This window comes from Bombyx mori, chromosome 3, assembly GCF_030269925.1.
Source record: "Bombyx mori chromosome 3, ASM3026992v2".
NCBI classification, from domain to species: Eukaryota; Metazoa; Arthropoda; class Insecta; order Lepidoptera; family Bombycidae; genus Bombyx; species Bombyx mori.
Window position 1 is genome coordinate 9,180,823 of NC_085109.1, and position 111,738 is coordinate 9,292,560.

The window sequence follows — 111,738 nt, forward strand, 5'->3', positions numbered from 1 at the left end:
AGAACATATATACATACATACATATATACATACATACAGATATGTCATGTCCATTTCGACGATTGAAAGGCACTTGATCCAAGCGGCGTTTTGCTAAAGTAGCAGATGTTAACTTTTATTTTACGAAAAAAGACCATTCGGAGAATAATACAAAGTAGATTCCAAGTAGAAAAACAATTTAAACAGTAGGTATATATACCTAGTCAGGTCATAAATTCTGTCACATGTTTAATGTAAAATAATTGAAACAAGTTTATTCATTATGTAACCATTCATATACCAAAATGAACTTAACAAAACATAGATTCTTATGACACTAAAGTTCATTCAAAATGACCTCCGTGATTTTGAATACAGGCCTTCAATCTACGCGGCCAGTCGTCTCTTGCAGCACGAACGAGGTCCATGTCAATATCGGCGGCTGCCTTAATCAAGGATGTCTTGAGTGACTCCAAATTGGGATGAGGCTTTGAGCACGCCTTTTCCTCCAAGTGTTGCCATATCTTGTAATCTACTGGATTCAAATCTGGACTGGAGGAGGGCCAGTCTTCGTGCCGGATGAAGTCGATTTCACGCGCCGCCAGCCAGTCTTGTGTGCTCTTCGCTCTATGAGCTAGCGCCGAATCTTGTTGGAATACCCAGTGTCTGTTATTGAACATGGTATGAGAAACAGGTTCCACAAGGTTCGTCAGGACTGTATTTTGATACACAACTGCATTCGTTTTTACACCTTTCTCACAAAAATGTACCTCTGTTAAGCCCCAATAAGAAACTCCCAACCATACCATGAGCGAGGATGGAAAATGACCTCGTTGGACACGCGGAATACGGTTGCTCGCTTCTTCACTACTGTGTGCGTACACCTTATCATTTTGTTTGTTGTAGCTCTCTTCTACGGTAAAAAATTTTTCATCCGAAAAAAGAATTTCCCGATATTTTTTTCCCGCGTACCGCTTCAACAAAGCGCGGCATCTCTTCAGTCTCGGGTCCATTAAACGAGCATTCAAACGATGTCCTGTTTTCCTTCGATATGCCCGAAGCCCTAAGTCTTCATTTAACACCCTTTTCACCGTGGTTCTGCTTAACCCCATCTGAAGGGCCAACAGTTTCTGCTTACGTTTGGGATTTCTTTGAATTCGCGCCTTCACAGCTTTTATCACTGCTGGAGTCCTAACAGACCGACGGCGATCACTTCTTGACCTGTTATCTACACTAGAGTCTTCATTGTATCGTTTGATGGTACGATAAACGAATCTTTTGGTTATATTCAAAATTTTCAGTATGTTAAAATATTTGAATTGGCGCGTAACCGCAACGATGCAACGTAATAACTGCAACACGGTCTTCTTTAAGCGTCCACTCCGTATTTAAAAATGAGTAAAATTCTAAAAGTATACATTTTTATTTTCATGAACAATTCGAAATTCGAATTCAATAAACTTTTTTGTGGCCAGCATTCTAAAAGAAAAGTTTTTACTGTGTTATGACCTGTGTTATACTTATGACCTGACTAGGTATAAGTACATACGGAATTTTTCGGAATTATTTGTAGTTGTAGTTAATTTATGCTTATTTCTGAAGTTTTAGCTTGCTGTGTTGTGTGGGTATATTACTGTATCATCATCATTATCGGGTGTCATAAAAGACGCCTAAGAGATTGGAACGTGACCGGGAAATGGCCTATATTTCTTTCCTAGAGTTCAAATTATTTATTCATACCAAATTTTAGTTTGGCACTTTGGACGTGAAAACAAAGATTATTTTCGTGTAATAATATTATTTACTATTTAACTTGTAACATCTAATAGTATAAAATAATTTTCAAAGAACCCTAAACTATAAAATCCTTTTTGCAACATCCGATTAAAACGATAACTCCCAAATTAAACCCTGTGAAAACTAGATGAAAATCCTTTAAGTAATTCCGGCGATGTGTGCGAACAAACAAACTGACATATAACGTAAATTATTTAAAAAATCAGTTAAATACTATAAATATTTTTTTGTTACCCTCTTTCTATTTTTAATACTTATCTTCAATGAACGGTCATGTCCCATTTTCTCTCTTATGACAAAAATGAAAACGTGAAACATTTGTGATTTTGAATGAATTTCTGCAATAAAATGTAATTATAACATACAATTTTATTAATATTAATGGTCTTTTAAGATCAACTATGAAACTATGAAATTTCTTGCGCGATTAAGTTAGCCTAGTTTTAATTGGTCGCCGAACCCTATAGACACTACAATATCAATGCTGCCACCCAGCTTGAGACATGAGGTCGAAATTTATATTGTCTAATGACCGTCCCGTTCCATCCATCCAAGTCTTTTATTGATAAGTAAGTAGACACAGGTTTTGGGAATTGTCAAGTGCTCATTAAAAATACCTTTAAAGACCAAAATGAATGCTCGAAACATTATTCAAAGAAATGTTTCTTTTTTCTAGAATAAAAATGTATTTGGATACCGCGAGGATAAAAACAAAAAGATTATTTACACGGCTTTCGATTGACATGAAGGGATGAAGGAAAACTACAATCATTTTAATTTTTAAAAGAATTTGTTTAATTTTTAATCACATTATTAATATTTACATTTCCATGTTTTTGGTATACAGCTGTATTTAGTCATTTATAAAAATCACAAACTTAAAATAAGTCTTTGTATTCGACGAGAGGTGATTTGCTCAATCCTTGATTTGATTGAGAGGTAATTTACCAAACACTGTTGCAGAGCAGGCGCAGCTTTGATACGTCAACTTTTAGGAAACGACCCGGCCCGTCTACTTAAATTCTTAAAATTTACCACTGCGTTTGACGCGGTATCTCGAGAGACGATGACGCGATCTCCATAAAAATAATCATTTGATTTGAAGACCCCCAAGAGTTAATTGCAATATCAATTCTCCTGAGGGAATTAATCTTCGAATACAAAGAAAATAAGTAGGTATATTAGCAAATTCTAAAGTGTCTTTCTTAACTTCCTTTTATATCTACTTTTTACACTTACGTCTAAATCGAAATGTCTTTCGTCAAGATTTTAGTTACGTGTCCTTAAACTTAACTATCACAATTTTACATATTATTTCTAAAAGATGTTTTTTGTTTGTCTAACAACCTTCAATGGAATAACATGATTCACTTCATGTAGTCTTATAAGATTAAACACTCACACAATTTTTATCACGATTGTCCGTTGGTCGTCCACTCTCCTTCCATCCTCCATACAGAGAAAGCATAGCTCAGTTTGTCTTGAGCCAAATACTTTCCGTGATCGCTGCTGGTGTCGCTGCTGCTGTCACTGGCCCCTGTTGATTCGCTGTTCGACAGTATTTGATACAAAAACTCAATGTATTGCGTTGCCAATTGCAGGGTCTGTATCTTGGATAATTTGTCGCTCGGAAGGGAAGGAATTATTTGCCTTAAGCTCGCGAAAGCCTCATTCAAACTTTGGGTTCTCTGACGTTCCCGAACATTTGCCATTACTCGCTGTATCTGCATTTCTTCATAAGACTGTGTTTTCTTGCGCGCTGATTTCGAAGGCTTCTTTCTTCTTCGCTGTTCCTCTGATTCATCTCGTCGCTCATCGGCCCTGTACATTTCAACTAGCTTCGGCATATCACCAGTTTCATAGTAGTTTGAAATTCCGTCTTGTGAATTCGAATCCTCATAATATACGTGTCGCGGTACTTGTCTTTGTTGAAACTGAGGATCGTAAGCAGGAAATGGGATTTGTTGATAATCGCGATCTTCGTTGCCAAACATTTCGTTCGTAGCCCAGGGAGGCTGCTGAGCGCGGTCGGGACCGTTACTAAGATCCATGAGATGAGCAGGCGATGAAGGCACAAACCCGGTAGCAGCTTGTCGATTTACTTCAACCGGCGCATATCCATAGTACGAATGGTCTTCGTCCTCGGGATATTCAAGGTCTTGCTCGCGTTTGATGAGCACAGTTCTATTGTCACAGTTATCGTAATTCATAGTCGTTCAGCGAACAGACCGCCACGAAACGGTGAAACATGCGCGAACAGCGAGCTCGAAAGTTCGGCTGCAAACTGAGTCCTGCGCCGGAGCCGCGGCCCGCCCCTACCCGTCCTTTCATTGACAAGACAAAAAAAAAACCACCTCCACTACGGTACGACTCCATTGCACCTCCCAGCGCGCCGCCTCTCTAGGGACCACGAGTTAGACAGAGACAGCACATATTGATCGTTTTCTGTTTATCTTGTCCATCATCTTCGAAACGTATTTACCATCGGCGTGGATACATAATTCGGTATATAGATAATGCTATGGACGCACGGACGCCATGCGGCCATAGCCGTTCGCGTCAATGAGCGCACATCCTGTATAAGATCTGAGAATTCACTCACGGTTGTGAATGTGTCTCCAAAACGGTACCACATGAAACACGCGATGTTTCATTTGAATTCTACTATTCTTCATAACGTCTAAGTAAAATCACATGTAGGTAAGTTTGACTAGGTCTTATTGTACTCGTAATAAGCTAACTTTTACTTTAAATAATAAATATATATTAGATATATTATAAATAGATAAAATATTTAGATATATCTTTAATGACCATTGATCATTGATCGCTCCGTTTGTAACCCTGATCATGGAGTACACATGTCAGTTCTAGTCATAAGTCTACGAGGAAGATACCCATAAACTTCTAAACCGAAAAATAATAATTTTAAATGCTTCAAATTTCACTTTATGACCACACTGGCCGAGAACCTAATTATTTCTTTTATTTTGAACAGAGCCTGATATTTGGCGCCACCCTTGGTTTAGGTATGGCTTTTTTCTACGGTTACGTCGCTGCGTCGTCCTGACGATGATACTAAAAATATCCCTGACGCAATATAGTCAGGAACCGATCCCACGGACAGATATAACTTGCCGTTTATTATAAATATTTAATTTATATTATCTGTAGCGTTAGGGAGGGCCTGTACAATGTTATATCGTTGACGTTCGATAAGACGATAGATTTAAAACATCATCGTATCTGTTTATAAAGGCACATGCTTAGTAATTATGTTGTTTTAATTTTTGAATCTTGAATGAAGCAAACAAGAATAGTATCAATATATGAGAATGTTAACTATGTAAAACTATCGATATTTAGTTTTTAGTTCATATAAACTACTAAAATAATAGAAATGTTATGCGAAATATATATGATATATTTTATTTGTAAATCTTTTACAAAAAACAAATCAAATCAAATAAAAAATACATTTATTCAACATAAATGAAAGTACGTACTTGTTGAACGTCAAAAGAACTACCGCCAACTCAAAAAAACTAGCCTGCGTCCTGAGAAGAACTGGCAAGAAACTCAGCGGGCATGTCTTTTTTTAAATATTAGATTTTGGTTTTAAATATTAGTTTTTTTTGAATATTCATTTTTACAATGAGTATTATAACGTAACAATTATTGCAATATTGAAATGCCCGGAGTGAGCAACTCATTCCCACTTTGTGCAATCTTCTAGATAATCATTGACTTTATAGTAAGCTTTATTGCAAAGATGCTCTTTAAAATAATATATAAAATGATATATAAATGACATACTGAATCATATTATTAATTTAAAACGGGTCATGCGCTGTTCACCAATGTTTATGCTATTATCTACCCGCGATTTCTTTACAAAAAACATTAGTTTCAAAACCCTATAATGAAAATGAAACGAGACAAGGTAATGCTTCTTAGATAAGATTACTAAGATTTGTGAAAATGTCAAAACGCTAATAACTTATTGAGTTATTAAAATATACCAAAAATAAAATCATAACCATGTAAAATATATAAATACTACGTTCTCCTTATAACAACGTCAGACGTCGTCTTCTTAATCAACTAAAACTTTTTAGTAAATTCTCCTTGCTTCTAAAAATAAATAAATATTACTCAGAAAAGGAAAACGAGATGTGACTCCGAACTTCGTCATAATACTGTATTGATAAATTTGAAATTAAATTGATTCTAGTGAAGTTTACTAAATGGGTGTTTTTATTAAACCGGTTTAAGTATGGCTAGTGTTCGAAATTTGACCATAATCACAGACACCTTAAGATTTAAAATCCTTTCATGCTTTATATTTTTCTCTTTTATCTATTTGAAAAAAATATTATTAGACTTATAAGCAATATAATATAATAAATAAAAATAAATATAAACAAATCCAAAATATGTGGACAAAAAGAGAAGAAAATGCCGCTTAACTGTTTTGTAAAGACAAAAATATATAGATAATTGAAATCATTGTGTATTTACGTTTCACGAATAATTGTTTCATCGTCCGTGACCACGAAAACTGAAACACTCGAATGGTCGAAAATTATTTTACAAAAAAAAAGAGATTAAACCGTAAAAGTAGTTTTAATAACATCTGAAATACGGGAAAACTGTAAAAAATACTTAATATTATCGTATTCGCGAAACGTTCCATAATTTGTACTATAGCGGCTTTTGTGAACATAGTAAATTGTGAACTTAATATAACAAGTACGAGATTCAATCGCAAATTCATTGAATGAAGTCCAGGAATTTAATTTAAAAAAGTATGAAGTGCTACATCATAAAACTTTACAATAGTTTGAGTTCTCCGTGGTTCCGTAGAATATTCTTCAATCCCGATTCTGCAGGATAGCCGTCGGAGCACCATGGTTCCTGAGGAACGTGGATCTCCACGATGACCTGGAGCTCGACTCTGTCAGTAAGTATCTACAGTCGGCATCATTACGCCATTTCGAGAAGGCGGCACGACATGAGAACCCTCTTGTCGTGGCCGCTGGAAACTACATACCCGATCCTGTAGACCGAACGGTAAACAGTCGACGTCGCCCAAAGCACGTCATTACGGATACTCCCGATCTATTAACGGTGCTTTTAGGCACCACAAGCATCGGTCACCGTCCTCGTCGAACCCGTCGCTTGCGACGAAGGGCTCGACGAGCGAATTAACCCCTAGACACAGCCCACTGAGTTTCTCGCCGGATCTTCTCAGTGGGTCGCGTTTCCGATCCGGTGGTAGATTCTGCGAAGCACTGCTCTTGCTAGGGTCAGTGTTAGCAACTCTCCGGTTTGAGCCCCGTGAGCTCACCTACACACGTTAGGGTGAAGCTGAAATAGCCTCTCAAGGCTACCAGCATAGGTAGAAAAAAAAAATAAAAAAAAAAATAGAATATTCTAGCGTGGTATAGAAGTTTTTATTTTTTTATTGCTTCGATGGATGGACGAGCTCGCCGCCCACCTGGTATTATGGGATTACCGGAGCCCATAGCCATCTACAATGTAAATGCCGCCACCCACTTTGAGACATAAGTTCTAAGTCTCAGTTTTTACAATATAACGGCTGCCCCGCCTTTCAGACAGAAACGCATTACTGCTTCACGGCAGAAATAGGCAGGGTGGTGGTACCTACCCGTGCGGACTTATAAGACGTCCTACCATCAGTAAAGTAGATTGAATATGAACGATAACGGTTAATTTTCAATTAAAATACTACTTACCTACAATTTTTTGTTAAATAAAGTCTCAGCTAACCTAGGTACCTATACTATTTTTAAGTTTCGTGAAAAGGTGAACTTACGACATAACGTTAAAAAACTAATGTTATAAGCTCAGTTTCGGAGGATTACTAAAGTCTATAGTTAACTTTAACAAACAAATTTTAATTTTAATAGACCTACAGAAACTAGATCTTTCAATTTAATTTTCGCGTAGTTATTATTCATGGCTTTCATAAATTATGTTATATTAATGACCTGTTTTCAAATTTAGATAATGACTTAGCCTACCCCTTTTTTTAGTACCAATGTTTTCGAAACTCATTCTTCGCGGTCACTTGTCGTTCTTGATCACGAACAAACATTCTAGAGAATTCTAAACGTCGGAGATAATATAAATGCGGCAGTAAAAAACGCGAGAGTAAAAGCATTTTTAATTATGATTCTTAGACTAACGAAAACCGAAGAAAATATTGAATCTATTTAATTTATCTGCGTACCTGCTTACGTGCAAAGTGTACACACAGTAATGTTTTTTTTTTACAAATACCTAAGCTTGTAGTCGTTTTTTTTTAATTGCTTTATATCCGCGTAAGTGGTGTATGTGTAAAATCAGTAAGTTACGGTTTACAGCCCTCGGTTAAGTGCATCCGTTCTATAGCTGATAAAGCTGCTGGAGACAGCTGTTGTAATCCCCGAAGGTCTTTTTAACAAGTGCTCACATCGTTTATATTAAAGTGGATTTCAACATCTCTTCAATTGCGATAATGGTTTGGTAAATGACAAGAGAAATTTTCGAGTGATTGTTTTATGCATATTGTTTTTTTTTGTACTCAAAATTATCTGTATCTAAATGATAAATAAATTAATAAAATAGTTAATCCATAGTTTCTATTTTGCAACGAAATTAATAAAAAACAATAAATTACGTACCCAAACATGTGTATCTTTATCAAGCACTAGCTGACCCGGCAGACTTCGTAGTGTCTCAATCGATAATGTATAAAATAAACTTAAAACAAACAAATGGAATCCGTCCGACGGGGGGGACATCAAAGGAAAAACAAAATTATTATTTTTATTTAATTCTGAACATTTTCATATGTATCTAACCTTTTAAACCTTCTCTGGACCTTCACAAATAATTTAAGGCGAAAATTAGCCAAATCGGTCCAGCCGTTCTCGAGTTTTACCGAGACTAACGAACAGCAATTCATTTTTATATATATATATACATATATATATATCCTGTATAATACCTACTGCTTTGCTAAGATTCTTCATATTGGTATTAGAATAAAGTTTTCAAGAAATTGAATCTTAGAATGTGTTTGATGTGCATTTGGTATGCATTGATCCATAGAACAAAAGGAAATTCGGGTAATGACATTTTTATTGAACATAAGCACCGCCCTCTCCTACTATTGTATATGGCATATCTGGTGCTATACGGAATCACACCACCGCTGCATCCATTAATCGATGTATCAATAAAATCAAAATCTACGTACCAGTATACGTGAAGTCATTTTCTCCTAACGATAAAGCAGCAGCACACTGAGTTTCTCGCCGGATCTTCTCAGTGGGTCGCGATTTTGATTCGGTGGTAGATTTTCCGAGGCACTGCTCTTGCTAGGGCTAGCCAGTGTTAGCAGGTTCCTCCAGACTCAGCTTGTGAGGTCATCTACCCGTCCGCGAGAGGCTGAAATAGCCCTATAGCTACCAGCAATTAGGAAGGGGAAAAAACTCGCAGGCATTTTTAGGTATCAAGGAACATGTACCGAACCCTTATTTAAGGACTATACGATGAAGAAATAACGTCAGATAAAGTCGCACTTGCGAATTTTATGATTTGCGTAGTTACTGCCCCGACGGATAGGTACCTATTAATTATACGCCTGTTTTTTTTTTTTTTTTTTTTTTCCCTACCTATGCTGATAGCCTTGAGAGGCTATTTCAGCTTCACCCTAACGTTAGTAGGTGAGCTCGCGGGGCTCAACCGGAGAGTTGCTAACACTGACCCTAGCAAGAGCAGTGCTTCGCAGAATCTACCACCGGATCGGAAACGCGACCCACTGAGAAGATCCGGCGAGAAACTCAGTGGGCTGTGTCTATGGGTTAGTTCGCTCGTCGAGCCCTTCGTCGCAAGCGACGGGTTCGACGAGGACGGTGACCGGTGCTTGTGGTGCCTAAAAGCACCGTTAATGGATCAGGAGGATCCGTAATGACGTGCTTTGGGCGACGTCGACGGTTTACCATTCGGTCTACTGGGTCGGGTATGTAATTTCCAGCGGCTACGATGAGAGGGTTCTCATGTCGTGCCGCCTTCTCAAAATGGCGCAGCGATGCCGACTGTAGATACTTACTAAAAGAGTCGAGCTCCAGGTCGTCGTGGAGATCCACATTCCTAAGGAACCAAGGCGCTCCGACGGCTATCCTGCAGAATCGTGATTGAATAACCTGAAGGGATTTCAAGTGGGTGCGGGCTGCGTGAGCGAACACTACGCTTGCATACGTCATGACGGGGCGTATACAAGTTTTGTAGAGAGTTACCTTATTACGGAGGGACAGTTTGCTTCGACTACAAAGCATTGGATAGAGTCGTCCTAGAATAAACGCGGCGCGGTCGCGTACCGTTTTTATATGGGGGCGGAATGTCATCCCTCTGTCGAGGGTGACGCCTAGATATTTGACCTTCGAGACCCACGGAATGGGCTGGCCAAAGAGAGTGATGGGACTAACGGCGGAGGTGTTTGCGCGCCTACTACGGAGTGGGATGCTCGAAGTGATGCTCGGAGGGCGACCCCTTTTGAAGAGCACCGCTGCGCTTTTCGTGGGGTTGATGTCTATTCGCCACTTCCGGAACCACTGTCCCAGGGTGGCTACTGCGATCTGGAGTCGCCGATGAAGCAGCGACATCTTCCTACACGAGTAGTAGATAGCCGTGTCATCGGCGAAGAGCGCTAGATGGGTCTCCGGAGACCGGGGTATATCATTGATATACAAACTAAATAATAACGGGGAGAGCGCGGAGCCTTGCGGGACTCCGGCGGTCAGTTGACGGGGACGAGAACGAGTTCCCTCTACTCGATATCGAAACGAACGGTTCGACAAGAAGTCTCGTATGATGAGCACGAGTCTGTCTGGCACCCCCATGTTGTATAGTTTATAAATTAAACCGTTGTGCCAGACTTTGTCGAACGCCTTCGCGATGTCGAAGAAGAGGGCGCCGGTCGGGATTTGTTTACGCCTATTTAGCCCTATCAGAATGTGCTCCGTGAGGCGGTGCACTTGTTGTACGCACGAGTGTTTTGAGCGGAATCCGAACTGTTCGTCTATGAGAATTTTGTTCGCGCATTCTCGCTCACGACTCGGTCGTGCGCGGACGTGCTTTCCGATCCGTGGCCCGCTTGCGAGCTGCGTCTCTGAACTCACAGTTGTGCTCGACAGTGTAGTGACCGTGAATACATCGTGCTTACAATTCGGTAGTGCGGACGTTCCGATCCGTTGGTTGCTTGCGATCTGCGTCTCGGAGTCCATTTTTGTGCGCTAAAGTGTTGTAACCGCGAACCCACCCTTTACCAACTGCCTTTTTCAAGGCAAAACCAATCGCTACGATCAGGCTTCCTGTGGCACTCACAGGCTAGCGATTTCCTAACCCTTCCCAAAACAACAGTCTTTTTCAAGACTAGACCCCCGCTCGCGATTCTGCCTGCTGTAGCACTATACAGCCCGAGCGGGTTCCTTTCCTTTTCCCCGCCGATTGCCGTTTTCACGGCATAGGCATTCCCCCCCCCTGCTCCTTGCTGTCCTGCAGCACAGGGGGGTTACAAATCCTATCCGGGGCCTCGCCTTTCGGCGAGTTCAACAAAAGTCCCGGGGCCGCCCCCCCCGGGCAAGAAGACCGAAGATGCAGAACAGTGAAAGTGTCAGTGACAGTGATTTTGTCGGGTTCCTCCGGGAAAGGTACCCGACAATTAGGGCCGAATATTTAGCCTATAGGGCCTCCCGTGGCAATCCCTCCCCCCCCGCGTCCGTCGCCGCGTATTTCAACCGTGCCTCGGAGGCACGCCGCGCGCCCCCCGCCGCCGCGTTAAGTTCGAGCGCACGTTCCGACGATGCGACTCACGAAGCGCCTAGCGCTACCCCCACCCCCGCGCCCGCGTCGGTTACGTCATCACGCGCTACGTCCGCCGCGACCTCGATCGTTTCAAGTTCAGGCTCCGATACCGAATCGGAGATGGATTTCGAATCCGCGTCCAGCCCTCAGCCCGGAACCTCGGATGGTTTCCAAACAGTGACACGTGGAAAGAAGCGTACTCGCGCCGTGGAGTCCCGGAACTCCACGACAAAACAGACGAAATCCGCGTCCGCCTCTCGACCGAAAGTAGTAGTTACACCGGAGTCGGACTCCGCGCGCCGCGTAACCCCACCGCCGCGTCCCAAGCCCGCGCCCGCTCCCAAAGTAGCTGCCCCGCCCCCGCTGATACTTCAAGAGAAGAAAGCGTGGAATCGCGTGTCCCAGGCCCTTCAGGCAAATAAAATTAACTACACCCATGCGCGTAACGTCGCGCATGGGATTCAGATAAAGGTCGCAACGCCGGGCGACCATAGGGCCCTCTCTTCATACCTCCGAAAGGAGAACATAGGTTTCCACACCTATGCTCTTCAGGAGGACCGCGAGCTCCGCGTAGTGATACGCGGAGTCCCTAAGGAGTTAGACATCGATTACATAAAGGAGGATCTGACCGCTCAGTCCCTCCCGTTAGTTAGCGTGCACCGGATGCACAGTGGGCGGGGCAAGCAGCCCTACAACATGATCCTGGTAGCTCTAGAACCCACCCCGGAGGCCAAAAAGAAGATCGCATGTCTCACGACAATTTGCGGCCTATCCGGGATCTCGATCGAAGCCCCCCATAAGCGTGGCACTCCCGGGCAGTGCTACAGGTGCCAACTCTATGGCCACTCGGCGCGTAATTGCCACGCGCGCCCCCGCTGCGTGAAATGCCTCGGCGATCACGCTACGATAGATTGCGTTAGAGATAGGGAAACCGCGACCGAACCTCCCAGCTGTGTCCTATGCCTTAAGCAAGGGCACCCCGCGAACTACCGTGGATGTCCCAGGGCTCCGCGAAAACGCCCAACTCACCCAGCTCCGCGAACCGTCGGCCCAAAGACTTCGGCACCTTCAGTGCCGAAACCCGCCTTCGTGCCGGCTGCAGTTCCCACGGTCTCGGCGTGGAAAAAGCCGCTGCCGTATACGAAGGCGGGAACGGAAACCGCACCCCCGCCCCCGCTCGTGACACGCCCCGCGCCCCAGCCCCTGCTCGCACCTCGCCCCGCGCCCGCGTTCCGTCCCCCGCAACCCTCTGCCGTCAACGACTTCGCGCTCGTGCGTGACTTCGTCACTGCGGTGAACTTCGACCGTCTGCGATCGTTCGCAGACGCGATACGTAGGTCGGTAACCCCCGAACAGCGGCTCGCGGCCGCATTCGATCACATGGACGTCTACGAGTCCGTGTCCCGCACGTTATAAAAATCTTTACCGGTAACCAATGGCGCAAAAAGGTAGAGAAAAACCGTTTTCCCTTACGTTAGCATTCTATAATGCTAACGGACTCGCGCGGCAACGCGATCAAATTTTTGAATTCCTCCGCGACAATCTTGTAGATATTCTATTAGTGCAGGAAACCTGTCTGAAGCCCTCGCGTCGTGACCCGAAAGTCGCGAATTACGTCATGGTTAGGAATGACAGACTCACCGCCTCCAAAGGCGGGACTGCCATTTACTATAGGCGGGCCCTGCACGTTGTCCCTCTCGATACTCCCTCGCTCTCACATATCGAGGCGTCAGTGTGCCGTATCTCGCTGACGGGACACCAGCCGATCGTCATCGCATCCGTTTATCTCCCCCCGGACAAGCCCCTCCTGAGCAGTGACATCGAGTCACTGTTCGGCATGGGAGACTCTGTCATCCTGGCAGGCGATTTAAATTGCCACCACACTAGGTGGAACTGCCATCGTACAAACGTTAACGGTAGGCGTCTCGACGCGTTTATAGACGACCTCACCTTTGAAATAGTCGGCCCCCCAACTCCAACATGTTATCCGTATAACATCGCGCTCCGTCCGAGCACTATAGACCTGGCATTGCTTAGGAACGTAACTCTGCGCTTGCGTTCCATCGAAGCAATGTCAGAGCTCGACTCAGACCACCGACCTGTCGTTATGCAGCTCGGTCGCCCTCACAACCCAGTCACTGTTACGAGGACCATGGTGGATTGGAATAAGCTGGGCACGTGCCTAGCCGACGCCGCTCCGCCAATCCTCCCTTACGGCCCGGATTCGAATCCATCCCCCGAGGACACCGTCGAATCCATAAACATCATTACCGATCACATCTCTTCCGCGATCATTAGATCTTCTAAAGAAGTCGATGTGGAGGACAGCTTCCACCGCATCAGACTGTCCCCCGATCTTAGGAATCTCTTAAGAGTTAGGAACGCGGCAATCCGGGCCTACGATCGTCTTCCCACGCATTCAAACCGGATTCAGATGCGTCGTCTACAACGCGAAGTCCACTCCCGCTTAAGCGACGCGCGTAACGATAATTGGCATAGTTATTTAGAACAACTCGCGCCCTCCCACCAAGCATACTGGCGACTAGCTAGGACTCTCAAATCCGAAACTACCGCTACTATGCCTCCCCTCTTACGCCCTTCAGGCCAACCACCGGCATTCGATGACGATGACAAGGCTGAGCTGCTGGCCGATGCACTGCAAGAGCAGTGCACCACCAGCACTCAACACGCGGACCCCGAACACACCGAGTTAGTCGACAGGGAGGTCGAGCGCAGAGCTTCCCTGCCGCCCTCGGACGCGTTACCCCCCATTACCACGGACGAAGTTAGAGACGCGATCCACAACCTCCAACCTAGGAAGGCACCAGGCTCCGACGGCATCCACAACCGCGCGCTAAAATTTTTGCCAGTCCAACTGATAGCAATGTTGGCTACAATTTTAAATGCCGCTATGACGCACTGCATCTTTCCCGCGGTGTGGAAAGAAGCGGACGTTATCGGTATACATAAGCCGGGCAAACCGAGAAACGAAACTTCTAGTTACCGTCCGATTAGTCTCCTCTCGACGATAGGAAAAATTTACGAACGTCTCCTTAGAAAACGCCTCTGGGATTTTGTTACCGCGAACAAAATTCTCATAGACGAACAGTTCGGATTCCGCTCAAAACACTCGTGCGTACAACAAGTGCACCGCCTCACGGAGCACATTCTGATAGGGCTAAATAGGCGTAAACAAATCCCGACCGGCGCCCTCTTCTTCGACATCGCGAAGGCGTTCGACAAAGTCTGGCACAACGGTTTAATTTACAAACTGTACAACATGGGAGTGCCAGACAGACTCGTGCTCATCATACGAGACTTCTTGTCGAACCGTTCGTTTCGATATCGAGTAGAGGGAACTCGTTCTCGTCCCCGTCAACTGACTGCCGGAGTCCCGCAAGGCTCCGCGCTCTCCCCGTTATTATTTAGTTTGTATATCAATGATATACCCCGGTCTCCGGAGACCCATCTAGCGCTCTTCGCCGATGACACGGCTATCTACTACTCGTGTAGGAAGATGTCGCTGCTTCATCGGCGACTCCAGATCGCAGTAGCCACCATGGGACAGTGGTTCCGGAAGTGGCGAATAGACATTAACCCCACGAAAAGCGCAGCGGTGCTCTTCAAAAGGGGTCGCCCTCCGAACATCACTTCGAGCATCCCACTCCGTAGTAGGCGCGCAAACACCTCCGCCGTTAGTCCCATCACTCTCTTTGGCCAGCCCATTCCGTGGGTCTCGAAGGTCAAATATCTAGGCGTCACCCTCGACAGAGGGATGACATTCCGTCCCCATATAAAAACGGTACGCGACCGCGCCGCGTTTATTCTAGGACGACTCTATCCAATGCTTTGTAGTCGAAGCAAACTGTCCCTCCGCAATAAGGTAACTCTCTACAAAACTTGCATACGCCCCGTCATGACGTATGCAAGCGTAGTGTTCGCTCACGCAGCCCGCACCCACTTGAAATCCCTTCAGGTTATTCAATCACGATTCTGCAGGATAGCCGTCGGAGCGCCTTGGTTCCTTAGGAATGTGGATCTCCACGACGACCTGGAGCTCGACTCTCTTAGTAAGTATCTACAGTCGGCATCGCTGCGCCATTTTGAGAAGGCGGCACGACATGAGAACCCTCTCATCGTAGCCGCTGGAAATTACATACCCGACCCAGTAGACCGAATGGTAAACCGTCGACGTCGCCCAAAGCACGTCATTACGGATCCTCCTGATCCATTAACGGTGCTTTTAGGCACCACAAGCACCGGTCACCGTCCTCGTCGAACCCGTCGCTTGCGACGAAGGGCTCGACGAGCGAACTAACCCATAGACACAGCCCACTGAGTTTCTCGCCGGATCTTCTCAGTGGGTCGCGTTTCCGATCCGGTGGTAGATTCTGCGAAGCACTGCTCTTGCTAGGGTCAGTGTTAGCAACTCTCCGGTTGAGCCCCGCGAGCTCACCTACTAACGTTAGGGTGAAGCTGAAATAGCCTCTCAAGGCTATCAGCATAGGTAGGAAAAAAAAAAAAAAAAAAAAAAAAAAAAAAATTTGTTCGCGGTAACAAAATCCCAGAGGCGTTTTCTAAGGAGACGTTCGTAAATTTTTCCTATCGTCGAGAGGAGACTAATCGGACGGTAACTAGAAGTTTCGTTTCTCGGTTTGCCCGGCTTATGTATACCGATAACGTCCGCTTCTTTCCACACCGCGGGAAAGATGCAGTGCGTCATAGCGGCATTTAAAATTGTAGCCAACATTGCTATCAGTTGGACTGGCAAAAATTTTAGCGCGCGGTTGTGGATGCCGTCGGAGCCTGGTGCCTTCCTAGGTTGGAGGTTGTGGATCGCGTCTCTAACTTCGTCAGCGGTAATGGGGGGTAACGCGTCCGAGGGCGGCAGGGAAGCTCTGCGCTCGACCTCCCTGTCGACTAACTCGGTGTGTTCGGGGTCCGCGTGTTGAGTGCTGGTGGTGCACTGCTCTTGCAGTGCATCGGCCAGCAGCTCAGCCTTGTCATCGTCATCGAATGCCGGTGGTTGGCCTGAAGGGCGTAAGAGGGGAGGCATAGTAGCGGTAGTTTCGGATTTGAGAGTCCTAGCTAGTCGCCAGTATGCTTGGTGGGAGGGCGCGAGTTGTTCTAAATAACTATGCCAATTATCGTTACGCGCGTCGCTTAAGCGGGAGTGGACTTCGCGTTGTAGACGACGCATCTGAATCCGGTTTGAATGCGTGGGAAGACGATCGTAGGCCCGGATTGCCGCGTTCCTAACTCTTAAGAGATTCCTAAGATCGGGGGACAGTCTGATGCGGTGGAAGCTGTCCTCCACATCGACTTCTTTAGAAGATCTAATGATCGCGGAAGAGATGTGATCGGTAATGATGTTTATGGATTCGACGGTGTCCTCGGGGGATGGATTCGAATCCGGGCCGTAAGGGAGGATTGGCGGAGCGGCGTCGGCTAGGCACGTGCCCAGCTTATTCCAATCCACCATGGTCCTCGTAACAGTGACTGGGTTGTGAGGGCGACCGAGCTGCATAACGACAGGTCGGTGGTCTGAGTCGAGCTCTGACATTGCTTCGATGGAACGTAAGCGCAGAGTTACGTTCCTAAGCAATGCCAGGTCTATAGTGCTCGGACGGAGCGCGATGTTATACGGATAACATGTTGGAGTTGGGGGACCGACTATTTCAAAGGTGAGGTCGTCTATAAACGCGTCGAGACGCCTACCGTTGACGTTTGTACGATGGCAGTTCCACCTACTGTGGTGGCAATTTAGATCGCCTGCCAGGATGACAGAGTCTCCCATGCCGAACAGTGACTCGATGTCACTGCTCAGAAGGGGCTTGTCCGGGGGGAGATAAACGGATGCGATGACGATCGGCTGGTGTCCCGTCAGCGAGATACGGCACACTGACGCCTCGATATGTAAGAGCGAGGGAGTATCGAGAGGGACAACGTGCAGGGCCCGTCTGTAGTAAATGGCAGTCCCGCCTTTGGAGGCGGTGAGTCTGTCATTCCTAACCATGACGTAGTTCGCGACTTTCGGGTCGCGACGCGAGGGCTTCAGACAGGTTTCCTGCACTAATAGAATATCTACAAGATTATCGCGGAGGAATTCAAAAATTTGATCGCGTTGCCGCGCGAGTCCGTTAGCATTATAGAATGCTAACGTAAGGGAATACGGTTTTTCTCTACCTTTTTGCGCCATTGATTACCGGTAAAGATTTTATAACGTACGCGACACGGACTCGTAAACGTCCATGTGATCGAACGCGGCCGCGAGCCGCTGTTCGGGGGTTGTCGACCTACGGATAGCGTCAGCGAACGATCGCAGACGGTCGAAGTTCACCGCGGTGACGAAGTCGCGCACGAGCGCGAAGTCGTTGGCGGCAGAGGGTTGCGGGGGACGGAACGCGGGCGCGGGGCGAGGTGCGAGCAGGGGCTGAGGCGCGGGGCGTGTCGCGAGCGGGGGCGGGGGTGCGGTTTGCGTTCCCGCCTTCGTATACGGCAGCGGCTTTTTCCACGCTGAAACCGTGGGAACTGCAGCCGGCACGAAGGCAGGTTTCGGCACTGAAGGTGCCGAAGTCTTTGGGCCGACGGTTCGCGGAGCTGGGTGGGTTGGGCGTTTTCGCGGAGCCCTGGGACATCCACGGTAGTTCGCGGGGTGCCCTTGCTTAAGGCATAGGACACAGCTGGGAGGTTCGGTCGCGGTTTCCCTATCTCTAACGCAATCTAACGTAGCGTGATCGCCGAGGCATTTCACGCAGCGGGGGCGCGCGTGGCAATTACGCGCCGAGTGGCCATAGAGTTGGCACCTGTAGCACTGCCCGGGAGTGCCACGCTTGTGGGGGGCTTCGATCGAGATCCCGGATAGGCCGCAAATTGTCGTGAGACATGCGATCTTCTTTTTGGCCTCCGGGGTGGGTTCTAACGCCACGAGTATCATATTATAGGGCTGTTTGCCCCGCCCGCTGTGCATCCGGTGCACACTAACTATCGGGAGGGCCTGAGCGGTCAGATCCTCCTTAATGTAGTCTATCTCTAGCTCCTTAGGGACTCCGCGTATTACTACGCGGAGCTCGCGGTCCTCCTGAAGAGCATAGGTGTGGAAACCTATGTTCTCCTTTCGGAGGTATGCTGAGAGGGCCCTATGGTCGCCCGGCGTTGCGACCTTGATCTGAATCCCATGCGCGACGTTACGCGCATGGGTGTAGTTAATTTTATTTGCCTGAAGGGCCTGGGACACGCGATTCCACGCTGTCTTCTCTTGAAGTATCAGCGGGGGCGGGGCAGCTACTTTGGGAGCGGGCGCGGGCTTGGGACGCGGCGGTGGGGTTACGCGGCGCGCGGAGTCCGACTCCGGTGTAACTACTACTTTCGGTCGAGAGGCGGACGCGGATTTCGTCTGTTTTGTCGTGGAGTTCCGGGACTCCACGGCGCGAGTACGCTTCTTTCCACGTGTCACTGTTTGGAAACCATCCGAGGTTCCGGGCTGAGGGCTGGACGCGGATTCAAAGTCCATCTCCGATTCCGTATCGGAGCCTGAACTTGAGACTACGGAGGTCGCGACGGACGATACGAGCGATGACGTAATCGACGCGGGCGCGGGGGTGGGGGTAGCGCTAGGCGCTTCGTGAGTCGCATCGTCGGAACGTGCGCTCGAACTTAACGCGGCGGGGGGCGCGCGGCGTGCCTCCGAGGCACGGTTGAAATACGCGGCGACGGACGCGGGGGGGGAGGGATTGCCACGAGAGGCCCTAAATGCTAAATATTCGGCCCTAATTGTCGGGTACCTATCCCGGAGGAACCCGACAAGATCACTGTCACAAACACTTGCACTTTCTTCCATGTTTCTTCTTGCTTCTTGCCCGGGGGGGGCGGCCCCGGGACTTTTGTTGAACTCGCCGAAAGGCGAGGCCCCGGATAGGATTTGTAACCCCCCTGTGCTGCAGGACAGCAAGGAGCAGGGGGGGGGAATGCCTATGCCGTGAAAACGGCAATCGGCGGGGAAAAGGAAAGGAACCCGCTCGGGCTGTATAGCAGGCAGAATGTACAGCAGGCAGAATCGCGAGCGGGGGTCTAGTCTTGAAAAAGACTGTTGTTTTTGGGAAGGGTTAGGAAATCGCTAGCCTGTGAGTGCCACAGGAAGCTGAACGTAGCGATTGGTTGCCTTGAAAAAGGCAGTTGGTAAGGGTGGGTTCGCGGTTACAAAACTTTAGCGCACAAAAATGGACCTCGATACGCAGGTCGCAAGCGACCAACGGATCGGCACGTCCGCACTACCGAATTGTACGCACGATGTATTCACGGTCACTACACTGTCGAGCACAACTGTGAGTTCAGAGACGCGGCTCGCAAGCGGGCCACGGATCGGAAAGCACGTCCGCGCACGACCGAGTCGTGAGCGAGAATGCGCCTGTTTTTTTTTTTTTTTTTTTTTTTTTTTTTCTCCCTACCTATGCTGATAGCCTTGAGAGGCTATTTCAGCTTCACCCTAACGTTAGTAGGTGAGCTCGCGGGGCTCAACCGGAGAGTTGCTAACACTGACCCTAGCAAGAGCAGTGCTTCGCAGAATCTACCACCGGATCGGAAACGCGACCCACTGAGAAGATCCGGCGAGAAACTCAGTGGGCTGTGTCTATGGGTTAGTTCGCTCGTCGAGCCCTTCGTCGCAAGCGACGGGTTCGACGAGGACGGTGACCGGTGCTTGTGGTGCCTAAAAGCACCGTTAATGGATCAGGAGGATCCGTAATGACGTGCTTTGGGCGACGTCGACGGTTTACCATTCGGTCTACTGGGTCGGGTATGTAATTTCCAGCGGCTACGATGAGAGGGTTCTCATGTCGTGCCGCCTTCTCAAAATGGCGCAGCGATGCCGACTGTAGATACTTACTAAGAGAGTCGAGCTCCAGGTCGTCGTGGAGATCCACATTCCTAAGGAACCAAGGCGCTCCGACGGCTATCCTGCAGAATCGTGATTGAATAACCTGAAGGGATTTCAAGTGGGTGCGGGCTGCGTGAGCGAACACTACGCTTGCATACGTCATGACGGGGCGTATGCAAGTTTTGTAGAGAGTTACCTTATTGCGGAGGGACAGTTTGCTTCGACTACAAAGCATTGGATAGAGTCGTCCTAGAATAAACGCGGCGCGGTCGCGTACCGTTTTTATATGGGGACGGAATGTCATCCCTCTGAATGCGCCTGTTTTCTGGTGTTGCCTAGCCTATATAGTCATGCGTTCCAGCTTGAACAATAGAACATCGTTTATACAATAGGAACCGAGAATTCGAACTTAGGCGGGCTACGGCAATCACGTGATGATATCTATGGGCAGTGGTAAGCGATTAACATCGACAGGCCATGTCGTAGTCCACCCACACAATCTAAAACATTGATTGGAATATACTATATAGTAGGTATATATAGTTATATTTCAACTCTCTTCAACTCTCTGGTCTAACATTAAAAAAACTTAAAATGCCACTAGCATTTAAATTTAGTCATAGCTTTCATGGTTCATATCATGGTTTTATATCATTTGGATTTGGATTGGATGGATTTATTTCATGTATATTTACATTTACAAGTTTTTTTAATGGAACTTTTGTTAAAACATTCTCAAGTAAGCGGCTATTGAAACACACAATAGCTGGAAAAAATTTATGATATCGACGTGGATATTACAATCACCGGGATACATGTTTTCTGACACCGGCTTGACTGTCACCACACACGTCATGCTCATGACTCAAAGCTTTCCAGATCAACTAGCATTATCTCCAATCTACTAAAATGTAAAGTTTCTCATCCCCTTTTCTCGAAGTACAACGTGGCACAGATGTTAAGTGTAACAGATTAACGCCTCGTCTTAAGTTTGTTTTGTTAAGAGTTTTACGGCACTGCGGTTTATTTTCATATTTTTTTTATGTTTGTGCTGTTTGTGACACCTGATTTAGATAAAGATGTCAGACAATGCGTACTTAGTAGTAACTGAGTATCGACATTAGTTTGAAATCTTACTTTTATCTTGAAAGGAAAAGTTTAAAAAAAACAACGTCTTTAAATGGATTTTATTGTTATCTTATCTAAATACTCTCTATCTTTTTTGTAGCATGGATGTGTGGACGAGCTCACAGCCCACCTGGTGTTAAGTGGTTACTGGAGCCCATAGACCGTCTCTCCATCTACAACGTAAATGTGCCACCCACCTTGAGATATAAGTTCTAAGGTCTCAAGAATAGTTACAACGGCTTCCCCACCCTTCAAACCGAAGCGCATTACTGCTTGACGGCAGAAATAGGCAGGGTGGCGGTACCTACTCGTGCGGACTCACAAGAGGTCCTAACACCAGTTTGATTTTTATAACACGATGTTATTCCTTCACCGTAGAGGTCAATCGTGTACATTTGTTGAGTACGTGTTTCATTAGAAAAATTGGTACCCGCCTGAGATTCGACCACCGGTACATCGCTCAACACGAATGCACCGGACGTGTTATCCTTTAGGCCACGATAACTTTAAAATAACTTTATACTTTAAATTAGTTCTGTACGGAAATAATAATAATATGACAATAGTAAAAAACGCAAGATTAAATTAAAAAAGCAAACGTCAACGAAAAAAGCAAATATGTATTTAAATGCCTTTGACTGATTAACTGAGTTAAGATATTATATTTAAATGACACAACGCAAATTGACGCTTGTTTATGTTGATGTAAACTGGAAGCATTGGTGCAATTAATAATACTAAAAAATTTAAATATATGTACTACAAAGTTTTAGGAACAAATACTGAGCTAGTTACTGAAAAATACATTTATATTTATTTTAATTTTCTATTTTTTCTTTTCTTATTAAAACCTAATTATGCATTACAAACTTCGATTCAGTTACATTTTATTAATTCAAAGCCAAACGCCACAACAAGATCTTGTTTTCATATTTATTTTAACCATCGAATGCGGTAATTAACAGCTAAGAATTACAGCCGACAAAATAATATCTTGAATGAAACAAAACGGTGAAAATACTTTTTCCCACGCAGGGTAGCCGCAACATCTGGGCACCACATGCCGAAAATAGTCTTGCTTGCCCAGTGATGACCATTGTTTCGTTCGAGTAATAAAAACGAAGATTAGTCTCTAAACGGCAAAATCGTAATAAATAATAAAACGTCTTTGAAAATGTTCAGCGCCATAAAACATCTGCAAAGGCCTCCACAGCTGCGTTTAGAAGAAAATACGTCACACGTGCGCCGAATCTATAGCCCGCCCTTTACCTGACTTGCCGATAAGACGGCTATTGTTCTTGACAATTGGTATTGCTAAATTGTTCAGTAAGCGTAATTAGTTTTGAACATCTGCGTTTTTAAGAATAGTTATCAAAATATAGTTGGTAATTGATTTTATTGCTAAATTGTTTAGTAAGCGTGATTAGTTTTGAACATCAGCGTTTTTAAGAATAGTTATCAAAATATAGTTGGTAATTGATTTTATTTGTCCGTTTTTTTGTGTCTTTGATTTTTTATTGAAACAAAATTTAAATTCGGCGTCGGTTGCCTTCAGAAATGATTATCGCTATTTTAAAAATTATAATACGTTATTCTTACTATAGTTTTGGTACGAAGGGTACACCTCCGGCCGAGTCGACACAGATGCGTCCCATGTGTGGCTCTCTCCGCTCCGCCGACGACGCCCTGCCCCCTACAAACACCATCATAAGTATGAGGATAATATCTAGATTTTTAAAATAAAACTAAAGTACTGATATTAAGAAATGTTTCAAATAGTTTCCATTGTTTTTTTGGCCAAATGATGTACAAGTTCATGTAAGATTAAGAAGTCTACTTAAGACAGGTTATCTACTGTTTCGTCTAATGTGAGAAGTTATTGATACAATAAATGAGCCCGATTTAGATTTTAACGTTTGGATTTCAGTCTTAGGTGAATAATGAGTGTTCGCAGCGCTGCAGCTGTGAATCCCGATTATTAACACGTAGTCAATATTCGAAGAGTCAATCCATAGTCAATAAAATAAAATAAAATTGAATAAAGTTAATAAAATTTAAAGTGTTTTTCACATCATAAAGAGGCAACATGATTTTTTAAAGTGCTACTTTCACTGGAGAGTTATATAAGCTAACTCTAGCTGAAAAAAAATATTACAAAAATTAACTAACACTTTTCCTTGACCACGTGTGCGAAGTCGTGAGTAACCGCTAGTAAATTAAAATAAGAGAAGTAGCATTAATTTTAAAAAACATAATTGAATGACCAATAATGAGTAATCTCTAAACAATGACAAATAGGACAATAACAACCTATTACTTTAGGACCAGACCACGTTCGTAAAATTATTTAAAAACACATCGTTGCTTGACGAAATATTTTATTTAAAATAATTGTGTTACTAGTCTACTGAATATTTATTTATTTTGTATCCGTTGCTAATTAGTAAACTCATTAATTACAGATAAGGCTTGGACACCCTATCATCAGACCGCATTGTCCAGTATTTCCCAGGAATTGCGGGTTTTTTTTCAGCAGACGCCCGTAACGCAAGCAAGTCCACATGCATTCTTACCTACTCGGAACCATGCCAACGAATAATGCAGGCGGACGTCGAAAAGTTGAATGATTTTCTTAATATGGGATTTGTCGTTAACTTATTAAAACGACCGTTCATTTTACACGAGCAATTTTCTAAGAATTCTCGGAAGTCTTAGGCGCGAATATGCCACGGTCTACCGACCTAATGTGACATTTTTAAAACATGATGCACATTTTTCATACTTCATTAGAAGGCTTAGGTCGACTTTAACATAATTTGCTTTAACTATCGTATAATGCATGCTATATCAAATATTTCAGTTTCAGGAAGTACTAATATAATTTTCGACCATATTATTTGACTCTGACGAAGCTTGAAGTGTGTTCAAAGGTTTTTTTTTTGCTTAGGTTGGTTGACGAGCTCACAGCCCACCTGGTGCTAAGTGGTTACTGGAACCCACTGGTGGTGGTTGAGATATAATTTCTAAGGCTCAAGTATAGTTACAACGGCTGCCCGACCCTTCAAACCGAAGCGCATTACTGCTTCACGGCAGAAATAGGCAGGGTGGGGGTACCTACCCGCGCGGACTCACAAGAGGTCCTACCACCAGTAAAGAATTTGCACAGTTGGTAGCCATGTTATTGAATAATTTACATTAAGAGAAAATACTTTCATTGCAGTTGCGCTTAAATCGCTTTAAGAGAATAGAGTATTCCATAATTTACACCAAAATAAACGCAAATACTCAAATAAAATGGGCGGTCTTATCTATAAGAGCTCTCTTCCAAATAACCATCGGGTGGGCAAGAATCATTTCAGGAAAGGAATTAACAGTGGCGTATTTATCGATTGAAAAATAATATCATATTATAAGCATTCAAATATCAACAATAATAATGATAATATTTATATTTTACACAAAAAAAATTAATAAACAATTTACACATAAATAAAGTATGTATGAAACATAAATTCAACATTTTGTAAATCTATATATTAATACGTGAAGCAAAAACCTTGTATCCCTTTTTACGAAAATTGCGCGGACGGAGGAGTATGAAATTTTCCACACTTATAGAGAATATAGAGAAGGAGTGCACAATGCTTTTTTTTTTTTTAATAATGCATACAATATACATTAATTCAATAAAGAAGACATTACACACACTACATACCATGAATTTGACTCACACACGCATGCATACTATTTATTGTCAAACTTTTGTTCCTGACGTCTGTGATCAAATTGAGAATAGATTAAATATTCTTTGTCTTTATTAATATTTTTTTATAGTGTAGCTTTGGTGAAATTTGTGATTAAAGAAGTTTAAAATACAATGTTACAAATCTTACAATTATAGTCGAATTTCGACTACTGCGGGACCTCTAGTATATTCTTATTAGACATTTTCCCCGAACACAAATTAAATAGATTGACAATGAATCGTATAAACGACGCTCCATATTTAGTCGTTTATAGGAATTAAGTGTTTTAGCGTGTCGTATGTAACGTACCAGGAGTGCATTCCACAAAACAGTACGGAAAGGGAATGATCATAAAACCTTGTCGAATGCACCGGCACCTTTTATTTCCTCCTACCTATTCTAGTGACCTCGAGGGGTCATACTAGATACACCGAGCGGGTAGGTGAGCTCACGGGGCTCTAGCCTGTGGACGATGCTAACACTAGCAAGAGCAGCGCTTCGCAGAATCTACCATCGAATCGGAAACGCGACCCACTGAGAAGATCCAGCGAGAAACTCAGTAAGCTGTGTCTAATGGTTAATTTACTCGCCGAACCCTTCGTTACAAGCCACGGGCTCGACGAAAAACACCGGAATCTGTTGTCTGACGATCTCAGGGATACAGTATGTGAACAAAGAAATTTTGAAGATGCTATTAATAATGTATTAGTAATATAACATTTCGTATTGAAATAAGTAAAATATTAAGTTCTGCGTTTCAAAAACGTGAAATGCAGAATGAATATTCCATTACAAGCATGACGAGTCCGAAGCAAACGTGTCTGACGTTGACGCGTTAGAACGATATTGCTAATTCTGGGTTATGTACGTTCCCGTTTCCTGTATTGGTTCCTTATGCTTGTCATATCGCATCGTCACATACGACAGTTCCACCTGTACGGACGAGTCCGCAGTTTACCAGATTTACCGCTTTATGCGTGCTTAATGTTTTCTATCGAAATATTTTAATTAGTATTAAGAGCATTACCTTGTTTCCAAATCTAACGACTCCTTCCCTAATTCCTATATGAAAGTAAGACTATATAGATACCTGTACATTTCAGCCGAGAAGCAAACATGCTTTATGATTAACGCGGCCACAATATACAGAAAAATACCTAAAATTCCATAATTCATTTTGAATGTCATTGCATAGAAAATTTAGAGCCATGTAGATAATATGTAAAGATAAAACAATAATATTTAGAGCGAGCACCACACATGGAAGAAATAATATGCAATAGAAATTAAGTTTGCCTAAGAACCGTGAAATATGACGTATTATAGTGCCTTGGTATTTTACGAATGTATATTCAAATAGCAAATAAACAGCATACACATTCGCAAATATTTATCTTTAGCTCATATTCTGAATCCTAAATTGCGACAACACAATAAATATACGTATAATAACGAAACGACAAATTGACCTTATATCCCTCAGCATATAATATTTATAAATGAGTGCGAAAATAAGTGTGTTTACTTTGAAAGCAAAAAGCGTTGAAACGTTTAGTATCCGCATCCGTTCGCGTTCACGAAGTTCTCGATATGAGCACAATATCGACTTTATTTCATTTTAAATGGACTCGTACTTGTTCGTATAGGATGACTCAATAAACGAGAGGCGATGGATTCATATCACTTATATGTGCACTCATAGTTCTACTTTATTGTTTCTATTTCAATTTGTTGAGTTTCTATAAACCGATTTTTTGGTACGAAGTTCCTTATGGGACGATGCGGAGGGGTACCCTAACCGGGAAAAAACGTCCGTAACGTAAGATTTTTATTAGTATTGCACCCAGTTGTACGACTAAACTTTATAATAACGTACAAAAAAAAACATATTTTTTTATTATTCATTGACCACGATCTCAGAGCGTCCGTTTGCGCAATATACTATCTCTTATGCAAACAACCGTGAATGAAGTGTACCACAATAAGTTCGCACGTTAGCGAATAACCGTGGGTTGTTGCGAAACCTCCAGTTTTATTTTCTTTATACCTCGAATAAAACTTAAAATTAATATTTTTATAATAAGGAACTACGTTCCTATCCGGTATCCCACGACACAATACAACTTTTTTTAATGCTTAGCTGGGTGTACTAGCCCGTTTGCATACCCGATCCTTTGGACCGAATGGTAAACAGTCGACGTCGCCCTAAACACATCATTAGGGATCCTCCCTATCCATTAACGGTGCTTTTAGGTACCTCAAGCACCAGTCACCGTCCTCGCCGAACCCGTCACTTGCGACGAAGGGCTCGACGAGTAAATTAACCCACTGAGCCCACATACAGCCCACTGAGTTTCTCGCCGGATCTTCTTAGTGGATCGCGCTTCCGATCCGGTGGTAGATTCTGCAAATCACTGCTCTTGTTAGGGCCAGTGTTAGCAAAACTCACGGTTTGAGCCCCGTGAGCTAACTTACACGTCAAGGAGAAGCTGAAATAGCCTCTCAAGGCTATCAGCATAGGTAGGACAAAAAAATCCGTTTGCATTATGTTAAGGCCGTCTTGAGACATATGAGGTATAAGTCTAAGTTGTACAGTACGACTGTTCCACTCTTCAAACTGCAATGCATTACTGCTCCGAGGTTGAAATAAGTAGGGTCTTCGCTTTTTAGTTAGTTTTTTTAATGCATTTCTGTTTTATTATTTTATCAATTTACTCTTTATTTCACACTGGTATTTCCTTCATTATAAATACAATGAAATAGTTTTTTATGTTCAATATTATATGTACTTATTACAATACAATAAAAGCTCCTTATTCGCGCTACCTATTTGCGATTTCACTAAAAAAATACGACCCACCTCTATGCTCGCCGGTAAAGATTTTCTTATTCGCGGATCTGATCAGTACATCGGTACGTACACATTAATAAAAAGGATTCCAATATGTAAGTATCCGAATATCCTTTGTAAACGCGCTTTTCCATATTCACGGGTTCTGTATTCGCGGAAGGTATATCCAGCGAATAAAGAACTTGTATATTGTTTTTTTTTATGCCTACTCCATTTTAATATTAAACATTATTTTCCAGAACTTTCCCAGACAGTGCTCTCTTTCCACACTAGATATACACGCCGTAATGAAACCAACAATTCTGTAAATTAACTACTAATAACATCTATTTTTGTATTTCTCGGTTTTGATTTATTCGATACAGTTAATATACTTCGTTAAGTACGTACAGTCTAACTTCTGACAGTTAATATTCCGAAAACTTTATAATAACGGTCCACCGTCCTGCCTCGTAAAACGGGACGCTTCTAATACCCGAACGTGGTGAACGAACATTGAACCTTACCCTCAAAAAGATTACACTCAAATTACGTTATATGTTTGAATATCGTTGCTTGTAAAAGGTACGCAATGAATTTCAGCGAAACACTACAAAGAGATTGAGTGATGATCTCATTTAACGCTTGGCATCGAGGAATGGTTACTGTCACAAATGGGTTATTGATTTACCGCCTGTATAATGAAAATCTCATGTCTGGCAGTTACGTCACATTTGGTAACAGTGCCCAGATATTTTGCATGAGTACCTACCCAATTATTTTATGTTACATGAAATAAAGCTGGTCCGGTCAATTTGTAAGTAAACAGGTATTTGACTCTCTGATAATCGAAATTTGTAGCCCGCAAGTTCTGAAAGGCAATGATAGTTGATATTCATGCACTGAGTTAATAATATATTTTATTCGTTGACGCCTAACATTCTAATCAAGTGGCAATGGTTTTCGAAAATAGGAACCTACTGCCTAATAATACTACCTACTACCTACCTACCTACCTACCTACCTACCTACCTACTAACCTACTACCTACCTAATAATAATACTAACTAATTGACTTCAATTATCACTTTGCAGTACTATGTACTCTTAGAATAATTACACATGTGTAATTATTCTAAGTATGTACTATGTAGTCTACTAGACACTATATACTATGTAGTCGAATAACAATTAATCAATCAAGTTAGGTAATCAATAATAACGAATAAAATAGTTAATCAAGTCTTAGTAGTTTGAGTTAATATGTATTTTGATTCACATAACTCAAAACAGTATCATGAATTATCAAATTCAAAGAATTTTCTACACAGATACATCTTTACATTATTCTTATGTTGCAAACTTTTAAGACATGTGACATTAAAACTCTCAAACCGTGCCCTATTTTATTTGCCCTAGTTTGAGGCCAGATGACCGTATGTGACTGGCTTCCGATTATTTAATATTGTTAAGTATTCATTTGATGTAGTGACTTTCAATATCGAACCACAGAAATATTCGCCTTTCTTGTCAATTTTCCTAAAATTTATTGAAACATTGTTCTGAAATGAATTTGAACGAGTTTTTAAATTTTCGCAGCTATTTAGATAACAATTAATATCAGAAAATTCACTAAGAAGTCGTGGTAAGAAATTCTCTTAAAATTTGAGAACTTGATCTAAATCTGTCGGGCTGTTCTCGAACTCATACAATATAGCTCACCCAGCGTGACGAGGTTACAGGATCCCATAGATATCGCAACGCGAATGCCACCACCCATGTTGATACATGAGGTCGAAGCAGGCAGCGGCTTGACCCATTCTCGCTCACGACTCGGTCGTGCGCGGACGTGCTTTCCGATCCGTGGCCCGCTTGCGAGCCGCGTCTCTGAACTCACAGTTGTGCTCGACAGTGTAGTGACCGTGAATACATCGTGCGTACAATTCGGTAGTGCGGACGTGCCGATCCGTTGGTCGCTTGCGACCTGCGTATCGAGGTCCATTTTTGTGCGCTAAAGTTTTGTAACCGCGAACCCACCCTTACCAACTGCCTTTTTCAAGGCAACCAATCGCTACGTTCAGCTTCCTGTGGCACTCACAGGCTAGCGATTTCCTAACCCTTCCCAAAAACAACAGTCTTTTTCAAGACTAGACCCCCGCTCGCGATTCTGCCTGCTGTAGCACTATACAGCCCGAGCGGGTTCCTTTCCTTTTCCCCGCCGATTGCCGTTTTCACGGCATAGGCATTCCCCCCCCCTGCTCCTTGCTGTCCTGCAGCACAGGGGGGTTACAAATCCTATCCGGGGCCTCGCCTTTCGGCGAGTTCAACAAAAGTCCCGGGGCCGCCCCCCCCGGGCAAGAAGCAAGAAGAAACATGGAAGAAAGTGCAAGTGTTTGTGACAGTGATCTTGTCGGGTTCCTCCGGGATAGGTACCCGACAATTAGGGCCGAATATTTAGCATTTAGGGCCTCTCGTGGCAATCCCTCCCCCCCCGCGTCCGTCGCCGCGTATTTCAACCGTGCCTCGGAGGCACGCCGCGCGCCCCCCGCCGCGTTAAGTTCGAGCGCACGTTCCGACGATGCGACTCACGAAGCGCCTAGCGCTACCCCCACCCCCGCGCCCGCGTCGATTACGTCATCGCTCGTATCGTCCGTCGCGACCTCCGTAGTCTCAAGTTCAGGCTCCGATACGGAATCGGAGATGGACTTTGAATCCGCGTCCAGCCCTCAGCCCGGAACCTCGGATGGTTTCCAAACAGTGACACGTGGAAAGAAGCGTACTCGCGCCGTGGAGTCCCGGAACTCCACGACAAAACAGACGAAATCCGCGTCCGCCTCTCGACCGAAAGTAGTAGTTACACCGGAGTCGGACTCCGCGCGCCGCGTAACCCCACCGCCGCGTCCCAAGCCCGCGCCCGCTCCCAAAGTAGCTGCCCCGCCCCCGCTGATACTTCAAGAGAAGACAGCGTGGAATCGCGTGTCCCAGGCCCTTCAGGCAAATAAAATTAACTACACCCATGCGCGTAACGTCGCGCATGGGATTCAGATCAAGGTCGCAACGCCGGGCGACCATAGGGCCCTCTCAGCCTACCTCCGAAAGGAGAACATAGGTTTCCACACCTATGCTCTTCAGGAGGACCGCGAGCTCCGCGTAGTAATACGCGGAGTCCCTAAGGAGCTAGAGATAGACTACATTAAGGAGGATCTGACCGCTCAGGCCCTCCCGATAGTTAGTGTGCACCGGATGCACAGCGGGCGGGGCAAACAGCCCTATAATATGATACTCGTGGCGTTAGAACCCACCCCGGAGGCCAAAAAGAAGATCGCATGTCTCACGACAATTTGCGGCCTATCCGGGATCTCGATCGAAGCCCCCCACAAGCGTGGCACTCCCGGGCAGTGCTACAGGTGCCAACTCTATGGCCACTCGGCGCGTAATTGCCACGCGCGCCCCCGCTGCGTGAAATGCCTCGGCGATCACGCTACGTTAGATTGCGTTAGAGATAGGGAAACCGCGACCGAACCTCCCAGCTGTGTCCTATGCCTTAAGCAAGGGCACCCCGCGAACTACCGTGGATGTCCCAGGGCTCCGCGAAAACGCCCAACCCACCCAGCTCCGCGAACCGTCGGCCCAAAGACTTCGGCACCTTCAGTGCCGAAACCTGCCTTCGTGCCGGCTGCAGTTCCCACGGTTTCAGCGTGGAAAAAGCCGCTGCCGTATACGAAGGCGGGAACGCAAACCGCACCCCCGCCCCCGCTCGCGACACGCCCCGCGCCTCAGCCCCTGCTCGCACCTCGCCCCGCGCCCGCGTTCCGTCCCCCGCAACCCTCTGCCGCCAACGACTTCGCGCTCGTGCGCGACTTCGTCACCGCGGTGAACTTCGACCGTCTGCGATCGTTCGCTGACGCTATCCGTAGGTCGACAACCCCCGAACAGCGGCTCGCGGCCGCGTTCGATCACATGGACGTTTACGAGTCCGTGTCGCGTACGTTATAAAATCTTTACCGGTAATCAATGGCGCAAAAAGGTAGAGAAAAACCGTATTCCCTTACGTTAGCATTCTATAATGCTAACGGACTCGCGCGGCAACGCGATCAAATTTTTGAATTCCTCCGCGATAATCTTGTAGATATTCTATTAGTGCAGGAAACCTGTCTGAAGCCCTCGCGTCGCGACCCGAAAGTCGCGAACTACGTCATGGTTAGGAATGACAGACTCACCGCCTCCAAAGGCGGGACTGCCATTTACTACAGACGGGCCCTGCACGTTGTCCCTCTCGATACTCCCTCGCTCTTACATATCGAGGCGTCAGTGTGCCGTATCTCGCTGACGGGACACCAGCCGATCGTCATCGCATCCGTTTATCTCCCCCCGGACAAGCCCCTTCTGAGCAGTGACATCGAGTCACTGTTCGGCATGGGAGACTCTGTCATCCTGGCAGGCGATCTAAATTGCCACCACACTAGGTGGAACTGCCATCGTACAAACGTCAACGGTAGGCGTCTCGACGCGTTTATAGACGACCTCACCTTTGAAATAGTCGGTCCCCCAACTCCAACATGTTATCCGTATAACATCGCGCTCCGTCCGAGCACTATAGACCTGGCATTGCTTAGGAACGTAACTCTGCGCTTACGTTCCATCGAAGCAATGTCAGAGCTCGACTCAGACCACCGACCTGTCGTTATGCAGCTCGGTCGCCCTCACAACCCAGTCACTGTTACGAGGACCATGGTGGATTGGAATAAGCTGGGCACGTGCCTAGCCGACGCCGCTCCGCCAATCCTCCCTTACGGCCCGGATTCGAATCCATCCCCCGAGGACACCGTCGAATCCATAAACATCATTACCGATCACATCTCTTCCGCGATCATTAGATCTTCTAAAGAAGTCGATGTGGAGGACAGCTTCCACCGCATCAGACTGTCCCCCGATCTTAGGAATCTCTTAAGAGTTAGGAACGCGGCAATCCGGGCCTACGATCGTCTTCCCACGCATTCAAACCGGATTCAGATGCGTCGTCTACAACGCGAAGTCCACTCCCGCTTAAGCGACGCGCGTAACGATAATTGGCATAGTTATTTAGAACAACTCGCGCCCTCCCACCAAGCATACTGGCGACTAGCTAGGACTCTCAAATCCGAAACTACCGCTACTATGCCTCCCCTCTTACGCCCTTCAGGCCAACCACCGGCATTCGATGACGATGACAAGGCTGAGCTGCTGGCCGATGCACTGCAAGAGCAGTGCACCACCAGCACTCAACACGCGGACCCCGAACACACCGAGTTAGTCGACAGGGAGGTCGAGCGCAGAGCTTCCCTGCCGCCCTCGGACGCGTTACCCCCCATTACCGCTGACGAAGTTAGAGACGCGATCCACAACCTCCAACCTAGGAAGGCACCAGGCTCCGACGGCATCCACAACCGCGCGCTAAAATTTTTGCCAGTCCAACTGATAGCAATGTTGGCTACAATTTTAAATGCCGCTATGACGCACTGCATCTTTCCCGCGGTGTGGAAAGAAGCGGACGTTATCGGTATACATAAGCCGGGCAAACCGAGAAACGAAACTTCTAGTTACCGTCCGATTAGTCTCCTCTCGACGATAGGAAAAATTTACGAACGTCTCCTTAGAAAACGCCTCTGGGATTTTGTTACCGCGAACAAAATTCTCATAGAAGAACAGTTCGGATTCCGCTCAAAACACTCGTGCGTACAACAAGTGCACCGCCTCACGGAGCACATTCTGATAGGGCTAAATAGGCGTAAACAAATCCCGACCGGCGCCCTCTTCTTCGACATCGCGAAGGCGTTCGACAAAGTCTGGCACAACGGTTTAATTTATAAACTATACAACATGGGGGTGCCAGACAGACTCGTGCTCATCATACGAGACTTCTTGTCGAACCGTTCGTTTCGATATCGAGTAGAGGGAACTCGTTCTCGTCCCCGTCAACTGACCGCCGGAGTCCCGCAAGGCTCCGCGCTCTCCCCGTTATTATTTAGTTTGTATATCAATGATATACCCCGGTCTCCGGAGACCCATCTAGCGCTCTTCGCCGATGACACGGCTATCTACTACTCGTGTAGGAAGATGTCGCTGCTTCATCGGCGACTCCAGATCGCAGTAGCCACCCTGGGACAGTGGTTCCGGAAGTGGCGAATAGACATCAACCCCACGAAAAGCGCAGCGGTGCTCTTCAAAAGGGGTCGCCCTCCGAGCATCACTTCGAGCATCCCACTCCGTAGTAGGCGCGCAAACACCTCCGCCGTTAGTCCCATCACTCTCTTTGGCCAGCCCATTCCGTGGGTCTCGAAGGTCAAATATCTAGGCGTCACCCTCGACAGAGGGATGACATTCCGCCCCCATATAAAAACGGTACGCGACCGCGCCGCGTTTATTCTAGGACGACTCTATCCAATGCTTTGTAGTCGAAGCAAACTGTCCCTCCGTAATAAGGTAACTCTCTACAAAACTTGTATACGCCCCGTCATGACGTATGCAAGCGTAGTGTTCGCTCACGCAGCCCGCACCAACTTGAAATCCCTTCAGGTTATTCAATCACGATTCTGCAGGATAGCCGTCGGAGCGCCTTGGTTCCTTAGGAATGTGGATCTCCACGACGACCTGGAGCTCGACTCTTTTAGTAAGTATCTACAGTCGGCATCGCTGCGCCATTTTGAGAAGGCGGCACGACATGAGAACCCTCTCATCGTAGCCGCTGGAAATTACATACCCGACCCAGTAGACCGAATGGTAAACCGTCGACGTCGCCCAAAGCACGTCATTACGGATCCTCCTGATCCATTAACGGTGCTTTTAGGCACCACAAGCACCGGTCACCGTCCTCGTCGAACCCGTCGCTTGCGACGAAGGGCTCGACGAGCGAACTAACCCATAGACACAGCCCACTGAGTTTCTCGCCGGATCTTCTCAGTGGGTCGCGTTTCCGATCCGGTGGTAGATTCTGCGAAGCACTGCTCTTGCTAGGGTCAGTGTTAGCAACTCTCCGGTTGAGCCCCGCGAGCTCACCTACTAACGTTAGGGTGAAGCTGAAATAGCCTCTCAAGGCTATCAGCATAGGTAGGGAAAAAAAAAAAAAAAAAAAAAAAAGGCTTGACTATCCCCCTAGCATTGCTTACGTTCATGAGCGACAGTATTCGTTTACTATCAGATGCGCCGTATGCTCGTCTGCTTGCAAAGGCAATTTAAAAAAATCTCAATTGTATTGTATTGTACCCTTCAAATTGAAATGCACAGCTTCACGGTAAATAAGATAATTTTTTTTTTTGTTTTCCTACCTAAACTGAGAGCCTTGAGAGGCTATATCAGCGTAGCCTTAATTAGTACGTGAGCTCACGGGGCTCAAACCTGATGACGTTGCTAACACGAACCCTAGCAAGAGCCGTGCTTTGCAGAATCTACCACCGGATCGGAAACGCGACCCACTGAGAAGATCCGGCGAGAAACTCAGTGGGCTGTGTCTGAGGGTTAATTTACTCGTAGAGCCCTTCGTCGCAAGCGACGGGTTCGACTAGTACGATGACCGGGGAGGATGGTACCTACCTGTGCGGTTTTACAATACGTTTTAGACTAGGAAAAAATGTTCCATGTATGGCAATAGTTAATTAGATTTCCGGTCCTAAAAAAAAACTGGTCTCTTTACCCCTAACTCTGATGTCTGTCTCTCTGTCCGACAGAAGTAGGTTCTGATTCGCCTTCGTGAAATTAAATTAAATTAAATTGCATTTTAAATCGCGTGGTCGAAGTCCCGTGTTTCAGCAATGTCGTTAAAAGTACCCTATATTATTTACTAGGGTTGTGGAACCCTAGTAGTGGAATAGTGGAATACTTTCTTATCATTAATAATGTTTTTATTTGCCATCTATCTTTTAAAGTCGATTAGTATAACAGTAAATTCCGATTATATTTAAACGAAAATAGCTCTTAAGCAATTTTAATGAAAAAGTAAAAAAAAATTGCTTTTTTTTTTTTTTTTTTTTTTTTTTTTTTCCCTACCTATGCTGATAGCCTTGAGAGGCTATTTCAGCTTCGCCCTAACTTTAGTAGGTGAGCTCGCGGGGCTCAACCGGAGAGTTGCTAACACTGACCCTAGCAAGAGCAGTGCTTCGCAGAATCTACCACCGGATCGGAAACGCGACCCACTGAGAAGATCCGGCGAGAAACTCAGTGGGCTGTGTCTATGGGTTAGTTCGCTCGTCGAGCCCTTCGTCGCAAGCGACGGGTTCGACGAGGACGGTGACCGGTGCTTGTGGTGCCTAAAAGCACCGTTAATGGATCAGGAGGATCCGTAATGACGTGCTTTGGGCGACGTCGACGGTTTACCATTCGGTCTACTGGGTCGGGTATGTAATTTCCAGCGGCTACGATGAGAGGGTTCTCATGTCGTGCCGCCTTCTCAAAATGGCGCAGCGATGCCGACTGTAGATACTTACTAAAAGAGTCGAGCTCCAGGTCGTCGTGGAGATCCACATTCCTAAGGAACCAAGGCGCTCCGACGGCTATCCTGCAGAATCGTGATTGAATAACCTGAAGGGATTTCAAGTGGGTGCGGGCTGCGTGAGCGAACACTACGCTTGCATACGTCATGACGGGGCGTATACAAGTTTTGTAGAGAGTTACCTTATTACGGAGGGACAGTTTGCTTCGACTACAAAGCATTGGATAGAGTCGTCCTAGAATAAACGCGGCGCGGTCGCGTACCGTTTTTATATGGGGACGGAATGTCATCCCTCTGTCGAGGGTGACGCCTAGATATTTGACCTTCGAGACCCACGGAATGGGCTGGCCAAAGAGAGTGATGGGACTAACGGCGGAGGTGTTTGCGCGCCTACTACGGAGTGGGATGCTCGAAGTGATGTTCGGAGGGCGACCCCTTTTGAAGAGCACCGCTGCGCTTTTCGTGGGGTTGATGTCTATTCGCCACTTCCGGAACCACTGTCCCAGGGTGGCTACTGCGATCTGGAGTCGCCGATGAAGCAGCGACATCTTCCTACACGAGTAGTAGATAGCCGTGTCATCGGCGAAGAGCGCTAGATGGGTCTCCGGAGACCGGGGTATATCATTGATATACAAACTAAATAATAACGGGGAGAGCGCGGAGCCTTGCGGGACTCCGGCGGTCAGTTGACGGGGACGAGAACGAGTTCCCTCTACTCGATATCGAAACGAACGGTTCGACAAGAAGTCTCGTATGATGAGCACGAGTCTGTCTGGCACTCCCATGTTGTACAGTTTATAAATTAAACCGTTGTGCCAGACTTTGTCGAACGCCTTCGCGATGTCGAAGAAGAGGGCGCCGGTCGGGATTTGTTTACGCCTATTTAGTCCTATCAGAATGTGCTCCGTGAGGCGGTGCACTTGTTGTACGCACGAGTGTTTTGAGCGGAATCCGAACTGTTCGTCTATGAGAATTTTGTTCGCGGTAACAAAATCCCAGAGGCGTTTTCTAAGGAGACGTTCGTAAATTTTTCCTATCGTCGAGAGGAGACTAATCGGACGGTAACTAGAAGTTTCGTTTCTCGGTTTGCCCGGCTTATGTATACCGATAACGTCCGCTTCTTTCCACACCGCGGGAAAGATGCAGTGCGTCATAGCGGCATTTAAAATTGTAGCCAACATTGCTATCAGTTGGACTGGCAAGAGTTTAAGCGCGCGGTTGTGGATGCCGTCGGAGCCGGGTGCCTTCCTAGGTTGTAGGTTGTGGATCGCGTCTCTAACTTCGTCGGTGGTAATGGGGGGTAACGCGTCCGAGGGCGGCAGGGAAGCTCTGCGCTCGACCTCCCTGTCGACTAACTCGGTGTGTTCGGGGTCCGCGTGTTGAGTGCTGGTGGTGCACTGCTCTTGCAGTGCATCGGCCAGCAGCTCAGCCTTGTCTTCGTCATCGAATGCCGGTGGTTGGCCTGAAGGGCGTACGAGGGGAGGCATAGTAGCGGTAGTTCCGGATTTGAGAGTCCTAGCTAGTCGCCAGTATGCTTGGTGGGAGGGCGCGAGTTGTTCTAAATAACTATGCCAATTATCGTTACGCGCGTCGCTTAAGCGGGAGTGGACTTCGCGTTGTAGGCGACGCATCTGAATCCGGTTTGAATGCGTGGGAAGACGATCGTAGGCCCGGATTGCCGCGTTCCTAACTCTTAAGAGATTCCTAAGATCGGGGGACAGTCTGATGCGGTGGAAGCTGTCCTCCACATCGACTTCTTTAGAAGATCTAATGATCGCGGAAGATATGTGATCGGTAATGATGTTTATGGATTCGACGGTGTCCTCGGGGGATAGATTCGAATCCGGGCCGTAAGGGAGGATTGGCGGAGCGGTGTCGGCTAGGCACGTGCCCAGCTTATTCCAATCCACCATGGTCCTCGTAACAGTGACTGGGTTGTGGGGGCGACCGAGCTGCATAACGACAGGTCGGTGGTCTGAGTCGAGCTCTGACATTGCTTCGATGGAACGCAAGCGCAGAGTTACGTTCCTAAGCAATGCCAGGTCTATAGTGCTCGGACGGAGCGCGATGTTATACGGATAACATGTTGGAGTTGGGGGACCGACTATTTCAAAGGTGAGGTCGTCTATAAACGCGTCGAGACGCCTACCGTTAACGTTAGTACGATGGCAGTTCCACCTAGTGTGGTGGCAATTTAAATCGCCTGCCAGGATGACGGAGTCTCCCATGCCGAACAGTGACTCGATGTCACTGCTCAGAAGGGGCTTGTCCGGGGGGAGATAAACGGATGCGATGACGATCGGCTGGTGTCCCGTCAGCGAGATACGGCACACTGACGCCTCGATATGTGAGAGCGAGGGAGTATCGAGAGGGACAACGTGCAGGGCCCGCCTATAGTAAATGGCAGTCCCGCCTTTGGAGGCGGTGAGTCTGTCATTCCTAACCATGACGTAATTCGCGACTTTCGGGTCGCGACGCGAGGGCTTCAGACAGGTTTCCTGCACTAATAGAATATCTACAAGATTATCGCGGAGGAATTCGAAAATTTGATCGCGTTGCCGCGCGAGTCCGTTAGCATTGTAGAATGCTAACGTAAGGGAATACGGTTTTTCTCTACCTTTTTGCGCCATTGATTACCGGTAAGATTTTATAACGTACGCGACACGGACTCATAAACGTCCATGTGATCGAACGCGGCCGCGAGCCGCTGTTCGGGGGTTGTCGACCTACGGATAGCGTCAGCGAACGATCGCAGACGGTCGAAGTTCACCGCGGTGACGAAGTCGCGCACGAGCGCGAAGTCGTTGGCGGCAGAGGGTTGCGGGGGACGGAACGCGGGCGCGGGGCGAGGTGCGAGCAGGGGCTGAGGCGCGGGGCGTGTCGCGAGCGGGGGCGGGGGTGCGGTTTGCGTTCCCGCCTTCGTATACGGCAGCGGCTTTTTCCACGCTGAAACCGTGGGAACTGCAGCCGGCACGAAGGCAGGTTTCGGCACTGAGGGTGCCGAAGTCTTTGGGCCGACGGTTCGCGGAGCTGGGAGGGTTGAACGCTTGCGCGGAGCCCTAGGACATCCACGGTAGTTCGCGGGGTGCCCTTGCTTAAGGCATAGGACACAGCTTGGGGGTTCGGTCGCGGTTTCCCTAACACGCGAGCAATCTAGTGTGGCGTGGTCGCCGAGGCACTTTACGCAGCGGGGGCGCGCGTGGCAATTACGAGCCGAGTGGCCGTAAAGCTGACATCTGTAGCACTGCCCGGGAGTGCCACGCTTGTGGGGGGCTTCGATTGAGATCCCGGATAGGCCGCAAATTGTCGTGAGACATGCGATCTTCTTTTTGGCCTCCGGGGTGGGTTCTAACGCCACGAGTATCATATTATAGGGCTGTTTGCCCCGCCCGCTGTGCATCCGGTGCACACTAACTATCGGGAGGGCCTGAGCGGTCAGATCCTCCTTTATGTAGTTGATGTCGAGTTCTTTAGGGACTCCGCGTATCACTACGCGGAGCTCTCGGTCCTCCTGAAGAGCATAGGTGTGGAAACCTATGTTCTCCTTTCGGAGGTATGCTGAGAGGGCCCTATGGTCGCCCGGCGTTGCGACCTTTATCTGAATCCCATGCGCGACGTTACGCGCATGGGTATAATTAATTTTATTTGCCTGAAGGGCCTGGGAAACGCGGTTCCACGCAGTTTTTTCCTGGAGAATCAGCGGGGGCGGGGCAGCTGCTTTAGGAGCGGGCGCGGGCTTGGGACGCGGCGGCGGGGTTACGCGGCGAGCGGAGTCCGACTCCGGTGTCACGACTACCTGCGGGCGGGAGGCGGTCGCGGATTTTGTCTGCTTCGTCGTGGAGCTCCGGGACTCCACGGCGCGAGTACGCTTTTTACCGCGCGTTACGGTTTGGAACCCATCCGAAGTTCCAGGCTGAGGGCTTGACGCGGATTCGAAATCCATCTCCGATTCGGTATCGGAGCCTGAACTTGAAATGATCGAGGTCGCGGCGGACGTAGCGCGTGATGACGTAACCGACGCGGGCGCGGGGGTGGGGGTAGCGCTAGGCGCTTCGTGAGTCGCATCGTTGGAACGTGCGCTCGAACTTAACGCGGCGGCGGGGGGCGCGCGGCGTGCCTCCGAGGCACGGTTGAAATACGCGGCGACGGACGCGGGGGGGGAGGGATTGCCACGGGAGGCCCTATACGCTAAGTACTCGGCCCTAATTGACGGGTACCTATCCCGGAGGAACCCGACAATGTCACTAGCACTTTCACTGACACTTTCTTCATGCTGCATTTTCGGTCTTCTTGCCCGGGGGGGGCGGCCCCGGGACTTTTGTTGAACTCGCCGAAAGGCGAGGCCCCGGATAGGATTTGTAACCCCCCTGTGCTGCAGGACAGCAAGGAGCAGGGGGGGGGAATGCCTATGCCGTGAAAACGGCAATCGGCGGGGAAAAGGAAAGGAACCCGCTCGGGCTGTATAGTGCTACAGCAGGCAGAATCGCGAGCGGGGGTCTAGTCTTGAAAAAGACTGTTGTTTTGGGAAAGGTTAGGAAATCGCTAGCCTGTGAGTGCCACAGGAAGCCTGATCGTAGCGATTGGTTTTGCCTTGAAAAAGGCAGTTGGTAAAGGGTGGGTTCGCGGTTACAACACTTTAGCGCACAAAAATGGACTCCGAGACGCAAATCGCAAGCGACCAACGGATCGGCACGTCCGCACTACTGAATTGTAAGCACGATGTATTCACGGTCACTACACTGTCGAGCACAACTGTGAGTTCAGAGACGCAGCTCGCAAGCGGGCCACGGATCGGAAAGCACGTCCGCGCACGACCGAGTCGTGAGCGAGAATGAAAAATTGCTGTCTACCTGTAAAATCTACATCGGTTTTGGTACAAACTACATCGAAAATCGGTTCAAGAGTTTTGAAGATGTGCGCTAACAAAGAAACAGAAAATTAATCTAAATACGGCGTGAATATTTTATATTAACTACATTACTTTAGTCACGTCTTTCTATTTTATTACTTTCTTAAATATATAGATACAGGATTCGACTGTATTATTACATCTATTGCTTTATTTTCTACTAGCGACCCGCCCTCGCTTCGCTTCGGAAACATTAAAACACACATGAAACAAAAAAAAAAAAAAAATTTTTTTTTAAAAAAAGTAGCCTATGTTCATCAGGGACAATGTCGGCTTCTAATGGAAAAAGAATTTTTCAAATCGGTCCAGTAGTTTCGGAGCCTATTCGAAACAAACAAACAAACAAATCTTTCCTCTTTATAATATTAGTATAGAAGTATAGATTATTTTCTATTGATAATGATTGATGATATTGACAATAATAAAACTGTGTAAAACCACCGTTATCATTATACCACTAATACCTATTTAGTTGGGAGTTCTGACATTTGTTTATAATTAGCTCAGCTTTACGATCCCGAGATGAATTATAGGCCGTCCGCAAAGCGACAGCTTGTCTCCGGGAGCGAAATAAAAAATGAAATAAAATTTATTTAAAACTGCATTATGCATTACCTACTTATTATTTAAATAAATAAATTTAATTGATATTTGTTTGCCTTGAATGTTGAACAGTCATGTTATATCTATTTATAATTTATAATCATACTAGCGACCCGACCTCGCTTCGCTGCGGAAACTGTAATTTATTATTGATTTTTCCACTATTTAATTGATGTTATTATACATTATAAACCTTCCTCTTCAATCACTCTATCTATTAAAAAAAACCGCATCAAAATCCGTTGCGTAGTTTTAAAGATTTAAGCATAAGGATATAGGGACAGAGAAAGCGACTTTGTTTTATACTATGTAGTGATCTCACGTCATCGTTGTTGTCGATGGCGGCACTTGGATTGGTTGGTAGGTTTTATAGTTTATAAGTTGTGATGTCGATGGCCCCGATATCCGCTTTATAACAGGCCGATCGAGAGCTCATTCATCTACCTTGATTGATAAAAATAAATCTCAAGTACCCCGGTTATATTAAAAAATGCCTATGCTGGAATATTTTATTTAACACATTTTTTATGTAGTAATGCTGAGTGAACTATTTTATGGGCCGCCTTGTATTATCACTGGAGTTCAAAACGTCTTGACTCTTATTAAACTATGCGACAATGCCAGCATTCAAATCTAGCAGACGGGTTTTTTATAAGGTAATATTATTCTAAGGGTAATACGTACTCACAATGCGGACCTCCCGGTCACCGTCCTCGCCGAACCCGTCGCTTGTGACGAAGGGCTCGACGAATAACTTAACCCACTCCACAGTCCATGGAGTTTCTCGCCGGATCTTCTCAGTGGGTCGCGATTCCGATCCAGTGGTAGAATCTTCGAAGCACTGCTCTTGCTAGGGCCAGTGCTACCAACACTCCGGTTTGAGCACCGTGAGCTCCCCTACACGTCAAGGCGAAACTGAAATAGCCTTTCAGGGCTATAAGCAAAGGCAGGAATAAATAAAAATTAATCATGTAATAAAAACCAGACTTATAAATTGGCGTAATCACTAGTGGTAGGGTGCATTGAAAACTAGTACCATTATCTTGTCCATTTCTGCCACGAAGAAGTTATACGTTGCGGCAATAACGGGCTAACATCTCATTTGGGCAGGACAATTCACGAGGTCCCCTTCAACTTTCCCAACATGCATTTAATTTTAAAAGTCGTCGTAGCCTAAAGGATAAGACGTCCGGTGCATTCATATCTAGCGATGCACCGGAGTTCGACTCCCGCTGACAAGTATCAATTTTTCTAATTAAATATGTGCTTAACGATTGACTTCCACGGTGAAGGAATAACATCGTGTAATAAAAATCAAACCCGCATAAATTATAATTTGTGTAATTACTGGTGGTAGGAACTCTTGTGAGTCCGCACGGTTAGGTATTACCACCCTGCCTATTTCAGCCGTGAAACAGTAATGCTTTTCGGTTTAAAGGATGGGGCAGCCCTTGTAACTATACTAAGACCACAGATCATAGAAACAATGTTTCTATGATCTGTGACTAAGACCTTAGAACTCATATCTCAAGGTGGGTGGCGCATTTACGTTGTGGATGTGGCGGTAGTTCTTTTGACGTTCAACAAGTATGTACTTTCATTTATGTTGAATAAAACTTTTTTGATTTGATTTGATTTGATTTTTATTTGATGTCTATGGGCTACATGCAATAAAAAAAGGGTGCGTGTACTTATGTACGCGCGTAAGAAGTTATACTTTATTTTTAACAATAAATATTTAACGTTAATAATTTAATAATATTTAGTATGAATTATATTAAATAATAATTTTGTCATTTATATTACTAAAAAATGAATGCTAATAACACTTTTTTTTTACGAGTGTACATGCGCGAAAGTTCACCAGCGGCTATATTCAGACTCGCCAAGTTACGTCGGTCGTATGGTAATGAATGATTTAGTGCGCAACTTCATTCTGTTAATTTTGTGTCACTGTGCGCGCGCATCGTAAAATTTCACTCTCATCAATTTTTCATAACGCGCCTAAAGAAGTATAACTTCAAAAATTGTATACCCAGTAGTACATCGCTAGGCCCCTGGGTCTACAGGGCCGTAGGCGGTAGCCCACGGCGCACACGCCTTACGCTAACTCAGTGTTCCGCCTTCAGGATGAGAAATAGCCTATAAACAACACAATTTGAGATTTCGAATTCACGTCTCAGGGTGAATGACGACATTAACATTTTGAAGTATTTGGGCTCCGATAACTACTTATCACAAGGCTAACTGTAAGTTCGATCCTAGGTGTAACCTTCAAATAAAAGAAATAATTTTTTTTAACAGTTTCGTACTTGTTTGGGTTACTTTTTAAAAACTTAACAGTAAAACCCGGATCTAACCAACACACAACGAATTAGTCGAGTCTCGTGTCGAAAATCAAACAACTCGACGCGAGCGGACTTGATTACCCGGACAATGGCAATTCTCGCTCACGAATCTGTCGTGTGCGGACGTGCTTTCCGATCCGTTGCCCGCTTGCGATCTACGTCTTGGAACTCACAATTGTGCGCGACCGTGTAGTGACCGTGAATACCCCATACCAACTGTCTTTTTCAAGGCAAAAAGGATCGCTACGATCAGGCTTTCTGTGGCACTCTCACAGGCTAGCGATCTTCCCAACCCTCTCCTAAACCCCGCTGATTGCCGTTTTCACGGCATAGGCACTACCCCTCCCTGCTATCACTGCTGGCTAGTACAGCGCAGGGAGGTTCTCCCAAACCAGGGGACTCGCCTTTCGGCGAGTTGAACAAAAGTCCCGGTGCCGCTCCCCCCCCCCGGGCAAGAAGACCGAAGATGGAAGAAAGTGACAGTGATCTAGTCGGGTTCCTCCGGGATAGGTACCCGTCAATTAGGGCCGAATATATTAGGTATAGGACCGCTCGAGGCAATCCCTCCCGCCCCCTCCCCTGCGTCCCTCGCCACGTACCTTAATCGTGCCTCGGAGGCACGCGACGCGCCCCCCACCGCCGCAACAAATTAGAGCGCACGTTCCGACGTAGCGACTCATGTAGCCTAACACTACCCCCATCCCCGCGCCCGCGTCGATTACGTCACGCGCCTCGTCCGTCGCGACCTCGATTGTCTCGAGTCCAGGCTCCGATACCGAATCGGAGATGGACTTCGAATCCGCATCCAGCCCTCAGCCCGGAACCTCGGATGGGTTCCAAACAGTAAAGTGCGGTAAAAAGCGTACTCGCATCATGGAGTCCCGGAGCTTCACGACAATACAAACCAAATCCGCGACCGCCTCCCGTCCGCAGGTAGTCGTGACACCGGAGTCGGACTCCGTTCGCCGCGTAACCCCACCGCCGCATCCTAAGCCCGCGCCCGCACCTAAAATCGCTGTCCCGCCCCCGCTGATACTTCAAGAGAAGACAGCGTGGAATCGCATATCCCAGGCCCTTCAGGACAACAAAATTAACTACACCCATGCCCGTCGCGTGTGGGATTTAGATTATGGTCGCAACGCCGGGCGACCATAGGGCCCTCTCTGCATACCTCCGAAAGGAGAACATAGGTTTTCACACCTATGCGCTTCAGGAGGACCGCGAGCTCCACGTAGTAATACGTGGAGTCCCGAAGGAACTAGACATTGACTACGTCAAGGAGGATCTGATCGCTCAGTCCCTCCCGATAGTTGGTGTGCACCGGATGCACAGCGGACGCGGCAGACAGCCGTATACAGTATGCGGCCTATCCCGGGTCTTCATCGAAGCCCCCCATAAACGTAGCACTCCCGGGCAGTGCTACAGATGCCAGCTCTATGGCCACTCGGCGCGTAATTGCCACGCGCGTCTCCGCTGCGTGAAGTGCCTCGGCGATCACGCTACGTTAGACTGCTCGCGAGTAAGGGAAACCGTGACCGAACCCCCAAGTTGTATCCTATGCCTTAAGCAAGGGCACCCCGCGAACTACTGTGGATGTCCTAGGGCTCCGCAAAAACGTCCGAATCACCCACCCCGAACCGTCAGCCCAAAGACTTCGGCGTCTTCAGTGCCGAAACCCGAATTCGTGCCGGCGGCCGACACGGCGACATTGAGACTCTTAAAAATCTTTGGAGTAAGCAGTCGCGAAATTTCCCTTGGAAACACTGCGTGAATCCATAGATTCGTGCCAAACAGATTAAAAGCCTGTTTAAAAGCCAAAGGTGACCATTTCGAATAGAATTTTTTTTTATTTTTTGCTGAGACTTAAATAAATACTAGATGATATTTTTTTTGATAAGCCATCTTGTTGTATCTTTAAAGCGGTTAGTTGCTCTCAATTAAGAAAAATTGTTATATTATTCGCCAATAGATGTCGGGAACGAATAGAATCGCAAACGAGAAGTCGTGAACAACATCTACACACTTGATTTTCAGTTGTCACGGGCTTTCGCGGCCGTTCACCGTGAGTGTAGAGCCGGCTTTACGCGAGGGACGAAGCTGTGTTTTTTTTAAATTAAGTATTTCTTTATGATTGAAAATGTAGTAATGGTGGCTTATTAACCACTTAGCATTTGAGAAAGTGTACAAATACAGACAATGAAACAAAGCTCCTGGATTTAGCTTCTCGGATTTTTCCAAAAAACCCCATGCCGTCTCGTTTCAATTAATTTCATCCAAATAGATTAAAGCTTCTGATTAATCAACTTCATCTTATTTCACTTCCAAACATACATCAAAATTTTAACAGTATGTAAGAAATAAATAAAAGACTTGGATTAAAGGTCTCATAACCAAGCCATGAAATGATAAAATAATCGTATAACTGGAATAAAAGTGTATTATTATCTATGGCTATCATATAGAACAGACAAAGCGGACTTTTTGGCGGGAACGCGAAGAGTGAAGTTGTGTGATTTGTTTTATTTTGTTTATTTAGTGTTTCTTCAGGTTTAAATGTGTAATAACGGTGCTTTATTAACTATTGATTATATGTGAAAGTGTACTAATGTGGGAAAATGAAACAAAGCCGCTGGACGTAACTTCTCGGATTCCTCCAAAAAATCCACTGAAAAAATCTCAGTAAATGACCACCATTTTACTAAGATTATAATATTTCATCCCATATCATCTCATCTCATCTCATTTCATTTAATTTCATCCCAGTTGATCAATGACTCAAATTCATCTTCATTTCATTTCATTTTATTTCATTTCACTCCATATTATCATTTTTCATAAAAATAAGATTAAAAATTAAAATAAGACTTGACCTAAAGGTCATAGTTACCAGGTCATAAAATCCCTTAATCCCTAAACAGACAAATCTGTATGAGCTTATATCCTCTTGTCTTTCCTAATAAGGAAAAATTGTGCAAAAAAAATAATCTATGGCTGTGTATACATAATTCCTAATGTGCCCATGATTTTAAATTTAAAATTTCATTAAATCCATGACTAAGTAATGGAGGCCGGTGAATCGTTTTTATCTTGTGCTGTAACAGTGGAATGGACTACCACTCAAGGTTCTATTTCTAGGAAAATTCACTACAAGACGGGTTCGCTTAGACTAATCAGGAACGAATTTCGCGAAATGTTTTTAGAAGTGACATCCGAAAAACATGCCGCCACTAAATTGGCTCTTAAAAGTTTCAATGTTTTCAAAAAGTTTATGGCTGAAGGTAAAGCAAGTATTAAGTTCCAGGAAGCTAATTGTACAATATTTATTTCAAATGCACCTCCTACAAATTTGGTAATGTTTCTTCGAACTATATTTGTTAAGATGACCAGTGATGAAGAGCAAAAAGCAAATAAAACTCCATCAAAACAGTCAATGAGGGCAAAGCTGTTAAGTGGTAAATCCCAATCATTTGATGAAATAAGTCCAGTTACAGTTGCCGACATTCATATTGCGAAAAGTAAAATTTCAAAATCTACAATCACAACACCATCACCGCCTTCAAAGAAACGTAAGAATGACGACCCAAGTAGAGGTCCTGCACCAAAAAAATTGTATTCCCCTTCACCTCTTACTACCACTAATTCGTTAAATTCTGAACAGCAAAGAGTTTTGGAAGCATGTTTGGGTGGAAAAAATATTTTTTTCACTGGCTCTGCAGGAACAGGAAAAAGTTTCTTATTAAAAAGGATTGTGGCAGCTCTACCTCCTGATGTAACGATGCCCACTGCATCCACTGGTGTCGCAGCTTGTCACATTGGTAGGTATTAATAGCTTTAGCGTAATTATAAATTTATTTAAAAAATAGGACATTTAAAAAAGTTTGCATTCATTCTAAATTAGGATCGAATTTTTTTATTATTATTCAATAAAAAAGATTTTGCTAATATTTGACTAATTAAAAATAAATTTAAACATCTGGGATTTTGATTTAAGTTCTAAAAATAACCATTAGTATTCACATGGCCTCCAGTAATCGATAAACATCAAGTAGGCCACACATCCATACAGCAATTAAAATCAAAAACCCCTGTGTTGTAATTGAATATTTTTTTCCAGGTGGTACCACTCTTCATGCTTTTGCTGGCATAGGTGATGGTAGTGGGTCTATCGAAAATTTATGTGAAAGAGCTACTAAAATACCATTGGTAGCACAAAAATGGAGAAAATGTAAACACCTTATTATAGATGAGATATCAATGGTCGATGGAATATTTTTTGAGGTACTTATGTCATTACTAACTGTAATCTGATTCTTTTGAATGTCCAATTTTGTTAGTAAGCAATAATCTTGTCTACTGAAAAGCTAACTGATCTCATTGGAAGAATAATTAATCAAATAGAAACAATAATGAGATGAGCATATTAAATTCTCCAGCATTATAATATTATGCAAGCTTTGACATCTCTATTCACCTTAAAATAGGTGAATTTTCATAATCAATTAAACATTATTATCCTATAGTTTTAGTCTACACAGGAACTGCATTAATTTTTTTAAATGTGTGCTTACCAGTGCTTACTAATGTTACTTTCCAAGTACATTGATTATATTTTACTCTGTAACATTTCCAACTTGATCTAACAGTAAATCCGGATAATAATATGTAATTTTAAAATTTGAATGTTTTTTTTTTTTTTTATTGCGTACAAGCTCAGATTATGTGGTATTAAGTAGTTTCATGCCACCATCCACGTTGAGATATGAAGTGTAAGGCACAATTGTATATCAACCTTTAAACTACCTACCTGGTGGTTCCTACCTGCACTGCCCTTGCCCTACCACTAGTAATTACTTGTTTTTTTTTTTATATGAATCTAATATTATTGCAGAAATTAGAAGCTGTTGCGAGACATATTAGGAAAAATGACAAGCCATTTGGTGGCATTCAACTGATTCTTTGTGGTGATTTCTTACAACTACCACCAGTAGTGGACAAGAATAAACAGAAGAGATTTTGTTTTCAATCCCATTGTTGGGATAAGTGTATTGAACTTTGTTTTGAACTAAAACAGGTACATAGACAAACAGATCAAGAATTTATTTCGATTCTCAATAGTATCAGAATTGGTCGTGTTACTAAAGAAATCAGCGACAGATTAACAAGAACAGCAAGGCAGAAAATTGAGGCTGATGGCATTTTAGCAACTAGATTATGCTCACATACTAATGACTCAAAAATGATAAATGAGTCAAAATTGATAGCTTTGGATGGAGAGGGAAAATTATTTACATCACAAGACAGTGATAATGCTACTACATTACTAGATATGCAAACTATTGCCCCTTCTAAACTCATGTTAAAAATTGGAGCACAAGTAATGTTATTAAAAAATATTAATGTAAATTCAGGTTTAGTTAATGGAGCCAGAGGAATTGTTGTTCGATTTGAAGAAGGATTCCCTGTTGTTAGATTTAAAAACAAAAAAGAATACATAGCCAGAACAGAACGCTGGTATGTCAAAAATTCGAATGGTACATTATTATGTCGCAGGCAAGTTCCGTTGTCTTTAGCGTGGGCTTTTTCAATACATAAGTCACAAGGATTAACTTTAGACTGTGTTGAGATGTCACTGTCGAAAATATTTGAAGCTGGACAAGCTTATGTTGCATTGAGTAGAGCACAAAGCTTAGACAGCCTTCGTGTATTAGATTTTGATTCCAGACATGTATGGGCAAACCCTGATGTTCTAGAATTTTATCAAAGATTCAGACGAAGATTGCAACAAATGGAGATAGTACCACTTGGTAGACCATTACCTGAAAAAGCAACTAAGAAGTTGAAACTTAGAGATATTTTAGAGAAGCAATTAAGACAGAAATAGTGATCTTTTTAAAAGAATGTCAAGCTAAGAATTATGAAGTAGTGGAATATAAGACTGATAAGACGTTTAGACTTAAATAAATATTTTGGCAACTAAGGAGCTTATGCACATCTAGCAGGTGCCTGTCTAGCAAGCAATTTTTTGTATTTTGTTCTAATACTAAATGTACAATACGTCCATCCCCTGTTAGTCTTTAGGCACTTAAATAAAATGTTTGTGCTGGTTTGTTGGACAGGCAGGGACATGCAATATGTATGATGTGCATGTGGTGTGTTTAGGTATTTCTGGGTTGGAAGTAATGTTTCTATTGCTGGAAATACTACTTATTAAGTGGACAGAAAATAAGCCTGTGTCAGAATAAATTCCTTTAATCAGCATGAAATTTTTACTGTTTTATATATATTGTGACTTGAAAATGTGATAATGTCTATAGACCAAATGAAAAAAAAAAATCATGTGGCTAAATATTTATTATATTGAATATATTCATTATCTACGTGATTAAAATACTGCTACGTAACTTAAATTGTCTTTCATTATATATCGTAATTTTTTTATAAAAAACCAGAAAAGGCCAGAAATACTTAGGCCCCCTTTAAATTATAAAATTTGCAATATTTTATCTTGATTCTACTGCAGTCAATATTTCAATCTGCTCTTCAAGAGTGGTTTGTTTTTCTTGAAGACATTTAACAATGTATTTTAATGATTCTATATTTTGTTCTTGTTCTTTTTTAACAAGTCTCGATTCTTCCATGCTTTTCTGCAGTATCTCCACATGTTTTTTAGTTTGTACCACTAGGTCCATAAGTCTTGTATTGAGATGTTCTTGCTTCTTAATCATAAGCCACAAGTTAGCTGCATTAGGTGCATCAGATTTACATTTTAAATCATCTGTAACAAAACTATCTAAATGCATTGGTTCTTTTAAATGAGCCAAATTTAGCTTGATATCGGCAGTCAGGTCTGCTTGTGTCATTCTATTTAATATTTTTTCAATCTTCGTTTTTCCACTGTCAGACTGTAAAAAATAATAGTGTATTAATATTTTTCAATGTAAAAGATTGCCCTCAATGAGAAGTTATTATAAATTAAAATTGCTTGTAGCTTATAACAGCTTTCATGACATGATAACAGGTATCAAATTACAATTTCAAATGTTACCTTTCCAATTGACCTCAGTGACAGTGAGTGACTAGCAGAAGAAAATAACGTTGGCACTGCATTTTCTTTCAGTTTCTTTTGTGCATCAAAATACTTTAATTCAAAATGTTTTGAACAGATTTTACTATCTACAGAATCAAATGCAGTGCATCTTTGTTTTAGTACTCTGAGCCATTTATTACTCATTTCAGAATTGTATGGGCATCTGTAAATAAGAAATGAGTTTTATATAGCAGGATTAACCCTAATCCATTAAACCAAGCTTAATGCTTCGTTCAATCAATGACCTAGGATGTATTATTTTCAGATCGGCAATACCCATTGAGCTGATATTTGAGCAACAAATAACTAGTGCTTACAACATGAAAGAAATGTTGGCCCACATTGTCTCACTATCTTGTTTATTTCTTTATTAATGTTATCGTCTTAATAACCATTCATATTTACAAATATTTTTAAGTCTTGTGGGACAGCTAGACCATAATCTCTTGCCTGAAAATGGATGGCGGTTCACAATGTGATGTTTATGGGTACTTGCATTTCACACCAGGCTGGCCGTGAAGTTGTTCACTCATCTAAGCATTAATTGAAATTTATCACGGTTTATTTTGTTTTAGTGTGCTATCTATATGTACATAAATTTAAACATACCGGTGGAAAGTTACATCTGGAGTCTTGTTTACAGATGTAGTTTTGCAATTGTCTATAGCACAGCGTATTATCGGAGCCATCGTCAGTTAATTATGTAATTTTATTTTATAATTTCTCTAAATCCAAATCGCAACAAAATTCGTTTTTTGTCTCTTTTGTTTTTTTTGCACGCTTGCCGCTTGGTCTAATAAATAGGTAAGGGGATCGTACTCAATACAGCCACTAATTTTTATTTTATTAGATGACTGCGTGTCGAATTGTAGATGTTCTTATAGCCACTGGCATGGTTCTCATGTAAATAATAAGTTATCTTTGGAGATTCACCGAAACAGCACTACTGTAGGAAGCGGAAATATATGAATGTAGCAGTTTTAAATAAAGTGAAGTGTGGTAGTGTATGGCGCTGTTTATAAAATCTTTCCGCTTGCTACTATGGCGCCACCTTGATTGGTTCCCTTTCAGCGGACACTTTTTAATATACTGAGATGGTCCTCCTTACTTCTTCTACCCTCCATAACTCATACATAACACGAGACCGAAATAACTGTGGTTCATTAACCATTTATAATCTAAAAAACTACACAAATGCGGGAAAATGAAACAAAGCAGTTGGACGTGGCGACTTATTGAAATTAATAAAAAAAATCCACTGTATTGTAATACTGCCACTGTCGATATGTTAAAACAAATACTAAATTAACAAAATAAATCTATTCGCTTAATACATGCCTGCCACTCCCGCCAAAGAAATACTATGCCCAGCACTCAAACTCCGACCTTTTAGTATAGTATAATTATTATTAATGTTAAGGAAATAAAACACGCTAAATGGTAAAAATGTATTTAGTATCGATGTAGTAATCGAACCAATTATGCAAAAAAACCATTACTAAGGTATTCAAATAATTATAATGTACGCTATATATTATAATATATTTGTAATATTTATACATTATTGAAGTAGATAACAGAATATCTAAGACTTGCGAAAGCCTAAAGATTAATATCGGAATTGCCGTTTTAATTAACTAAATTATTTAATCTATTACACTTATAGCTACGGGCGGTATAAAACGCCAAACGTGACTTATTTCACTCGCACACGGCTGTATGATGGATGGTTGCTCGGGTTCTTTCAGTACAGTGGAGTCTTCTAAAATCGGTTCAGTTGTAGAACATTGGATATCAATTTTATATTCTCCGGGCGTCAAAAAAACCACAGTACACTCGTGGTAAGCTTTAGCTGACTCCCGCAGTGTTGTTAGTACCACCCTGAAAATAGAAATCTATTTTTTTTCTTTCCCTCAAAGATAACGATCATATGGCATAGATATAAGCAACCACAGCTGAGCCACCGTGGTGGCAAATTCATTTCAGAGTCAGATGGTAAAATAAAATCCTGGAAACGCACATGGATGAGCGCTGTGGTTCTAGATCAGCGGTCGGGGAACCGGGGTAAATTACCCCAAATGGGGTAAAATGAAATTTTGGGGGGTAAAAATGAAACTTTTGTGAGTAAAAGTATATATTGAAGTGAAACTTCTTTACAATCGTTGTGATTTTAAACTCGATGAAACGAAATGAAACGAAACGAAAAATAAATAATTTTTTTTCCCAAAAAAAATCATTTAAATTAAAAAAGCTTTTTATGGGGGCTATAATATGAAAGATGCTAAAAAGAAGCGATTTCGTTTTTTTTGTTGATAACACAAAAATATTTTGGGGTAATAATTAAAAAAGTTCCCCGACCGCTGTTCTATATAGGAAAGATGAACTTTACTCCAGTGGAGGGTCATGCGATATTAAAATGGAGATGATGGGAACATCTCGGACCATTTCAAATGACACACACGGGTCAAAACATAGAAACAAATTCCCTCCGTAAACTTAGAGTTTCCGAACGATTTGTAAGATCAAGATTACCAATAAACAGAACTGCTCCGATCCCTGGGCCTGAGCCCTAGCCAGAGATTGGGGCAGTGTTCCACGTAAGGCGTAGCGTGTACTTTATAAAGTCGTAAGGACTTGAACTACCGCTTCACTCTGTTGAAGGCTCCCAGTATTTTAGGAGCCAACTTGATTGAACATTTCAAATTATTCCGGTACTGAACACCGATTCATCTGTTTTACGTTGGTCAAATAAAGAAATACGTACTAATTCGGAAATCAAATTCCATAGGACCGTTTTATTTTACTTCTATTTTGATGTTCAGTACCGACAATAAATATTACATACAGCATAAATTTGTTTTCACAAATAAAGTGAATAGTAGTCAAATGTGCTTCGAATTATGCGTATACCGGCACGCACACTTTACAGCACAATACTTAACTTAAACACCAGTTAAACTCCATACTCATCGACAACTCACTTATTATTTCCGGCAGTAGCAACCCTATTGTCGAGTTTGTAACTGAAAACGCCGTTGTTATAATCCTGATAGAACTGTACAGACAGGCATAGTTTGTGCAGCGGCCGGCTGAGGTGATTCCATACAGCCACGCCTAACGAGAGGCACTCGCCCGCCGTACAGTTGAACTCCTCTTGGGGCTTTATGCACTGGCTGTTAATGCTAACCTCTGTAAAACGACAAACAAATTATCGAAATATTAAAAAAATCACCTGACCATTTTCATCGGTTGCATTGAATGAATGAATGAATGAATTATTTTATTTCAGACAACAACAAGTCTATATGTGTACATAGTATCATTGAAACATACTTAAAATTAGCAAAACCAATCAAATAAAAAAAATACATTTATTAAAAATAATTATCAGTTGAATACGTTTCAAATATTTCATTCAACTGATACTTACTTCGAACCAACCATTATTATTATTATTATTAATATTATTTAGTCCGCAAGTGAACCATGGTACAATGGTTATTATTATACCAATTCATTATGGTCTTCACTTTTAGATAACACAGTTCTTTGAAGAAATCGTGTGCTGCGATATTGGTCTCATGTATCAAGATGTACGACCCGCTCGTTGTGGCGTCTATAGGTTCTGATTGTTTAACAAGAGATGGGCTGTGAGATCTGTGCAAATTAGGAACAGTTATCTGACGACACGTCTTAATCTTTTGTTCGAGAAAATGCGTGTACGAATTGAAAACCTATAAGAAATTTGCAGGGGTGACGACAAAACTGTTTGCTTTCGACAGCCAATAGTAATGTACTAAAGATTTCTCTCACCCCAGTTCAGCGGTGACATCCGAACTATATCCATCATGGTTTGCGATAGGGTGATCCCTTTGACGGAAGCCCGACCACTTATGTCGGAATGAACCAAGTTCCATCTCAAGTCCGTGTTGTTGGTTATGTGTTCGGAGCACATTAATTCGAGGCTGTTTGTCGACGTTCCGGTGCTTATCGATTTTGAGTCTGTGGTATCTGAAATAAGATACAATTTGTAGGACTTTTTGGCGGGAACGCGAGGAGTGGAGTTGTGTGATTTGTTTTATTTTGTCTATTTAGTGTTTCTTCAGGCTTAAATGTGTAATAGTGGTGGTTTATTAGCTGTTTAATATCTGTGACAGTGCACAAATGTGGGAAAATGAAACAAAGCCGCTGGACGTAACTTTTATTGTCTTGACGTGTGAACCAACTCGCAGACCGGCTGGTGTTTTTTTATTGCTAAGATGGGTGGATCCATCTAAGCAAAAAAAAAACTTCGTCAATGAAAAAATCAAATAATAAACGCGAAATAAAAAAACAATAAAACTAGTTGTAACCATCTCTACGATTTGCGATTCTCTCTCTTCTCTACGATTGATTGGACATACTATATCGAGGGACGAAAGGCTATTTGGTTTAAGCGACATTTCGCTTAACACGTGACGTGATAGTTATTTGTAATTAAAGGTCCTTTTTGTTTGGTATAAGCGTCAACAGTTCGATATTTTTAATTGATCTTCAATTAAGTTTCTCTCCTCTTTTCAAACAGGTGTAGAAGTTTTATCAGCATGATATTTTTTTCAAATTTTAAACTTTAAATGGCTCTCTTGTAAAGTTGCAAAAATTTCTTTTACACCAAATAACCTCACCTCTCGAGAAATAATTTTTTTATTACCTTATTATTAAGTTTTAGTAGTTAAAATTAAAATTTTAAATATCATTGCTGACGTCCATGGGCGAAGGTAGCTCCTCACCATCAGGACAAGGACAATTTTTTTTTATGAATAATAATATTGTAATAATAATTTATTTATTTCTCTTTTAAAGGTACTAGTGGTCCCCCGGTAGACCACAGACTATAAGCAATAAGAAAAGTTTGACATTATAAAAATAATTTGCATGCGTGTGTGTGTCAAGTACATGGTAGTGTGTGTAATGATTTTTTGGCTGATTTAATGTAATTTTTGCACAATTTTAAAAAATATTATCATTCTGAACTCCTTCTCTATATCCTCTATATGTGTGGGAAATTTCATGCTCCTCTGTCCGCGCAATTTTCGTAAAAAGGGTACAACGTTTTTGCCTCACGTATTTATAGATAGTACAAATACAAATAGAAATTAAACTTATAATTTATTTTGTAAGCCTTTGAAAGAGCTGAAGCCAGTACGAGGTTCAGAGACCTGTATCCTGTACCTGTTCAGAGATCTCCTCTTAAGGATACTTACCATCATCGCTTTTTACATTCGTATTGCTAAAAGGACATCTGTCTAACGGTACGGGAACTCTACAGGATTCCTTGCTCTCGATCAGAATATGTTTGTTTGGCGCATAATGAAAGTCCATCTCCTCAGACGTAAGATTTGTTACGTCTAACACTAAATACAGTTGTGATGCACTGCGGACAAACACATATGATAACAAAATTCTAAATATCAAAATTACATCATAGCACTATGTTCCGGTATTATTATCATTATACTATGTTTAAAATCTTATTAATTTTACATTTTTTATTTATTTATTAAAAATACGATTTTTAAAAAACACTATAAAAACAGATTGTCGCTGATGGCAATGTCTACGATACAAGGCACAACTCTGGTAATTCCTTAACACCAGGTAGGCTATGAGCGCGTTGACTAAATAACTATTTCAATAAATTGAATATAAAATACACTTACATTTCCGCTGGCAGCACATCCCAATGCGTTATAGAGACACTAGGTAACAATTCTAAATTGATTTGTAAGGTAGATTGACGACAATGAACATCTTTTCCTTCGCCACCAGAATATCTTAAAATAAGCTGCAGAAAATGAAATTTATAGGTTATTTTTTTATATTCACATCCCGTTTTAGAAGAAAAATAATATAAAATTTAGCATACAGTGACGTCACAAGCCGATTGTCCACATTCCAATTATATTTTGAACTGTAATATTGAATATAAATTATATAGACAGATCATAATAGATTAAAACAAAAGAGGTTACGAACACATTAAAGTCGCCGTGGTCTAAAGGATAAGACGCCCGGTGCATTCGTATCGAGCCATGCGACTGTGTTGGTGTTCGAATCCCGCAAACAGGTACCAATTGAAGACGTGAGTGGATGAAGGGGTTAAGTACCATTTTTAAGAGTTTTGAGTTTTTACGTTGAATAAAGGTGTTATGTGCCTATAAACCATGTTAGACCTTAAAACTCCGGGTTTAAGGCTATTTTTAAAAAATGCATGTGTTGAAGGAGTTGCGTACCAAGAAAAGTACAAGTAACAAAAAAGTTTGTTGCTCGTTTTCTCAACATTAACAAATTGTATCATATCCCATTCATCCACTACTTAACAAATGTGCACAAAAGAAGGAACTTCCACGGTTTCACGGAATATCATCACGTAATAAAAATTAAACCTGCAAAAATATAGTTTGCGTAATTACTGATGGTCGATCGTCTTGTGAATACGCACGGGTAGGTAATCTGCCTATTTCAATTGACAAAAAGTAATTTGCAAAACTCATGTCCCAAGGTAGGTGGCGGCGTTTACCTTGTAGACTTCTATGGACTCCGGTAACCGCTTAACATCAGATCAGCCATGAGTTCGTTCACCCATCGAAGCAATACAAAAGAAACACGACTTGAAGTTTCAATGCAGATTTATATATGAATATTGTATGTAATTGTCTAACCTGAGACTCGATTTGACGACCTCTGGAGGGGGGCATAACTGATATAGGCGCGGACCAGCTGGTCGCGTAAGAATTAGTCGACCTGGAAACGATTCGTAATATTAAGTGTTCTAGAATTTTCTATTTGAGGCAGACAATGTAATGAAAATATGAATTTATTTCTTTTAATCGTATATAATAATAATAATAATAGCTGTGAACAAATTAAGCACAGTCATCCGGCCCCACTTTAGGATTCCCTGTGTTATGGGTACCAGAGACCAACAAACATACTGTTACGCTAGTAACGCCGTCTATCGCCGAATAGCCGAAAAGAATATCAAAAAAATTTAGTAACGTCTAGAACAGTTTTAAGTTGTACTCCGGTAGAATTTTTATTTATCCCGAACCGAATATACGTTTAGATATATAAATATATATAGATCATAAACACTCAGACAAAGAGCAAACTTTGCTGTAGGCAGCGGCTTGGCTCTGCCCCTGGTATTGCTGAAGTCCATGGGCGATGGTAACCACTCACCATCAGGTGGGCCGTATGCTCGTATGCCTACAAGGTCAATAAAAAAAAAAGATAAAAATGTCGTATTTGTAATCACCTGAAACTGCCCGAAGTTCTGTGCGGCATAAGTCCACTGCTCAATGAATTTTGAGGATTGGAACTCTGCGTGGGCAGGGAGGTCTGAGCATTGGGTACTGGCGATCCTACCCTTGACGGATAATTAGAAGTGAGGCTGTTAGGAAATAGGTTCTCCCCGCCCACGCCGCCTAGATCTAGGAAATCTGCCTCGCCGTATAACTTTATCGTTATCGTAGCGGTTTGGTCTGGAGCGATGGGCAACTGCGACTGTATATCCTCGTTTGAGAATTGGAATATTTTAGATTGAAGTGCCGTATCGATGTTTGACTGAAAAATAAAACGTAGGAACATTACCAAAATGGAACTTGTTACTTTGGTTATTACTTTGGTTTGGCTGTGTCTATGAATTTTGGAAAAAAAAAATAGATTTATCATAAACAATAAAAAGTATGTAGTAATTTTTTTTAATAACCTGTATAGCCAAGTCAAGGTATTCGATAGGTACAGAATTAGTGTTCGTGATTTTAATTGTACAGTCTGTGCTCTCTCCGTTATACAAAGTGACATTTGTAGTGCTGCCCACAGTTTCAGTTGACAGCCCCCCATTCCCAGATGGCGTTACGGTCGTCTCTATAGCGATCGTGGGGAGACTCGGTATTACTTCAACGGTAAACGACGCCGGGAATTTGTTCGGCATCGGCATATTCTTGAGACGACAGTTCGATTTGACACCGAGCGTGTGTGTCGAGTAGCCTAGTATTTGCAATTCCCCTATTTCTTTCGGGGTGCCGTGTAAGTTCACCGTTGTCGGCGAGTCGGGCGGTAGTATTATTGTTTCCGGTATAGATTCGAACACAACGCCCGACGTTAGCAGACGCATGTTCGAAACTTTCAACTCGAACGGTAGCGGGTTGGTCAGCTTCATTTGCACCTCGCAGATATCACCTTCGACCCATAGGTATTCTGTAATATAACAATTATTTAACATCAGAACTAATTATATTAAAATAACCAAATTTTAGAGTTATGTAGCAGTCGTATTTCCATAGCCTTAGATGTTTGCACAAGAATGAAACAGCCACGCAGTACTCAATTTCTTTTCCTTTACTTGGAACAGATCATCCTTGTAGGCCCACCTGAAATTAGATGGCCGTCGGAGCCCACGGACATTACAACGTGAATCTTTATTACCTAACAGCAGTCGTACAAAGTGGAACTTATAAGTTCTTCGTGGCAGAAATAGGCAAGATCATGGATATATATGTCCCCTAAGCCCCTGTAACCAGTAATTTAGCCAATTAAGATAATTTTTTTAAGACGATGGTATTCCTTAGTTGTGGAAGTCATTTGTAAACATTACTTAAGTATGTAACATGTAAAGAATTCCTATGTTTCCTTGTAAAAATTGGTACTACTTTAAGCTGCTAATAGTCCATTCACAAAAGTTCGAAAAGGTAACTTAGTTGATGGAAGTCATCTGGCTAGGCCTCGGTAAACACTTAAACCAATTCGTCCAATTGTCGTCGCTAATAAGCAAAATAAAATTTTAATAATTATCGAGAACTCACCCATTTTCCCTTCTTGTTTCTTAGCGTTCCTCTCCAAGCTGCCGAAGTGTATCGGTGTAAATATGAAAGGTCCGTGGTGGGCCTTCGATTTAACAAGATGCGGAGCCCTCGCCGGAGGTAACGGCCTGGGTGTGAACCAAGAACAGTTCGGTACGTGACTGAGGTTCGCTGGTGGAATTACCTCGCCTGTTTCCAGCACGAGAGGAACCGGACCCCCTTCGCATTGCGCTGATAAAGCCTTGAAGGAAACGAACAAAAACTTTGTAATTCTAGCAACACTAACTTATCAATTTTGTATATCTTCAGAACGTTTTCATTTGTTACAAGTTACAAGTTTTTTTTTCTATATCAATTTATATAATTATACAATAGTATTTAATTAGTATCCAAATTGGTAATAATTTTTAGACTTCAAACACGTGTTAAGATAATTATCAAATGGTCTTGCATAGTTCCTTCGATGGCTGGGTTTATAAAATTATTAGAGGATGCAAGGAACGATCGGTTAGTACTTGAACGATCCGATAGATACCTGCAATTGTATGGCCAGATCTCGGTGTTCCTGCTTGGTCAGATGAGGCCACATCGTTTGAAGTAAAAACGTCATGTGCCTTGTCGCAAGAGCCGGGTGACCCATCCTACGGGCGGCCACAACTAGTTCTTGTAGTAACTGAATCTGAAGCGCTGGCCAGCCTTGCGTAACACAATTAAATTATAAGTGATATATGTTTCACAGAAATTTAGATTTTTTTTATAAAGATTTTAGGACCTGGTAACATGACCTTTAAGCCAAGTCTTATAATTTCTTCCTTTATTGTTTTATGAAGTATGATATCAAACGAAATGAGATAAGAGAGAAGCGAATGAGACAACGTTATTAATTTTTTAATAAGTTAAATAAGTTAAAAGTTATTAATTTAAAAGTCCCTTCGAATATAAATTCGAAATTATTCTTATTTTATATTCGCTTTTTATCCGTTTTATAAACGTACTTAAAGAAGTCTGCTATTAAAGTTCGCTAGTTTTTTAGTATTCTAGGCTAGTTATCAAGAAATCTATCTGCTGTAAGGGATCATTGAAATGAAAAATAATAACATCTGTGCGAAATACTTACCAACTTGGTGTTGTACAACGTAATTGGGATCTAAGCTAAGTTTGTGTCCTGGGAAGCTGTGCAGCATGAGATAGTAGCACCGTTGCCAATCTGGATTCGGGTTATTCGGACTAACCTGTCTCGTCGCCGCCAATCGTTGGCAAAATGCTGCTTTACGGAGGAAACCTAAAAAAATATTATCTCTACAAATTTTATCAACAAAATTACTAAATTTAATGTTTAACTCTAAAAGTCCGACTGGCGGGGCTTTTGTGAGTTCGGTATTCCGGGCTGTTGGCGAAGATGCTAATAATATGGAAATAATGTTGACACTGATTTGTATGAGGTTTTAATATAAAAGCGACACAATAACTAAATTAAAATAAAATACAAAATGAGTTGAAAACAGTACAGATAAACTAAGACTAACAATATTTTGCCGGTCGTCGTTGCGCGCGATGAGGGCGTGTGTTTTCGCGCTCCGAGAGCTCTGTCTCAGCGGGGGGTAAGGCGGCGACGGGGACGGTATCGCACGTTCGGATATTTGGTTCCGTTATAAATGTCATTATTTATTGATATATTAATTACCAGCTTTGCCCGTGACGTCAACCGCGTGAACTTAGGTAGTCGCTTGGAAGTTCATTTACATAAATCATGTTTTAGAACCATGGTGTAATTTAAGAAACTAACAACGCCATATATGCTTTATAGATAAGGTAAGCAACGGTAATTTCTTAAAATTTTAATAATTTTACCATAAATGGAGAATTCATGTTTTAGCTTTAATAAACAACAACAGTATTGATGAAGTGAAACTAAAAAGTTAATATCAAAATATATTCATTATAATTATAATTGTTTTTTGCTGATGAATCCGTGAAGCAGTAATGCGTTTCGATTTGAAGGGCGGGGCAGCCGTTGTAACTATACTTGAGACCTTAGATCTTATATCTCAAGGTGAGTGGCGCATTTACGTTGTAGATGTCTATGGGCTCCAGTAACCATTTTACACCAGGTGGGCTGTGAGCTCGTCCACTCATCTAAGCAATAAAAAAATAAAAAAAGAACTCTTCTAGCCGAATAAATAATACTTACCAATATCTTTATAAAGTTCGGCTAACGTGTCAAATCGTTGTATCTTCTCCTGTTCGCTCAGCGTCAAGTTAATGAATATCACGTTCTGCAGAAAGCTGGACGCGTGTAAACTATTATTCTGCTCAACCGCTATCCGGGCTGCCTTAAAGCAAGCCTCGGTTTCAATGATACCGGCGTTCTGGTACTTGCTGTAGTGGATTATCGCCTTGCGATACTTTTCCGCGATTTCTTCTCCATTCAACAAATATTGGTTAGTGATCTGCGATGGCGGTTGGCGCGGTATCGACGGTAGTTCTGTGCTTAAATAGGATTTGGGGCTTTGGTATTCAATATCGCTGGACGAAGCTAAGGATTCCGTGTCACCGTTGTCGGTCTCCGATTGTCTTGAGGACGTGTCAATGCTCTCTGAGGAAGTCGGAGTTAGTTCACTCGGTGGATTAATTGGACTCGACGTTTTGGAATTACGTAAGGGTGACGAATTCAGTTTGAACTTTCTAAATGGATCAGTTGGCTGGAAGAGAGACAAAGGCTTGCTTTTGCTCGGCGAACTTTCTTGAAGGCTCGCGTTTCGCTGTAGCGGTGTGGAGTTACGTAAATTCGGATACAGTAGTATAGCAGACGACGCACATAATCCTGCAACAACATTAAACTATAGTGATAGTTGTGGTTAAAATAAATTAATAAATATTAAAAATGTCTTTTTTTTGTTAGAATTGTTTATATTTTAACTAAATCTAATTTAAAACTAAATCAGTACCCGACGTCACTGATCAAGTGGTATTACTAGTCATCACTGGTAATGCTAGAATTATGATTGTATTTCACTAACGCACCACTCACTACCGGAGCCAAGGTCATTCATCCCTATTACATACAGTTCTAGCTTTTATCCTCAGCGGAATTGAAAAGATGGCTTATATTAGACATGCCACGAATATTCGGCTACTATTCTGTATTCGGCCTATTCGGCCACTTTGTTTGGTATTCGGTATTCGACCGAATAATAGGTACTATTCGGCCGAATACCGAATACCGAAAAATGACGGGCATGTCTCAAATCACGTTTGGTAAAAAACTCTAATCATGATTTTTGTTTATTATTTTCACTACAAATCTCATAATATTCCCATATGGTCGATTTTTTACTAATTGGTGTCATTTTTTAATGAACAAACAATTGAAAAAAAAAACTAACGAACAAACTTTTCTACAAAATCGTAATGTTTTATTTAATTTGTTATTTATATTGATCTGACAAAGCGTGCCGTGACGTGATTTACTCGCAACTGAAACAGTCAAATGGCCGGACACCGCCCGCGCACGATGGAGACAGGTCCCGCTTCAGCCGACAGCGTTGCCGAATATTCGGTATTCGGTATTCGGCCAAATCACTATTCGTGGCAACTCTAGCTTATATGATTCATTTATAGTATTTCCCGAGAGCTATGAGATCCTTGTAATGGATTTTCTCCTGGTAGTGTTCACATTCATTTACGACATCACTCACGTAGATTATGACTGTCCCTAAACGGCAATTAAAAACTATGAATTTATTTTAGTGATTACCCACCTTCTTTAGCAGCGGCTAACCACAACCAATCATTGACCGATTTCAGTATTTCTGCAGCAGAGTGATACAAATTCAAGCTATCAGCAACTAACCCAGCTTGGAGAGTCAAATCTGCCAAATTTGTTGTCACCCGGCCCATACAACGTTTTTTGTTGTTCCGCGATTCCATATCTAAGCCTGAGGGGTAAGGAACATTTTTGGCTATGAGTAAGAAATGACATATGACAAATGATAATTTGGTCATTCAGTAAAATAATACAGCTATGACGGTTCTTTGTTATCAGACATCACTATTACTTGTGAATTGAAGTTACATGGCCTAAGTCTTCCTCTTCAGTCATTAGGTCAGTCGTCTTCTTCCTTACATCGTAAGACGCCCAGTGCATTTGTATCGAGCAATGCGACTGTGCCGGTGTTGGAATCCCGCATGCTGGTTCCAATTATTCTAATGAAATACATGCTTAACAAATGTTCACGAATGACTTCCACAGTGAGGGAATAATATCATGTTACAAAAACCAGACAAGCAAAAATTTGAATTTGCATAATTACTGGTGGTAGAGCATCTTGTGAGCCCGCACGGGTAGGTAACACCACTTCACCTATTTCTGATCCTGATTATATATAATCAAATACGGTATTGAACTGTAAGCTTGTGCTATAGTGTAAATTAAAGGGAACATTAGTGATAATCTGGAGGTGACAGGTATATTATTTTCCATTTTCAACTTTCAATATTGTATAGCTTTAATTTTGTTTGCATCCGATACATTCCTGATTACTATTAAAATTGATCTTTCTGGAGTTGTAACAAAGTTCAAGTTTGATTTGTTATTTGAAAATTGGCAATCTTTGAAATATTTTAAAAATGTGTGATTTCAATAAAACTTGTTCTTTTAAAAAGTTTAAAGATTGGTTTGTGCAGAAACTTTCATTATTAATACTAGGCTCATACCTACAAAATCCTTTTTTTCAAAGGGGGCTAGTAGGAGAGAAACCTTTTCTAATTTCTCTCTAGATCTTTCCAAACGCTTAGACTCCACCACCCAGAAAAGTGAATTGATAAGATCTGCCACATTCTGCTCTAAGTCTGGAACAGGATCGTTTTCACCATAAAACATTGCATGAGTTTTGAAATTTGAAGGTGTGGTGAAGTTTTCTTCTTGGGTATATGATGTAGTTGATGAAGTGGATCGTGGGAAGCTTTCCGATGATGACAGGCTGTCCATGTGTTCACTTGGAATTGATGCTCTGAAAAAATATTTTTTAAGTTTATTTATTACTAATTAAAATTAACACACTTTACACACACATTACTTATACAAATATCAAAAAAGTATTTTTAATATAACAATTTGTAAAGTTACTTTTAATTATTATGTTTTTTAGTTTTATTTCATTAAAATTATCTCACTTTTCAGATATGTTACATTCTTGTTTGATGGTTTTCTCGCCTTCAAAGATACTGTATGTTTCAGGTTCTTGTTCGGGTTTTTTCATGTTGCTAATAGGTCCAAACATAAATGCTCTGGAGTCATACAGAGTATTGGAGTATTTTACTTTTAAACTTTCATGTACTCTACACACTTCATTCAATTCGACTTGATTAGTGAATTTGCTTAGAGTTATCAAGCCAAGTAGTCTCCTGTGATGAAAGTAAATGTACTCATTAGAAAATTTATTTACTTTAAAATCTAATACAATGTTTGGTTAGTGTTAAAAATTTTCACATTTTTCACAGTATTATTAGCACTGGCAGTTGAAACATCAGGCACTCATTAAAGATCATATGGACAACAAAATTATAATAATAACTTATTAAATTATACTATTTATAATGTTGTTTCATGTTGCTATTTATATAAATGTCATTTTGTAGAATTCCACAATCCGTATGATACTAACCGATGAGTCTGAAAGTCTCCCCAATCATTATTCTCAACAGGGTAGTCTCTGACATAGCGTACCCATATGTCTCTCACCTGCCCTGCGGAGTCTGTGGATATAAACGATATAATAAATTCTTCTAATTTCAAGAATTATTAGTGGGTTCTTTAGGGAAAAACTGTCATACCAGTGACTTTGATAGTGTTGATTCTCTGTATTCGCTCCCAGAGTTTATTGAAATTTTTCAACATGCCGCCTATTCCCTTGACGAGCACTAGAAGGCATGCGTGATGTTGGGCGTGCTGCCCATAGTCTGGATGAGACATCACAGATTCTCCTGGGGCGTGAGACAATATATAGCTCACTGAAGAGCGCATTGATATCTCATTTGATTATTCTGTTTTCACTACTGTGGAGCCTGTGTTATGTGATCTGTTTTTTGCATCCATTCGAAACCAAACTTATTGCTGGTGATTTGTTTTGGATTTTATTTATATTTGTTTACGTTGCGATTTTTTTGGGCGTTTTGACAGTTTCAAGAGAGGATCGACAAGTTTGCCGAAATGTCAAGCTAGTGTTTTGTCCACTTCAATAGACCAAGGGAACTAACGCCAAATGACTAAATTTTTAAAGCAAAAACTAATGGAATAGAATTAAGTTTGATAACTGTTGGACCTCAGTTTAATTAAGCATTAATATAATTTTTCGGAGAATTCAGGAAGATATGTTCAGTGTAGTTTTTACATTTTCCACAGTTCAGACTTTTCAGAAATACTATTATTTAATGTTAAACCTAGGGAATCTCTTCGTAATACTTTTTTATGATTCCGCAGCTTTCAGCGAGCTTAACGAGATCATTATCTACTGTATTATTACTTTATTACACAGGATATTATAGATAATATACTTAATAATATTAAATATTAAGTAATATTAAGTACTTTTTAAATATTAAGTTAATATTTAAACAGTGTACTGTCACAGTACTGTGTACTGTTTGAAAAGAGCAGAATGAAATAAAGATAATTTTTTAGAAATTGATTACAGGATAAAATATAATTAACTAAACGACAAGACAATGAAAAGCCACTCTGTGCGTATTTGTTGGATTTTCCAAAACTTGTGCACTTTTCATTCTGTCTATCGATTTCTGGGACTTAGCTTATTTTTTGGTTATTCGTACCTATGATCTTATTTCCTTTACCGATCCATTTGGAAAAAAATCAGAAACCTTAACCTCAAACTTGAAAGAAAGAAAACAATAATATAAATTCCAAATAGTTCAAAACTTTAATCAAATAAGAATAAAGTAGAAAAACGCGGGAAACCTTTGAATTTGGCGGGCGCGGTTTTTGTTTGAATTTGTTGAAAAATATTTTTTTTTAATCTATTAAGTGATCAGAATAGTTAAAACTTGTATATATTTGTAATTTTTATTATTATTTAAATTTTTTTGTATTTTATTCTTTTTTTCTTCGAGTTGGGGTAAGTTTTTTATATTTATATGAACGAGCCTCCGGACCCGGGGGGCACAGCGCCCCCCGCGGTTGCATTTGTCACAATCTCCAACGAATCCGGAATGGATTCTGACTGCTCTTTGGTGTCTAAAAGGAAGCTGAAGCGTAACCAGCTCCACAAAATTTGTAAAAATTGTAACAAAAGGAAAAGAAAAAATAATACAGAAACATTTAAACAATCGGACTGTCAATGCAAAGACGAATTTACTGAGAGCACTATTGATTTGCCTGCACCTGGTCCTTGCACTGATACATCTTCAAAGCCCGTTCCTCCCACTGATATGTCTCATAAAGCCTCCACACAAATTGGTAGGGCTAGTTATGATGCCAATGACCACGGCCCGTTTGTGGTACACGTGCAGAAAATACAGTCTGCTGATGATGATGGTACAACATTACACCCAGTTGTGTTTGGCAGATTTTTAAAAAAAAATTTATTCAAAAATATTGTTAATGGAAGTTTGAAACGTATTGGCCGAAATAAAATGACACTTTCTTTTAATAATTATACAGACGCTAACAGCTTTGTCACTTCAAACTGCTTAGCTACAAACAACATGAAGGCTTTTATTCCAACTTTTAACATTACGAGGATGGGTTTAGTTAGGGGAGTCCCAACTGAGTGGTCCCCTGAAGATATTATGCAGAACACTAATGTACCCATTGGGTGTGGGGAAATTCTGAAAATTAGAAGACTAAACTATAAAGTCATGATAAACAACACACCCACATGGAAACCTTCGCAAACAGTCGTGTTTACATTTGATGGACAAGTTTTGCCCAAACGTGTATTTATGTGTTATAATTCTATGCCTGTTAAATTGTATATATACCCAACCATCCAGTGCTTTAATTGTTGCCGCTTTGGGCACACCAAGGTCCAATGTAGGTCAAAGCCCAGGTGCTTCAAGTGTGGTCAGGGCCACACTGGAGATACTTGTAATGTGGAGGAAGACTGTGTATCTTGCTGCTTATGTTCTGGGCTGCACTTTGCTTCGAGCAAAAAGTGTCCAGAGTACGTGAGACAAACAGATATTAAAGTAACAATGGCAGAGAATAGCTTATCCTATATTGAAGCGTCAAAATTACATCCCCCCATTTCTAAATCATTTGCTGATATTGTATCCTCTCTCCCAACTAAATCTGTTCCTGGTGGAAATACAGTATTGCCTGGTTCACCATCCTCACGTACAATATCTTATAAAAAAACAGTCTTCACTAAACCCAGAACTCCTCCTCAACACAGTAAAGGTTTTGATCATGTAGCACATGAGTCTCTTGTAAGGGACTACAATATGCCAGAGCCTTCTAATGGATGTGCATTACCATCCTCGTCTAATGCAAATTCACAACAGACAATAGCAGAGTTAATTACTATATTGATCAAATTACTTTCTGAACCCAATTTATCTATACCGTCCCACGCTGCTAATTTAATTCGTACTTATACTAATATTAATAATGGCCAACATGGACAAGTTAGTTCAATGGAATTGCCGCAGTATTATAAACAAAAAGCATGAAATTATACATATTATAAATACTTTTAATCCTTTTATATTTTCTCTATCTGAAACCTGGCTAAAGCCAGATTTTGTATTCAAAATCCCTGGTTATTCGTGCTTAAGAGAAGACAGGGCTGATGGATATGGTGGTGTATGCCTACTCATCAGAAACTCTAGCACCTTTTCTTCCTTCCCTCTCCCTTCACATAGTAACTGCTTTTCTGTCATTGCAGCTATTGTTGATGGTATCTGTTTTGTCTCTATCTATGTCCCTCATCCCTCCTTGCAAATCTTCAATGAAATTAAAAACTTAATTTCAGTTCTTCCTCGGCCTTTCATGATTCTGGGTGATTTCAACTCTCATCACACATCTTGGGGTAGTTCAGTATCTAATAGTTATGGTTATGAATTATTAGATATCTTAGACATGTATAGCCTGTGCATTTTAAACTCGGGTTCTCCTACTCGCCTCACAAAGCCTGGTGAAGTAATTAGTGCCATTGACCTGTCCATTTGTACTCCCCAGTTAGCATCTTCTCTATCTTGGTCTACTTTGTGTTCCACTTATAATAGTGATCACTATCCCATAATCATTTCATTTCCCTGTAAAAAAAAGGATACAATGTGTATTCAAAACTCTCGCCTCAAACACAAAATCATAGACTCTAAATGGAGTCAATACACATTATTAATAGAAGAGAAAATTAATAATTGCTCAGAAGTTAATGTCATAGATAATAATTATTTCAAAGCTATTTTGTTAGAATCGGCTGATAATGTTTTTCCAAAGAAAAAGCCGCGTAGTAATAAGTTGTCATCTCCACCGTGGTGGGATGAAGAATGTACCAATGCTATAAAGAAACGCAAGGCAGCAGAGCGTAATTATCGCAATAATATGTCTATGAAAAACTACGAGGCATTAATGACTATAATGAAAGAGGTTAGAAAACTATTTAAAAAAAAGAAATTTGACGGGTGGAGGAAATTTTGTAGCACTATATCACCTGAAACACATGCTACTGTCATATGGCGAAATATCAAAAGATTTAGATCAGCTGTCAATCCTTCTAACGCATTGTTGCTGCCTATAGAATTAGCAGATCAATTCCTTGATCGTTTGGCTCCTCCTTCTGCTCCACTCAACGATCCTATCCTGTCTTATAAGCAATATAACTCTGATGCCCCTTCTTCTCTAAATCTAACTTTTACGTTAGTGGAGTTAAAAGGTGTATTAAATCACGTCAAAGACAGTGCTCCAGGGGAAGATGGGATTCCATATTCCTTTTTGTCTCACCTTGGCGAAAAAGGATTAAATTACTTTTTAAATTTAATAAATAAAATTTTACTGACAGGTGACATTCCACCGTCATGGCGAAGTCAAATAGTATTGCCATTTTTAAAGCCGTCTAAGGTACAATCTGATATCAAATCATATCGTCCGATAGTTTTGTCATCGGTGATCACAAAAGTTGTTGAACATTTAATTAAAAATCGGCTTGAATGGTATATAGAAAATAACGAATATCTGTCCCAAACTCAGTTTGGATTTCGAAAAGGTAAAAGTGTGGGGGACAATTTAGGCATATTAGTTACGGATATTCGTAATGCTTTCTCAGATAAAAAGTCAGTAGTTGCTGCTTTTTTGGATATTAATTCGGCTTATGATAACGTTCTATTACATATTCTAAAAAGTAAATTAGATAAATTAAAGGTTCCCTATTTTTTAACTAATTCCATTGTAAATCTTCTTTCGGAGAGGAAAATTATTTTAGATGTTGGCGGCCCTTATAAGCCTAGTAGGCTGGTATGGAGAGGTTTGCCACAGGGGTCTGTTCTGAGTCCTTTATTGTACAATATTTATACATATGATCTAGAAGGTTCAGTCGGAGATTCAGCAAGTTTATTACAGTATGCCGATGACTTGGTTATTTATGCCTCTGATATGTCTGTAAGTACTGCTGAACGATATGTTTCCTCCTCTTTATCTTTGCTAAAAATCTGGATGGATGCAAATGGCCTTGATCTGTCTCCCTCAAAAAGTACTGTTGTACTTTTCACCAAATCCCGTACTCCTTGCTCACTTAATATAACATATGATGGGGATATATTACCTATTAGGAATCAAGTTAAGTTCTTAGGAGCTATTCTTGATTCTAAACTAACGGGTCAACCACACTGCGAATTTGTGGTTAGTAAATGTGAGCGAAACTTGAACATGCTGAGATGTCTCGGTGGGGTTTGGTGGGGTGCTCACCCGGCTACACTGAGGTTGGTGTATAATGCTGTCATTAGAAGTGTACTGGATTTTGGGACCTTTTTCTTAGACCCAGGTAATGTGGCTGGCTTTAGAAAACTAGATCTCATACAGTCTAGGGCTTTGAGGATTGTTTCTGGTGCCATGAAATCGAGTCCGGTTAATGCTCTGCAAATAGAATGTTGTGACCCTCCTTTAAACTTAAGACGTCAATATCTGTCCGATAGATTCATTTTTAGAATTGTTCAGTTCCATAATCATCCCCTCATTTCGAAACTAGAGTTTCTTTCTAAAAAAGTACCCTCTTCACATAAACCTTTACCTTGTCTGTTAAAAAGTTTCCTGAAATTCAAACAATTACAAGCCCCAACTCATTCTTTTCAGGTGCTTCCTTTATTTGGCGCTTCTTATGATTCTCTCTTACTTTCTCCAGTGATTTGCTTTTCTCTTGGCATTGAAAAATCTGATTTTAATGCCAATGAAAATTTTAATTGCAATGTCAATAGTAAATGGCCTAACTGGCATCAAATTTATACAGATGCATCTAAACACTCCAGTGGGTGTGTTGGTGTTGGAGTGTATCACAAACAGTACAACATAGTTCAGAAAATTAAATTACCTCCGGAATCATCGGTCTTTACCGGTGAATGTTTTGGACTATTAAAAGCTCTTGAATATGTGCTGTCTTTCAAACTAAAAAAAACCGTTGTATTTACTGATTCCTTAAGTGCATTACAGAGCTTAGCAAAATTTTCACTAAAACTTAACCCTTTTTTTCATGTAATATTTGAATGTAAGAGAAAGCTGTTGCACTGCCAATCACACAACTATTTAGTATCATTTTGTTGGGTACCTAGTCACTGTGGCATATCTGGAAATGTGAAAGCTGACAGTTTGGCCAACAGTGCTACTGTGACCGGTGACGTATACCCGTACAAGAATTTTGGCCATGATCTTGCTGCTTTGCCCGGCATATGCCTCCACAAATCGTGGAATATGTGTTGGGAAGAGAGCGGCCGGATTAAGGGTCGTTTCTTGTATGCTATACAGTCTTCCGTTCCCAGGAAGCCATGGTTTGCCAAATTGTCGTTTGGTAAAGCCGCCACTTCTACTATAATTCGTATGCGTCTGGGACATAACAGCCTTCCAGTTCATTTGCACAAACTTGGTATCGTAACTAGTACCGCCTGTGAGTGTGGCGAGAGTTATTGTGACCTGAATCATATTTTCTTTTCTTGTTCTTTATATGATCATTCTTCCTTATATACTTCTTTAGTATCTCTCTCTGTTCCCCTTCCTACTAATATTTCTTTACTTCTTCGAGATTTTAATCCCCTTGTATATAGTATTTTAAGTAGGTTTATTTTAAATAATAACATTAAACTATAATTTTGATTTATTTTCCCTGTTATATAATTATTCTGATTTTTTTTGTAAATTCAATTCGTTCTAAATCATTTATGTTTTGTTGCGATAAGTTTCCTTCGTTTTTTATTATTTATAAACTGTAAATAAATAAAACGGCGAATTATAAAAACGTTATTACTTGACGCTGGCTAATGCACAAAACGTGCCAGAGCCAAAAATAAAGAAGAAGAAGAAGAAGAATAAAGTAGGTAGTGATTTGAAATTTGATAATTGTAATACAAACATGGCATCCAAAGAAGGAGGTGAAAAGTCAAAAGTATGTAGTCCTAACATTAATGCCCCTTATCGAAACGATGCATATTATGATTCTTAAAAGACATTGTTTTTAGGGCAGCCAAGTAACAGGAGATAATAAAGAAAAGAGAAGGAAAGAATCTATATTAGATCTTAGCAAATACTTGGAGAAAAGCATCCGTGTAAAATTCGCAGGAGGGCGTGAAGCGGCGGGAATTCTTAAAGGCTATGATCCCCTTCTAAACCTTGTGCTAGACAATACTACGGAGTTTCTAAGAGGTAAAATTTAAGTTAGCCAAGCTATCCCTATTCTCATTAGCATAAAATTAGAATATGTGCAACTAACTACATTGGCAAACCTTTAAAACACGATTGTACTTAGCAATAATGTATTGACAGTCAGTTCCTATAAACTTTTGTTAACCTGCATGTCTAATAGAAGATATTTAAAAACAAAAGAGGGAGGGAGAAAAGTAGAGTATATTGATTATCTGTTTTTCCATTATAACAAAAAAACAAGAACAGAAGTAAAAATAAACAATACAATGTGGTACCTTAAACCTCACTTATTTGGTTACTATAGTAGGTGTAGGTACATAAGAAAATTGTTTTGTATTTTAATGCTGGTAGGCAGAAACCTGCTTTGCCTTTCAGACAGAACAAGCAGTTTGCTTAGTTGAAGTTAATTTATTTTCTGGGTTTATATTTTTACTGATGACTAGTGATCTGATCATGATTTGTGTCTATCTATCAATTTGTGTGTAATGGTATGAAAACATTGATTGCTTGAGACAACCTGAGCTACCTACTTCCCTTAACATGTAAACAAGCATCACAACAACATATAATTATAAATTATTTATTTCTTCACAGATCCTGATGACCCATACAAACTTTTGGATGACACAAGAGCTTTAGGTCTTGTTGTTTGCCGAGGTACATCAGTTGTTTTAATATGTCCAATGGATGGTATGGAAGCAATACCAAACCCATTTATTAACCAGGAAGGATAACTATAATTGTTGTGATAAGAATAAATTTTTAAATAAGGCATTTACATTTTCTTTTATATTATCACAAAAATCATGATTATCAATAATCTGAATTTACTAAAATTACCAGTGAAACTCAAGCTACATTTTGGGGTGTAAATAATTGTATAAAAAAATATTGATTATTGAAATTACATATGAGCCGAGCCACCTCTTCTACATTAGTAGTATTTGTACAGAAACCTTCCATGAAGAGCCTACAAAAATTGTATCAAGTTTCACAACAATCTGATGAACGGTTTAAGAATACATAATGGATCAACCAACATTCATAACAACATTGATTTTTATTCATATAGACAGATAATAATTTAAAAATAATTTATTTTTGAAAACATAAAAACAATCTTAAAAATATGTAATAACCATTAAAATCTAAAAATATTGCACAAGAGAATATCCAAATAAATCAAAATGAACATGTTTCAATGGCCTAAAAAAATCATTGTCTGATACCCAATTTTCCAGACAAACTTCCTAATACCCTTATAAGATATATACAGCAGTAAAATATTTATTTACTTTGTGTAATTGTTTGTAAATAGTAATTGTAGTTTTTCCAACTTTATTTTATTTTATTTCAAACACTGAATGAGTTACAACTAACACATTTAATTCTGAAATAACTAGAATAAAAATAAAACGAAACTATTCAAATCCGAATTCATTTCTTATCCATGGATAACTCCTTGGGCATTCAGTACAGGTAATCATGTATTTATCATGCTCCAATACTTTGGAAGGTAATTTACATGTGTTTGGTTTGGCACAGGCTATTTCAGCTTCACGGAAATGTCGCCCCTTACATTGCCAAGGCTGAAACTTCTTTAGTTGTACCACCGGTGTTGGTCTCTTTATCCAATCAAGTATCTCTTTGTAGGTGACAAAGTATACGTCAGGTAGTTTTTGCAACTCATTCAAGAAATTCTGAAAATATGAAGAGCAATATCAACCAATTTGCTTAGTGTCCAGAGATTTATTCATAATTATATACAGGAAACTTGTGCATTTAAGAAAAGTCAGTCTGTTTCATTAATGCGTTTCGGTTTGAAAGCTGGAACTCTTAATAAAATATAGCCTGCCTATATAGAGCAAATATGAAAGAAAAAACTCGTTTGTGTTCTATACTGACTAAACCATCAGCCTGCGACTCGGCAAACCCTAGACATCCTCGATATTCAACATCGACAGCCACTGAAAAAATTTGGCTCTTTGCATATTTGCTGTTGAAATGAGCCTCACCTTAAAAGCCACCAAGTACTCATTATTTCTTAACCACGTAGAACTTAAGTGAATTCCAAATGGTGCACGATTGGTTAGGTAATGCCTCTTAAAGTTGTTTATGAGAGCATCATAAACGTCATCTCCCGTTTGAATGAATGGGCAATTATCCAGAATGGCGCATGTATTTTCACCTTTGACGAGCGGGTTTATGACCATTTCCCACAGACTCGCGTAACTTCTTGTCGGGCAGTATTGATTCTTACCTGAAAATTCAGAATATTATGTGTTTAACTTACTTAAAACCTTCATAGTTGTTTCTGGTAAGCTAAATAGGGTAGGTAATATTATATACCCATGAATAATTACAAATTAGTTTACGGAATTAAAATGAATATCTGAATACCCAAAAAATATAGCCAATTACCAAAGATAATAAGATTATGTACCTATGTAGGTACCTTTACTACGCGGGTGGGTGTTTGAGATGTAAACCGGACCGGTCATAACCGGTATATTGAACCGGTCGCTTTGTCTCTCTTACCGTTTTTTTCAGCGTTTGGGTTTCTAGTGATGGAACTTTTTAGTTGCGTTCCAAGTGCTAAACAATTTTAAATCTCATTTGATAAAGAACCTGCCATGAAAACACGGAGGTCCTTCCATTGGATACCCGAAAAGAGTGGTGGGTACTTGAAACGTTGACACGAAATACCGGGAAAATGCTCAGACTTAGGAATTCCCGATAAATACGCTACTATAAAAATCACTTGTTCTAATTGTGTATTCATAGCTTTTTGAAGAACTAAGTAAGAAATGATTAAAGTAAACGTATATGTAACTTTTAGAAGGAATTGTATGATGTTGGTAATTTTCTTAAAGTATTAGATAATTTTAAAAGGGAAGAATAGAAAGGGAAGTACATGCTTATCCACATGGTTGTACGTTTTTATCAATTTGATTGTTTTCTTAAATTTGCATTATTTATCTTTGATGTATGTTTATTTCTGTTATTAACTCACATTAATGTAATTTATTCATAAAGGGTCTTTTCGTCTTGTTTTACTATCTAATGCGTTTGTATTAATGTAAAGTAATAGTCTATTTGTATCCTGAATAATAAATAAAATAGAATTAGAGTCATACCGTGGACACAGAAATTCCAAGAATGCCATCTTCTTAGCAATCTGTGTGGTATAAAATGAAAATTGTTGGTTGGTAAACCCTAGAGGGGACCAGTATTCCACTCGGGAAGAGCCTGTCATCATTCAACTGGTAGAATACACCCAACAATTCAGGATCAAATTTGTTTTGACCTTTCAAGTGATTTCGAAAGTAAATACCTACGCTCCCAAAGATCAACGCATTACTGCTTCACGGCAGAAATATAATCGTATTGCTTCAAATCATTTTGGATTTAACTAATGATTAATGTTTAATGTGGTAGAAAATTTAAGTTACTGTGGCATAGCTAGTATAATTGCGCTAGCAGTATTTGCAAGACAATCTTGCAGTTCAAGAAATTCAATGAAAGACTTTTAAAATACGAGTTTATGTTCCAAACAACAATACTCGTTGATCTATCGATCATAGACACCTGCTCGATGAAAATCTACCGTTTTTTCCGATAACCTGGTGACCCAGACTTGATCTAAACAACATCCTGATTTGCTGTTAATCAATAAAATAAATTTGATTTATTTTACTGGTTTTAGGACCACTTGTGAGCCCACGCGGGTAGGTACCACCACCCTGCCTATTTCTGCCGTGAAGCAGTAATGCGTTTCGGTTTGAAGGGTGGGGCAGCCGTTGTAACTATACTGAGATCTTCGAACTTATTTTATTACGCGCGCATTTACCTTGTAGATGTCTATGGGCTCCAGTATCCACTTAACACCAGGTGGGCTGTGAGCTCGTCCATCCATCTAACCAATTAAAAAAAAAACATAGTAGACAATTAATAGTCATAACATTCAAAGTTTCCAAAGCACATCCACGATAAAAAGGTATGATAAAAATAGTTTTAACAATAAATTTTGATTGTACCTGTACAGGAATGTGGTATTTTATGATCAAGCGTATACGGCCAAAAAGGAGGGTCATTTAACGGTGCCACTATCGTAGCGTCATAGACAAAACCGAATTCTTGCATCATAAGAAATTGACGATTCCATCCGACAGAAAGGTATGGAACTCTCATTCCTCTGCGAAACAATGATGGAAATTAGTAGTCAGTGCAATACTTAACTATGCAGCACGCCTTAAAACCACTAAACGAAACGTGAAAATAAATGATGACAATTGAAAATTTTCATGTCTCTAAGGATCGTTAGCCCCTTGAACTACAATACAAGCTTTGACTATGAGTATAACATTCGTTTCTACGACTCTGTAGTAGAAATTGTACATATTCAAACAATAATTGCAATACTATTCAAGTCTATTAAATCGTATTTATTAAAACTAAAATGCCATATTATGCTTAAATGTGACGTCATTGTGCAAAATAATGTGCTGTATGTTATGCATGAAATTAAAACAAATTTCAATTATTTATTTATCCAATTATGATTAGCTTTTTTTTATTGCTTCACGGCAGAAATAGGCAGGGTGTTGGTTTCTACCCGTACGGGCTCACAAGATGCCCTACCACCAGCAAAACTTAATTGAGTTTTAAGCTTTCCTGATCAATTTGATTACTGAGCATAGTAAATTTAAACCTGAAGTCTTCCATATGAATACGACCGAATCTGTTAATAATATTTGCTTCGCCGACCATTTCGTCAAACCAGTCTTCTACAGTCGCGTTTTTGGACCACCATTCTTCCGGACCGCGGTGCCTAAAAATAATAATCGAACTTGAAAATGAATTATCGATACAGCAGTGAAAGTTGTATCTGCATGACTTACGTTACTGAATTTACTGCAATTTCATGCCCGTCGTTCCAAAGTTTTTGTACATGTCTATAATTCGTATATGGGTGCGAAACAAAGAAAGTGGCTTTTAATGGACACCCGTTGGGATTTTTCCTTTCAGTAGTAAACACGTGCTTAGTAAACGTGTCCCAGTTTTCATGATTAATAGCTCCGCTAAATGTGAGAGTAATCATTTGTGGAGTCTGAAAAGAAAAACGTGTTTTTGCTAAAAACTGCGGTCTCATAAATTTATTTATCAACATCTTATTCAATTTTACCTGGCTTGGAACTAAATTTCCTGGTATCTGTGTACCATTTTTACTACAGAAACATTCCGGCAACGTGCAAAAGACAGGGTCACATGGTTCTGCAGCATTTGGATCAAAAGTTAGATCGCACCAGCCCTGTTTAATAGAACCCGTTAAAATCACTCACCTTTCAAATTTATAAAAATACTGGGTTTTTTTTTAAACATTGTCATTAGAAGTGAAAGTATTACCACACGTTATTTTCGATTGGGGACATACTGAGCTTTGCAAGTCATCATTGTGCAATTAAATGACTAGGTAGATTTATGCAACATACAATAATTTGAGTGTCATTATGTTAAATGAGATGACATTTTACTTCATCTGAAGAGTCCGCACAGTCTATTGATCCATCGCAGAAGTACTCAGCTGGGATACAGGTACCGTCAGAACAACCTATATGGGTACCGTTCGCACACTCAGCCATGTCAAGCAGGGGCTTCGGAACTCTGGTCTCTGAAATAGCATTTGTAGAGGTTTACAGTCAATATTTTCAGTTATTTATCGCTGATTTTAAAATACGAATACTTCGAAAGTTAGAAGGGTAGATTCGAAACTCGATCGTTAATTCAGGATTTATGTGTGCGCCCCCAACCTGTGGTGAGATCGCAGTTGTGTACATTCTCTTGTTTGTCACATAGCTGCCTATTTACGTCGAATAGTAGTCCCGGCGAGCAATGGAATTCAAAAACTTCATTTTCCAGGCAAAGGTAATAATTCGCGCATTCTTGACTTGTCCAAACCGTTTCTTCAGCTCGATCCGGATTCCTAAACAAAAGTGTTCATCAATGGAATTTCGTAATCACTTATGTGGATACCGTAGCTATTTAAACATGGCTTACGTTTGCACGAAGGTGTTGTGTGCCTGTGTCCATAATACCTAACCAGTCAACAGTAATGGGTAATCATTTTTAGGCGCACTTTCTCTAAATCTAATAACATGACATTTACTAGTTAAGCGGTTTGATTTATTGAAATTGTTTCCATTTGAAGCTAGCTTGAATGGTAATAGGCCGATGAACAGATTTCAATGCTTAACCGAATAATTTATTGTTCACGTAATATTTTGTAAAGATTTGAAGACAAACGGCGAAAGTGGATTTCTCGCGACGCAGCAGGAAATTGTAATCGTGGAACAAGACGTGCGGATTAAACGTCGAGTCAAGGTTGCAGCGAAAGTATTGTGGGGTCAATGTCCTCACTAATGTGTTTATTTTATAGCAAAAACATCCTGTTTCAGCTACTCTGTGCGTGCATTCGTATTCGTGCAATCATTGCGTTAATAATTAGTATTGTTCCGCGCCTGTTACGGAAGCAGAATGAAGTACTACGATTGTTTAAAACTTTAGTGATTAACGTAGTTTTGGTTTACCTTAAATAGGTGTCACGGTCGTGTGCATATTAATATCATGCATCTCTTTATCAGGACGGCAGGTTCGAGGCATGTGTGATGTGATGGTTATTAACAATTTATTTTGTACTTAGCATCTTAACTATTTAAAAATCTATTTAGTGCACAAATGTTACTTATTTGCCTACATTATAATTTGGCTAACATCGATCATCGATATATTAATATATCGATATATTAATATATCGATGTTGGCTAAAGTCAATTTTCTTTGTAGTTTCACCAGCTTAACGTAACTGTGAGGCTCTATGGAAAAAACTAAAATTCGTAGAATTTGCATATTTTTTGGTAAGGGCTATTGTAGTCCCATATGGGTATATATAAAGGTATTTATATTGTAGTTAGTACGATCCTGTCTATTTTGGCAGCAAATTAATCATTGTTTACCGTTATTACAATACAACATTATTCGACCTCATGCCTCTAGGTGTGTCTGGCCCATTTTGCAGAGTAGTCTCCAGTAAGCCCTTAGCATTAGTTTCGCGACAAAGGTAAAAAGTGTTTGCGATTGCCTAATTCAAATCTTAACTGAATTATTTAAATTATTATCTGTTCGAAATTTACAAACTTTAATTATTACTTATTTAACTTTGTTTATTAATTTTATTTCAACGCGCAAATACAATATTGTACATATTGGCAATATACTTAATGATAGCTACCTGTAAAACCTTCCGTTTTCATGACACTTAACATCCGTTGCACTTCTTTTATTCAACTCTTTCGTAGTGCACATTTCTGAAATTATTAATTTCTATTATGAATTACGCTATAAGAAAAAGGTAAACCTCATTAAGCAACCAGTGTTTTATAATTTACGTTGTTAATGTTATCACTGTTTACCTATAGAGACGAGAGTAATTACGACATTGGCGAGTAGCCGCGAAAGGCGTCGTGCCATGTTGCAGGCCCGGTTTCTACGTAAGAACTGAATTATAGTACAACTCATTCATCGGACAGTATTACTTTCTTTTTAAGCTGAACTTCACAAGTAATTACGAATTGCTCGTAATACGACAGGGAGAGGTATTCATGGTGGTAGGGTTAAATGTAGTCCACACGGGTAGTGTAGTGCTTTGGGTTAGAGGATGAAACAGTCAAATACAGTAGAGATTTCGACCTCAAGCCTCAAGGCGAATGGAGGCAATTAAGCTATGATGTCTACGGCTTTCGCTAATCACTTAGCACTAGGTAGGCTATGCGCCCAATTACCCGATATAAAAAGGAATAATCGATTCTTTCTATGCACAAGCCCACTGAGTTTCTCGCTGGATTTTCTCAGTACCTAGGTCGCGATTCCGATCCGGTGGTAGATTCTGCGAAACACTGCTCTTGGCAGAGCTGGTGTTAGCGAATTCTGTCAAGTTGAGCCCGTGAACTCATTTAGCCGTCCGGGCGTAGCTGGGGGGTTATGGCAGCGTAACCGGGCGAGTAGGTCGGCACACGGGGCTCTAATCTCAGGACGTTGCTAGCCTAGTAAGAGCAGTGCTTCGTGTAATCTACCACCGGATCGGAAACGCGGCCCACTGAGAACATCCGGCAAGAAATTCAGTGGGCAGGGTCTGAGGTTCAATTTGGTCACTGAACCCTTCCTCGTAAGCGACAGGTTCGACGAGAACGGTGGTGGGTGCTTGAGGTACCTAAAAGCACCCATAGTGGATCGAAAGGATTCGAAATGATATCTTCAAATGGAGGGCATGATCACCTTAATGTAGATAGACAGGATCATACATAATACCGGATGACCTAATCACAGGACGATGATACTTCTCTGTGCGATGTCTTTTTATTGCTGTAGATGGTAAATCGAATGACGACCCATGGGTTTATGGGCTCTGGTAACGTCAAGGCTAATAAAGGCACCATAGTGAGAATGTCACCAACCGCCTTAGGACATGTCGAAATTTTAATTTTATTTCATTACAATTGCCCCATCCTTCAAACCACGGGAAGGCTACCACACAGCTAAACCCAAACAAATCTTAACCTACGAGTATGTCATTCACAAACTAAAATCGATGTACTAATTAAAACATCATATCTTTTCCTGTATATTTTTTGACACTTGGGCAGCTTGAGTTATCATATTTCTTTCAAACATTAACAATACGAATTTGTGATAAAAATATACAAATTTCTTGTAGCAACGCCAGGTTATGGTAATTGTTCTATTTTGATAATTTAGTGTTTCTTCAGGTTTAAACGTATAATATGGTAATAGTTTATTGGGGAATATAGGGGATATAGGGGAAATTTAAACATAATCACTTCACTTAGCTTCTCGGATTGTTCGAAAAATCTGTTGAAGTCTATTTGGTGCGATAAGCTATATTCCCCTTGCCTCTCTAATAGGTAAATAAAATAAAAAACCTCTATGGACATAAACCATAGATAATACACATAAACCGAAAATTGAAAAATGGGGTTGGCCGGTTAAAGCTTTTCTTAGATGTCGCCAGCGTAGCTTGTTCCCTTGTCACAGAGAGCCGCCATTTTGTGTGTTTTGCGTTCGTGATATTTCGGTATTTTGTGACTTTGATACGGTTCTTATTACTTTCTAAGTAGTGCTAAACAGTTTTACAACATGTATTCCAACTGGATAGTTAAAGAATTAAAGGAGGACTTGAGAAAACGTGTTGCATCTTTACGAAGAAAAAAAGTGGATTTTGTCGAAAGGTACAATGTTGATGTTTTATTTTAACTTAGAAAACTTCTCTCAAACTGTTTCCGGTAGCTATTATAATAATAATATTAAATTGTGTACCTTAGGAACTTTATTCCTTGTAGCATGTGCAAAAATAATTGCTCATATTACACACATTACCTACCAACTAATGTATTATTTTACTTTTTTCAGATTAGAGCTACATGACCAAAATTTTAATTTTGAATCAAAATGAAAAAAATGCTCTAGCAAAATATGCTAAGATATATGATTTGCTAGTGGAGCCATGTGGCATTTTCAATAGCCAAGAGCGCCCATATCTTGCTGCATCTCCTGATGGTGTGTTGGGCGAAGAAGCTATAATTGAAGTGAAATGTCCATACGCTAGCAGAAAACATGAAATAAATAATATCAACGGTGCCTTACTTAGAACAATGTAACGGGATATTGTCTCTAAAAAAACCTGCCCATATTATTATCAAATCCAAGGACAGTTATACTGCTCAGGCAAAACATACTGCAACTTGGTCATTTACACCTACAAGGACATCAAAGTGATTTATGTTGAAAAAGACAATAATTTTATAAATAATTAAATAAATTAGATATCTTTTATGAAAATATTTTCAAAGAAGCATTGTATGAAAAATATCTGTATTATAACTATACACACTTGTCGAAATAAAAAATCAGGAATATTTTTAATTATTTTTATTGACAATTCCTTCTCTAAAATTACATAAGTAACTTCTCTACTTTTTGTTTCTTCAGAAACTGGTTTCATATTCCATGAAAATATAGATGGTACAGCACCTTTCTTCAGATATTTATGTTAATGTTTGACACCTGCAACACAAAGAATAACATTTAAATATACTATCACAAGGAAACCTGACCATAGTTTCAAAATATTTGTTATTGCAATGGATGCAGCGATTTAGATAGAACTTTCAATAGTAACAGCTGATAATGAACAACAGCTCATGAGGAATGTGTTTCCTCCAGTCTGATTTTGTGTTTGTTAAAAGGTTCCTTACAGCATAAATCTACTTGCAAAATATGTTAGCAACTAATAGTGTGCCTAACTAATTATTATTGAATTTTTTTAATAAGAGAACAAAGATGTGTGCTACACCTAGTCATGCATTATTTAAATTTGACAGAAAAGCATACCTGTGTATTTACTAATGTTTTCATAGTCAGATTCCACAAAGTGTTTACGACATAACCTCGAACTTTTTGTGGGAGTACTTTTTTCGCGTCAAATGGCCTTTAACCACAGTCTTCCAATTTTCTTGTCCTTCGGGAATTGATGTACTCCAATTTCTGAGCATATTGGTACAAAACAACGCGTCATTTTGCTTAAAATAATTTTTAATCAAAAATTCCAATACAAATATTGAATGTTATGGGAACAATGCACACCAGCGCCACTTTGACAGTTGCCAACCCCATTGAATGGAAATAAGAAATGAAGAAGTGATAGTTTGTAAAACTATGTAATTAAATAAACAAAAAGGAGTCGACGTCGCAGTTTGTGGAGAAAATCTTTCTATTTTAATGTTTAAACTCATATAGAATATCATTATCCAAGCTAAATCTGTTTCATCTAATAAAATGCAATGTTTTAAGACATCCATCCAAGTCATTTTGTTGCTAAACGTTTGTTTTGCTACTTTATCGCCACCGTCTGACAAAAAGGGACAAAAAGGTGTAAAACCACAAGAAGGGCCACGGAAGAGTAATGTTTTAGATCGTAAATTAGTTACGGAAGCTCCTTTAGTTAAGGATATAATAAAATATCATGCGACCTACCACCAAGACGTTTATTCGCAAAATTTCGGAAACTCTGTCTTAGGTTATGTTACGCCGGTAAGTTAGATTTGCATGAAATACGAATTCAACAAACAACAACAATAACAACAGAAAAATAATACAAAGATTCTATTTAATATTCTTAATATTATATATAATTATTACTTGTCGTACATATTATTACTTGCAGTGTTTCCATTTTTATCTTCAATTGTATCTATGAAAGTAAAAAACAAATAAGTGAATGTGAAAATTATTCCCATATTTACAGTGGAACAACAAAGGTTACGACATAGCGAAGATATGGGCACCAAAATTCAACTACATCTCACCAGTATGGCTACAAATAAAAAGACAGTCACCAAATATCTACATCATAACTGGGCTCCATGATGTAGACCATGCTTGGATGAAATCTGTGAGACAGAAGGGTGCAAGGAACAATATTAAAAGTAGGTGAATTTCTGATAAGACAACATTTCTTTTAAAAAAAAACCAGATGAAATAGTCTGTATGGAGTCTGATTATTACATGCCATTCAATGCCATTATGAACACTATTATTGAACATGTTCTTACCACAATTTTCATATGTAATGAGTTCCCAGTATTTTCCCAGCTCCAAATCTCTACTAGACTAAAGGCTGCAGGTATCATAAAAGAAGGAGATAAATTGTCTAATTTTCTTGCGTGTCTTGATAACATACACTTACATCATACATGGTAATGACAGCTTTTTCTGAACATATATTCTTGTTGTGAGTTTGAATTATCATCAGTTAATTTTCAAAGATTTATCTCTGTTTTTCCAAGCACATATTTTGTTACATTATATCATATGGAGGGGTGAAAGGCTATTTGTTTTAAATGTAAATTTTTGCAACTTTCAGGAGAGCCATTTAAAGTTTAAATTTGGAAAAAATATAAAAAAATTCTTCAGCTTTTTCAATGGAGTAAACCTAATTAAAGTTTAATTAAAGACATCGAACTGGTGATGCTTATGTCAAATAAAATGCACCTTTATTTACAACTAGTGACCCTCCCTCGCTTTGCTTCGGAAACTGTAATTTATTATTGATTTCTCCACTATTTAATGGATGTTATTATACATATAAACCTTCCTCTTCAATCACTCTATCTATTAAAAAAATCCGCATCAAACTCTGTTGCGTAGTTTTAAAGATTTAAGCATACATAGGGATATAGGGCCAGAAAAAGCGACTTTGTTTTATACTATGTAGTGATGATAAAAGTTGCATATTATATGAAATGTCACTGATTAGAAATAGCCTTTCACCCCTCGATATAAATAATTTGAAAACTAAAACAAATGAATGAAGGAAAATATTCAAATTGCAGTTCTTCCAAGAATTATCTTTGAGAACTGGCAGGGATCAGATCTAAAGGCATTTTTTATGGAACCGACATCACTAACAGAACAGAAAGCTTTTATTGAGGAAATAAAAAAAGCTTGCAAGCAATGGAAATTTGATGGTGTTGTGCTTGAGATGCTCTCTCAGATTGGAAAGTATGCTGACAAGTCTGTTAAGTTCATACAACAATTTGGTATGTTAACATACCTTACTTTTATATATACAATTATAACATTATTATTATACTATACAATTTCAAACCATAATATAATAATATAAAGTTTTTCAAAACCCTCTCGTGGTGAAACTGGAAAGGCTTCCGGGCCACAAGTAAACTTCAATCATAAAACAAAAAAGTTTTTCAAAAGCATTTATATGATTGAATTTGTTGTGAACTATTCTTTGGTTACTGCTGCTACTTGAAAGTACTCAGAAAACAAAAAAAGTAATGTTTTGTGCATTTTCAGGTTTGGAAATGACTGAAAATGGTTTGAGTTTGATTTTAGTCTATCCACCGTATCGAGGCTTCCCTACAGATGAATTCTATATACAGGCATTTAATGATATTTATCCTTATGTAGAAGCTGTTTCTGTAATGACATATGATTTCTCTAATCCACAAAAGCCTGGTAATTGTATATTCTTGTTTTTAATATTAATTCCATTTATTAATATGCTTAAATTTTTGGTATGGCAGTGTAAAATGGATAGTAGGATCAAAATAATATACTTCTCAAATTTTAGGTCCCAATGCCCCTTTGTACTGGATGAAGTTATGTCTAGAGAAACTCATTGATGGTGATGAAAATCCATCTAAAAAATCAAAAATATTACTTGGTTTGAATTTTTATGGTAACTCCTATACTGTGAATGGTGGTGGGCCTATTGTGGGTACTGAATACATAGAAACTCTCAAGAATGCCAAAAATAACCAAGTACTTACTTATAATAATAATACTGCAGAGAATTATATTGAAATCAGGTGAGCACCGTTTTTAATTATATTTTATGGGTGCAATTGTCATTTTGATAAACCGAAATAGTCATTGGTTTTTATATATGTTTGTAGAATTAATTTTAGATATTAAGTTAATGTATATTTGTTTTACAGAAGTTTACAAGGTTCAAAAAAAATATTTTACCCAACATTGTACTCTATACAAAAGAGGCTAGAACTTGCTGAGGAGTATGGAGTCGGTGTTGCCATATGGGAAATTGGACAAGGGCTTGATTACTTCTACGATTTGTTTTGATTTGTGATACAATTAGTTACATAATTAAAAATACATATTTAATCGGCGTTTTATTGTGACTAAAAATAAAAATACAACTGAATTACAAAATAATTTATTTAATAACATTGACACCATTTGAAAATTGGGATAGTTCAGTCTCTTCATACACATGATACACAAAGTCTTATAACAAGGCTTGCTTAGAGCACCAACGCAAAGAACGAATACCATTTCTACACTAACCACCTGCTACTTTAGGCTTACCCTTGAACTCCATCATTGACTGAGGGCCTTTCATTACTCGATGCATCAAATCCCAGCACATTTTAGCTGGGAGTAGACTAGAAAAAAAAAGTAAAAGTACGGGAAACCAATAGGCTACAATAATATAAGAATTTTATTAAGTAATTCTATTTAAATATAATATAAATTTTACTTAAAATTCTAAAAGTGAAATATAATAAATAAAATTATTATAGAGTGGTTACCATCGGTCATGGACAATGTCAACGGCGCAGTCAAGTTCTACCGAACGGTGTATGTTGGAAGATTTCAAATGTGTGTATTGGAAACTGTATTTATTAAAGTAACAATTTAAGCTACGGGATTTCAGGTATGAGTACATAACCTTTAGGTACATATTAAATTCAAACAAGGCTGATTCATTGAACATGTATTGAAATCGTCGTGGGCTAAAGGTATGTCTAGTACATACGCGTTGAGCGATGCGACTGTACCAGTGTTCGAATCTCGCAGGCGAGTCCTATTTTTTTTTAATGAAATACGTACAAATGTTAAATATTCTACGGTGAGGAAACAACATCGTGAACAAAAATGAAATCCACAAAAAAAAAATTGACGTAATGACTGGTGAAAAGACTTCTTGTGAACTCGCACTGGTATGTACCACGACCAAGGATGGGGCAGCCGTTGTCCTATAAAAACTTAAACTCAGAACTCGTGTCTCAAGGTGGATAGCGGCACTTACATTGTTGATGTCTATAGACTCTGGTAACAACTTTACACCAAGTGCACCAGGTAAAACATAGGTACTTCATTAATGTAAGCAAAAAAATATATGATTCGACACCACGTAAAATAATTTTCACTTACCACTTCAGAGGTAACAAGTATCTGACGGAACCGGGCATGATGCAATTGACTTCATTCTTTCTGATGGAGTCAATCATTGTTTCCGCAACATAGTCCGGTTCTAGCATCGGCATCAGACGAGGAGTAACTCCGTTAAACATTCCCGTGTTAATATAATAAGGACATACAAGGGTAGCGTGGATTGTATTGTGACCGTGGGCCTGTAAAGAAGAAAACCCAATTTGTATAATTATGAATGAAGAATGTTAGTTCGCACCGATCACGTAATTATACTGCAGACTTCTGGTGAGAAGCAGTTGTGTGTTCCAGCTGGTAGGATGGAAGAACCTAAGGACTTATTTTAATACAATTGAGATTCCAACTTCATGTTTGTAATAAGACAGTTTTATCCACGTTATGATGTCTATGAGTTCCAATAACCGCTCAACCTTAGGCGTAGGTTAGTAGATGAGGTCATCTAGTGATCTACACCATTTAAAATTAAATGAAAACCTTTAGGATCTAATAAAAAATATTTATGCTTGTATTATGATATAACCAAACATGAACTGTAAACATAAAACATCAATCTATATTAGGTAATAATTTAATAAAGTGGAATTAGGCTATCTACTACAGTGATCTGCTTTGAAAAAGTTTTTATTTTAATTTGTGGTTAATGCCAGTTATAGAAGCAATACTGCTAAAACTATACAACAGTTAAATTATTACTACTAATTACTACTAATGTATGTGAAAGTTATTAATTACCCTTAGCTCTGTAAAGAGGCTCTCATGGAAGCCCACTGTTGCAAACTTGGTAGCACTGTAATCAGTACAGCGGTACGTGCCGAGTAGCCCTGCTACAGAACCCACGGTGACTATGTGCCCTTTGCCGCTCTTAATCATATCTGGTAAAAAGGCTCGAACCGTCTGGAAATAATGTGTCATATGAATTGACAATAAACTCTTATTTCCCCTTCCCCATGTCTAAGAGCCATGACCGTCGGATTCTCTTTTATGTTCTCTATGAACTCGGATAGCCACTCACTAGCTGGGTTTTTTTTTATTGCCCTTGTAGGCAGACGAGCATACGACCCACCTGATGGTGAGTGGTTACCGTCGCCCATGGACTTCAGCAATGTCAGGGGCAGAATCAAGTCGCTGCCTACCGTTGTACCCTGCCGTGGTAAATACATCTGCCCACTTACAGAATAAAATTCTTATATTAATAATAATAATATTTTTAAATTGAGACTAACGAGAAAACGATACTCATGTAATTTTTTGAATTAAGATTTTAATATCGGCTTTTATTATTATTTATTCCCACTTATTATTAACTTGTTTCAGTAAACTTACCCAATAATGAGAAAGTATATTAACTCTATAAGTGGTTTCTATTGCTGTATCGGTCAAGTCTAATAGAGTTTCACCAAACACGGTGCCTGCATTGTTTATTAATACGTCAACTTTTCCCACCTAGAATGTAACGTGAAGTTGGTTAATAAAAAACAAAGCATGTGCAGTATTCTCCGAACCTAAAAAATCACAATATGTCTCGTCATTGTATAATTGTTGAACGTAAAAAGATTTATATTTTGTTTTTGAACATTAAAAACAAGAACGTTTACCAAAATCGTATTATTCTGTAATAGTTGCATTGCAAATAGCATCTGAATATTATAAGGAGACTGGCTGTACCCGTCCGCTTTGCTGGGCATTTAAAATTAACATTATTATTTCTCATCCCCCCAAAGAGTCTCTTCATTAACGCCCCCGCACCTGGTGTAGGGAGGCCAACGCTCATATAAATATTAGCCTATCCATTAAGTACATGTATTTTCTACATGGATACCAAGTTTCAAGTCAATCGGATGCATGGTTCAGTAGTTATAACGGAACAACCGTAAAAACCACTGTAGATTTATATATTAGCATAGATGTCTATCTATTGGAAATTATGATCTTTCTGCGTTCAATAGTTTTGATGCATAATAAATATGTATGTGTTTAAACGGTAAGCAGCCGCTTGGCTCTGACCCTGGCATTGCTGACGTCCATGAGCGACGTAAACCACTCACCATCAGGTGGGCCGTATGCTCATCTGCATATACGACAATAAAAAATAAATAAAAAACTCCAAATTTATTTTATAAGTGTTATGTTTGTAAGTAAGTATTCACTTCAGTGTGTCAATAAACGGTGAACGCAACGTACGTGTCTATTATTTACTAGTGGCGAACGCGGAAAAAAAAAATCAATTTGTGGCTTGTTTGTTTCTTGTTTGGACTAATTAAAATTATATGAACATAATGTCGGTGGGACAGTTGAAAGAATTCGCGGTAAACAGTGGAAACTGGTCCTCATATGTTGAGAGATTGGAAATGTACTTTTTGGTGAATAAAGTGACTGACGATTTAAAATTACCCACATTAATTTCCATTATGGGTGAGGAAGCGTACGATTTATTATCGACATTAGCCAGCCCTTCGAAGCCGTCACAATTAACATATGCTAATGCTGTAGCGATGTTGGCAGCTCACCTGCAACCGAAGCCCTCAATCTTGGCGGAAAGATACAAGTTTCGACAACGTCGGCAGCTGAATGAGTCAATAGCTGACTACCTCACAGAATTAAAAAAAATATCAAAAAATTGTGAATTCGGCTCGTCGCTGGATGAAAATCTGCGTGATCAAATGGTTTGTGGATTAAAGAGCGAAATCATACGGCAAAGGTTATTTGCCGAGGAGAAATTAGAATATAAGCGTGCAGTTACGTTAGCTTTGTCATTAGAAGCTGCGGAGAGGGATGCGATTGCAGTGGAACGTACGCCAATTGAGGAGGTTAACAAAATTAACTTCAATGAATGTTCAAGATGTGGAGACAGGAGACACCAAGCAAAGGATTGCATATACAAAGACTACGTGTGCAGTTCATGTCATGAAACCGGCCATCTACGAAGAATGTGCCCCAAAAACGGGCTTAAGAACCAGGCGGAGGCAGCCGGGGGTTCAGCACGCACCGGGCGCCGGGGGAACCGGGGTGCAGGCGGCAACAGGCGATCGTGGCGCGGGCAGCGCGGTGCGGGACGAGGAGGCCGAGAGCGGGCTCCTTTGCACTTATTATACGATCAAAACAACGATGACACATACAACAACTTCAATAATGAACAGGACGGGTGTGGAGAAGAAAATGAGCCTATGTACCAAATGACATTGAGTAATTATAAACCGGTGTGTATTAAAGTTAAAGTCCAAAATTGCTTGCTCAAGATGGAGGTCGATACTGGATCGGCGTTATCTTGTATTAGCAAGAATGTTTATGATAAATATTTTTCTAAGGAGAAGTTACAGGCATGCTTATTAAATTTAAAATTTTACGATGGCTCAATCATTCGGCCTTTAGGGTTTATAAACACTATAGTGAAGTACCAAGGTGTTTCAAAAATGTTAGACTTGTATGTCATAGACAAAGGAACGACTAATCTATTGGGCCGACAATGGTTAGCTGAATTGAATATTAATATAAAAATATCAAAACCTACGAGTTTTAAAATACAACACAGTAACTTTGTAACCGAACACGCACGAGACTATAATAAATTAATTAATGAAATTGTTTCTAGACATAAATCCTTGTTCGACGGCACATTGGGTAAATATACGGGGGGCACAGCAGAGTTAATCGTGCGGCCGGATGCGGTGCCTATCTACTGCCGCGCGCGACCGCTGCCGTATGCGCTGCGCGAGCGCGTCGATGCCGAGCTCGACGCGATGCTGGCCGCCGGCGTCATCAAACCGGTGGACCACTCCGACTGGGCCACGCCACTTGTCGTAGTACGCAAAGCGGACGGCGGTCTGAGAATATGTGCGGACTATAAGGTAACCCTTAACAAAGTATTAGCAATCGACAGATTTCCGGTTCCAAAAATGGAGGACTTATTCAGTAATCTCAGCGGAAATAAATTTTTTACTAAGCTTGATTTATCTCAAGCTTATAATCAAATAGTCTTATCAGAACGTTCTAGCGAGTACACGGTTATCAATACACATAGAGGATTATTTAAATATTCCCGCCTCGTCTACGGGTTAGCTTCGAGCCCAGGCATTTTTCAAAAACTAATGGTAAATATGTTTAAAAATGTCCCAAATGTAGTAGTTTTCTATGATGACATATTGATTAGAAATCAGGACCTAGACAGTCATTTAAAGTCTATAAAAGAAGTATTAGATATATTAGAAAGGTATGGCTTAAAAATTAAAAGGAGTAAGTGCGAGTTCATGGTAACAGAAGTGAGGTATTTAGGGTTCATAATAGATCAAAATGGGGTTCGTGTAGACCCAGAGAAAGTCAAATCAATAGCAACAATGCCACACCCAAATAACGTGACAGAATTAAAATCTTTCATCGGTATGGTAAACTTCTATTCGAAGTTCATACAAGATTTGAGTGCACATTTATCACCTTTATATGCCCTTTTAAAAAAAGGTAAGCACTGGATGTGGGGAAATGAACAGAATGCTGCTTTCCTGAATGTTAAAAAGTTTTTGTGTAGTACAAAAGCACTCGCACATTTTGATATGTCTTTGGAGTCGGTGTTGACTGTGGATGCGAGCGCGCGTGGTCTGGGTGCCGTGTTGGCGCAGCGCGGGCCAGGATGTCAGGAGCGCGTCGTTGCATACGCTTCACGCGCACTCACCACTCATGAATTACACTACAGTCAGATTCATAAGGAAGCATTGGCGATTGTTTTCGCGGTGGAAAAATTCCATCAATACTTATATGGGAGAAAGTTCATACTACGGACCGACCACAAACCTCTGGTGAGCATTTTCGGGCCTAACATAGGTATCCCGAGCGCGGCAGCTAGCCGCTTGCAGCGCTGGGCTATTAAACTATCAGCATATGACTTTGAAATCGAGTACGTTAGGACAGATAAAAATGTAGCCGATGCACTTTCACGGTTAATCGAGTCTCAAAAAAATGACGTAGCTTCCGAGGAAACAGACTTACCCGAGCAAACCTACTTACACTTCTCAACAGAAGCTCTGTTAATAGATTATAATGTTCTTAAAAAACAAACTAGTAGTGATCCAATCTTAAGTCGCGTATTAAGTTATTTAAGGGACGGATGGCCCTTAGACATAGAAATTAATGAATTAAAACCATATTATAATAGGAAAAACGAACTTTATATTGAATTAGGATGTATAATGTGGGGTCATCGTGTGGTTATACCCTCTTCATGCAGAAACAAAATAATAACGGAGCTTCATGATCCGCATATGGGCATAGTGAAAACAAAATCGCTAGCACGTAGTTACGTTTGGTGGCCGGGAATCGACGAAGCGCTCGAGACGGAATGTCGCGCTTGCACCGTGTGTGCTGCCGTCGCAGACGCACCTTCTACACACGCGCCCCGCTCGTGGCCCTGGCCCTCACGCCCCTGGTCCAGGTTACACTTAGACTTCTTAGGCCCCATAGGTGGAGTCACTTACCTAGTTGTAGTGGATTCATGCTCCAAATGGATAGAGGCAATTAAAATGCAGAGGACAACGGCACAAGCGGTTATATCGGTACTGCGGGACTTGTGGTCAAAATTCGGCCTGCCAAAGCAAACGGTCAGTGACAATGGACCGCCTTTCTCGAGCTCTGATTTTCAGAAGTTTCTGATTCATAATGGCATAAAACATATTTATTCAGCTCCCTATCATCCCGCCTCTAATGGGGCCGCTGAAAATGCAGTTAAAATTTGTAAACGTGCGATTAAAAAGGCATTAAAACAGAATTTAAACGTAGATACAGCTCTGTGTAGATTTTTATTAGCCTACAGAAATACAGAACATGCAACTACCGGCGATAGTCCAGCCAATATATTACAGGGTCGAAGTCTCCGTATGAGATTAGATAATTTAAAACCAGAAAGGCAATCTCGAGTTATCGCGCAACAAGAGCGGAGCGAGCAAAACGCAGGGGGTGTGCAGCGACAACTCGAGCCGGGCACTAAGGTGTGGTATCGGGATTATCGAGGTCTGGATAAATGGGTACCTGGGACGATCCTCAAGCAATTAGGTAGTCGTGATTACTGTGTACGATCTAGTTTTGGAACCGAGAATCATAGGCACGTCGATCAGCTAAAATTAAGGGTTACAAAAAATATAGATAAAGTTGATACCTTTGCGTCGATTCGTAAAAATATAAGTCCCGAACTGATCGCGCAAAATTTAGACTTAAGAACACAATCACGTAAGTCGCTATCATTTCCCATGACAAGTGGCGAGGAACCAGTGGCGGTGGTCAACGATTCGGGGAAGAGTAGTTCACCACCAAAAAATAGCACACCGGCACAGGATGCTGTATCGCCTATTCGTGGCAGCCCTATGAGACCCGCTGTGCCGATAGACAAGGGAGCATGTAATACTGGTGGTAAGAGTATCAATGAAAATGTGACACCCAAACGTGAACGTCCTGTAAGAATACGCAAGCCACCAGTTAGATATGGATTCGAGGAAATAGATTAAGTATATAGTTATAACCTCTCTTTGTTTTTTTTTACTTTAGTTTGTTATGTACGCTTAGTTAAGATATATATATATATATAAATAAGGGTGGAGGTGTTATGTTTGTAAGTAAGTATTCACTTCAGTGTGTCAATAAACGGTGAACGCAACGTACGTGTCTATTATTTACTAATAAGAAAAATAGTGATGAATAAAATGAGTAAACTGATAATTAATAACGTAGCAATGCACCTACCTATATTCTACAATGCTCTATCCTTTTGGGTGACTGGAAGAGAATGCCTTCGTCATTAGGTAGGCACTGTATCTACCCTTTTGGCGAAAATGAATAAATAATAAATAAATATTTACTAACAATCACGCCACGCTGTTCGTAAAGAACTTGTATTACAGGTACCAGATCACGGAAATAAATGTAAGATTTTTATAATACACATACATACATACATTTAATATACATCCATAACCCTGGAAGAGACATTTTATATTTATCATAAAAATATATCCCCTTGGTGGGATTCGAACCCGCGACCCCCTTGTGCAGTGACCATGTCACTTACCACTACACCTGACGGTCGTTGAAGTGTAATAAATAAAGCATATAGTTACTTCTCTTTTCACTTTTTCAGCGGTTTCATATACTGCAGCACGATTGGCAAGGTCCACGACGTAACTTATAATATCGTATCCTTCCTCGATAACAGATGAACATGTTTTTTGTAATCCTAAAACAGAATCCTTGTATGTACGTTTGTCTAAGATATTTTTTCAATCTTGTATTTAAGTTGGTATGATCAGATTTAATATTTAAGGTATTTCTGTATTACTTCGTAGTCTCGATTCTCGCATCGGGCAAACATTCGTATGATGAACAATTTTGATCTTTGTCTTTTTAATATCTGTCTTTTTTTTAAACTTATAGCATAGTAGTATATAAGGAATCCTAGTTTGGAGGTAGATGACAGTGTGTGATTTGTGCCCGGTTATTATAATTCATATCAACTTAATACAACTTTAAGGTATTGGTGGTAGGACCTCTTGTGAGTCCGCACGGGTCCCACCCCGCCTATTTCTGCCGTGAATCAGTAATGCGTTTCGGTTTGAGGGATGAAGCAGCCGTTGTAACTATACCGATACCTTAGAACTCATCTCAAGGTGGGTGGCGCATTTACGTTGTAGATGTCTATGGAGTCCAGTAACCACTTAACACCAGGTGAGCTGTGGTCTCGTTCAATCGTCTAACCAATAAAATAAAATAAAATCTATTGGGGTAGCTCGCATGTAATTGACGTTTGATTAAGTGAAGTAAGTATTTTAGGCCCGTACACCCCTTTTATTTCCAAGCAATCCTTGATGACGTCCAAGAGCATTCTTAGGAATGTTTCGAGTGGACGAATTCAGCATTGTAGTCGCTTGGAAGGGAAAGTTAAATTGGCTAATAAAATGCTGTCAGTCTTCAACAGAGCGAAGCGATATCACGGCCACGTCTGTTTAAAGATTTATGCTTTGTAAAGCATAGGTTTCGGCTCATGTAGAAGAATACGGGCTGGCTGGATCTCCTAAATGCCAGTTATGTCTATTTCAGTTCATATTGAAGAAGGATTTCTTAATATGTTGTCTAATATGTTTACTGGTGGTAGGACCTCTTGTGAGTCCGCACGGGTAGGTACCACCACACCGCCTATTTCTGCCGTGAAGCAGTAATGCGTTTCGGTTTGAAGGGTGGGGCAGCCGTTGTAACTATACTTGAGACCTTAGAACTTATATTTCAAGGTGGGTGGCGCACTTACGTTGTAGATGTCTATGGGCTCCAGTAACCACTTAACACCAGGTGGGCTGTGAGCTCGTCCACCCATCTATGCAATAAAAAAAAAAATCATTGGTTCTATGGGAAGGTCGTTTATTCTACAACAACATAGCTAGTCGCTCCTAATTTCTAACTATCGCCTGAGATATTATTCACAGTAATCTGGAATTAGCATTGTGTTGCTACCTTAACGTGGCCACGCCATTACAAATCCAGGTCTGTAAGAGTCCTGAGCAGAATTGTATCCTTGACTTTGCTGATGTTTATAAGCGACAAGAAATCTTACGGAGCATGCTCATATGCTATAGGAATCTTATTCATAGGTTTTTGTTTTGGTTTAGCAGAATTTAGTTTAGTACTAAATAATTAGACATATTACACATTGTGGAAATGTTTAGATTGTGAAATTAATGTGAAAATGTATAATTTATAAGGAGATTGCGAATTCATAATGACTAACTGATTGAAGTTATGCATTATGTAAATGACCCTCATCGGGTAAATCTAAAACTGAACTAAGATTACTTAATCTGTAGCGAATGTTGTCGACCTACAGATCAAATTGTGCAGGTAACGCGAGAGTAGGTAATCTATTCGAATGCAATCTAGTTTATTTAATAAAACGTTGTTTTTTTAATTCACACTAATTTTAGTATTGTAATAGTGAGGTGTCTATTGTATAGTTATACGTATTTGTTCACTTATTGTCTTATTTTATATAATACTACTGCTACGCAAATATATCTATACTAATATTATAAAGCTGAAGAGTTTGTTTCTTTGAACGCGCTAATCTCTGGAACTACTGGACCGATTTGAAAAACTCTTTCAGTGTTAGATAGCCCATTTATCAAGGAAGGCCAATATAAGCGACCATAAGACCAATATAAGCGGAGCACCAATAAAGATGTTTCAAAATCGGTTTTTCTTTCCCGTTCGAGAGTTTCCGCTGCGTGCGCTGCAGAAACGGTGGAAAATAATGTATGACAGAATTGTTCCCCTTTAAAAGATCTAAAAAAAAGGCCGCGACAGCATATGTCTATATGTTAAGGTTGGCTCACTATACAGCTTTTTATGCTAACCAAATTTGTTGTAAAATAAAGCATTATTTGTGAACTATTCCACGCGGACGAAGTAGCGGGCAAAAGCTAGTATTACTACAATTTGATATTCATTCAAATGGCAGAGCAAACCAAATATGGCGTACAGATGGGGCAGACGAGAACTAGAATTACTAATAGGTACTAGAGGACGGCTTAAAGTTGAAGAATAAAATTGTGATTGAGATAAATATTGAGAATAGTAAAGCGTTTATGAGAATGTAGCCAACATTACTTGCCATTTAAAATATAAATTGAGTTTGTAGCCACGAAAATGTGCTTAAATATTATTATTACAAAGTTATAATACACCAAAATACAAGTTTGATACAAAATAAACGGTAAAAGCTGTATTTTGAAAACGTCTGTGGCTCTTAGAATCAACAACTACCTACATACCTGCTATTAAATAGCTTCATTGCAAAATAATAGCAGGCGAATATGTAATTTGCAACTGTAACAGAAATCTTTATTACATACTTAATGTCATAAATGTGATAGTGATATTGTTTGTTCATCTTTCACACCGATACGAAATAACGGATTGACACTTTTTTTTTTAAGTTATAGTTTTAGGTCAGAAGACAAACTATTTATCCCAAAATAACATCGTATTCCCACAGGAAGCGACCATCACTTACCATAACCAACCAACCAATAATTTTCTTCATTTCGTCCTCCGTTCACGTCAAAAGGAAGCAATGGCTTGAGCAATTGAGCTATCAAGCATAAATCGTTGAACGGATGCGGATAAAATTGTTTTTGCTGTGGCTAGTGTTAGCAAATTCACTCAGTTTGAGCCCGTGAGCTCACCTACCAGTTCTAGAGTATCTGGAATAGCTCTTTAGGCTACCTTAGTAGTCCTATTGGGAAAGTTACTTGTTATGCAGACAAAGCCGCGGGCAGAAGCTAGTTACTCCATAGATTGTTCGAGAGCCTTCAAATCAAGTATTAGATAAAACTTACCTTCTTTATTAATATCCCATACAACGACTTTTGCTCCAAGCCTCGCGAGTTTTATGGCCAGTTGTCGACCGACTCCGCCTCCTCCTCCGGTTACCAAAACCACGTCCCCTTTGAGACTTTTCATGGGTCTTATTGCGTAGGGCACTAAAGTCCAGAATAGTGATTCTAATATGTAATAACAAGATAGAAGTAAAAATAATATTGTGTCTTTTGCTATGTCAAAAACGCTAGACATTTGTGAGGGTGAGTTTATTTTTGTTCCTTCCAACATCTTTTCAATCTGAAACAATGAAAATGAAAAATACTGTAGTTTTTGTTGATACTTTAAACATGTTAATTAATTAAGACTTGAACGGACGTTCTAATTAATGTTTGTCTTGTGGTTTTAAATTTGGCCTGCCGTTATAACATGATTTAAAGATAGGTTAAAACAAAATAGTATAATATTGCTGTTGAGCTGTCTCATGTGGGTAACGTGACAATTTTAGATAAACAAATGCTGGAAGAGCTTATTATATTTGTGAATGGATTAGAAAAAGAAATTAGAAGAAGAAATCAAGCCCGCTAAGATTGCAACAACTAGACTAGACTAGTTATCTAATGTAAATTGTTGACATTCAGTAAAGTTTCATAAGTTGAATTATATCACATTTCTTTCAAAGTTAAATGGACTTTTTAAATATGTTAGTTTTGTTCGTTAGTAGTTCTAATACATACATCTGGTACAGTTTTCCAAAGTACAATTCGTGATAATAATCAAGTTAAGACGACTGGTCGATTTAATAATCAGATTTTATAACAGGACTTTAAGAAAATCGTTCTTAACATTTCGTAGAAATGTACTGTTCCTTTACAACTGATATACAAAGACAGAAAGTGTACATTGTACGTTGAACGAAAAGAAATTCTCAGAGTTGGTTTTCTTGTAAAGGATTTATACGCGCGTTCGCTAAGTGAGTGGGAAAATCTGACATCGGCCAGAAGTTGAATAAACTCTTCGGATAATACTTTCGCGATTGCTCAAAAATTGAAAATTATTCTGATTTTGATGTGAAATATCTATAGCCGCACGTAAAACCGATTTCTGGGGTGGCGACGCATGCCGTGGCGACGCGTCGCCATGCGCAATCGACTGTGCGATTCTCTCCCACTCGATCCGGCGTTAAGCCATCTCTCTCGCTACACTGAGCTCGGATACCTATAGTGTATACTCCGTAGTGTATACAGTGTTGTTTACTACAGTACACATAGCCTGTCTTTTACTTGAAAACAATATACTTTTTCGTAATATTTAATTTTATCATTATGACATATTTAGTTCCTATCACAATCTGTTCTTTTCTGCATATTACTTTTACAAAATAATGTCGATGTTTCACATCTGCCAGGCGTCCCGTGACGGCTCACATTTTTTTAAGTTTAAAATTCCGTAAAGTATTGCACAATAAACATTCTGAATATGCATCTCCTGTCACTGCTGATGTCTATAAGCAACGGTGATCACTTATCGTCACGTGAGTTTCTCGCCGGATCTTTTCAGTGGGTCGCGTTCCCGATCTTGTGGTAGATTCTGCGAAGCACTGCTCTCGCTAGGTTTAGTATTAACAACGTCACCAGGTGATCTCACCGACTCTCCCTATGAATCTAGTATGACCCCTCGAGGTCAATAGAACAGGTAGAAAAAAAATTGGCACGTGAGCTGTAACATAGTTGTAAAACGGCAAAAAATACACTATCTATTGGTGTAATTACTAGTGAATATTTGTAGCTCCGTTACCACACCAAAAGTAATTTTATTACTACTTCAAACATTTGTGTTTGGAATAGACAATCGTGAACACATTATTGTACATTACAAAACGTGATTTTAGAATGTACACAAAAAACAATTTGTATTCAATAATTTAGATTCTGCCTTGGCTTCGGAGCTATGGATGAATGTTTTTTTTTTATTAAAACTTAAAATTAAATGGTAATGTATTATGCAAGCAAGTAATAAGTACATTACAACTGAAATCGCAATGTCAACAAATTTTGGAAATAATACTTATAATAAATAATATAAATAATAAATAATATTACTGGTGGTAGGACCTCTTGTGAGTCCGCGCGGGTAGGTACCACCGCCTATTTCTAACGTGAAGCAGTAATGCGTTTCGGTTTGAAGGGTGGGGCAGCCGTTGTAACTATACTGAGATCTTAGAACTAATATCTCAAGGTGGATGGCGCATTTACGTCGCAGATGTCCATGGGCTCCAGTAACCACTTAACATCAGGTGGGCTGTGAGCTCGTCCACCCATCTAAGCAATAAAAAATAAATAAAAAAAGTAACTACATATATATGTACATCAATTCTTCACATAGAATATTGCAAAACTTTTGTGGTTTAATCTGTCGTTTATTGCATTATAGTTTATAGACTCGAACTTTCGAAACGTGTGGTGTATACATACGTGCAGAGTGCTTTAGAATTCTTCGACAGGTAAAAAATTTTGTAAAGTTTCCAAAGTGTTACAACAATACAACTATATACAACAAACTTTGAAATATCATTAATTTACATCAGCGAAATCAAATTTCTCATGAGGTCATGCCGTTTTAGACTTGCTCTGAATCATCAGATTACTACTGCTTTACCACATCATACCGTAATATCAGTTATCATAATAAGTTTTAAAAATTATTAAATATGTGTGTTAGAGTAGGTAGTATCACTGGTTTTGCTTATCTTAAATTTTCTTCTTCAGTTTTGAAGACTGCTCGAGCTTATTCAAATTACGAATGACATTTTGATTTTTCCACAAAAACGGAGGCCCGAAATCATGGCCCTAAGCACGTCATTACGGATGCTCCCGATCCATTAACGGTGCTTTTAGGTACCTCAAGCAACGGTCACCATTTTCGCCGAACCCGTCGCTTGCAACGAAGGGCTCGACGAGTAAATTAACCCATAGACACAGCCCACTGAGTTTCTCGCCGGATCTTCTCAGTAGGTCGCGTTTCCGAACCGGTGGTAGATTTTGCGAAGCACTGCTCTTGCTAGGGCGTGTTAGCAACACTTGCGGTTTGAGCCCCGTGAGCTTACTTACCTACACGTTAGGGTGAATCTGAAATAGCCTCCAAGGCTATCAACATAGGTAGGGAAAAAAAAGAGCTTCGGATGCCCTTTAGACATTACGGTTAGGTAGGTATGACAGTGATTCCGTGACATATACGATTCTAAAAAAAATATATTCATCCATTAGGTTTTACTGTTTCTATTACGAGGAGGGATCAAAACATGGCACTACGGACATCCCAAGGCAACTTTGGCCGAACGGTTTCGTAAGAATTTGTTATTATGTAGCCTAGTGGTTTAAGAAATATGAGTGCGGCAATTTGCTTTTACGACGTTGATGGCTTCAATCACGAATGACCTTCTGTTATACAAGTGTGCCTTCGGCTGCACAGCTCCTTGTGATTACGTACATAGATCAATCACGAAGAATAATCTATAAGATTTGGGATTGCAACGGCTTGTCAGCTATTAAAATTGAAGCTGGAAACATTATATTGATTTTTTGTTCAATGGTAGCACTATCCTGCCTATTTTTGCCGTGAACAAGAACAACAGTTTTTCGCCGGATCTTCTCAGTGTAATGAGATTCCGTTTCGGTGGTAGATTCTGCAAGGCACTGTTCTTGCTAGGGCTGGTGTTAGCAAATTCACTTAGGTTGAGCCCGTGAGCTTACCTACCCTGTCCGGGAATAGCTCCTTAGGCTATCAGCTAACAGGAAGGGGAAAAAAATTGCTGCGAAGCGGTTGCAAGCTTAAGGATTCGCATTCCTTTTTTCTTTTTCTTTTATTGCCCTTGTAGGAAGACGAGCATAAGGCCCATCTGATGGTGAGTGGTTGCCGTCGCCCATGGACTTCAGCAATGCCAGGGGCAGAGCCAAGTCGCTGCCTCCCGAATTCGATTTGGTGTCTCATGGTGGACGACAGCATTCACGTTGCGATTTGTGTGGTCTCTAGTAGCCACTCAAATCAGTCACCGTCAACGTTTTGTTACCCAATCAAAGCATAATGTAGTAGGTTTAATTTCCAATAACGATCGCTAGAGACTAATATATTCACAAGGGACTCGATTATTATGACTTCAATGTTCGAGATGTGTGTAGTGCATAAATAAAACGTATCCGCACTTAATTGTTTTTTTATTAGGTCGGCAACGTATCGTTGGTTTATTATAAATAGAATGAGTTTTGAAAAAAAAACAAAATGGTTCACATAATTACTTGCAGACGAATTTACGAACAGACAGCTTAATTACTTTTTCTAATTAAAACGATACTAACTCTTGTTGTGACGATCAATTTATCTTACTTAACTTAGCAAGAACACGATTGTATTTTATACATATTGGTAATATGTTCTAGAACCTTTTATATCCGCTTATTTATCAAGTGACGTATAAGGTAATCCACTACTTGATCAAAGGTAGGCCAGAAAATTTAACATCCCGACTTTTGTTGCGACTGCATTTATCGCTGCAATACAGCTTTAATTACTTGTTGTATAAAATTGTATCTACTGATTTTTTTTAATAAAAAATATTGTTATTATTGTTCTACTAGATTTATTTAAAGTTTTATTAGTCATACAGTATTTTTTTAAAGATATTAAAATAATAATTTCTAAAAAGCACTATATAAAAATATATTGCCGCCGATGGCGGTTTCAACGACATAATCCACCAGTGGTTAGGACTCCAAAGTGAGAAACCCCTCACAATACGCGCAGTATCGAGGATAACTGCCTTCTGTATCAGGATAACGAAAGTTTCTTAAGATGTTGATCGAAACTTTTTGCTATCAAACCGTGTACCGACAAAACTATTGGAACCATGATGGTTGAATCAACATGCCACATGGCGGTAGTATCTTGGGCTACGTCTAAATATTTTATTAATTTGTCCTTTTCTGCCTTCACGAGGTTCTCGTCATGAAGAATGGTCAAAACTAACACTGCTCGACGGGCAGACCGATCTATTATTACAATACCAGGCTTATTGGCAACATTATACCTAACCGTGTTTTTTTTTTTTATTGCTTAAGTAGTGCGTAACATGACCATTTTCAAGAACTGTTCGAAGTTGGTATTGGTAATAAGGTACAGCAGAATCATTATTACTATTATTATTATTAGATTTATTCAGTACCGCTACATGTTAGGAGTTGTCTCTGCCATAAGTGTGACCAAACCGTCGCAGTTTCAACCTGCCGCTTATGAACTGTTATGAACCCATTACAATTCTCCAGTTTCAAAGGTAGAATAGGCGATGTCCTGCTTAATTCCATATCCAGCTTACATTCTACTACATTCAGACAAGGGCGCAGAGATTATTCAGTTTATTGATCCTGATTTTGCATAATCATTGATAGTATCTATAAGCATTACTCTGACATGTTGTTTGACATAATTACCTACTAGACTAACGTTTTACTACCTAAAACTACCTTTTCACATAGAATTTGAAGGCTTTTATTGGGTACCCTACGACTATCTCCGAACGAAAAGTCTTCTGGTTGAAATTCTGGCGCCTTGATAAGTTCTTCTTCAATTGATGTTGGAAAGAAGTAATTAACGAGAGGCATCGGCTACGCCTCTAAAACCAATGGACATCAGCCGGTAACGTCAGTGATGTGAGCAGCGCTATTTCGCTTTGAAACTCTATAATGACTCCATTAATTGCGTACGTTATTCAATAAAACAACTGACTAAACTGACCGAATTTGGTCATTATTGAGAAATTCAACCCAAATTATAATTAAAACCAGATCACGCCCTTCAAACCAGTTAAATGATTTTAAATGAATAGTTTTATTTTATTTTATAAAAACGTATTATTTCATTTCGTTCCATCGGAAGACGTGTTTGGCTTACGTCCCTTTTAACGGATTGTGGTTAGCCGTGATCCGGTTTAAGTTCCAGCCGGTAGAGATATGATTTTCCTGTGACTTCGCTTTGTGAACTTATCTATATATTTTTTTATATTTTCCAGAATTTCTATAAATTAAATGGTTGTCTGGAAGAGATCGCTTTTAGCGATAAGACCCCCTACTGTACAAATGTATCTGCTTTTTTTTATTGTTTTTGAATGTAAATTGTGTTTTGGTGTGCAATAAAGTGTATTCTCTCTCTCTCTCTCTCTCTCTATAATTTATGTAGCTAGTAGTTATATTGGATCGTTTTGTAATTAGGACGTTCATTCTTCGAATAATTTGACTGAAATATTTTGACTGATCTGAGACTTTAAGCTTATAACTAAAAGTCGTCATTTCCTTGGCGGTAAAAATATTGATATAATATAAACTGCAGCAGCACCCTATTGAGCTCTGATCTCTTTTTAGTAAACATTATTATAATTCTAATGAATTTGTATTTATAAAATATCTATCATAATCTTATTCATATTATGACAAACGAAATAAAAAAAAATGATGTTTCTGTATTCTTTAGTGCAGCAGAGAGAACGAACATGGGACGATCGATAGCTGAGTCCGGTATTGACATGCGAGCTTTTAGTTTAAATAGGAAACTGGGAATTATTACAGTACCTTTTGTTCTAAGCTAATACCTACAAGTTTCCGCTATTGAAGTTACCTTTATATTTTATTTACGTTCCTTACAGAAAATTAAAGAAAATTTAAGAAACATTTGAGTACAGCATTAATTGATAGTGAATTAATAGCGAGTTATATGCTTAATGTTTTATAGTAACACGTAACACGTTTTTACGCCTTTTTTACGCCTTTGACCTCAGTATTTCGTTCAAGTTTCTTTCATATGCCTGTTGTTAAAATTTTATGGGTCATATTATTCATATACGTACAGCAATAATAGTTCCAATGCTGAGTTGAGCCCGTTGAGTTCGTACCGAAATAATTCTACTGATTCGCTTTTTAAAGTAGGTATTATTCATCGGAAGTAGGTAAGGAAAGTTGTTTTGTTTACCAATCACCTCGCAGTCATGAATGTAAATTAAATGTATTTAAAATATATTCTTCTGGTTCTGATACCGAGAGTGGTTGTCGATGTTGTATTTCAAGTATTCTTAGAACTCGAACCAGCTATATCAAAAAAATTGTACATAAAACAAATACCTAAATAAAAAAATACTTCTGTAAATATCAAAGAGTAAATAAGATTTTTAAGTTTTCGAGAGACATAGACACAATTAAACTTTTAGTCGTCCGTGACTACGAAAAATATTAAGTAGGTATTCGTAACGTCGGAAATAATATAATGACAATAAGATACTCGAGAATATACCATAAAAGTTGTTTACATTGAACAAAAAAACTATAAACGCATTTAAATGGTGAGAATGTTTAAATAAAAGCAGAAGACTAAACTATTTTGCACTGTAATTGCCATCACAATAATAGAATTATTATCTGTTAACATCTATAGTTGTGATACTAATATTTGTCAAGGAATCAATCGCTACTTTGTAAAAAAACCATAAACAAATCGTTTGGTTACAGTTAAACTCTTTCACACACACGTGCAATCTTTGGAAATTTAAAAACAAAAATATTTGAGCATTCTACGTGAATGTTCAAATATGGAGAAATTTCCATCATAAAAACGTTCAAATAAAAGTTTGCCAATTTACTTTCCATATAACATAAAAACAAATACTAAAATACTTAATATTTAAAATGAAAAATAAATCTTACCTCTATTTCAGTTTCTTGTAATATAAACGTTGTTAAAATACGATCTTAGACGTATCAAATCACGTTAATTCGTATCGCGCGGGTCTAGAGTCGGTGGCCAACTGCGCCGCGCGACGCACAAACTGCTTTCTCCTATAACGGTATGTTATACTACTTTTCATTGCACCTTCGGGCTTTGATTTGAACAGATAAACATTTTTTCTTAGAAGAAATCTCACATAGTAAAAATACAATGTAAAAGACATAGTATTCTTGTACTTTAGTAGTACAACTTCATTTTTTGTATAGATATCAGATTATGATAAGGTGAAAATAATAAATAAATATATTATATTTGGCGGTATTCTAGTAATATCATTTGAAGTCGTCGCGTCGTAGCCTAAAGGTTGACGTCGGATGAATTCGTGTGTAGCGATGCACCGGTGCTCGAATCCCGCAGGCAGGTACCAATTTTTCTAACGAAATACGTATTCAACAAATGTTCACGATTGACTTCCACGGTGAAGGAATAACATCGTGTAATAAAAATCAAACCCGGAAAATTATCATTTGCCTAATTACTAGTGGTAGGACCTCTTGTGAGTCCGCACGGGTAAGTACCACCACCCTGCCTATTTCTGCCGTGAAGCAGTAATGCATTTCAGTTTGAAGGGTGAGGCAGCCGTTGTAACTGTACTTGAGACCTTAGAAATGATATCTCAAGGTGGGCAGCACATGTACGATGTAGATGGAGAGATGGTCTATGGGCTCCAGTAACCACTTAACACCAGGTGGGCTGTGAGCTCGTCCACCCATCAAAGCAAAAAAAATAATATATGCGATACTAGACAACCTTCACTATATTTCAGAAATTTATAAGTACGTAACACGATGTACTTATCAAGTACTCACGGTTGCCAGAAGCGATGGTAGCGTTTATGTCTGTCAGCATATGCTAGCGTAGATGGATGATGTGTGGAGTGAGAGAAAGGACAAGAAAAGGAATGAGTATATCAGAGGAAGTGTGAAAGTAGATCTAGAGATTGAAAAATTAAAAAGCGGACGGTTAGCGTGGTTTGGACATGTGATGCGTAGGAGATGCATGTGACTAGGCGATGTATGGAAATAATAGTGCAAGGTAAAGGAGGAAGAGGTCGACTGAAGAAGATATGGATGGAGTATGTGAATGACGACATGAGAGAAAGAGAGTGAGTGTTGAGATGACGTCCGATAGAGGAGAATGGAATAGAAAAATTCGCTGTGCCGACCCCATCTAGTGGGATAATTTGGAGACAAAAAAGAAGAAGCATATGCTAGCAACATTAAGAAAGGCCTAGATTTAAATAAAGAAGCAAAAACTAGAAGCTTATTAAAAGAAGGTTTCTTCGTACCGTTACGAGCGGCGGGTAATTACAATAATGAAGTGTTAATTGACGGAAATTGTGACCACACAGGATATTGCAGTTAAGCAGTCAAGTACATTGTTGACATGTAGTCACCTATGAAATCAGGTTAATTGCAAAGTGTCAATTATTTACACTGTCATGATTACGAAGGGATCAACGCAGTAACGTTACCACTAACAACATTTATAATTACCTACATAATAATATAGTTCGATAGGCGTGTCTGGGTTTCAAAAATGTAGCTAACTACCAAAAGGCGGGAAGCCTAATTAATAATTTGACTTTTTTTTTTTTTTTTTATAGCTTAGATGGATGGACGAGCTCACAGCCCACCTGATGTTAAGTGGTTACTGGAGCCCATAGACATTTACAACGTAAATGCGCCACCCACCTTGAGATACAAGTTCTAAGGTCTCAGTATAGTTACAACGGCTAGCCCACCCTTCGAACCGAAACGCATTACTGCTTCACGGCGGAAATAGGCGGGATGGTGGTACCTACCCGTGCGGACTCCCAAGAGGTCCTACCACCTGAACCATATCATCACGCTGAAGAGTTTCTGAACCTTCCTTAGCTTTTCGATTTGTTTTATTTATTTATTGCTAAGGTGGATTAAAGAGTTAACAGCTCACCTGGTGCGAAGCGGCCAGCGGAGCCCATACGCCTCAACCGCGTTAATGTGGGCACCCACCTTGAGATTTCAGTTTTAAGTCTCCGTTTTTACAGTACAACGATTAACCCATGCTGCAAACCGAAGCGCTGTATGGCAGAAATAGTCCCCTGCCTACTGACACCACCCTTGGTAGTACTTATCCATGCGGGCTCACAAGAAGCTCTACCGCCAGTAATTACCCAAATAAAATTTTTTGCAGGGTTGATTTTTATTACTCGATGTTATTCCTTCACCCTGAGAATAATTTTTGATATGTACGTATTTCATTAAAAATATTGAAGCCTTTCTGCGGGATTCGAACACAGGCACAGTCGTATCGCTCGATACGAATGCACTCGGTATCTTATCCTTGAGGCCACGACGACTTCAAAAACTTGTTGATAGATGCATTCGCGGAGTCACTGTCCTCGAGCTATGAGGCTTTCTCTGGAAGCGCCCGGGTTGCTATTGATCGCATGTAGATCGAATTTGAAGCAAACTTATTGTTTTTTAACTTGAAGTCATCGATGGGCCATGCGGTTGAGCATTGTCTACCAATATCACCAATGTCAGAACCATGAGCTACTGTAGCCGCTTTGTATATCTAATGTGCTTAGGACGTCGGAGGCCGAAATTTCTTCAAAGTGTTACTTAATCTGTTTCACGTGTCAACTGCTGAGTATTAAACACTAACATACTTGAGCGTGAGGGGATAATGTAAGCCTTCACTACAAAAACTACATTTGTATTCGTATCTAGTAGAAATCTCATTAGCTGAGGTCGCACGTGCGTACTCCTACGTTTGTGTCACCGATTTATTATAACGTTTGTAGTGTTAGTTCGTGCATTACGATAAGCCGTTTGGAATAGTATACTTACTATGATTTTAATCCATTTTTACGTTATTATAAATATGTATCTTATTCATCTTATTATGTAGTGTTATCGAGCAACACTTCCGGCCTCTCATAAATTATTTACGAACTTAGGAAATACATAGAACTTATTATTGTCTTATAATATAATTATTAGTTTCATAATCAAGTAAATAGTTCATTCATATTTCTTTATACTTATAATATTTTATTGGCGCCTTCCGCTTGACAGCTTCCGGCGCAATAAACCTTAATGTTATTTATGTTACATAATTCGATATTATTAAATAATAATTGTACGTAAATAATCAGCAGAATAATTAAGATGAACAATGTTTAATATTACCTACTAAGTTTATATTAAAATAGGTCAAGATGATTGTATAAATACCGGCGGTTAACATATCTCTGTTGCATTCGTATTCTACCCACCGTAACGTGTACTAAAGAGAATATATTATTTCGTGTGGAAGTAAATTGTCTCAATTGTCGCCGCCACCCTGAGGATCCGTTTATAGTAGTCTCTAAAACTTGATCTTTTGATTCTGCTAACATGCAAATGGTATTTAAAAAACCAAGTGTTTAGATAAGGTATATTTCATCATTAGTGATGTATTGAAGTTTTATACTCTTATTAAACATCAGTATTAAGATAGGTTTATGAACTTTACCAATGATAAAATTTTATTCTTAATGTATTTTTTTTTCATACGGGTAATAGATGAAGATGTAGGTCCGTATAGCATAGCGGTAACTGGAGCCCATAGCAATTACAAAATGAACGCTGCAACACAACTTGAAAGATGAGGTCCATGTCTCAATTATATTGTGCAATGGCCGTCTCATCGGATCGTATTCCTCCTTCGCGGCAGATAGGCTGGTAGTAACTACTCATGCGGGCTGACGATGCACCCTACTTACTACCAGTTAGTAATTCTCCTCCCGACAAAGATTATAAATGTAAATTTTTAGAGAATAAATAAATAAAACTCATTCGTGCATTTTGTTTTGAACAAACCAACATATTAACACGTAGCCATATCACATTGTAATTTATTCCTTCCTAGTCTTACACTCTTGACAGAGTGGTCGTGGTGATGCATCAATCCAATCCTGCGATACCGATGCTCTCGCGATGCGACACCATGTTTCACGATGTTTCGCAGAGTGAGAGCAATCATTTATATTGGAGTGAGTCACAGTTTTTATAAGGTCGGTCCATCGTGTTGGAGATCGTCTGCGAGTTCTTTTGCCCTCGACTTTCCCTTGCACCACCAACCGCTCAATGGAGTCCTCATTACGAGTGATGTGCCTGAAGAACTTGAGGATTCGTTGGTACGGTGCACGGTCCACGGAACTCTGAGGTGACGTCTTCAACACACTTTGTAATTATACCTACACAATAAATAGATAACCCTTCTATAGCATAGTATTTTACAAAACGGTTCCACTCTAAGACAAAAAGAAAAATCCCCCCAAAATGCTCTTATAACATGGTACTTTTACAACACGATAACGAGATTTCAGTTAAAAATTATTTAGAATATTAAATTATGCACTATGAACACACATTATATGGGAACTACCGAAAATTTACTGCTTATTTGTTTTGTATAATAGGTACATAATTGTAAATAGACATGCTTCAACAAAAACCGACTCCAAATAGAAAAAAAGATGTTTCAAAACAAATTAATCTACACTAAAAACAATAATCATCGAAATTGGTTGGCGCGATATTGAGTTATTGAGTTATTCATCTATTTCTCGCGCACGTACTTAAAGCAAACCTAAGACGTATATGGTTTTCTCATGGATACCATTATCAGAACTGGACTAAATTGACATGGGACCACACGGGAAGCGTCAGCTTTCTAATAAAAAAAAGAATCATCAAAATCAATTCACCCAGTCAATAGTTATGAGGTAACAAACATAAAAATAAAACATACAGTCGAATTGAGAGTCTCCTACTTTTTTCAAGTCGGTTAAAAATACATACGGCAATAGTTGAGATGCTTTATTTAGAAAAATTACTCTCTTTTTTGTACTGGCTTCTGGTTCATACAACAGGGTAGCACAACACGGGACCTTGTAGGAACTTACTTATGTACCGTGTTAACGTAATACAAAAAAAGTACAAAAAATAAATTCGTCTTCAACAAAATAAAATTGGAATTAAAATTATTTAATAAAAAAAAGGTTTTAATAAAACTTTAATGGAGCATGAGTAGTACCAAATTTCAAATAATAATAATAACATAAAAATTGAATTGATAACGTCCTCCTTTTTGAGGCTGGTTAAGAATTACGCTTTTTTTACAACGACAATCCTCGAAAAGAAACACTTGTATATTGTTATGATAATTTTGACATCATTTCAGAGACACCATATGAAAAATTGCGAGATACACGCTTGATTCTTTTTCAGTTTTGTTATGCTAAATCCGCGTTTTTGTACAATAAAGTTTTACTCAATACTCGTTCACTTCAGTGCCAGAAACATTACCATTTTAATAATGCTAAATGATATTCGTTATAAAGATGAATAC

At 40.3% G+C, this 111,738-nt stretch overlaps 7 protein-coding genes and 1 long non-coding RNA gene across 12 annotated transcripts; 3 read left to right on the forward strand and 5 right to left on the reverse strand.

Moving 5' to 3' along the window:
- Window positions 1–2,334: 2,334 nt before the first annotated feature.
- On the reverse strand, window positions 2,335–4,057 carry twi (twist protein). The gene is given in 1 exon segment (NM_001201579.1): window positions 2,335–4,057. A coding segment is annotated over 1 exon segment (798 nt). The 5' UTR covers window positions 3,987–4,057; the 3' UTR covers window positions 2,335–3,188.
- Window positions 4,058–47,517: 43,460 nt separating this feature from the next.
- On the forward strand, window positions 47,518–50,962 carry LOC101745736 (ATP-dependent DNA helicase PIF1). Its single transcript, XM_004931694.5, has 3 exons — window positions 47,518–48,370; window positions 48,670–48,833; window positions 49,444–50,962. The coding sequence occupies exons 1-3, from the start codon at window positions 47,617–47,619 to the stop codon at window positions 50,434–50,436; spliced, it is 1,911 nt and encodes a 636-aa protein (XP_004931751.3). The 5' UTR covers window positions 47,518–47,616; the 3' UTR covers window positions 50,437–50,962.
- LOC101745583 (protein brunelleschi) lies at window positions 50,889–66,713 on the reverse strand. The gene is made up of 19 exons (XM_004931693.5): window positions 66,321–66,713; window positions 66,152–66,242; window positions 65,661–65,891; window positions 65,202–65,497; window positions 64,247–64,423; window positions 62,677–63,309; window positions 61,603–61,767; window positions 61,021–61,181; window positions 60,489–60,726; window positions 59,393–59,883; window positions 58,940–59,247; window positions 58,344–58,425; window positions 57,342–57,466; window positions 56,886–57,055; window positions 55,456–55,653; window positions 54,624–54,831; window positions 52,252–53,523; window positions 51,601–51,805; window positions 50,889–51,457 (listed from the first exon to the last, which is right to left on the reverse strand). Exons 1-17 carry the CDS (start codon window positions 66,508–66,510, stop codon window positions 53,289–53,291), a joined length of 3,999 nt encoding a protein of 1,332 aa, XP_004931750.2. The 5' UTR covers window positions 66,511–66,713; the 3' UTR covers window positions 50,889–51,457; window positions 51,601–51,805; window positions 52,252–53,288.
- Window positions 66,714–67,350: 637 nt separating this feature from the next.
- On the forward strand, window positions 67,351–74,181 carry LOC692825 (U6 snRNA-associated Sm-like protein). Of its 5 annotated transcripts, XM_062674208.1 has the most exons (4): window positions 67,351–67,433; window positions 73,013–73,093; window positions 73,167–73,350; window positions 73,945–74,128. In XM_062674208.1, exons 2-4 carry the CDS (start codon window positions 73,061–73,063, stop codon window positions 74,082–74,084), a joined length of 357 nt encoding a protein of 118 aa, XP_062530192.1. In that variant the 5' UTR covers window positions 67,351–67,433; window positions 73,013–73,060; the 3' UTR covers window positions 74,085–74,128.
- A 248-nt stretch (window positions 74,182–74,429) lies between these two features.
- On the reverse strand, window positions 74,430–80,900 carry LOC101735487 (chitin deacetylase 1). The gene is made up of 10 exons (XM_004931784.5): window positions 80,820–80,900; window positions 80,639–80,714; window positions 79,161–79,333; window positions 78,885–79,021; window positions 78,536–78,661; window positions 78,252–78,460; window positions 78,062–78,181; window positions 77,388–77,545; window positions 75,366–75,610; window positions 74,430–75,050 (listed from the first exon to the last, which is right to left on the reverse strand). The coding sequence occupies exons 1-10, from the start codon at window positions 80,875–80,877 to the stop codon at window positions 74,772–74,774; spliced, it is 1,581 nt and encodes a 526-aa protein (XP_004931841.3). The 5' UTR covers window positions 80,878–80,900; the 3' UTR covers window positions 74,430–74,771.
- Window positions 80,901–83,337: 2,437 nt separating this feature from the next.
- LOC101736694 (uncharacterized) lies at window positions 83,338–83,955 on the reverse strand. The gene is made up of 2 exons (XR_005246346.2): window positions 83,815–83,955; window positions 83,338–83,487 (listed from the first exon to the last, which is right to left on the reverse strand). It is a non-coding gene; the product is annotated as an uncharacterized LOC101736694 (long non-coding RNA).
- A 123-nt stretch (window positions 83,956–84,078) lies between these two features.
- LOC101745440 (chitinase domain-containing protein 1) lies at window positions 84,079–87,123 on the forward strand. Its single transcript, XM_004931692.4, has 6 exons — window positions 84,079–84,513; window positions 84,728–84,908; window positions 85,815–86,021; window positions 86,296–86,457; window positions 86,573–86,810; window positions 86,940–87,123. The coding sequence occupies exons 1-6, from the start codon at window positions 84,259–84,261 to the stop codon at window positions 87,079–87,081; spliced, it is 1,185 nt and encodes a 394-aa protein (XP_004931749.1). The 5' UTR covers window positions 84,079–84,258; the 3' UTR covers window positions 87,082–87,123.
- Window positions 87,124–87,159: 36 nt separating this feature from the next.
- Window positions 87,160–108,380, reverse strand: LOC101745197 (short-chain dehydrogenase/reductase family 16C member 6). Its single transcript, XM_004931690.5, has 8 exons — window positions 108,292–108,380; window positions 106,275–106,406; window positions 98,553–98,832; window positions 95,289–95,404; window positions 89,518–89,637; window positions 88,927–89,088; window positions 88,177–88,376; window positions 87,160–87,404 (listed from the first exon to the last, which is right to left on the reverse strand). The coding sequence occupies exons 3-8, from the start codon at window positions 98,821–98,823 to the stop codon at window positions 87,302–87,304; spliced, it is 972 nt and encodes a 323-aa protein (XP_004931747.1). The 5' UTR covers window positions 98,824–98,832; window positions 106,275–106,406; window positions 108,292–108,380; the 3' UTR covers window positions 87,160–87,301.
- Window positions 108,381–111,738: the final 3,358 nt, after the last annotated feature.

Bases quoted from the DNA above. Each gene is read 5' to 3' on its own strand.
- LOC101735487 (XM_004931784.5), bottom strand. From the start codon at position 80,877: ATGGCACGACGCCTTTCGCGGCTACTCGCCAATGTCGTAATTACTCTC. The intron at 78,461-78,535 runs GTAAAATTGAAT...TTTTCTTTTCAG, and splicing joins GAAATTTAGTTCCAAGCCAG to ACTCCACAAATGATTACTCT. The intron at 75,051-75,365 runs GTGAGGCTCATT...TCATATTTTCAG, and splicing joins AGTACTTGGTGGCTTTTAAG to AATTTCTTGAATGAGTTGCA.
- LOC101745440 (XM_004931692.4), top strand. From the start codon at position 84,259: ATGCAATGTTTTAAGACATCCATCCAAGTCATTTTGTTGCTAAACGTT. The intron at 86,022-86,295 runs GTATGTTAACAT...GTGCATTTTCAG, and splicing joins TAAGTTCATACAACAATTTG to GTTTGGAAATGACTGAAAAT. The intron at 86,811-86,939 runs GTGAGCACCGTT...TTTGTTTTACAG, and splicing joins GAGAATTATATTGAAATCAG to AAGTTTACAAGGTTCAAAAA.
- LOC101745583 (XM_004931693.5), bottom strand. From the start codon at position 66,510: ATGCGCTCTTCAGTGAGCTATATATTGTCTCACGCCCCAGGAGAATCT. The intron at 65,892-66,151 runs GTTAGTATCATA...CTTTCATCACAG, and splicing joins GGAGACTTTCAGACTCATCG to GAGACTACTTGGCTTGATAA. The intron at 55,654-56,885 runs GTAAGTATCCTT...ATCTTATTTCAG, and splicing joins GAATGTAAAAAGCGATGATG to ATACCACAGACTCAAAATCG.
- LOC692825 (XM_062674205.1), top strand. From the start codon at position 69,112: ATGGCCAACATGGACAAGTTAGTTCAATGGAATTGCCGCAGTATTATA. The intron at 72,599-73,166 runs GTGAGTGTGGCG...CATTGTTTTTAG, and splicing joins TATCGTAACTAGTACCGCCT to GGCAGCCAAGTAACAGGAGA.
- LOC101745736 (XM_004931694.5), top strand. From the start codon at position 47,617: ATGGAGGCCGGTGAATCGTTTTTATCTTGTGCTGTAACAGTGGAATGG. The intron at 48,371-48,669 runs GTAGGTATTAAT...ATTTTTTTCCAG, and splicing joins TGTCGCAGCTTGTCACATTG to GTGGTACCACTCTTCATGCT. The intron at 48,834-49,443 runs GTACTTATGTCA...ATATTATTGCAG, and splicing joins TCGATGGAATATTTTTTGAG to AAATTAGAAGCTGTTGCGAG.
- LOC101745197 (XM_004931690.5), bottom strand. From the start codon at position 98,823: ATGTTGGAAGGAACAAAAATAAACTCACCCTCACAAATGTCTAGCGTT. The intron at 88,377-88,926 runs GTAATTAATAAC...TCTTCTTTACAG, and splicing joins GCCTCTTTACAGAGCTAAGG to GCCCACGGTCACAATACAAT. The intron at 87,405-88,176 runs GTAAGTGAAAAT...TTTTTTTTCTAG, and splicing joins TACTTGTTACCTCTGAAGTG to TCTACTCCCAGCTAAAATGT.